This window comes from Rana temporaria, chromosome 10, assembly GCF_905171775.1.
Source record: "Rana temporaria chromosome 10, aRanTem1.1, whole genome shotgun sequence".
In the NCBI taxonomy this organism is placed as follows: domain Eukaryota; kingdom Metazoa; phylum Chordata; class Amphibia; order Anura; family Ranidae; genus Rana; species Rana temporaria.
The window spans coordinates 56,440,826-56,585,004 of record NC_053498.1 but is presented as its reverse complement, the minus strand read 5'-3'; the positions used below and the strand labels follow the sequence as shown (position 1 = coordinate 56,585,004).

The window sequence follows — 144,179 nt, the reverse complement described above, 5'->3', positions numbered from 1 at the left end:
GTGGCAGAACTCTATTCCGCCATCTTCTGCTCTCACCCTTTGCTCCCACTCCCTGTTTTTACAGAAGCCTTCTCAAAAAATCTTTCAGACCTCCCTCCCAGCTATGTGTAACCATTCTATTTTGCGCCTTAGAATGTGGGTGTGGAAATGTCTTTCAAGTCATGAGAGACGTCAAAACATACGTCATTTTCTGGATAACCCAATAGGGAAATTGTAGTGTCCCACACATAGTTTTCATTAAGGGCAGCAGAGGATAATAAATATATTGCAAATTATTTTAAATTGTCCAAAATCATTTTTCATCTAACCTTTAACTTTAGGCCTAACAGAAAACTATGTATTATCTAAAGCTGACACTTTTCTGTCATTCTTGCTAGCCATCCTGGCTCCTATTGAATTATATGTGTTCGAAAAATTATACCTTCAATATAATGAACTTATATATTTGGGATTATAGCTAATATGATTGTTTATTTTATTTATTATATTTATTTTGTTACAATATGTTTCATTTCAAAACACAATTTATTACTTTTTTTTTCTATCCCTCAGTTAACCACTTGAATACCGGCCGCATGTAAAATGACGGCTTCACAGTGGCTCTGAAAACTCAACAGGACGTCAATTGACGTCCTGGATTCCTCCGTCCACTGGGGGGCGCGCGCGCGCCCGGCGCGTCCCCGAGATGCCGATGCGCGTGCCTGGCGGTCGCGATGTCCGCCAGGCACCCGCGATCAGCAGTGAGAGAGCAGGGACGTGGAGCTCTGTGTGTAAACACAGAGCTCCACGTCCTGTCAGGGGACAGAGGAGACCGATCTGTGTCTCTTGTACATAGGGACACAGATCGGTCACCTCCCCCAGTCACCCCCCTTCCCCCACAGTTAGAACACACCTCGGCTACACATTTAACCCCTTCCTCACCCCCTAGTGTTAACCCCTTCAATGCCAGTCACATTTATACAGTAATTAGTGCATATTTATAGCACTGATCGCAGTATAAATGTGAATGGCGCCAAAAATGTGTCAAAAGTGTCCGATGTGTCTGCCATAACGTCGCAGTCCCAATAAAAAAATTGCAGATCGCCGCCATTACTAGTAAAAAAAAAAAAAAAAAAATAATAATAATAATAATAATAATAATTCTGTCCCATATTTTGTAAGCGCTTATTGCGTTTTTTTTTTTATTATGTAGAAGAATACGTCGACCTAAACTGAGAAAAATTTTTTGGGAAAAAAAAATTTGGCTATTTATTATAGCAAAAAGTAAAAATATTGAATTTTTTTTCAAAATTGTTGCTTTTTTTGTTTTATAGCGCAAAAAAAAAAAATAACCGCAGAGGTGATCAAATACCACCAAAAGAAAGCTCTATTTGTGGGGAAAAAAGGACACCAATTTTATTTGGGAGCCACGTCGCACGACCGCGCAATTGTCAGTTAAAGCGACGCAGTGCCGGAAGCTGAAATTTCACCTGGTCAGGAGGGGGGTATATGTGCCCGGTATGGAAGTGGTTAAGGAAAGAGGAAACTCATTGTTCTCTTGAAATATGAGACCTTGGTCTCCTACAATACACACCAGCCCATGGACCTTATATTTTTTATTTTACTAAGTGTCAAGACCTTTAATTTATGATCTAAGCCAATATGTAAGGGCCTTAGAATCTCTTACAAAAAAAAAAAAAAAATCTCTTCTCTAAAGACAGTGAACTTAGTTTCAACATTTAACAAAATGGCCTCTGAGTTGTTCATGAAATATATATATGAAAAATATACGTTATAAAGGCCTTCGGGATTAATTATTAATTATTTTTAAACCCCAATAGTTCTGACAAGCCGTAGTCTCTGGTTATCTGCTGTAGTCCGTCCGCAGTCTTTGGTTGTCCATCTGTAGTTTCTTGTTATCTCCTGGATCGGATACAGGCGGGTGTAAACGGACACATGTCCATTTACACCAGTCTCTCCATAGAGAACAATGGGTGGTCTAATTGGGCCTTCCGGAAAAACGGACAGGCAGACCCGATTGGTGTGCTTGTGTGAAAGGGGCCTAACGCCTTGTTCACACAGGGCATACACAGCGTACCTTTACAGAGATGCACAGGTGTTAAATGCATCTCTGTGTAGGCAGTCCCATTGATGTAATTTGGGATGTAGCAACAGAGGCGTTGCTCCCAGGTTTACATCCATGTAGTCCTGCATACATGTCCCTGAACTCACACTGTCTGCGTATGGGGTCATGTACCCACACGGATGTCAGATTGGGAACAACAGCTATACCTGTGCAGCCGTTGCATCCCAATTTACATAAATGGGACTGCCTGTACGGGGATGCATGGAACACCTGTGCATCCCTGTGCGGGTAAACATGGCCATCCATGGGCGTACACTTTAGTTTGTCACATGTGAACAATGCTTTAGTACTAATTTAGCAGTAATTTTGTAAGTTACATTGTGTTTATGCAATATTAATGATTTTAGTGTATTTTTAGTGAAAATAGCAATATGATGAACAAGCTCGAAAAATCTGTACCACTTCTTTTTATTCTACTGATCATGTGCTTTCAGAAAATATATGGTTTTGTTATTTAACAACTCCATACAGATTTAGCTTTTTTATTTAGTAGGGATTTAGCAGGAACTTTGTAAAATTTGCTGTATTTTTATCTGCTAATAATGGTTTTAGTGTATTTTTTTCTAATAATAAATCGGTTTGATAAACATTTGCGCAAATACCACGGGGTCAAAAAAATTAGTAGCACCTTCTTTTTTTTCTAGAGGTCATATGCTTTCAGAAAATATATGGTTTTGGTGGTATTTCACAAATTCTGAAAGTTGTAAGGGAAAAATGAAAACCTTCTGATTTTTAGTGAGATTTGGATATTTTTTTATTTTTACGTATGTTCGATTTTCACCATTTTGAAAATAGGCGCAATGTAAATATTAAAACTTTGTTATTTATTAACTCCATACAGGTTAAGCTTTTATATCTAGTAGAGGACTTAGCAGGAATAGAACCAACAGTACATATACAGCAGTACTGCAGGGGCTGCAGGGGCATTCCCATGACCACGGAGATTACTTGTTACTTTTACCAAGCTAACATCCACAGTCCTTTGGTTAGATGTTGGTCAATCTCTTCTGTGGGCAATGATCATGGTTTGTTTTTGCCCACTCCCCCAACCCCAAACTCATGGATGGTTATTATTTCCAGTAAAATACCTGTATAAGTAAAGAGAAGCCCGGAGCAAAGACACAGTTTTAGGCGCAGGGCTGGCATGACAGGGTAGCAGGGCAAACAGCAGCCATAGGGGTTAATTGGGGGGTATAGTTGGTCAGGGTAGTGGGGGTGGCCAAAGAAAGTTTGTGCTGGGTAGGTAGGAGGGATCAGGGTCCGGTGGTAAGTCGGAGGTCACCGGACGAACAAGAAGCTTCCACCCTCCCTCCCTAATATTGTTTCAGAATGTATATATGTCGGTTATTGGGAAAAGGGGGTAGCGGTTGGGATCTTTGGAGGCATACTAAATTAAGACCAATATGGCATAGTAGGGAACCATCATGGTATGGGATCCTTGGTTAGATGCCAGTTAACTGAGGTTTAACTGCCATTTTTAGATGGATATCAGCATTGGAAGGTGCAGAGTGGTTTTGTCCTCGAGACGGCGTGCTACGACTGGGGACCTTGTGTGGTCACGCTGATACAAAGAATTTGGGCAGTGTCTTCAATGATCCACAACATGGTTACGATTTATCTGGGAGAGTATTGTTTGTAAATAAATGTTTTTGGTTAACTGTTAATAAAATTGCCGGTACGGCCAATTTACTCCAAAATGGATGTGGTCTGATTATTTATTATGGGATATTAGAGCGTATGGAGTATAAGTAATAGGCAGTTTGCATCTGTCTTACCATAGTCATGTATCTACAATGATCATATTTCATTATTTCAATGACCTTTCTTATATTATAACATTTGCCACAAATGGTGAAAAATACAGAAGGTGTACACATGTGGACACAGCTCACAATGAAAAGTTAAGATCATTTTTATTGTAAGTGAATATATTTTTACTGCACATAAAGTACAGCTGGTTACGGTTAGGTGGAGTTCACTACCAGAAGTTTCTGCATGTAGGAGTTGAGCCACTTCTGTCTCTCCATTGCAGTGAGCATTTTGCTCTTCTCTCTGAAGGCAGCATCATCAGCCACCACAATGCTCCTTTTATCCAGCTCTTCATTTGCAGGCCATGGAGGAAGCCATCTCTGGTCAGATATTGCACTTTGGAACTCATCGTCATCTGGCAATACCTTTTTGGCTATCTCATTAGAGCCAAACAGAATCTGCCTGGCCATGGGCTGCAGGAGTAACTTTCTGGCTCTCTCTTCAGTGGGTTCATTAGGGAGAATATTCGATGTTAACATTTTAAGACTCCAGTTGTGTAATGATATAGAAGGGAGCTGCTGTTTCCAGGAGTCTGGCCCAGACATAAATGGGTTTTTCTGTTTATTATTTATTGATTGGTCAGAAAGATCTCCTCTCCAAAGTCTAGAAGAACAAAATAATACAAGGAATAGTTTTAGGTACAAAAAATGATATAACAAAAAAGATGTGATATTGTGTATGTATGGTATATTACAGGGATATGCAATTAGCGGACCTCCAGCTGTTGCAGAACTACAAGTCCCATGAGGCATAACAAGACTCTGAGAGCCACAAGCATGACACCCAGAGGCAGAGGCATAATGGGAATTGTAGTTTTGCAACATCTGGAGGTCCGCTAATTGCATATCCCTGGTATATTAGATGATATGTCGCCATGATCAATATACCTTTTGCATCTATCTAATCAACATGCGTTTTTCATGTTAAAGCGGATGTATATTTGTTTTGCACATTTACTTTTCTTTATTTTCGGCAATGGTAAAATACATTTAGACACTCCTGGACCACTACAGAGTAAGCCCCACTGCTAACCACGGTGAGCTGGCTAATCACACTGATGGGAATGTTACAGCAACAATGATAAATGCTGCTTCTACACATGCTTGTCAATACATCTATGTTTATTTTAATGTGAGAAATGTGTAGCTTTTATTGCATAAGGTTGGTGTGCTGCTCTTCTGCTTTGTTTTTCTAGTATACATATGAAAAATTGAATATTAATATTTTCTATTCTCTTTTGTGGGTGGACATTTAGGCTTTACATTTGTATCTCTGAATATATCCTCACCTGCTTACAGCTTAATTTGTATAGGCAAACCTTTTTTGTTTTGGAAAGAGTAGGGAACCCCTATCAAGTTTTTTTTACTTATATTTATATTAGCATCAACCAATTGTCTCTCTATTCTGGAAATACTGGGGTTGACATACTAAAGGTAAACAGGCTGTTTATTTTGCAAAGGGACTTTCACTTTGTATGAGGATTTTCCCTTTAGCCTAGTGAATGAGGTGAAACTCTGCTGCAAAGTGAAACAGTTTTGCCCCATACACACGATCGGAATTTCCGATGGAAAAAATCAGATGGACAGTTTCCATCAAAATTTCCGACCATGTGTATGCCCCATCGGATTATTTCCATCGGAAATTCAGAGGAATTTCGTCTGAGTTTAGATAGAGAACATGTTCGCTTTTACTCCTATGGAATTCCGATGTGATTTTGGTCGGACAATGGTCCGACCGTGTGTACAGGGCTTTAGTAGTTAAAAATCTAAGGATTGTGTTGAAATAAAAGCAATTAGTATCTGTTTGATAATACTGTAGGTAAGTATATACAAGATACAACAAGAGTTGTTTGGGTATTAAATCCAAACAACAAGCAAACATTTATTATATTCCAGTTTAAGAGCCGGTTCACACTGGGGCGGCACGACTTCGGGGGTGACTCAGCAAGGCATCCTGAAGACGACTTCAGAGGCGACTTGCAAAATGACTTCTGTATAGAAGTCAATGCAAGTCACCCCAAGTCGCCCCGAAGTCGTACAAGAACCTTTTTCTAAGGCCGCGTATACACGATCGATCCAAACCGTTGAGAATGGTCCGACGGGCCGTTTCCATCGGTTCACCACTGAAGTGGCCTGACGGTCTGATGTACGTACACACCATCGTTCAAAAAACCGATCGGGTCAGAACGCGGTGACGTAAAACACACAACGTGCTGAAAAAACCGAAGTTCAATGCCTCCAAGCATGCGTCGACTTGATTCTGAGCATGCGCGGGTTTTGAACCAATGCTTTTCTGTACTAACCATCGGTTTGGACCAATCGGTCAGCGGTCCATCGGTTCGATTTTAAAGCATGTTTTAAATGTTTGGACCGAAGGACAACAGACCGATGGGCCATACACACGGTCGGTGTGTGAAACTGAACTTCGGTCCATTCTCATTGGTTTGGAACGACCGTGTGTACGCGGCCTAAGTCGGAGCGACTTGCGTCGCTCCTATTAGAACGGTTCTATTGAATAGAATGGGACGCGACTTGTCAGGCGGCTGAGTCGCCTGACGAGTCGCCCCAGTGTGAACCGGCTCTAACAGTTCTCAGGTGTGATGGCTGCATTACTTTTCTTTTTAGCGCTTTCTTTCTTTTGTTTTACCTTGTGATCCAACAGAACAATCTGTCCAGCAAATGTAGCAGTTAGAAGGATGAGACTTTTACTACTGACAGGGGTGCTTACCACGATTATCTTTTATTTATTTATGAAAAACCTTTATCCATAAAGCAACAAAGCTTTTGCTGCAACTGCTTACAAAGTATTAGCTGGAGTTTGGTTTCAGTTTGTTAATGTATCAAAATTTGCTAGCACATATAACATTTCCCTCCCCACAAAACTGACAGTAATGCTGTTTAAAGGTGCCCCTGTGCGCTTTCATTCAGGGTGGGGGACACTCTGATACAGGAAATGTGTTCCTGGCTAGATTACCAGAAAACAGAGGGTTTTGGCTTTAATATGGCTTTAAACAGTCTTCTTTTCTCATTTCACTAAAAATCACACCCACATGCAGTTCTGCATGCCGGTATGAAATCATCTTACATTCATTGGTTAGGCATATAATTTTTGTTTTACATACAATTACTGTTTTTTCAATTCCTGGTTTATTGAGGCACTGGTGATGTAACACTGGCTTCACAGCTTCATTTTGGAAAGTTCCTGTCACGTGTTTCAGGAGGCAGACCCAGAGCTTTGGGTAAAGCTCTGGGAACTGAAGGAATCTGCCCTTAGAGAAAATGGCAATTGTGAAAAGAAAAAGGAGGAGGAGTAAAATGAGGCATGCAAAAAATAAAAAACAAACAAAAGGTTCCTCGTAATCCAGCACTGGAAGGTGATGGCTACAAACCACTTGAGGCATACCTCAGAAAAGTCATAAAAATTTCTATGCTTTACACGGTTTGTGTAAAAATATTTATTGTAAAATCAAGGTCAAAGGATACCAAGAATGGAAAGGGTTAAAACATGGCTGACAGACAATCAATATTAAACATCATGCTAGGTGTTGAATCTCAATCTCACCCAAACCTTGGCAGGCTGACTCAGGCATATCGAGGCTGGTGCTGGATGCGACCAAAAGGTGTGTAGGTGCCAATGTCGCATGGGCATCCAATGGACCAGACATAGGACTCCAAACCGCCAAATGGTGCAGCCGTTGTGGTCAGGTGGAGCGCTGGTTGTGAGGTCACCAACACAGCGTGATGTTGAACCGACTCATCGCAACAAGGCTTGGGATGCAACAAAGGTGCAGCTGTAGAGCAGATGGAAAGCTGTCAGCAGGCTGTAGTCCTGATAATGCCTCAGCCTGCTGACAGCTTTCCATCTGCTTTACAACTGCACCTTTGTTCCATACCAAGCCTTGTTGCGGGGAGTCAACATTGCGCTGTGTTGATGATGTCACATCTAGTGCGCCACTCGACCAAACCAGCTGCACCATTTGGCGGTTTGGAGTCCTATGTCTGGTCCATCGGGGGCCTCGCCACATCACTGACCCTTACGGGTTCTACCAGTGGTCTGTCATCCCTTCCATTGTGTGGATGCCCATCTGGCACCTACTGTACACAGCTTTTGGTCGCCCCCTGGACCGGCCTTGATATTCCTGAGTCAGCCTGCCAAGGTTTGGGTGAGATTGAGATTCAACACCTAGCATGATGTTTAACATCGATTGTCTGTCCGCCATGTTTTAACCCTTTCCATTATTGGTATCCTTTGACTTTGATTTTACAATAAATATTTTTATTGACTGCTGGGCTCTGATAAGGGGTCTTTGTAACCTCGAAACGCGTCAGCCGGCAGTGACACACCTTTATCCTCCCCATTTGGAGTGTGGTTCGAGGGGTATCCACTACAGCGTTGTCGATAAGCCTGTTATGTTGCTTTCCATGTGAGTAGTTTTTTATCAGATTTTATTCCATTAAATTGTCAATGGTAACACACTAGGCTGGTGTGCCTTTTTCTTTCTTTTCTTGTTTCAGCCATGTTTTAACCCTTTCCATTCTTGGAATCCTTTTGACTTTGATTTTACAATAAATCTTTTTACACAAACTGTTTATGACTTTTCTGAGGTATGCCTCGAGTGGTTTGTAACCATCACTCCCCCAGCGCTGGATTACGAGGAATCTTTTGTTGTTTGTTCTTTTGCACAACACCCTCCCTGGTGTTTTGGTTCCCCTTTAGCTGCATAGGGTTAACATTCATTACATAGACTGCCATATGTTGATTCTCCATACAGCACCTGAACTTTTTAGGAGCAAAAAATAAAAAGCCTGCAATTATCTAGTAGTATCTATTTGTAGATTGCCATAACTTATACTTTCCAAATGTGCCTTTGGCACAAAGTTCTTCTTTAGGCTTGTACAAGCAATGAACTACAGGATCCAACTTCAGCATACATAAACTGTATTAAACTGTATTATTAGTACACTGAGAGGTAATCTTGGGCTCTGAATGAATCCTATGCAGCGGTCCCTTCAGTAATCTAAATTTAGAGAACAGGAAAATCATAAAAAAATGCATAAATCATAGATGAAATTAGCCTTTTTATCCAAAGAGACTTTATTAAATATTAGTAAGTGTCTGTACATCACGTGTGGTTCACAATTGTTAACCACTTCAGCCCCAGACCATTTTGCTGGTCAATGATCGGGCCACTTTTTGCGAATCGGCACTGCGTCGCTTTAACTGACAATTGCGTGGTCGTGCGACGTGGCTCCCAAACAAAATTGGCCTCCTTTTTTTTCCACAAATACAGCTTTCTTTTGGTGGTATTTGATCACCTCTGCGGTTTTTATTTTTTTGCACTATAAACAAAAATAGAGTGACAATTTTGAAAAAAAATATATATTTTTTACTTTTTGCTATAATAAATATCCCCCAAAAATATATAAAAAAAAAGATTTTTTTCCTCAGTTTAGGCCGATACGATATTATTCTACATATTTTTTTGTAAAAAAAAAACGCAATAAGCGTTTATTGATTGGTTTGTGCAAAAATTATAGCGTCTACAGAATAAGGGATAGTTTTATGGCATTTTTATTAATATTTTTTTTTTTACTAGTAATGGCGGCGATCATCGATTTTTATCGGTACTGCGACCTTATGGCGGACACTTCGGACACTTTTGACACATTTTTGGGACCATTGACATTTTTATAGCGATCAGTGCTATAAAAATGCATTGATTACTGTAAAAATGCCACTGGCAGGGAACACTAGGGGCGAGGAAGGGGTTAATTATGTTCCCCATGTGTGTTCTAACTGAAGGGGGGGTGGGACTGACTAGGGGAAATGACAGTTCGCTGTTCATACATTGTATGAACAGACGAACAGTCATTTCTCCCCCTAAGGCCTTGTACACACGACCAGACATGTCCGATGAAAACGGTCCGCGGACATGTCTGCTGGGTGATTTTGGTCTGATGTGTGTACACACCATCAGACCAAATTCCCCGCGGACAGAATACGTGGTGACGTGACGCGGGGACGCGCACGAACCCGGAAGTTCAATGCTTCCACGCATGCGTCGAATCACTTCGACGCATGCACGGGATTTCGGGCCAGCGGACATGTCCGATGAGTCGTACTGACCATCGGACATGTCCGACGGACAGGCTTCCAGCAAGCAAGTTTCTTAGCATGCTAAGAAACTTTTGTCCGCTGGAAACCTGTCCGCTAGGCCGGAAACCTGTTCGGTTGGCCCTACACACGGTCGGACATTTCGGCGGAAACTGGTCCGATGGACCAGTTTCTGCGGACACGTTCGGTCATGTATACAAGGCCTGACAGGACCGGGAGCTGTGTGTTTACACACAGCTCCCGGTTCTCGCACTATAACACCGCCGGGCACGCGCGTCTGCAACAGGGGCGAGCAGGGGGCACTTGCGCACATGCCCCTAATGGCTGGAATGCAAAATGACATATAGCTAAGTGATTTTGCGCACCCGAGCCGACCTGCTGCCGTATAACTGCGGCGGCTGGTCGGCTAGTGGTTAATGAGAGATAGTATTGTTCACAAGGAAGAATAAACTACATGGCAGGTCCACTGGTCAAGCACAATAAACATGTAGGCTACTGGTCACTGGATTGCATGCAAGTAACATCCATTTAACCACTTCAATACCGGGCACTTTCATCCCCTTTCTGCCCAGGCCAATTTTCAGCACTGTTGCACTTTGAATAACAATTGCGTGGTCATGCAATACTGTACCCATATAAAAAGTTTTATTCTTTTTTTTTTTCACACAAATAGAGCTTTCCTTTGGTGATATTAAATCACCAGTGTTTTTTTTATTTTTTGCTAATTAAACAAAAAAAGACAGAACATGTTGAAAAAAAAGCATTTCCTTAGTTTCTGTTATAACATTTTAGGACAAAATGTATACTGCTACATTTCTTTGCTTAAAATAACCCAAATCAGTGTTATTGAGTCCACAAACTATAGTATATACCAGTGTTTCTCAACTCCAGTCCTCGGGGCGCACCAACAGGTCTTGTTTTCAGGCTTTCCATTATTGTGCACAGGTGATTTTATCAGTTTCACTACCTTAGTAATTACCACAGCAGTTTGATCTGAGGGAAATCCTGAAAACATGACCTGTTGGTGCGCCCCGAGGACTGGAGTTGAGAAACACTGGTATATACCGTATATCTGAAAATCAATCAGTCCTGATGTACTGATGTACCCTGTTTCCCCAAAAATAAGACCTACCCTGAAAATAAGACCTAGCGTTATTTTCAAGGAGGGCTGCAATATAAGCCCTACCCTGAAAATAAGCCCTAGTTAAAAATGCTTGTAAAATTCTATAATCCACTCTATTATAGTAGTATATAATGTACAATGTGTGTGTTTCTGTAATATAATTGCGGGGGAAGAAAGCTCCGGCGGGTAACAGAAGCAGAGAGCGGCTCTATAACAAAGGTATTTGGCACAATTATATTACAGAAACACACACATTGTACATTATATAATACTGTAATAGAGTGGATTATAGGATTTTACAAGCATTTTGCATTGATACATGTCCCCTGGGGCAGAACATAAAGTTAATCCCTATTCCCAACTATAGAAGTTAAACTAACATGTCTATAGTTACTTGGTAAAGACTTGGTCCCTTTTTAATCACTCAGCTACCAGCCGCCGTCAATTAACGGCGGCAAGGTAGCTCAACTGTTCTGACAGGACGTCATATGACGTCCTCGTCTTTTAAAGCCGCTAGGGGGGTGCGCGTGCACCCGCCTCGTTACTGGGAACACAATGCGTGTGCCCTGGCGGCCGCGAAGGCCGCCGGGCACCCGCGATTGCCCAGTAACTGAGCAGAACCCGTGGATCTCTGTGTGTAAACACAGATCCACGTCCTGTCAGGGAGAGGAGACCAATGGTGTGTCCCTTGTACATAGGGACACAGATCGGTCACCTCCCCCAGTCACCCCCTCCCCCTACAGTTAGAACACTCACTAGGCTACACATTTAACCCCTTCCCCGCCCCCTAGTGGTTAACCCCTTCTCTGCCAGTCACATTTATACAGTAATCAATGCATATTTATAGCACTGTTCTCTGTGTAAATGTGAATGGTCCCAAAAATGTGTCAAAAGTGTCCGATGTGTCCGCTATAATGTCGCAGTCCCAATAAAAATCGCAGATCGCCGCCATTCCTAGTAAAAAAAAAATAACTTTTGCGCAAACCAGTCACTATATGCTTATTGCGATTTTTCTTTTTTTTTTTTTACCAAAAATATGTAGAAGAATCGGCCTAAACTGAGAATTTTTTTTTTTTTTTTATTGGATATTTATTATAGCAAAAAGTAAAAAATATTGAGGTTTTTTTTCAAAATTGACGCTCTTTTTTTGTTTATAGCACAAAAAATAAAAACCGTAGAGGCGATTAAATACCACCAAAAGAAAGCTCTATTTGTAGGAAAAAAAAAGAAGGTCAAATTTGTTTGGGAGCCACGTCGCACGACCGCGCAAATGTCAGTTAAAGCAACGCAGTGCCGGAAGCTGAAAATTCGCCTGGGCAGGAAGGGGGTATATGTGCACAGTAAGCAAGTGGTTAAATATAGGCACTACATTGGCCTTACGCCAATCCAGTGGTACCATTCCAATCATTAAAGAGTCCCTAAAAATTTGATACAATGGCTTTGAAATGACAGAACTCAATTCTTTTTGGATCCGTGGGTGTATGCCATCTGGTCCAGGTGCTTTATCCACCTTTATTCTGTCTAAGTATTTTTGGATCATATCACTTTTGAGCCATTGTGGATCATGAGCCCCCCCCTCCCCCATAATCCTTTGAATACACAGAGCTGAAGCAGGTATTTAATAAATTTGCCTTTTCTTTGTCTCCAGTCACCCAGGTCATATATATAATAGTGTTACGCAGAATATTGTAATTTTAACTATTCTTTATCTATGTTTTTATTGCTGTCTGTGTCTCAGCTAGGTAGACTCAGCCCTCTACTAGTCACTGTCACCTAAAAGTTGAAGGGAGTTCCAAAATGTAACAGTTATCACCAGAGCAAGAGGTGACTAAATCTTCCAATGATGACACCAGTTCCGATGACAACCGTCTGAGAGGGAAATTCCCCACTCTTTATAGAGATTTCCTCTAACTTATTGCATCTCAGGGACAGGAAGTGAAGATAAATCTCCTTGCTGGGACACAAACAGGTGTTTTAACCCCTCCCTATTCTATGCAAAACAAAAACTGTTTTAGCTATACTTGTAAATGTAAGCACTGACTGAACTTAATGTTTCATTTACAGTTATTCATCTCTTGATGACTGTTTAGTTTAAGGTCACAATCAAAGAAAGCCAGCCAAAGGGCAGGTTGCTTCTGCCATGCTTTTTCTTTAGCCTGATACATCTAGTGTCTCTAGAAATCCTTACATCCTTACAATTATGTTTATTTGTAAAACAAATAAGATCATTAAATAATTAAGCTCCATTTACACTTGTGATGTGACTTTGGACAAATAAAGTCGCATGACAAGTCGCAGCCCATGTATTTCAATGAAAGCCATTGAAAACTATGCGACTTAAAGTCACATTGACTTTAAAAAGGTTCCTGCACTACTTTGATGTGACTTTTATGTGACTTGAGTGCCATAGACTGCAATGTAAACTCTCAAAAGTTGCATGGGAGTCGCATCTTAATGTTATCAATGCAACAGTTGTGTAACAGTCAAAGCCAAAGTCGTATCCAAGTTGCACCCATCCAAAGTTCTATCAAAGTTGCATCAAAGCCGCAATGGAAATCGCACAACTTTGGACTCTCACAAGTGTGAACGGAGCCTTAAGCGCCAAAAAGATAACAAATCGACCAAAGACCATTACATTTAAACATTACATTAAACATTGCATTACATTAGATGTATTATGAGTAACATTTGAATGATATATGAGTATCCTTGTTAAAAGAGAAATAAATACCCTACACGAATAAACAAAAAAAAAAAAAATCATCTTGACTCCAAATATAATGATAGATGATACAGCATTTAAAGAGCTTTAGGTGTCCTCAAACGACAATGATTTATTTATTTTTTTAAATTGACTGTCCCCTAGAATTTGAATAGGAGTAAAAGGAAAGAGTCAATAAAAGGTACCAATATTTTTTCCTGGCATGTAATATCACTGAATTACAGTTTCCTAATAAAGTTTCTTTTTTGTCTTAATAAATAATCTTTTTAATTTCTAAAATATGATTCATTTTAGTACATATTGTTAGCAATGAATGAAATATCTATAAGGTTGGCATGAAGCATTACTATCAAAAGTTTTGTAGATAAACGTAGAGTAATAAAACTTCTAATGCACTAATAATTTCTACCTATCAACCCAAAAAAAAAACATGTTTGTCCCCTTCCCTCATTTTCTTCTGCTTTATATTCCTATATAACAGATTGCCAGAGTCTATACAGGATCCCAATACAAGTTTCTTCTTTGTGGATCCTACCTTTACTCAACTTCCCTTATATAAAGTGTAAATCTTATCTACCTGAATTGTAGGGGGGGAAAAAACAATACTCTTGTTTATTACCTGTTTGGATTCCGGATGTTGGTGATTATGGCTGTAGAGGACAACGCAATGCAGTACCCCAGAAGGACTGTGATCAGAAAGAAACTTCGCTCAGCAGCTCTTTGTTCCATGCCCTGTGCAATGTCACTACAAAGCATCAAATATTGTTATGTTATATCATGTTATAACGTAATACATATTATACACTGATCTCTGTGTATATTATATAGGAATAAGTATCACTGATTTAGGAAGTCTAAAGACAGGACAGGAACTCTACCCAATTATGCACTGTGCTTAAGTGTCTTCTTATGACGTCTCTGCAGTGTAGAATCGGAAGTTAAGGTAAGTATATTTTCTAACTGTTCTGCACAGATACTTTGTTTTAAACAGATATAATGCTGCATTTATAGATGGGGCACAGTATGTAATATGTGGTCCTTGTATTTTTAAGACCAAATTAACTTTAAAGTAGACCTTAATTCAGAAAATGCCCTTTGGTGTACCTTCTCCAAATGCTGTCTGAATTCATTACCCTCAAAAACTTACCTGAGAACTCTCGTTCACCGAACATGATGATTTGCCTGTTACTTCTGGCCTACAAATGCAGCTAAGGAATCGGAAATGTGATTCTCAGAGGCATTGATTGTCCATTGGCTTCAATACTTTTAATATCACTGCCCCTGTATAGGTATGCACACCAACAGCCCTGATTTTGCTTTGACATGCTTGTTCTAGGGTTTTTCAGAAGTAGATTAGCAATGATAGCCCACTATTCTTTGCTTGGTACAGGTTTAAAATTGTACAACATTAATTATGTAAAACAAAAATCTTAATCCCATTTGTTTTTGGAAAAGTAAAGAACTTGAAGAAACAATTACATTTCTAGCTGACAAAAACATGCAGCTTGAAATGTCCACCACTTTACACGTGTAGATTTTCTCATACTATAGACATGTATTGTATAATCTATTCTACACAATAGGAAATGCAGAGGCATGATAGTTTACAAAGTACAGTAACTCATAGCAACAAATCACATCATATTTAATTAATTTAGAGCACAAACAATGAAAGATGCTTACTGATTAGTTGCTGTTGGTTAACATACTTGCCCTTATTTTAGGTTATTTTAACCTTTATCTCTTTAATATGTTTTATACACCATTAGAAGCCAACAGTATTTCATGGGAACCAGTTTTAAATGTCTAAATTTGCAAAACTGTACGTAAGTATATTTGCCATAACTGATAGTTCTTCCATTATTATAGAGTCAGTCCAAATTTGATATTAAATTGTAATACATAGTAATGAGTTAAGTCCCCCACCAACAACGTTTATGTTTTGGAAACTTACAGTAGGTGGCAAGATGTTACCACCATATTTACTGGCTATTTTTCAATGCCTTGGATTTTTACTCCTTCTGTTGATTTTCTACCCTTTCTACTTGGAATTTTGTCCCTCTTCCAAAACAAATTTACATTTACAATATAGTTACATAGATAATATGGTTGAAAAAAGACACAAGCTTATCCAGTTCAACCAAAAGAGAATATATACATTTATGTTTTTTAGGTATATTTCAAGCAATAGGACAATTTTGTCAGGAATTATGGAATGTGCACAACACCATAAGCAGCTCAAATCTTTACAACTATATTAAAATAGACAGCTTGTGATTATTATATTTAATAGAGAGTAAAACCACCTAAAAGTAATATATTTAGTATTGAATGTTAGACCAGTAGGCTGAATAAACCTCTGCCTTTTAATTCTTCAGCAGGGAGATAACCCTATCATTGTTCCTGGCTCTGTTCTTGTTCACCTGTAGGTTATAGGTGCTGTCCCCCACTGTTAGTTGTTTCAACATGTCCTGTTGCATTCTCTATATTGCAAAACAAGTGGAAAATCCAACAGAGAAAGTGAGATCCCCCACCCCTCCCCCCATTAACCACAGCAGGTTAGAGAGTCAGAGAAATCCTGGCAATATAATCCCTAAGGGATAAAATAGTAAAGGGATAAATGTCAGTGGCTAAATTCTCCAGAATCTACCAGACACTAATATTTTTTGTCTGGTTTACTTTTTAAACCTGAAAATAAAATATTCATCATATAACTTTCAAATGTTTAGCTTTGTAATACTAGCATCAATGTACCCTTTGCTTAAAAGAAAATTGAGTCAATGGTACATATATATTTTTGCTCAGGTCTTAATAATAAATGTTGAAAGAGTCTACCTTCTCCTCAAGCTACAAGCAATGATGTAGTACAAATATACAATAGTATTACCTAAGTATTATTAGTTTCATATTGAAAAAATTGAGTTTACCTGAATAGACTATCTTTATCTTCTTGACTTTTTGTCTTGAGGAGCCTCTAAGAAGTGCAATGATTTTTTTTCTTACTACACCAGCTCCTCTTTTCATTTATATACACGTAAATATGATGCCGAAATGACGCAAATTTCTTATTCGTTCCTTATGTGAAAAATTGACTATGTCACCTCTGCCCATAAAACTCACGGGTCTCTTCGATATCTCTTTAACATCTATTAGTCCAAGGCCTTGTGTCGAGACATAAAGGAGGAGGCAAGAGGAAGTGGATATATTTACTTTATTGGTTGTCTTTATTTCTTTAGCACAGCATATATGGTACATTGTTTAAACTGGACACTTTAATGAATTGAATAATGACATGCAAAAATTAGGTAAGTCTTCTTTGCAAAACCTCAGGATCGAGACTGGTGTCAGGTCTGCAAGCAAAGAATCCAATATTGTTGGTTTTAATTCAAAGTCAGCAGAAACAATGGACCTCTTGCTTAACCCACCTCCTCCTTTTTCTTTTCCTGTTGTCTTGTATTTAATAATACAATATCAAATGTCCAGGAAACTCTATGACCTGATGTGTTGGGGTTAAGGGTGACCTTGTTAAAAATGTAGCGCCGATGGTCTAATTGTTTATGGAACAAGAGCCATCGTTAGCTTGTTAGCTGCTTGGAGCCTAGACATGAGTCACCAGCCTTTCTGACAGATGATGTGACAACAAGACGTGAAATAATGGCTGCCCTTGTTCTTGAATTTTCCTATCATTAGCGAAGCAAATTTTAAGAATAAGAAAGTTTATTTGCATGGCAAAAAAGTTTTTCGTATCTACTTGAACATGACTTTATTCTGAAAGAGAAATTTGGTACTCATAAACAGTGTTGATAGGATTTATGAAGCTTAGGGTAGTTTTGTGATAGCTGCAAACCCAGAAGACACATATAGCAATGTTCTGTAGGAGAGGGGCTACTGTTTTTGTTTTTGTATATTGTCTATATAACATAGGCAGTCAGAGTATCTTTTTCTGACAGAAGTATATGATATGAACACAGCATTATTATTTGAAGGAAATATTCTGTAGAATTATTATTTCCTTATATCCATGCATTCTCTGTGCTCTTTCGGTAGCTATAGACTGCCCATGGCCAATGTCTTAGTCTAGAACTGCAAAACCCATGTGTATTGCTTAAAGCTGAAAAAAATAATACACAGATAAAATACATACAATGGAGCTATTTTTATCAGCTACAGGATTTACATTTTTGCCCATTCAGTCCTGAAACTAAAGTTGGCCATACAGTGATCAAATTTGACAAGTGTGTTGGCTCCCCTACTAGACAGAAGTCGAATGGACATGTTGAAAACAGTTTCCATTGATGAGTGGCTGGAGCCAATCATCTGCAGCTGCTGATTAGTACATACAATATCCTCGCAGAGGGGATGCCTTGATCCATTTTGTTTGTGTATATACCCAGCTTTCCCTTACCATGCCACACAATACCCCCAAGTGGATGACAACACATTACCTGTTACTATTATAGACCGTAAATGGGATACAGTGGTGCCCTCTCTACACCCCTTGCCTACTGACTTTACAGCCACAAAATGATAAGGTACTTTTTGCCTCTCCCACTTACAGTCTGAGTAATGAGAAGTTGATATTAAGCCAAATTCAGGAACTTCTACTTGTTGCATAAATAAATGATTTAATAATGTTTACAGAGCTGCATGCAATTTATATCTGAATGGAGTCCAGTTTAAAAGAAACTCAGCTGCAGGGTGTTTTGCTTGCGTCTATCTAGCAAGGTTACTTTGTGGTATAAGCAAGGAAGCCGAGACCTCTGCAGTGTGTAAATGTGCGTTTACTATACAAAGATGCTGTACATACAAAACGATTACAATTGTAGGAATACAATACAAGACATATCTATAACAAGCAAAATGCCTAGCAAATGAACAGCCTATGGTCTATAACAGTACAAATACACTTAAAAGTTACTTAACTTCGGTTACTGTATGTTCGTGATCTCCATTGACAACAATTCTCCTGGAGACCAGAGGCCAGATTCACAAAAGAGATACGACGGCGTATCTCCTGATACGCCGTCGTATCTCTGTTTCTATCTATGCGACTGATTCATAGAATCAGTTACGCATAGATATCCATAAGATCCGACAGGTGTAATTGTTTTACACTGTCGGATCTTAGGATGCAGTACCGAGGCCGCCGCTGGGGGGAGTTTGCGTCGTAAACCAGCGTCGGGTATGCAAATTAGGAGTTACGGCGATCCACAACGGATTTTCGCGTTCGCTACATCGCCGCTAGTATAGTTTTCCGTCGCAAAGTTAGTCGTTGTTTTGGGTGCCTTAACTTTACACAGCAATCGTATTGCTGTATAAAGTATGGCCGTTGTTCCCGCGCCGAAATTTTAAAATGAACGTCGTTTGCGTAAGCCGTCCGGGAATACGGAATTACGCTACGCGCATCGCCGTTCGAAAAAATTACGTCACTGCGCGCAAAGCACGATGGGAATTGCGAAACGGAGCATGCGCAGTAGGTCCGGCGCAGGAGCGTATTAACGATACACCGCCGCAAGTTTCCAGGTAAGTGGATCGGGCACTAAAACTGGAAACTTGCGGCGGTGTAACGTAAACGGCTGCAAATGTATGTGAATCTGGCCCCAGGCACCTTCTTGTATGATGAGTGGCTTCTGATCTTAAAGCATGAAGGGGCAGATCCACAGAGCGAGTATGCCAGCATATCTATTGATACGCCGGTGTACTTTCAAATTACCCGCGTCATATCTTTGGTTTGAATCCTCAAACCAAGATACGATGGCATCTGGGTTAGATCCGACAGGTGTACGTCCTCGTACGCCTTCGGATCTAAGATGCAATACTTCGGCGTCTGCTGGGTGGCGTTCACGTCGTTTTCCACGTCGGGTATGCAAATTAGCTATTTCCGACGATCCACGAACGTACGAGCGGCCGGCGCATTTTTTTACGGCATCTCTAGTCGGCTTTTTCCGGCGTATAGTTAAAGATGGTATTTTGTCGCGTATAGTTACACCTGCCATGTTAAGTATGGCCGTCGTTCCCGCGTTTATTTTGAATTATTAAGTTAAAAAAATGACGTCGTTGCGACGTCATTTAGCGCAATGCACGGCGGGAAATTTAGAAACGGAGCATGCGCAGTTCATTCGGCGCGGGGACGCGCTTCATTTAAATGAAACACGCCCCCTAATCGCGGATTTGAATTCCGCCGCCAGAGATAGACTACGCCGCCATAACTTACGGCGCAAATTCTTTTGAGATTCGAACCGGCCAAAAGTAAGTTACAGCGGCGTAGCGTATCTCACATACGCTGCGCCCATCTATTTCTATGTGGATCTGCCCCGAAGTCCCTACTGATCCTTTTATTTGTACAAGTTTGTTGACAATGGTTACAAACTTGTTTAAATAACAACCAACTAACAGTCATTCTTTCAGTTTCAGAGACCCTCTGTTACCTGTTTACTGTAGCTATAGTGACAATAGCCTATTCAAACTTTCAAACTGTCAATTGAATACAACAATGGTATCTACGTACCCATGGTATGCAACAGCATTTGTTTGAGGAATATCTACTCAAGCCAAAACCTGACAGTAATCTTTTTTTTTTTTTATAATTATTTTTTTTTTTTCATTTTCTGTATATTGCTTAACATCACTTACATATAAAACCAACTTCCATCCAAGACAATGAACATTACATTTATAAATACAAACACAACAAAAACAAAAAATAAAAATAAAAAAGGGGGGGTAGTTAGTAGTTAGTATGACCAACTACTATTGTAATATTGTTCCATATAATGTTATGTCTCAATATAATAAAAAAAATCTGTAACAAAACAGGGCCTGCGAAAGAAGAGGCTGTATACTCACTTTTCCTGCTAATCAATCCTCTGATCTTCAATGGCTTCTTTGCATTCAACACATTTATGGGTGTGTTGGTTGTCTGGTCCCCTTCTGCACACTGTGGTTCCTTCTGCTGGCCCCTATGTCACTACAGGACATAGTAGTGACATTGGGATCAGAGAAAGGAACCACAGGGCCCAGCAATTGACCATTCTTCTGGCACCCCTGGAATGCAAAGTTTCTTTGGTGGCCATATATCATGAACAGAGTAAAGATCAGAAGGGAGGGCAAAGGGACATGTGGGTACAAAAGCTCTTCTTTTGCTGGTAATGGTTATATAAAAAAGTGTATTCTGATAACAGCATGTGGCTAAAGTAACATGTTAATGTCATATTTCAGATACAAATTAATTATTTTTATTTTTTTATTTCACATGCCTTTCTTTACATTTTTTTCTCATTTAAATGCAGACCATGCTGACCAACAAAAGTGCAAGGATGCATTAAATTGTCAATTTAGACTTTTTATATATATATATATATATATATATATATATATATATATATATGCTTCACCGAATACCTTACCCACAGCTCATGCAGAAAAGTTTTATGGAAGGTGACTTCGTGGAGGGGGAAATTAGCATAGCTATCAAGGGTCTGCATACCTCAAAGGCACCCAGACGGAATTTTGGGCCATTATTATAGGAAGTATTCTGTTTTGGCCATGCATGAAAATGTGGGCCTTCATCCATATTATCCCCAAACTTGGGAAGGATCATGGAGACTGGTCATGTGGACCTCAAACTACTGACTAAAGTCTTGGCAACCCAAATTAATACTTTCCTATTCAGATATATCCACCCAGAGCAGGTGGGGTTTGTACCCAACCGACAGGCTCCTGATCAGACCTTGATAAAAATAATCTCAGAGCTACATTCCAATTGCAACAACCATGGGTCTAGGAAGGGCATGTTACTGTTGTTAGACCTTTGCAAGGCTTCGGACTCTGTGTCATGGGACTATATTTTTAAGTATTGAAACATTACAGTTTTGGCCCAAACTTTTTGACGGTATTGCAGACCCTCTATAGTGCTCCACAGCCAAACTTCTATTGAAAGTATATAGCTCACAAAAAATAGATGTCCAATAGGGTGTCCCCTATCTCCCATCCTATTTATACTGGCATTAGAACCCTTGGCCATCAAACTTAGGTGTAAAAAACAGGGAGGGGGAGGAGCCGACCTGAGTGTAATATTAAAATGATAACTTTAATAGTATAAGATTAAAAACACTTACAAGATGATAGAAGATGCATGCTTGTCAAAGTAAAGTGCAGTCCTGGCATTCCACATGGCTCTGCGGCTCCCATTGCTGTTCCGGATAGCTGGAAAGGATTGGGCAGCTGGCTGGAATGGATCACAGTCAGCCAACTTGCAGAGTTCTATAGACACTCTGAAGGATGGCTGCCTTCCTTTGTAATCCTTAATACCCCTTTCTTTTCCAACCACCCAGCCTATAGATACATCACCATCCAGCTATTACAGCCACAGACTATACCCCTAAGTATTACTCCATTTGGAGCACCAGATAACACTGACTATACTGCTAATCAAATTTAGGTGTTATCCTGATATAAAAGGTATATATTGTGGGGAACAGGAGCACAAATCTTTTTGAAACAAACCCTACGAGAAAAACACCAACTTCCAAATTTAGAGATCTTTCATTAATTTCAGAATGTACATTTCCTGACAACTCTACAGCGCATGTCCCATCTCAACACCTCCACCTCGATGGAGTATTTGTGTAGGTTCTTCGATATATGCACTGGTCACATCTCCAATATTTACAATATTTTAAATTCCAAATCAGAATTTATTTTATATGGATAAGAGGGAATGAGACTCGGGGAGTCATTTGAAGTAGATGAGTTGTTTAAGATAACAGTGTGCTTTTAAATGATACATAAAAACCTCATTGATAGGCATGTGCAAAAGGGAAAATTTTGTTTCGTTTTAATTCTTTATTTAATTTATTTAGTTAAGTTAGATTCGTTACATGTGTTAAATTCGTTTTCGGAATTCGTTCGTTTTCGACCGAATTTCAAAAAATCCGGTCGGATTCGAAAATATTTCGACCGGATTCGAAAATATTTAGACCGGATTCGATAATATTTCAATCGGATTCGAAAACAAATTCTATTCGAATCGAATTCAAAAACAATTCGATTTGAAAAAAAATTCGAATGAAAATTGAAAGCAAATTTGAATCAAAATCTAAAAAATATAAATCGATTTCTAAAAAAGAATACAATAAAATAGAATATAAAATAATAAAACAATAGAATGAAAATCAAAGAATAGTAAAGAACAGAATGGAATTTAATAGAATGTAATCAAATACAATAGAATATGACCTGGCTTCTTCTATCTATCTTCTATCTATCTTCCATTTTCTGAAATTCGAAATTCATATAAAATGAACTCAAATTCGAATAGAAAAATATTCGAAGAGTAGAATAATAAAATATATATATATATATAAATATATTTTTTTCTGCTCTGTTCTAATATTTTTCTATTCAAATTTGGGTTCATTCTATATGAATTTCGAATTTCAGAAAATGGTTATATATATATAAATGTAATTTTATATATATATATATATATATATATATATATATATATATATATATATTGTGAGGGGTTAGCTCGGTAGCGGGGTGTGTGACCCCTTGGATGGGTTCACCACACACTGAATTTCTACAGACTGGCAGTCGAAGACCGTTGAAAACAACATTTCTGGTTTATTTTTCCATCTTGCTGGAAAACAATTGCAAGCATCCAAACAGCATAAACAAAATCAAACATAAAATAAATCCTAGCCACTCTGGGCGTCTACCTTCCACATAGGAACCTATCTATGAAGTCTAACACAGCCTACTGCTGGGTAGACAGTGCTGGTCATACAGCACAAAACAATAGTCTTTTGATTTTTATCACACAGAAAAATCAATGGTCTTCTCACCTCCACCAAAAGACCTTCTGGCACTGCTCTCCTACTCACACAGCCTTAGGAGTGATGCCGCCAATTAGTGGTAACCCTCTGGACTTGTTATAGAGGCCTTAATTGCCTCACTCTGAACAGCTGGAGTCTTTCAACGCCCTTAGACCTTGTCTGGCTATTTCTCGCAGCCGACGCCTAATAATGATTAGTGTATTGTCTAAGCAAGGCAGAAATGTATGTCCCGTTTGTGACAACACCCACAGATTTACCTGACTTCCTGTCACATACCCCCCCTCTTGTTTCAACCCTAGGGTTGGGACACAGGTTGCCAGGCAGGCATATACTCGGGACAACCCATCTGCATTCCCCATTTTAGCACCGGGGCGATACGTTACCAGTTCAAGCTTTTTAATTTTCTTCTGAAGCTTATCTATCATGCTCTGTTTACTGTCCAGATCGGACTTGCTCTGTACGCTGCTCATCAAACGTTTCACCCTTTTTTTCAGTTCCTCGTTTTCCTTGTTTACTTCATCTTTTTCCTTCTGTTGCTTATTAACGGTTCTCTGCTTTGTTTCGCAACTCTTGGTTTAGGTTTTCAAGGTCTTCTGTGAGGTTATTCTCTCTAGCCTTGCTAGTTTTTAGGGAATCTTTAAGCTTTAGTTGTAGCTCATTTAAATCTTCAATCAGTGCCTTTAAATCTTTGGTCTGTGCCCTCCACTTCAATGGGGCATGATCACGATCCGTCACCAGTTCAAACTGTCTAACCAAGAGGTAGTACTGGAGAGAATCCAAAGCCCATTTCACCCAGGGGATTTGTATTCGTGTCATTATCTCTTGTTTTATTAAATTGATCACAAACAGCAAATTATCATATTCCGTATTCAGGCCCCACAGCTTCACTTTATTGGCTTCATACTGGGCTTTCTTTTTTAGACGGCAAGCTCTGGAAGCCAGCTTGTTTTTCTCCTTACGAGATCGCGGCCTGGCAGTGACAGGAAGCTCCGATACGGGTGTTATGTCACTGATTACTTTATTCAGTTTACGCAGTTCACCACCAATCTGCAGAAGTTTTCTTGGATTTGGAGTCATGTCTTCCACATCTGTCCTGCGAGATTTCTTCACAGTGTTCTTGCCGTGATGCAGACCATTCTTCTGGTACATATTACTGGGAAGCATGTCTCTGTCCCATTCAGACGGTCTCAGCATCCCTTCATGTTGAGAAGGCATTAATTGCTCGCTATATTCCCAGAAATACCTTCGCTTTCGTCTTTTCTTCGATGACACGGCAGTTATTCCTTTCAAATCTTCAACAGAATCATTTTCAGAACCTGGCTCTGAAAAGGTATCACTGATATCATTGTCTTCTTCTTCTTCCACCTCTCTAGTAAACTCCACTTTCTTATCTTTGTGGTGCCACACAGGATTCATGCTCTCCATGAAATATTTCACATCACTGTAAATCTTAATTCCGTCAGCTGTGCCTTTACCTTTCAGTGGGGAGGCAGACATTGCACTTATTCTACAAATTTCCTGCATTATATCTTCAATACCTTCTTTGGTAAGATCCATTTCAGTTGTGTCGTCTCCCCTGCTATCTTTTACCACAGCTTTGTAAAGTCCTTTATCTTCATTTGTAAACGTTTTCATTACAAGTGTCCCTGACCCAGTTTGATTATCAAATTGTCCGTTAGATAGTGGTTTCTTGTCCACAGACCACTTGAGCGTGGTCTCTGTTTTTGTATTTTTAACCTTGCATATCATAATAACGTGGCAGTCTTCTGTGACCTTCCACTGCAACTGCTCCTCAAAATGTGGTCCTTGTTTTTTTTCCCATGCCTTCTTCTTCTTCTTTTGGGACTCATCATAAACTTTATCAAAATCTTCCCCAGTAAGGGTAACAATGAGCTGGTTTGACGCTTTTCCATCTACTACTTTTGCAGTATACAAGGACCTTTATCTTCTTCACCAAAGTCTTCCTTAATTATTTCAATAAGTCCATTTTCCTTGTCAAATGTTATTTTTCGTTTCTGTGTATTTTGGATGACTTTGTCATTAAGAATCATCTCCAAATCTGCATCAGAGGACAGTTTTTCTACTTGTAACCAGAGGCGCACGTCCCCATTCTCCAGTACTTCCACATTCCAGCCTGAGATTTTCTGTATCAGTGGATGTCGTACATCATGGCTTTTGCGCATCAGTTCCTCTAGTTCTTCCTTTGTTAGCATGTGACTAGCAGATACTCCATCTGTATTTGGCACTTCAACAGCATAGGTGCCTACATCTTCCTCAGAAGGGTTTGTTAGAATAAGTTTAGACTTATTCCCATCGGTAGAAATGTCTGTTCTCTCTGAGTCTGGAGCTCCCTTGTAGTCCTTGGACCAGAGAAACTGTAGATTGTCAACTGGCTCCGGGTTTTCAAATGAAAGGTAAATAAATCCTTCCTCGTCTACCCCAACCTCAATTTCATTCGTGCCTTTTTGTCTGGTTGGCTCATCATCCGAATCACTGGCAATGTGATTTTGAGCATCTTCATTTTCAGAGTCACTAGCATTACGATTATTGCTACCATTTTCTACATCGCTGGATGTTCGCTCCCTAGGTTCATTATCTTCTGAATCATCAGAGTCACGCTCATCTTGAACTGGGGTTGCACCACCGTCATCTGAGTCATCCAGACAGTCAGATTGTCCATCGCAAACAGCATTAGTTGGAACACAATTAAGATTTTTACACTGATACTCGTTACTTTTGCACATCTGCAGTTTGCAGTGAACTTCATCACTGCCATCATGGCAGTCCGTGCGACCATCACACCGCCAGAAGGTCGGAACACATTGATCTTCACTAGCACAAGCCCACTGCTCGTTTTCACAAGTGATCTTCTCCAATTTACAGTCCTTTTCATCACTTCCGTCTTTACAATCTTTTGCACCATCACATTTCCATTCCATTAGCAAGCATTCACCAGATGAACTATTAAATTCCCCACTTTGACAGCGGACGTGTTTAGTGACTGTACAGTTTTTTTCATCAGATCCATCAGGACACTGTGGCACCCCATCACAGCGGTATTTCTTCTCAAAACATTTTGTACTACTTTCGCACTGAAAAAAATCTTCATTTGTACAGTAGATTGTGCAGTCCTCCAACAACAGAAAATTCTCTGCTGGGCTTTGTTGGTATCCCAGTTCTCTGTCCCGAAAAGTCGGTATGTTACTGGCCTGACTCCCAGCCTCGGTCTGCTGTCTCTGAAGCTGTGTCACGATGGCCTCCATTTGCTGCTGGTGTCTCTGTTCCCAGCCTGCCATGCTCTCTCGGTGAGCTGCAAGGCTCTCTTGGTGAGCCTGTTGTTGAGCTGCAAGGCTCTCTTGGTAAACCTGTTGTTGAGCTGCAAGACTCTGTTGTTGAGCTGCAATGCTCCGGTGCCAATCTGCATTTGTCTGCTGTTGATTTGCATTTGCTTGTTGTTGATTTGCATTTGCTTGTTGTTGGTTTGCATTTGATAAAACCAGCTGTTTCAGTATCTCCTCCATTTTGGGTTTACTTTAACTGCCAGCCGCACTCCACCATATGTGAGGGGTTAGCTCGGTAGCGGGGTGTGTGACCCCTTGGATGGGTTCACCACACACTGAATTTATAAAGACTAGCAGTCGAAGACAGTTGAAAACAAAGTTTTTGGTTTATTTTTCCATCTTGCTGGAAAACAATTGCAAGCATTCAAACAGCATAAACAAAATCAAACATAAAATAAATCCTAGCCACTCTGGGCGTCTACCTTCCACACAGGAACCTATCTATGAAGTCTAACACAGCCTACTGCTGGGTAGACAGTGCTGGTCATACAGCACAAAACAATAGTCTTTTGATTTTTATCACACAGAAAAATCAATCCTCTCCTCACCTTCACAGAAGACCTTCTGGCACTGCTCTCCTACTCACACAGCCTTAAGAGTGATGCAGCCAATTAGTGGTAATCGCCTGGATTACTTATAAAGGCCTTAATTGCCTCACTCTGAACAGCTGGAGTCTTTCAACGGCCCTTAGCCTTTCTCTGGCTACATTTGTAGCCGACGCCCGATAACTATCTGTGTATCATCTAAACAAGGCAGAAATGTATGTCCTATCAGTGACAACACCCACAGATTTACCTGACTTCCTGTCACAGTATATATATATATATATATATATATATATATATATATATATATATATATATATATATATACTATGTGACAGTATGCGAGGTGCGATACATGATCATAGGTACATTTCACCTCGCATACGTTCCATTATGAGAGACTGAACCGGAATCCATTCCGGGTTTTACAGCCTCTGGGCCTGGCTAGGATTCCGGTCCGGATGTTTGGGTCCACTGGAGTCCACAATCAGCTGGACTTTAAATGTCCAGGAAGAGAGCACAACAGGGCTCTGGCTTGAAACTCAGGAAGGGACCTGAGTGAGGGGAGCGCTGAGTGCTGGATTGAAAAGGTTTGCTTTACTGCATGTTTTGTGGGTGTCAGGGACTAGCCCCACACTGTATAGAGAGGAGATCCTGTTTGTTTAGTTTAGCGCCGGACGGCAAGGATTTAATTTACTGTTTTGTTTATTTTAATCTGCAAACCGTTTATAAATAAAATCTGGCATCCGCCAGACTTAAAAGAAAGTGCCTGCTTACAGACTGTGATTTCAGAAAAGGTGATCCCCACGAGCTAATCCCTCACACGTGGTGGATTCAGCGGGCACTTTTCTGAAAATGGAAGAAATGTTAAAGGCCCTGCTACAGGCCAATGCAGCCCAGCGGGAAACCAACCGCCAAGTCGCAGAGGCCGCTGCAGCACAACAGGCTGCCCAGCAGGAGATAAACCGCCAAGTCGCAGAGGCCGCTGCAGCACAACACCGCCAAGTCGCAGAGGCCGTTGCAGCACAACACGCTGCCCAGCAGGAGATGAACCGACAGTTCGCCGAAGCTCTGGTGGAACTGAAAAAGGGGTCCGCACCTCCGGTGTTAGCGGAACCAAAGATTGTACGTGCTTCCTACCACCTGCAAAAGATGACACCGGCGGATGATGTTGAGGCGTACATGGCGACTTTCGAGAGAGTCGCTGACCGCGAAGGATGGCCAAAAGACCAGTGGGCGGGACTATTGGCCCCATTCCTAACAGGAGAACCCCAAAAGGCCTATTTTGACCTAGAACCAGATAAGGCCCAGGACTATGAGACTCTAAAGACAGAAATACTCGCACGCTTGGGTGTCACCATGGCAGTCCGGGCCCAGCGTGTGCATCAGTGGTCCTATTTCAGCAACAAGCCACCCCGGTCACAAATGTTTGACCTGGTCCACCTCACCAGGAAGTGGTTGCAGCCAGAGACTCTGACCAGCCCTCAGATTGTGGAGCGTGTGGTAATGGACCGGTACCTGCGTGCGCTCCCTGCTACCCTGAGAAAGTGGGTCGGACAGGGGGACCCCAACACTGCAGCCCAAATGGTGGACCTAGTGGAGAGGTACAGTGCTACCGAGGACTTAATAAACCCACCCACGCCCCACTTCGGAGTGTCTCGGGGTGCAAGATCTCCCAACGGTTCGGGTAAGACTGTTCCGGGGTTCAAGAGTTTGGGGAGAGTGGATAAGACTGTTGTTACAGCAGATGAGACTGTAGGTCCTAGACCTGGAGACTGGTCGAAAAAGCCAGGAAGGTTTTTGGGACCGGTAAGAGGACTGGGGGTAGGGCAAATACGGTGTTTTCGTTGCCATGCATTAGGCCATATTGCTGCAAACTGCCCTCTAAATGATGAACCTATGCAATGTGATTATGTTGATAGGGTAAGACGCCTTTCTCTGTTTGCACAGGTCGCATGTGTTGCGACAGGTCAGCGTCGCCTGGAAAAACAAATGTGCGTTATTTCAGTAGATGGCAAGCCTCTTACAGCCCTGCTAGACTCTGGTAGTGTGGTGACCTTAGTCAGGAGTGTGTGTGTAGACCCCGCAAAACTACACCCCAGTTGTATTGGGGTAATATGCATCCATGGGGACACTCGGGACTACCAGACAGCGGTGGTTGAGGTTGATACCCCCTGGGGCTGTGTAACACATTCAGTGGGGGTGGTACCTTCACTGCTCCATGAAGCCTTAGTGGGAAGGGACTTTCCTCATTTTTGGAAGTTATGGGAGAGTGAAGGGAGGCCCGTAGATAGCGCTCCCCCTCCTGGGGAAACTCGAGAACTCTCACCAGACCCGTTTTGCCAAAGGGAAGGGCATGCTGTTGGTGGGATCGAGGAGGCCGGAGATCCTCCACCATTCCCTGCCATGGCTGGGGAACCGGAGGACTTAGAAGCTAGCACCCAGCCTGAGGGTAACGAACAGGAAACCTCGCCTGACTCTGACATGGAGAGTAGCCAAAATGTGGTACCCGACTTGGAGGTCAGGAGGGAGGATTTCTGTACCGAGCAGCTGCGAGAGCCCACCCTCATGAATGCCAGGGAAAATGTTAAGGTGTTGGATGGGGAACCGGTGGATCCTAATTGGGTGGTGTCCTTTCCCTACATGGCAATTAAAAACCATTTGTTATATCGGGTGATAAAACATGGAGAGGAAGAGGTAGAACAGCTACTGGTTCCCAAACCCTTTCGCAGGATGGTGCTAGACCTGGCTCATGGTCACGTAATGGGGGGACATCTCGGGGTCGAAAAAACCAGGGAGAGAATCACCCAAAGATTCTTCTGGCCCGGTTTGCATGCAGAGGTCAAGGAGTACTGTGAATCGTGCCCCGAGTGCCAAATGTCAGCACCATCGCCCCATTTTCGCAGCCCCCTTGTTCCTCTACCAATAATTGAGGTCCCCTTTGAAAGGATTGGCATGGACCTGGTGGGGCCGGTCGTGAAATCTGCCCGAGGTCACCAGCATATTCTGGTGATCCTGGACTATGCGACTCGCTATCCTGAGGCCATACCCTTGCGTAACACCTCCGCCAAGGTTATTGCCAAGGAATTAGTCCAGGTGTTTAGTCGAGTAGGGATCCCAAAAGAGATCTTGACCGATCAAGGCACCCCTTTTATGTCAAGGGTTACCAAGGAATTGTGTAGATTGTACAAAATCTCCCATCTCCGTACTTCTGTCTACCACCCCCAGACAGATGGTCTGGTCGAAAGGTTTAATAAAACCTTGAAGAGTATGTTGAAAAAGGTGGTCGACAAGGATGGGAGAGACTGGGATTTTTTGCTACCATATCTCATGTTTGCCATACGAGAGGTTCCACAGGCCTCCACAGGCTATTCCCCCTTTGAGCTCTTGTATGGTAGGCATCCCAGGGGCCTGCTAGATATTGCTAAAGAAACGTGGGAAGGAGAGGTCAGCCCATATAGGAGCATCATAGAGCATGTCTCCTTGATGCAGGACCGAATCGCAGCCGTTCTGCCCCTAGTACGGGAACATATGGAGCGAGCCCAGGAGGCCCAAAGGAGGGTCTATAACCGGGGTGCCAAGGTCCGTACTTTCAACCCGGGGGACAGAGTGTTGGTACTGGTTCCCACGGTAGAAAGCAAGTTTTTAGCCAAGTGGCAGGGTCCCTTTGAGGTTGTCCAAAGGGTGGGGGAGGTAAACTACAAAGTCTACCAGCCAGGGAAAAGGAAACCACACCAAATTTACCATGTAAATCTCTTAAAGCCCTGGAAGGACCGAGAGACTTTACTGGCCACGTCCCCACTTCCAACAGACCGGATACCCGTGATACCTGACGTTCCCATCACGGATTCCCTGTCTGTAGCACAGCAAAGTGACGTTAGGGCATTCGTGCAGAAAAATAGAGACTTTTTCTCCCCCTTACCCGGACTGACCAACACGATCCAACATGACATAGTGACGGAACCAGGGGTTCGGGTAAATGTAAAACCATATAGAATTCCAGAGGCCCGGCGAGAGGCAGTTGCGGAAGAAATAAAAAATATGTTAGAGTTGGATGTGATCGAGGAGTCTCACAGTGAGTGGTCAAGTCCCATAGTGCTGGTCCCAAAACCTGATGGCAGTATTAGGTTTTGTAATGATTTTAGAAAACTTAACAGTGTGTCCAAATTTGACGCCTACCCGATGCCCCGGGTCGACGAACTTGTGGACAGGTTGGGACAGGCTCGCTACATAACGACCCTAGACCTAACGAAAGGTTATTGGCAGATACCGCTTACTGAATCGGCCAAGGAGAAGACTGCCTTTTCCACTCCTGAGGGCTCGTTTCAGTATAAGCGGATGCCATTTGGTCTGCACGGAGCCCCTGCATCATTCCAGCGAATGATGGACAAAATTTTGAGACCACATCGCTCGTATGCAGCGGCGTACTTGGACGATGTGGTCATCCACAGCCCAGATTGGGAATCGCACCTGCTCCGTGTACAAGCGGTCGTAGATTCCCTTAGGGAAGCACATCTCACGGCCAATCCAAAGAAATGTGCCATAGGCCTGGAGGAGGCCAAATACCTTGGGTACATTATTGGCCGGGGAATGGTCAAGCCGCAGACCAATAAGATTGAGGCAATTCAAAAATGGCCCCAACCAGTCAATAAAAAACAAGTGAGGGCCTTCCTGGGCATTACGGGGTATTACAGGCGTTTTATACCCAATTTTGCCACCATTGCCGCCCCCTTGACCGATCTAACGAAGGGTAGGGGGTCGGTCATGGTCAAATGGAACCCCGAAGCCGAGGGGGCATTTCAGAAGTTAAAACAGGCTCTTTGTATGGTACCCGTACTAGTAACCCCGGATTTTAGCCAGGAGTTTGTTATACAGACGGATGCCTCTGAGGTGGGACTAGGGGCCGTACTGTCACAGATCAGGGATGGTGAGGAGCACCCAGTGGTATACCTGAGCAGGAAGCTGAACAAGCACGAGAAAAATTATGCCATCGTAGAAAAGGAGTGTCTCGCCATTAAGTGGGCCTTAGACTCCCTGAGGTATTACCTACTGGGAAGGTCATTTAAGCTGGTCACAGACCATGCTCCCCTGAAGTGGATGTGTGACAACAGGGAGAAAAATGCTCGTGTGACAAGGTGGTTCCTGGCTCTACAGCCTTTTAAATTTGCGGTGGAGCACAGGCCAGGGAAGCTCCAAAATAATGCAGATGCCCTCTCCCGTGTGCACTGTATGGTTGGGTCAAGTGCTCAGCCGCAGGGGCTTGAGCAGAGGGGGAGGATATGTGACAGTATGCGAGGTGCGATACATGATCATAGGTACATTTCACCTCGCATACGTTCCATTATGAGAGACTGAACCGGAATCCATTCCGGGTTTTACAGCCTCTGGGCCTGGCTAGGATTCCGGTCCGGATGTTTGGGTCCACTGGAGTCCACAATCAGCTGGACTTTAAATGTCCAGGAAGAGAGCACAACAGGGCTCTGGCTTGAAACTCAGGAAGGGACCTGAGTGAGGGGAGCGCTGAGTGCTGGATTGAAAAGGTTTGCTTTACTGCATGTTTTGTGGGTGTCAGGGACTAGCCCCACACTGTATAGAGAGGAGATCCTGTTTGTTTAGTTTAGCGCCGGACGGCAAGGATTTAATTTACTGTTTTGTTTATTTTAATCTGCAAACCGTTTATAAATAAAATCTGGCATCCGCCAGACTTAAAAGAAAGTGCCTGCTTACAGACTGTGATTTCAGAAAAGGTGATCCCCACGAGCTAATCCCTCACAACATATATATATATATATACACACACAGTGCTGTGAAAAAGTAATTGCCCCCTCTCATGCTGAATCATGAATGAACTGTGATTAACCAACATTTTTTGGAAAGCTGAGGTAAATTTCACTTGCCACACCCAGGCCTGATTACTACCAGATCTGTTGAATCAAGATATCACATAAATTGAAGCTGTCTGACAAAATGAAGCATGCTAACAAATCACAAAGAGCCTCACATCATGCCACAATCTAAAAAATAATCAAGAACAGATTAAAAACAAACATGTATCGGTCTAGGAAGGGTTTCAAAGTCTTGTAAAAAAACGTCATCATGATAAAAAACAACGTTTTTCAAACATCATTTTAAAAAAACGACGTTGCCTACACCATCGTTTTTTTTAAATGCTCTAGCAAAACGCGGTTACGTACAACATGTACGACGGCGCTTGTTCCATTCAAGCTCGCGTCATAACTTGCTTCTGAGCATGCGCGGGTTTAAAAACGTTGTTTTAAACGTCATTTTAGCCCACACACGATCATTTTTTATGACATAGAAAACGACCTTTTTTAAAAACAACATAAAAAATTGAAGCATGTACGAATTTTTTTTTGTGGTTTTTCAGAAGACATAAGAGCATGACGACGACTCATCCAGTAGATCAGTGGTGTCCAAACTTTTTTCAAAGATGACCAGATTTGATGAAGTGACCATTTTGCCTGACATTCTTTAAACCATTAAAATTTGGTCGAATTGTGTTTGTTCGAGCACTAATACACTGCCTAATAGGGTTAAGCGAACCCAAACAATTTACTGTAAGTTCGGGTTCGAGTTCGGTGTTTGGCAATGTAATGGCGCGCTGCAGAGCAGCCAATCAACATTTGTTTAACTTGTGTGACCTAGAAGCCATCACAGCCATGCCTACTAATGGCATGGCTGTGATTGGCCAGTGCAGCATGTGACCCAGCCTCTATATAAGCTAGAGGCACATAGCACAGCATGTCACTCTGCTTTAGAGGGTAGGGAAAGGCTGGCACTGCTGCTGCTCTGAGGGAGAGAATTAGATAAGAGTCAGACTCAGTCCTGCTTCAGAAATCAAATTACTCAGCGATCTACATAGCACAGCAAGTCACTCTGCTTTGGATACTTTAGGGAAAGGTTGCTGCTGTTGTTTTTAGGGAGAGAATTAGATAGGAGTCAGTCAGTCCTGCTTCAGAAGTCAAATTACTCAGCGATCTACATAGCACAGCAAGTCACTCTGCTTTGGATACTTTAGGGAAAAGTTGCTGCTGTTGTTTTTAGGCAGAGAATTATATAGGAGTCAGTCAGTCCTGCTTCAGAAGTCAAATTACTCAGCGATCTACATAGCACAGAAAGTCACTCTGCTTTAGATACTTTAGGGAAAGGTTCCTGGTGTTGGTTTTAGGGAGAGAAATAGATAGGAGTCAGTCCTGCTTCAGAAATCAAATTACACCAGCACTGCATATGTTACTGTGAGATACACCCTTTAGATACTTTTCTTCTATTGTGCTATTCAAAAAACATCTATTTAGGGCAAAAAAAAAAAATTCTGCAGTGTTTCCACCATATCTGTACGTGTGAGATACACCCTTTAGATACTGTTCTTCTATTGTGCTATTCAAAAAACACCCATTTAGGGCAAAAAATCATATTTTACAGTGCCAGCTTTCGGCTTTACGGCTGGGCACTCACTGCGCATGCGCGAGCGACGCTGCGCTACCTGATTGGACAGGTGATCGCCTGGGACCTGTCACGTGTCCCAGGCGATCGCCTACAGGGAGGGGCCGCCATAGGCGATATAACGTATCACCTAAGCAGTCCCTGGGCGGAAGGAGGAAGTTGGACAGGAAGTCCCACTCCTCCTGAAGCCCCCACTCCCCCCCCCAAAAAAAATACAGGCCAAATGTGGCATGTAAGGGGGCGAGAAGTGGGTTAAGCGGAAGTTCCAATTTTGGGTGGAAGTCCGCTTTAATCTAGCGCCCTCTATTCTTCACATTTAATCAATTAGGTATTACACTTTATTTGCAGTGGAGAAGCTCTATTTTTTATAGTTAATATTTATTACTTAATTGGCGCGGAATCAATTTTTGTTTATCAGTGAAAGGATCTGCCTGCTTCTGCCTCATTCATTCTGTGGATCTGTGCTTTCTTTGAGACTCCTATTGCTTCTTCCACTGATTATCAGATCAACAGTTATGAGAGGGACAGCTTTGACTTGAGGAAACTAAACCCTGCTCCTCTAAACATGTGCAGAATGGAAACATTTGCTTTGCATATATTCGTTATGTTACCTCGTCCTCCTCCACCGCCGCTTCCGCCTACACCGCCACATCCACCGCCACCTCAACCTCCTACTCCATATGGACCTTGTCCTCCTAGGTCAAGATTATTATTTTTTTACCTTTATGTATTTTATGTTATTTTAAGTTATTTCCCTATCCACATTTGTTTGCAGTGTACTTGCCATGCTCTTACCAACATTTTGCTGCCATTTGCAGCCCTCTAGCCCTTTCCATTACCTTTTTAGAGACATTTTAGTACTCAAAAGTTCTGGTCCCCATTGACTTCAATGGGGTTTGGGTTCGGGGTCAAGTTCGGGTCCCGAATCCGGACTTTTTTTCGAAGTTCGACCGAACCCGTCGAACCCGAACATCCAGTTGTCCGCTCAACTCTACTGCCTAACAATAATTATCTTACCTTTGTGGCTGTGTGTGGTTAAGAGATGAGCTTTGGTTTGTTATTTGGATATACAGTATTTATTGGCTTAAAACACTCACCTTAACTTTAAAAAGGTAGTTTCAGGAAGAAATCTTACATTTTAAATAAAGAACTGTGAAGCAAACTGTGGTCAGTGCCCATCAATGCAGCCTAATCAGTGCCCATCTGCAGCCTCACAAGTGCCATGAATGCAGCACCCGCCGTATTGCCATGAATGCAGAACCCACCATATTGCCATGAATGCAGCACCCACAGTATTGCCATAAATGCAGCACCCACCATATTGCCATGAATGCAACAACCACCATATTGCCATTAATGCAGCACCCACAGTATTGCCATGAATGCAGCACTCATGGTATTGCCATGAATTCAGCACCCACTCCATTGCCATGAATGCCACACTCCATTGCCATTAATGCAGCACCCACATTGCCATGAATGCAGCACCAACCACATTGTCATTAATGCAGCACCCACATTGACATAAATACAGGCTCCCCATTTGTCAGTGCAGCCTGATTCATGTCATCTGCAGCCTTGAGGAGACAGGGAGGGGGTGGGATGAGCGCTGAAAGACATACAGGAGAAACTCCTGTTTTCTCGTCTGCCTCTTTAGGTTCAATACGTTTTTATTGTAATTTTTCAGACAAGTATAAACAGAAAACAGAAATCGGACCAAATGCCCGACAAAGGGCAGTCTGATCTGCAAAATGTAAAACATGTACATTCCTGTGTATTCAGAAATGTATTCAGAAATGTATTCAGATATGACATGTATTGAGTCGGGCCGTGTGGGCCCTGCCCTTGTTATAAATAAAAAAAAAAAAAAAAAAACATGTACATTCCATACCATACAAGCAAATGTGTACAAACGGTTACCTCATAAGCATTTTGGTAGTACAAACATAAGTATACAGTGGTAACCTGCGTCAGGTATAGACTACCCTCGGCCTGGGCGCCCCAATGGGAACCTGCTGCGACCAGGACCCAGAAAAGTAAAAGGAAGAAAACAAAGGCAGGAGTGCAGGTGGCATCAAGACAGTAAAAGGTTTGTACAACACCCAAAGGTTGCTACGGACACATACATCTAACGGAGTGCAAATGAGTTAATGGTATAGCTAGATTGAGTGGCCCGGAAAGAGGACAAGAAGACAAAGAGGAAAGAGATAAAGAAAAAGTTAAAGAAAGGGGAGGGGGAGGGAAGGGGTAAAGGGTGGTAAAAAAAGAGACGGTGTGCTCAAATCCACCACAAAATATATTATTTTAAAGTGAACTGAATGGTAGGCCAGAACCTGACAGGAATTCAGGGAATCAGTTTGGGCGGGAGTCTGTTCTTTAGTTTATCTGAGGTGGAGTAGTGCCTCCAAACACTCCACGTGAAGGAGAATTTAGCGTATCTATCAAGGGATTCTTTTCCTGAGCATAACTGTCAGTCAGTGGTGGAGTAGGGCGCTCCGGACCTTCCGCTTCGAGTCTGCTCTCACCCAGGGACCAGTCAGACAGTCAGCTAGACAGCAGGCAGGCAGGCAGGCTCCTACACCCCTTGCTGCACGAGTCAACTGCAGCTCATAGGACCGGCTCCTTCCTTCCCTTGGGCCCCATCTTCTCAGGTAAGACCCTGTCTTTCAGGGCCATCCACCCCCTAGGAATCGCTGATGGCCGTCCTTTTCAGGACAGCCATTCCATCGACCTATATTGCGGCTCTCTACCTCTTCTTAAACCGCACCGTTCCTCCACACTGCCATCCACAATCTAAGGCACCCCTCCCGGCCCCCCGGCGCTCATAGTAGCGATTTTTCGGCGATTTGCGGCTCTTCTCCGCATCCGCGCCAGACTAGGCCACATTCGCGGCCGCCACACTTAGGAAAGACCGCGGCTTCAGCCGCGGCCTAGCGGCGTGCCGCATATAGGCCCAGTAACAGCCCGGAAATCACCCGGAATTGTCTAGAATATCCCCCCCACCCCTGGAGGACCCCATCCTCCCCCGGATTATCAACCCTAGTTCAAATCCACTTGACAGCCCCCAAACCTGAGGCCTGTGTCTCGGTCGGCGGACATCTTGGTACACCCCAGCAACAGTGACACCTCTCATCCCCCCTTCCTCCTTCAAAAACCAATAGCACTTGATCCAGGGTTTTCTCCGATCGCCTCTCAGGGATCAGGAAGGAATTTTTTTCCCTGCGGCGGCACATTGGCTTAGTACTGCCAGGGTTTTTTTTGCCTTCCTCTGGACCAAGCCTAGAGAGAGGATTCAGTGAAGAGGATTCATCGCAAATAATTAAACATCACCCCCCCCCCGGTGACTAGCGACTATGGCTAGTCTGCGATACTCTGCAGAGACTATTTGGGGTCTGAGACGATTCGCAACAGTATTACCAACCGTCACCAAAAAGGCCTTAAAAATAGAGCAACTTTTGAGAATCGATCGACAATCGACCATCAAAAATTTCAGCCATTCAACCCAGCTTAAGCACATATCATGTGCTTTGATCAACACAAGATCGGCAGTAAAACACCGATTAGAAATCCACGATTTCTTACTACAATACGATCTAGACTGCCTCTTTATTACAGAAAGCTGGCTCTCAGACGACTGCAACACCATTCTCGGAGAATTGGTGCCAGAAAACTATCGTATTATAACAGAAAACAGAATAGGGCAAAGAGGAGGAGGCCTGGCAGTGATCCACAAGATTCACATTGCAATCACTAAGCCAGCCCTTCAAAATCCTCTTCCATTTATGGAAACCCTTACTCTTCAACTTCAAACTAACCCCCAGGAGACTGTCCACATTCTTCTCTGCTATAGGCCACCTGGGCCAAAATCGCAGCTTCTGCCATTATTAACGGAGTTTGTATCCACTTATACCCTTAACAGCAAACACCTTTTGCTGCTCGGGGATTTCAATCTCTGGGCCAACTCCTCACAGGATCCCGTTGCGGATGCCTGTATTGATCACCTGGAAGGATAAGGGCTACAGCAACTTATATGCGGGCCAACACATGCTTCAGGTCACACACTCGACCTAATTTTCAGACAAAATCTGAAAATAAGCATTTTGGAAAATGAACCACAGACCACCATGCAATTAATTTCACAATTTCCAAAATTCCCCCATTGATAAAAGCACCCAAGCCGGTGACAATACACTGGGCTAGATCTCAAAAGAAGCTCCATTCGGAACTCTTCAAATCTACCTTGGGAAATAAAATCAAAACAATACATCCACATAAAACAGCCTCAGATACACTGGAGGCCATAAATGCAGCCCTGTTACAATCAGCCGATTTAGTAGCACCGAAACACAAAGCCCGCATCCGGAAAAAAAGTCCGGCTGGTTCAACAACCAGCTGTCACTACTGAAGCAAGAGCGCAGAAGGGCGGAAGCCGCCTGGAAAAGAAGCCCTTCAGAGGATAACCTCATCATCTACAAGGCAATAACAACACAATATCATAAAGAAATCTTCAAAGCCAAGAAACATCATTTTTCTATGTCGATTAACAGCGCCCTAAACCGCCCCCGCGAACACTTCAAGATGGTCACCCAGACCATGAATCCAGGATGTCTTGAAGTCCCCAACTCAGACACCCAAGAATTCTGTAATGAATTATCGTATTTCTTCATCAATAAAATTGAAAAAATCCGGGAAAGCATTCTTCAAAACAATACCCCCCTCAACCCCCTCCTCAATCAACCACAAAATACCCACAGAAACTTTCTACAATCAACAAAGTTCACTCTGGAACCCATCTCCATCGATGCCACAAAGAATATCATTGGTACTTTGCGGAACAGCACAGCGCCCAATAATATCATCCCCACTAAACTGCTGAAGGAATGTGCCGACATCCTGGCACCACCTATCACGCAGCTTATAAACCAGTCATTTAAGGAAGGCATAGTGCCCTCCCTGCTGAAAGAGGGCACAATCCAGCCCGTCTTGAAAAAGCCTAACCTGGATCCCAAGGACCCAGCTCACCGCCGCCCCATAACAGGCCTAAATGTTCTCTCCAAGGTAATGGAGAAAGTAGTGGTACAACAGCTGCAACAGCATCTAGATACCCACAATCTACTCGATCCATTTCAATCAGGTTTCCGTCCCGGACACGGGACAGAAACGGCCTTACTCAAAATATGGGACGACGCCCTCGAGGCCGCAGACGAAGGAGAATCCTGTCTCCTGGTTCTGCTGGACCTAAGCGCAGCCTTTGACACGGTAGACCACAAACTGTTACTGATGCTGAGGTAGCCAGAGTCGCAGAAGGTGATTTACCATGGTTTTCCTCCTTTCTTGAAAACCGATCACAAACAGTGAAACTAGGATCTTTCACGTCGGAAAAGCACACAGTGTCATGTGGAGTCCCCCAAGGATCCCCCCTGTCACCGGTGCTTTTCAACATCTATCTTCGCCCTCTCTTTGAAATCATCAGTAGCCAAGAACTACTCTATCACTCTTATGCAGACGATACGCAACTGTATTTTCGTATCTGCAACAAAAAGGATCATCATCTCAGTTTAGAGAAATGTCTCTCTTTGATAGAAAACTGGATGACTAAGGCCGTGTACAGACGACCAAACATGTACGATGAAAGCGGTCCGCCGGACCGTTTTCACCGTACATGTCTGGCCGGGGATTTCTGTACGATGGCTGTACTAACCATCGTACAGAAATCCGCGGGGCGTGTCCGCGGCGTCGCCGCGACGATGACGCAGCGACGTGGGCGGGCCTGCCAGTTAAATGCTTCCACGCATGCGTCAAAGTCATTCGACGCATGCGAGGGATGGCGGGCGCTCGGACATGTACGGTAGGTCTGTACAGACGACCGAACATGTCCGAACGGGCAGGATTCCAGCGGACTGTTTTAAAACAAGTCCAAGAATATTTGCTCACTGGGAAAAGGCCCGGCGGGCAAATGTTTGCTGGAATCCTGCACGCTCGGGCCTACACACGACCGAACATGTCTGCTGAAACTGGCCCGCGGACCAGTTTCAGCAGACATGTTTGGTCGTGTGTACGGGGCCTTAGAGTTATCTTAAACTCAACAGTTCCAAAACAGAACTTCTTATGTTTTAGGCCAGCCAAAAGAGTCAACCGGCAACAACCTGGACACCTCCACCCATTCTGGGCCAAATCATCACCCCTAGCTCCAAAGTCAAAAGTCTCGGAGTCATCTTCGACACCTTCATGACAATGGACGCACAAATAGGGTCAGTAGTCAGCGGATCGCACCATCTGTTGCGCCTACTACGCAGACTTATTCCATTTATCCCCAAAGAAGACGTAGCAGTTGTGGTAGGAACAATCGTGAACTCCAGACTGGACTATGCAAATGCCCTTTACCTCGGACTCCCAAAGTACCAAATCTCTCGTCTGCAAGTCGTTCAGAACACGGCCGCCAGACTTGTGACTGGGAAAAAGACATGGGAATCAATCTCACCTTCGCTAAGAACCCTTCACTGGTTGCCAGTAAAGGACAGAATTGCTTTTAAAGCACTCTGCCTGACACATAAGTGCATCCATGGGAAGGTTTCGCAATATCTTTGCGACAAGATAGAACCCCACAATTCCAATCGCGTTCTGCGATCCACCGACCAAAATCTGGTCAAGGTACCCAAAACCAAATACAAGTCCAAAGGAGAAAGAAGGTTTGCTTTTCAAGGTCCTAGACTATGGAATGCTTTACCAACCAGCATTCAGTTGGAGGAAAACCACCTGACTTTCAGAAGACAGATTAAAACTCTGCTCTTTTGATGTCAAGAGACAGGAACAACAAGCGCCCAGAGGCGATTCAGTTTGCATGTGCCGCGCTATATAAGTTTTTCATTCATTCATTCATAACTCGATATAGAGGATTTGTGAGTAAAGAAAAAAGCTTTGCGCCACTCTGCCTCGCTAATGTCTCTCCCGAGGTCCTCCGACCAAGCTGTGGTGAATTTGGGAAAGGAGCCGTGAGTATGGCCTAAAATCATCTTATAAATCTGAGAAAGAGTATGTCGCGGGGTGACTGGAAATGAGCAAAGTTGCTCGTAACCAGTTAGGGGCCTATGGAGTCATGAAGTCATGAAGCGTCTTACAGTAGGCCGTCAAATGCATATGGGTGAGCCAGGTCACTCTAGAGGACACAGCAGTCTCGGTCGTTACAAAGGAACCAGAGGAGACGTTCATGAAGCGTTGTGCTGTAGGCCAGGAAGCCCTATTATAATTGTCAATGACTTAGATTAATCTGCTCTCTGGGAGAGCTGGGTTATCAAATAGGGGGGTCAGGGGGGCCTGGGTCAGTTGAGAGAGCGCATACCTCCCTCTTTCGGTACCAAATCATCAAGGCATCTCTAGTGAGGGGGGACAGCTCCGAGAGAGACCGATGGAGCCTAGCGTGTCCCCAGAGGAGAGCCCGAAGGTCAACAGCTGCAACAGCATCTAGATACCCATAACCTACTTGATCCATTTCAATCGGGTTTCCGCCCCGGACACGGTACGGAAACAGCATTGCTCAAAATATGGGATGACGCTCTCGAGACCGCAGACGAAGGAGAATCTTGTCTCCTGGTTCTGCTGGACCTAAGCGCTGCCTTCGACACTGTAGACCACAAACTATTACTGACTCGGCTAACTGACGTAGCCAAAGTCACAGAAGGTGATTTATCTTGGTTCTCCTCTTTTTTGGAAAACCGATCACAAACAGTGAAATTGGGACCTTTCACTTCTGATAAAGGCACGGTATCGTACGGAGTCCCTCAAGGATCGCCTCTATCGCCAGTGCTGTTTAACATCTATCTTCGTCCTCTTTTTGAAATCATTAGCAGACAAAAACTGCTTTATCACTCATATGCAGACGACACGCAACTGTATTTCCGCATTTGCAACAAAAAGGAACACCATCTCAATCTAGAGACATGCCTCTCTTTGATAGAGAGCTGGATGACAAAGAGTTATCTTAAACTCAACGGAGCGAAAACAGAACTTCTCCTGTTTCACACCAAGCGTATGAATCAACCTGCAACAACTTGGATACCCATTTTGGGCAAAATCATCACCCCTAGCGCCAAAGTCAAAAGTCTCTGGGTCATCTTCGACTCCTACATGACAATGAACGCACAAATAGGGTCAGTAGTTAGCGGATCTCACCATCTGCTGCGCCTACTACGCAAACTTACTCCTTTTATTCCCAAAGAAGACATAGCGGCCGTGGTGGGAGCAATTATAAACTCCAGATTGGATTATGCAAACGCCCTTTACCTCGGACTCCCAAAGTACCAAATCGCTCGTCTGCAAGTCGTTCAAAATACGTCCGCCAGACTAGTGACTGGGAAAAAACCCTGGGAATCAATCTCACCTTCACCGAGAACCCTTCATTGGTTGCCAGTAAAAGACAGAATTGTTTTTAAAGCACTCTGTCTAACGCATAGATGTATCCATGGGAATGCCCCCCATTATCTATGCGAAAAAATAAAAGCTCACAACTCCAATCGCGTTCTGCGATCCACCAACCAAAATCTGCTCCAAATACCGAAAGCCAATTACAAGTCCAAAGGAGAAAGAAGATTCGCGGTCCAGGGTCCCAGACTATGGAATGCTTTACCAACCATCATTCGGTTGGAGGAAAACCACTTAGCATTCAGGAGAAAGATCAAAACTTGACGATTTAGTTCGCATGTGCCGCGCTATATAAGTTGTTCATTCATTCATTCATTCATTCAACTGAGGAAAAATCCTGCTCAACTAAAGTGGACATTTTACTCAATGGGCGAGGGAACCACTCCAAGATCCGAGAAAGCACTGCCAACGTATGGTAGAGCTCAAAGTCGGGGGGGCTCATTCTGCCGTTAGTAACGGGTGAGCAAAGGAGTTTGTGTTTTAACCTTGGGCGGTTCCCCTTCCATACAAACCGTATGGCCATAAAGCGTAACGAATAGAAAAAAGCGGACAGGAGAGCTATTGGGAGTGCGTGGAACAAATATAATACTTTGGGTAGGATGTCCATTTTCAGTGCGTTCATACGTCCAAACCACGACACCGGTAGGTCCAAACGATCCTCCTTGAGGCGTCTAAGTCTAGTCAGGAGTGGGCTATAGTTCAGAGCATGAATCTCCGATAACTGTGCTGGGATGGCTGTTCCCAAATAGGAGATGGATTTCTCTCTCCATTGGAAGGAGAAGTTAGATTTATGGGTAGTGAGGACAGGCTTCGGTAAAGATAGGTTCAACGCCTCTGTTTTGGATAGGTTTAGTTTATAATTGTAACAGGAGTGACTTTAGGGGCACAGGGTGATTGAGAACCCCACTATGGTCTGTGCTAGTCACATTTAATGCGGTCAGATATTGTATATATATTGTGTGTTGGCTGATGTATACTAGTAAGCTTGCTGTGATGAAAGGGGTGGGGTGTGATTGCATTCCATTGTCTATTGTGGTAATTAAGTCTGCTATGTGGATTGGAGCTTGGTAGGCAGTCTGCATACCTATTATGGGATGTTAAAGTGTCTTGCTGTGAGGAAAGGGGGGGAATCACTCCAGCAACCCCCCCCCCCCCTGCTAAGACTGTTTACTGAAGGAGAAGTTTGAACACACCTGACCTGTATCACCATTGTCATTGGACAATTTAACCCACCCTGTTTCCCAAGGGTGGGAGGGATGTATTTTGAAGAGGAATGTGTTACCATGTGCAGATAATAAAGAGTCATTCCCTGTGTTGAACCTCAAACAAGAGCTGTGTGTCTCGTTTCTGGGGGGGATTATCATCGGTCGTGTTCGTTTGCCTGATTGTGGAGTGTCGATAAGCTGTCTTGGGTGGAATGGAATATCATGAACGGATTTAACCCCTGTCCCATTTGGGGTTCCGTTACAATTGGTGGCAAGCAGTGAGATGATCCCACAGCCTTAAAGGACAGCTACAAGGACACAGGACAATGGAGTCTCAGTATGCACGGCTGAAGCGCTCCACCCTCAAGGACTTACTGGAGAGCCGGGGCAGACCGGCCAGCAACCGTAAAAAGATGGACATGATCACAGAACTTGTCCAAATGGATGGAGCGGAAAGACCCAACATAACGGAAAGGCCCAGCGTAACAGACAGGACCCCGGAGGAGGCAAGCTTTGATCGGGCTGTCAAACTAAGACTGGCACACTATGGTCCTAACCCTCCACCGGAGATCATAGACCGGGTTATAGCTGCTGTGGATGCAAATTGGCTACGGCAAAGAGGTTCCGCAGCAGCAGAAGTCACAGCAGCACCAGCTGAAAGGAGAAAGATACATTTTGCTGCTTTTAAGAACTTCATTGAAACTGAAGGGGAGATTGATGGGTACCTTGCTGATTTTGAACGGCAATGTGCCCTACACCGGGTGCCCACAGAGGAATGGGTTACCATTTTGTCTGGGAAATTGTCCGGCCGGGCCAGTGAAGCGTTCAGGGCCATCCCAGACAAGGATATTATGAACTATGGACTGGTAAAAGAAGCACTTTTGGCCAGGTATGCCGTCACACCGGAGGCATACCGGAGGCGGTTCCGAGAGACGAGCAAGCAGACTGGAGACTCATATACCGAGTGGGCATGCCGCCTACACCGCACAGCATCCCACTGGGTCGATGGATGCCAAGCAGAATCCGGGGAAGAGGTGCTGCAGGTGTTCCTGCTGGAGCACTTCTTTGACAAACTGTCCCAGGAAGTCAGAGAATGGGTCCGGGACAGAAACCCTTTCTCCTTGTCTGAAGCAGCTCGCCTGGCGGACGAATACACAGACGCCCGCAAACTGGACAACTCTGTGGTCAAGACCACAGCTCGGGTGGATTATCGATCAGCGGCACCCCCGCCGGCTATTGCCTACAAACCCCAGTCGGACCGTCCTACAACACCACCTCCAGCGGCCACTTATCCTCAGAAGCCTAGGTTCAACTCCCAGGACAACTCACAGTCCATCAGGTGTTTTGGGTGTAAACAGCTAGGACACAGAAAGCTAGACTGTCCATTGAATCCACCCAGGCAGTCACAGTCATGGAGACAGCCAGAAAGGGGGAACCCCCGCACATCCATGCCTGCGGCCCACTGCGTTGAGGAGGAAGAACATTGGGGCGTTCTGCACGAGGCAGATCCGATACAAGCAGATAACCAGGACAACAGGCAGCAACATAGGCAGACTGTCTGGGTCAATGGAAAGGTAGCCAATGGACTACGCGATTCTGGGGCCACCATGACCCTGCTACAGAAGAAACTCATCCCAGAGAGCCAGCACACCGGAGACACCGTAGCCATAAGAGTAGCGGGAGGCACCGTCTTCCGGCTGCCCGTTGCCCGGGTTCACCTGGATTGGGGGGTTGGTTCGGGACATGTGAATGTGGGGGTGATGAAGGATTTGCCAGCAGATGTACTACTGGGGAATGATTTGGCCCCCCTTGTTTCTGCGTACGCCCCGATGTGCCCCGCTGAAGCCCACACAGTGACTACCTGTGCCCAGACCCGCGTTGCTGGAACCAACTCGCTTGCTGCTGAGACCCGGGTAAGACTACCTTCCCCGAAATGTACTGTAGATCCGGCACAATATCACAGTCTAAAATGGGAATGTGACAAGTTGGCCCGTGAGAAATCAGAGATGCAACGACACTATGTCATGTATTATGAGATGTCCCGTGGCTTGAACATTGAAATGCACAAACAGGCTGAAATTGTCAAAAGATTAAATGGGATTTGCATCCAGGTGGTGCCTTATCTGTCCCAAGAGCATCAGCAACAGGTTTTGGGAGCCATTGAGAGAGCAAAGCAAGTGACTGTTCCAGAACTGAATTCCATTATTCACCTTCACCATCAGCTACAGACCTGGTAAGCCAAATGGCAATGCTGATGGGTTATCCCGGCAAACAGACGTCATCCCGGCCTCCTAGTTCCGGACATCCCCAAGTTGACCCGAAAAGGATCAAGCTGGGTCTGCCAGAGTGTTCCACAAGGAGGGAGCCATGTAACAGGAGTGACTTTAGGGGCACAGGGTGATTGAGAACCCCACTATGGTCTGTGCTAGTCACATTTAATGCGGTCAGATATTGTATATATATTGTGTGTTGGCTGATGTATACTAGTAAGCTTGCTGTGATGAAAGGGGTGGGGTGTGATTGCATTCCATTGTCTATTGTGGTAATTAAGTCTGCTATGTGGATTGGAGCTTGGTAGGCAGTCTGCATACCTATTATGGGATGTTAAAGTGTCTTGCTGTGAGGAAAGGGGGGGAATCACTCCAGCAACCCCCCCCCCTGCTAAGACTGTTTACTGAAGGAGAAGTTTGAACACACCTGACCTGTATCACCATTGTCATTGGACAATTTAACCCACCCTGTTTCCCAAGGGTGGGAGGGATGTATTTTGAAGAGGAATGTGTTACCATGTGCAGATAATAAAGAGTCATTCCCTGTGTTGAACCTCAAACAAGAGCTGTGTGTCTCGTTTCTGGGGGGGGATTATCATCGGTCGTGTTCGTTTGCCTGATTGTGGAGTGTCGATAAGCTGTCTTGGGTGGAATGGAATATCATGAACGGATTTAACCCCTGTCCCATTTGGGGTTCCGTTACAATAATTACTAAATCCGCCGAACCTATCAATCTCCGACAATATAGGCGGGATACTAATGTGGGGTTCAGCAGCAGAAGTCACAGCAGCACCAACTGAAAGGAGAAAGATAAATTTTGCTGCTTTTAAGAACTTCATTGAAACTGAAGGGGAGATTGATGGGTACCTTGCTGATTTTGAACGGCAATGTGCCCTACACCGGGTGCCCACAGAGGAATGGGTTACCATTTTGTCTGGGAAATTGTCCGGCCGGGCCAGTGAAGCGTTCAGGGCCATCCCAGACAAGGATATTATGAACTATGGACTGGTAAAAGAAGCACTTTTGGCCAGGTATGCCGTCACACCGGAGACATACTGGAGGCGGTGCCGAGAGACGAGCAAGCAGACTGAAGACTCATATACCGAGTGGGCATGCCGCCTACACCGCACAGCATCCCACTGGGTCGATGGATGCCAAGCAGTATCCGGGAAAGAGGTTCCTGCTGGAGCACTTTTTTTGACAAACTGTCCCGGGAAGTCAGAGTGTGGGTCCGGGACAGAAACCCTTTCTCCTTGTCTGAAGCAGCTCGCCTGGCGGACGAATACACAGACGCCCGCAAACTGGACAACTCTGTGGTCAAGACCCCAGCTCGGGTGGATTATCGATCAGCGGCACCTCCGCCGGCTATTGCCTACAAACCCCAGGCAGACCGTCCTACAACACCACCTCAAGCGGCCACTTATCCTCAGCAGCCCAGATTCAACTCCCAGGACTACTCACAGCCCATCAGGTGTTTTGGGTGTAAACAGCTAGGACACAGAAAGCTAGACGGTCCATTGAATACACACAGGCAGTCACAGTCATGGAGACAGCCAGAAAGGGGGAACCCCCACACACCCATGCCTGCGGCCCACTGCGTTGAGGAAGAACATTGGGGCGTTCTGCTCGAGGCAGATCCGATACAAGCAGCTAACCAGGACAACAGGCAGCAACACATGCAGACTGTCTGGGTCAATGGAAAGGTATCCAATGGTCTACGCGATACTGGGGCCACGATGACACTGCTACAGAAGAAACTCATCCCAGAGAGCCAGCACACCGGAGACACTGTAGCCGTAAGAGTAGCGGGTGGCACTGTCTTCCGGCTACCCGTTGCCCGGGTTCACCTGGATTGGGGGGTTGGTTCGGGACATGTGAATGTGGGGGTGATGAAGGATTTGCCAGCGGATGTACTACTGGGGAATGATTTGGCCCCCCTTGTTTCTGCGTACGCCCCGATGTGCCCCGCTGAAGCCCACACAGGGACTACCTGTGCCCCGACCCGCGTTACTGGAACCAACTCGCTTGCTGCCTAGACCCAGGTAAGACTACCTTCCCCGACATGTACCGTAGATCCGGCACAATATCACAGTCTAAAATTGGAATGTGACAAGTTGGCCAGTGAGAAATCGGAGATGCAACGACACTACGTCATGTATTATGAGATGTCCCGTGGCTTGAACATTGAAATGCACACATAGGCTGAAATTGTCAAAAGATTAAATGGGATTTGCATCCAGGTGGTGCCTTATCTCTCCCAAGAGCATCAGCAACAGGTTTTGGGAGCCATTGAGAGAGCAAAGCAAGTGTGACTGTTCCAGAACTGAATTCCATTATTCACCTTCACCATCAGCTACTGACCTGGTAAGCCAAATGGCAATGCTGATGGTTTATCCCGGCAAACAGATGTCATCCCGGCCTCCTAGTTCCGGACATCCCCAAGTTGACCCGAAAAGGATCAAGCCGGGTCTGCCGGAGTGTTCCACAAGGAGGGAGTCTTGTAACAGGAGTCACTTTTGGGCACAGATTGAGCCAGGAAATAAAGAGACATATATTGGATTGTTTTAACATGGACAGTAATCTACCATATATTCTTTAATGTCTGTAAAGAATATTCTGACCCTACCGGTCAATTATGACTCTTTTCAATGATTAGCCCTGGCTAGTGAGTTGTTAATTGAGTCAGGCTTCTGGAAGACCTTTCATTATGTGCTATTGATGATAGATGTGTTGTGACTCTAAAGGTCAGACGTCTGTGCCATGCATATTGTGCAGATGAATGACTTATTGTGGGAGACGTAACGTCTGGGGGATAATTAACTCCTCTATGTAATTATCTAAAAGAATGTGATTGAAGCTCATTGTGTGATGTATGGGTGGGGTGTGGTTTTGTTCCTTTGAGTACTGTAACATGCTGTAACTGTTCAAAAGCTGAGAGCTGGCCATTAAAGTTGTCTTGCATTTGAAACCAGTAACGGAGCAAGTCTCGTTATTGAGGGAATTCTTATGGAATGGTTTGGGTCTGCTGGATGGTTGGAGTGTCTGAAGCTGTCTTGGGTTGATGGAAGGTCATAAACAGTGGTGACCGTTACAAGGACTTTTACAGTTTTTGAGTTTTTTAATGTCCAGTTGAAAGTCAGCATCAGTTAGAGGGGATTCCAGTTCCTCAATAGCAAAGGCCGGGATGGACGGAAGAGCGGTGTCTCTAATGTAGGACAACATATCGCAAGAGGAGTCGCCCAACTGGGCTGGGGACAGGGGGGTTTGAGGAGGAAGATTATAAAGGCCTAAATAATATTGACGGAACTCTTCAGCGATGGCAGAGTTAGACAATAATTTGCATTTGCCGGGGGAAACAATGAAAGGGATATGTTTCTTAACCTGACGGGGTTGAAGCGTGTTTGCTAGAAGTCTGCCGCATTTGTTAGCTTGGGAGTAGTGCGTAAAACGCCCCTTATCTCTTGTCACCAAGGAGCGGTCAGCGAAAATTTGCAAGAGATCCCCCCGAGCGTTAGCCAGATCTACCAACTTGGCAGCATCAGGGGAGCGCTTGTGGGAATCTTCTAGGGTTGCGATAGTCACAAGAAGACGATGGGCTTTCTTCAGTCTGGAGCCGTGCTGAATTAATTTGCCCCTAAGGACACATCTTCGTAAGCGGGTTGGTGTCATCATGAGCGTTATCTGCAATGAAGTGTGTGATGGTTTGAATAATGTCGTCAGTGCAGGTCAGGTCCGAAAGCAAGTTGTCATTAAGTCTCCAAGAAGATCTAGGTTTGGGGGTGGGAACCTTCCCCAAACATATGTGTACAGGGGCATGGTCCGACCAAAGCGCGGGGCCAATAGAGGCACCAGCAGTGGGGCCAATAGAGGCACCAGCAGCGATTGGGAGATGAGTATATTGTCCAGTCTACTATATGAAGAGTGTGCAGGGGAATAGTATGTATAGTCCCTAGCAGTGGGGTGCAAGACCCTCCACACATCTATTAGGGAGAGCTCGGAAAAGAGGGTGCGCAGCTTGGTCAGAGTAGCCAGGGAGAGCGAGGACTTACCGGTTGACGTGTCAATACGAGGAATCAGAGCAGCGTTGAAGTCACCACCCAGGATCATGTTGGTCGTGCTAAACTTCCTCAATCGGGAGATCATAGAGGAGAAGAATTGCAGTTGGTCCTGATTGGGAGAAAATACGTTAATTACAGTATAAATCACCTTCTTATATGACAGTTTAAGAAAGATAAATCTCCCTGCGGCATCTACATAAGTATCTAGAACATCTGGCGTGAATGAGGCATGAAAGGCGATGGAAACCCTTTTAGATTTCACAGAAGGGTTGGTACTGTGAAACCAGGTGGGATAATGTTTGTGAAGAAGTTTGGGGATAGAATCAGACCTAAAACTGGTTTCTTGGAGGAGAAGGATTTGGTTACGTAATTTATGAAAATGGAATACAATCTGTCTCCGTTTCCCCCGGGACATTGAGACCCTGCAGTTCAGAGAGGAAACTTTCAAGAAAGCGGACGTAGCCATGGCGTGAGCTGCACAGAAGATGAGTAATTACTTACCAGGAGAGAGCACATCGTCTCCAGGGGGAGTGAAAGGGGGGAGGGACAGCACCGAGCAAGGAACCCATAGGAAAGTAGGAAAAGAGGAAAGAAGAGAGAAGTATAGAGAAGACAAGGATGGAACGGCCAAACTAACAAAAAATGTTGCATGCAACATATCAGCTAATACCACACAGGGAGCTGAAATTCCTAAGTGGGGTGTCGCGGTCGTTGCACAGAGGGATGCCCGCACACACTGTAACAAATGTGGAGACAAGAAAAAACAAAAATAATAACTTAACGGTAAACTGAACAACTTGAGACCCAGTGGGGCTGTGTGAAAAACAAAATATATATATACCAGTCAGGGGGGTGAACCCCCGATCTAGAACCCCAGCACCCCAAAGGGTTGCATAGAAAAGCAATAGGGGGAAATTACCCAGAGAACATGGAAGGGAAAGGCGGGGGGAGAATCGGGAGAGAATAAGCTGTGCATTACAAATGAGATCCAAACAACTAGGGACCACTATGCTGGAAAGGGCCAGGAACAAAAAAAAAAAAACAGGGATAAACCCCCCCCCCCCAGGTGAAGGGCTAGACTTCCTCCCTTCATAACCCACCAGGCAACAGCCCTCAGCATAGCGTCCCATATAACCATATATCTCAACCTGAGGGGATCTCAGCAGATTAGAATCTGTAAAAAAAAAAGAAAGACAAAAACACACAGGGCTGGTGAAGTTCATTCATCCTGCGGGTGACTTGGAGGCTTCCGACCTGGAGCGTCAAGGTTTCTTGGCTTGTCTCCCTTAGCCGGAAGAGAGCTGAAATTCAGGGGTGGCAGCCTGCAGTGGCCTGTCCGGTATAGGTATCTGAGGAAGCTCAAATGTCCCCAGGAATTTGGGGAGGTCGCCCAGCATGTGAAAAACCTCCGACTTTCCATCATGAGTGGCAGACAGTTGGAATGGGAAACCCCAACGATATTTGATGTGCTTAGCTTGTAGGGCTGTGGTGAGGGGCTTCAGGGCCCGACGCAGGTCCAAAGTCAGTTTAGAAACATCAGGCAGCAGATGAATGCGGGTGTCATTAAAATGGATGGATTTCTGCGTGCGAGCAGCTAGCATGATGGCATCTTTAATGACATAGAAGTGGACCCTGCAAATCACATCTCTCGGATGGTCCGGGTTGGGATTTTTAGGACCCAGGGCCCTGTGAACCCGATCAATCTCTATAGCAGCCTCCTTGTCTTTCTGAAGCAGATCATTAAATATGGCAGTGACCGCCGTGACCAAGTCCTTGGTGTCAACCGACTCAGGGAGGCCGCGGATGCGAATATTATTGCGTCTGGCCCTGTTTTCCTGGTTGTCCTGGGAGAGCATGAGCTGCTAGATCTGCATTGTGTGATCATTTAAAATAGCTTCATGAGATTGCAGGGTAGCGAAAATCTCCTCCACACTTTGTTCCACCTCTTCCAGTCTGTCTGTGACATCCCTGCATAACTCAGAGATCTCCTGTTTGTAGGAGCGTTCCATCCTCTGAACACAGGCCTCAAAATCATGCCTGGTAGGCAGGGCCTTAATGTAGGCCTCCAAGTCCCAGCCTGCATAGGAGCGGTGAGAGTCCGGGGAGGGACCAGCAGAAAGAATGGAGCCCGTGTCAGAGTCAGGAGGAGAGCTGGCCCTCTGCCTGGTCTTCATGCCAGAAGCGGAGCGCATTGAGGAGGCTTCGTGCGAGGCCGCGTGTGATCCCGAGGAGCGGGCTGCCGCCATCTTGGACGAGGGGGTGCCTTGCTGCTCCGGAAGCAATTTTGGGGAAAAAAAGGTTGATTTCACCGTCCCTGCCTTGATCAGCGTTGTGGTGAGTCTCTCCCTTCCCATCACCGACCTATTTGGCATGTCAGGGTCGCGATGCGGCCTTTAGTCTGGCGGTGTGTGCGGGAGCTCCAGGCACTAGCGTCCTACTCCTCCATGCGCCAAGCCACGTCCCCCTCGACTGCCTCTTCAATTGAAAGTCCTGCCTCCTGTGACAGAACAGTCGTCTAATGGCAGCTCAGGAGACGGGACTTCCTTTTACACAGGATGCCATGTAAACAGGAAATACTCATGTATCCTGTACGACACTTGTCCTGTCTCCTTTAAGGCAGCAAGCATTTATATCTTTTGTAAAAGATATACATGTCAAAATTACCAGGCGGGCCATCTGAAACCGGAATGTGGGCCGCAATTGGCCCACGGGCCGGACTTTGAACATGCCTGCAGTAGATCATGAAAGAACCCAGAACAACATTTAAAGACCTGCAGGCCTCACTTGCCTCAGGTAAGTTCAGTGTTTATGATTCAACAATGAGAAAGAGACTGGGCAAAAATGGCATCCATGGGAGAGCTCTAAGGCCAAAGCCACTGCTGACCAAAAAGAACGCAAAGGATCATCTTACATTTACCAAAAAAACATCTTGAATATCCTCAAGACTTTTAGGCAAATATTTTGTGGAATGATGAGAGAGAATTTTTACTTTTTTTGAAGTTGTGAGTCCCGTTACATCTGGCATAAAACAAATACAGCATTTCATAACAAGAACATCATACCAACAGTCAGACATGGTGGTGGTGGCGTGATGGTCTGGGGCTGCTTTGCAGCTTCAGGACCTGGACAACTTACCATAATTGATGGAACCATGAATTCTGAGCTCTACCAGAAAATCCTAAAGGAGAATGTCTGGCCATCAGTATGTGACCTCAAGCTCAAGTGCACTTGGGTTATGCAGCAGAACAATGATCCGAAACACAACAGTAAGTCCACCTCCAAATGGTTCAAACAAAGCAAAATGTAGGTTTTGGAGTGGCCTAGTCAAAGCCCAGACTTAAAGTGGAGTTCCATCTGTTTTTTTTTATTAAAAATCTTAAAATAAATAATAAAAAAAATAATAATAATAATTTTTATACTCACCTGAAAGGGCGGTTGCTATGCGGAAGTGGCTCTTCTGCCTCTTCTTCCACTGTGGTGGATCTTCTGGCTCATCCTACATCACTGTGTCTTCTTGTAAATGAGTGTGTATCCCAGGGGGCAGCCGCCCATTCACAAAGCAATGTGCGAGTCGCGCATGTGCAGTAGGAAACGAGCAGTGAAGCCGTAAGGCTTCACTACCTGTTTCCCTTAGTAAGGATGGAGGCACCAGGACAGAGCTATTGCTGTCGGGGGACCGACATTGCGGGCGACTAGGACAGGTAAGTGTCCTTTTTAAAAGTCAGCAGCTACACTGTTAGTAGCTGCTGACTTCTAAAAAAAAAAATCGCGGGTGGAATCCCGCTTTAAATCCAATTGAGATGCTGTATCATGACCTTACACAGGCCATTAATGCTGGAAAACCCTCCAATGTGACCGAATTAAAACAATTCTGCAAAGAAGAGTGGGCCAAAATTGCAAAATTGAAAGACTCATTGTGAGTTATCGCAAATGCTTGATTGCAGTTGTTGACGACAAGCGTGGCATAACCAGTTATTAGGTTCAGTTACTTTTTCACATAAAGCCAGGCAGGTTTGGACAGCTTTTTTGCCCTAATAAATGAAACCATCATTTTATTATTGTATTTACTCGGGTTATCTTGTGTAATTGTAGCAAGGTCTCCGTCCTCCTTGGCCTGGATTCAAATACATTTGCGTATCTTTCGGCGGGCGTAGCGTATCTCAGATACACTACGCCGTGTATCTGTGTGTGTGCCCAGGGCTGGGAGAGCCTGCGGCCTACAGCAGAGAGAGTGGATCGACTGTCTCAGAGGAATCCTTGTGAGCAACCCTGCCGATTGAGCAGGAGAACCAGCCATCACTTCAGAGCTTTTGAAGCCACCTGCCTTCCAGTATAATGGAAGGAGCAGCACGGCGTGGAGGTGCCATCTATACAGACAGAGTCCACAGCCAGCTGGGATTCAGAGTGGTGAGAAGGCATTTGCCTATCCATGTAGTGACTTTACTATTGTTAAATGATTGCCTGCTATACAGACTGCCGCTGAGACCTGTAGTCCCACGGGTGTGGATCTATTGCACCTGAGTATTCTATAGCTGGATCCTGGGGTTTTCTGTTTCCTTTTCCTTCATGCTGCAAGGTCAGCACTGTACTGTTCACTCACAGAAGGAATTACAAGTGGGGATAGTTTGCAGCTAAGTAATCAATCTCACCATATTCTACAGTTACTGTTTCCTTTGCTATTTTGGATTACAAATACGTGCACCACGTCTCACTGCAGTATAATTTTGCTAGCTGAAGACAAGAAAACTGGAACTGGAGGAACTTTCAATACTTTATCCTTTCACAAGGCTTTACTGCTTGGCAGATGAGGTTTAATGTTGATAAATGTAAAGTTATGCACTTGGGGGCTAAGAATATGCATGCATCATACATGCTAGGGGGAGTACAACTGGGGAGATCCATAGTGGAGAAGGATCTGGGGGTTTTAGTTGATCATAAGCTCAATAATGGCATGCAATGCCAAGCTGCGGTTTCCAAAGCGAGCAAAGTCCTTTCTTGTATTAAGAGAGGTATGGATTCCATAGACAGAGATATAATTTTGCCCCTGTACAAATCATTAGTAAGACCTCATCTGGAATATGCAGATTTTGGGCCCCAGTTCTCAAAAAGGATATCGGAGAACTGGAGAAAGTGCAGAGAAGGGCAACCAAACTGATAAGAGGCATGGAGGAGCTCAGCTATGAGGAAAGATTAGAAGAACTGAATTTATTCACTCTTGAGAAGAGGAGAATAAGGGGGGATATGATCAACATGTACAAATATATAAGAGGTCCATACAGTGAACTTGGTGTTGAGTTATTCACTTTACGGTCAACACAGAAGACAAGGGGGCACTCTTACGTCTAGAGGAAAAGAGATTTAATCTCCAAATACGGAAAGGTTTCTTCACAGTAAGAGCTGTGAAAATGTGGAACAGACTCCCTCCAGACGTGGTTCTGGCCAGCTCAGTAGATTGCTTTAAGAAAGGCCTGGATTCTTTCCTAAATGTACAGAATATAACTGAGTACTAAGATTTGTAGGTAAAGTTGATCCAGGGTAAATCCAATTGCCTCTCGGGGGATCAGGAAGGAATTTTTTCCCCTGCTGTAGCAAATTGGATCATGCTCTGCTGGGGTTTTTTGCCTTCCTCTGGATCAACTGTGGGTATGGAGTTGGGTGTATGGGATTGTATTGTGTTTTTTATTTTGTTTATTTATTTATTTTTTGTGGTTGAACTGGATAGACTTGTGTCTTTTTTCAACCTGACTAACTATGTAACTGCTATACAATTGTTTATCACTCTGAACTGCACTCTAGGGGGAGCCATTTAGCAACATACAGTTGGAACTTGTACTTTTATTACTGTGTTCACTGTTGTGTATTCTGCGTGCAGTGGTCTGTATGCTGAGGCCTCAGTGGGGAGGTGCTTCAATACAAGTATTAAAGTATTGAGGATCTATTCCACTGTGCACCTGTTCACATATACGCTTATCAGGTTGCTATTGGATACAGCGGTGTGACATGATTGCTTTAAACAAATATCTGTGCCGATCAATACTTGTGTTACTTATCTGTTATTCACACCATTTCTTTATGTCATTCTTTACTATTTTTCATCATAGTAAACTTTTACAAGTTGTTCATTGATATCTTGTGTGAGTCTCTATTTACTGCCACAACTGATGAAAAGACGGAACCCAGGGTCTCAGTAAATATACTATATGTTCTTTGCTCTATGCTCTATGTGTTGGCGGTGTTCTTTGGTCTTTGATGGTGGCAGTTAACAGATGTAATGGAAGTGGTGCGGGGCTCATCTGTGGGATGGGCCCCTTCTGGGGGTTATTTCAGTGGAACGGTGTGCGCAGGAATACGGTTATGATTGCACTGCGGGGTAAAAGGGGTTGTCTCCGAGCTGGTATACGGGTGGAGGCCTGTTATGGTAATGGTACCGCAGTGTAGTGGTGGAAAATAAAGGTTAAGCCGGGTTGCCGTCAAAGACCAATAGACTGGTGTTAATAAAGTTGTTTTGGTTAAATGGTAATGAAAAAAGATTTGGAATTATTTAATTATTTAAATTAATTATTTAAAGTGTTTAAAATAAATAGGCTGTTATGGCCATTTTACTCCAACATCTGTGTCTCTCGTTACTGGTAAAAGTGGGGTAAGATAAAAATGGGGCGATTATGTTTACGGGTAAAGGTTGGGCTATCTTAACTACACTAGTCATGAAAGCAGGCCACATTCTCAGCTGAGAATGCCACCACCTTTCCTATTCAAGTGTAGCACTAGCCCCGGAGGAGCTGCTGGTTGTTTTGGGTGGCACGATTACCTCCTGGCTCCCCCGAATTTCTAGGGGGGAATGATGCGTATTGCATTTGGTAGAAGTAAAGGAATGTCCACAACAGGTGCTCTTTGCTGTGCTCTTTATTACCCAGCCGGGTAAAAACAGTAATACTTGAGGTGAGTAAAGTAAAGTTGAAGAAGAAAGGAGAATAGCAGATTCAGGCGTGATGATAGGGAAACAGTCCTGCTCCCAAGCGTAACACTTCTTTGCGCCACTCTTGCCTGAGTGGGGTTAGCGTACCCGGACAGGCCTCTCTCACTGACCTGGCAGCCAGAGTATCACTCAAACATTTGTAGGATAAAGTCCCTGCCACAGACCCTCCTTAGTGAACTTGAACTTGAGGAAAAGTCTCTGCCACAGACCCTCCTTGGTGAACGTCAGGGAGACACCTCTGCCACAGGCCCTCTCTGATTTGTAGTTACGGAGGCAATCCTCCTTAGGTAAATTACGCCTGGATCTCCTTCAACTTGTCGCTCAGGTACCGAATGACAGGTGATCAATCCTTCAGTGTCCGGCTACCTTGATCCCCGGTGGTTTGTCGAGGCCCTTTTGGATCGCCAGCCTCTCAATGGCGCTCCTCAGATGGACTCCCCACCGAACAGCAGTACAGCTTGGGATCCTCAAAGGTGGGAACCCAGTCGATCACTGGGTCCCCGTTCAGATGATCCGGACCATTGTGGTCCCGGAACCAGCAACACCGCCGTGATCACCCTAAAGGTGGGTGCCACACTCAAAGAAAAATACCAAGAACCAATGGCGTCTGCCCCATAAATACCCCTCCCAGCATGCACAGCAAGGTCAAAGCCTCCTGATTGGCTGCTGGGAAAGGGCACTAAAACCTTGACTCCACTGCTGCCACCTGCAGCACCGGGGTTGGAAGAACGCCCCAGCACAACAGAATAAGCCCACAGCACAGCCAAGCTGAGACAGAGACCCTGTTTAACACATAACAATTTGGATCAGAGTTTAACTACACTCTGATCTTCCTCTAAATTTAACTAGCACGGTACTGTAAAGTAACCAGGCGCTACACAAGTATAAACTCTATTATGGTTTCATCAAGTAACAGTCCTAATGCATTGATGAGTCCATTATTCAAAGAAAGTTAAGAATGTTTCCCTTTACCACAGCCTATTCTACCTAAGTAACTACACACCCAGTGTCCATGACGTGTCACAGTCCATCAATTTCACTCATGGTGAACAACATTCCCAGTAGTTTGCCTTCTTCTATAGGGACAACCCTGGGAACAAGAGGCACAGATGCATTCAAGTAGCAAGCAGCCAGGCCATGATGCAATGGACAGCCGAGGATTGAGAGATTCCCTTTCTCAATTGAAGAACAACAACCTGCTGAAGATCACAGGTCACTTTTCAGGGTGGAGCACCCCAGCAACTTCAACATTAGCCAACATGGCTCAGAAGAGCACTCCCTGTATCTGCTTGTACAAGGAGAAGGGGGGCGCCAATTGGCGTTTTGGGACTTTAAGTGAGATTACATATAAAATGCATCTCCATCCCGGATTCAATATGAAATAAAAAAGATTGGGACTTTAAATTAAACAGTGTGCTGATGGGGGTAAAAAATGAAATGAACAAATTGAGAGTAGTATACATGTATTAGGTAGATAAAATATCTACACAGTAAAAACAGGTAGCGTGTACAGTGACACATAGCATAACCAAGATTTACATCATATTATGCTACCCGCACAAGACCCATCTACCTTGGAAGGCCATAGGAGCATGGTATACCAGTAAAATTTGGGACTTGGCCATGCGTAAAATAAACACTGCACCTTTTCATGCTCACACACCAATTTGGGACAATCCTAGTCTCTCGGAAATGTTGACTGTCCCTGATCAAGAGGTCTGGATTCAAAAGGCGTTATATACCTTTCACAGGCAGGACCAGCATCAGAATAAGGTGGGTTAGGCAGCCACCTTAGGGTGCCAAGATGTAAAATCTGAATCTCTAGCCAATGGATGGGGATTCCCTATTTGCCAACTGTCTCTCCTATGCGCCTCAACTGAGTCCCGCTGAGCTACAGTATTTCCCGGGAATGACCGCGACCACACACAGCGCCGTACATGACAGGTGGCATAGTGTTTAGCCCGGGACCTCCCTCTCTCGAGACACTGTAAAAACCTGTGACCCTACCCCCTTCCCCGCACAGACTTGCAGTGCAGGCATTTCAGTGTAGTGCATGGCACCAGCAGGGCCGGCGCTACCATTAGGCAAACTAGGAAGTTGCCTAGGGCGCACTGCCACCTAGGGTGCCCAAGCACTGATTTCCCTACTCTTCCGCTGGTCTCCACACTGTAGGCTTTCATATGTCCGATTATGGAGTCATTAGGGTGCAGCGCAACACTGGAGGATATGTGGCGCTGGCATAAAGAAAGCAAATGAAACATCCACTGCCGCCGCTGCTGTGCGCCTCTATGATCAGTGACGCTGACTGGCTGTGACCTTTTTGTCTCTCTCCAACACCCTCTGTTGATCGTTCCACTCCAATCCCAGACCAGTACAGCAGCTCTGCCTTCTAGAGGCCACTCTCCCTCCTGGCCGACCTGTCCTGTACAGCGACAGCATCACGTGGCGTGTTAGCCTATAGCCGATAGGAGTAGTGGGTGCTCCTTGGTCGGTGCCTCTTTGTGCCTGGTTGGTTGGTGACAGTGACACAGCTGGAGCCTGGAGACACCAAGGCAGGGTTTGTGGCTGGCAAAGAGAGAGTCATTGGATGCAGAGCAGAGCCCCGCTGAGTAAAGAACACACACTGATATTCTATTACTGAATAGTGCTATAGAATAAGGAAAGGGATGGTCAGCACCCAGGATGGCATCCAAAATAGTATTCCTTTATTAAAGCGGGAGTTCACCCTAAAAAAAAAATGTAACCTTAGATTGATGCTCATTTTGTCTAGGGGAATCGGCTAGTTTTTTTAAAATCAAAGCTGTACTTACCGTTTTAGAGAGCGATCTTCTCCGCCGCTTCCGGGTATGGTCTTCGGGACTGGGCGTTCCTATTTTGATTGACAGTCTTCCGACGGTCGCATCCATCGCGTCACGAGTAGCCGAAAGAAGCCGAACGTCGGTGCGGCTCTATACGGCGCCTGCGCACCGACGTTCGGCTACTTTCGGGAAAATAATGAGGCGATGGATGCGACCGTCGGAAGCCTGTCGGAAGACTGTCAATCAAAATAGGAATGCCCAGTCCCGCAGCCCATACCCGGAAGCGGCGGAGAAGATCGCTCTCTAAAACGTTAAGTACAGCTTCGATTTAAAAAAAACTATCCGATTCCCCTAGACAAAATGAGCATGAATCTAAGGTTAAAAATTGTCATTTCCGGGTGAACCTCCACTTTAAGTACATGTACAAGCTGTAAAACAGCCAATGTATAGTGTTATAGACTGATCTGTAACTCTCTCCTTTCCCCACACCTCTCCCCTACTCTCTCCTCTCCCCCCTCCCCCTCGTGTCCTGGATGGGGGGTGATTGGAGCCATAGATGTGCTGGATGAGGGGGTGATTGGAGGCATACTCGTGCTTGATTTGAGGAGGGGGGGCTTTGGTGATTGAAGTCATAGGTGTGCTGGATAGGGGGTGATTGGAGCCATAGAGTTTCTGGATGGGGGGTGGTTGGAGTCATAGGTGTGTTGGTTGGGGAGGGGGGGGGATTTGAGCCATAGGTGTGCTGGATAAGGGGGTGGAGGCATAGGTGTGCTGGATGAGGAGGGGTAAATAAAGCCATAGGTGTGCTGGATTGAGGGGCGGGGGTTAATGGAGCAATAGGTGTGCTGGATGGGGAGGGCTAAAGGGAGCCATAGGTGTACTGGATGGGGGAGGGGGAGTTGGAGCCATAAGTGTGCTGGATGAGGGAGCGATTTGAGGCATAGGTGTGCTAAATAGGAAGTATTGGAAGTATAGGTGTGCTGGATGGGGGATGGGGGGATTGGAGGCATAGATGTGCTGGGGGGACATTGGAGCAAGAGGTGTGCTGGGGGGGGCATCTGTGCATGGGGGAGAGCTTTACAGAAAGGCTATTAACCCCTACAGCGGAAGTTCAGAGACTGAAAGATGGTGCATCCCTGCGCAGAAGATTGTTCCAGGATCCAACTGCTTGGGATAACCTTCACTACTAGGAAGCTCACTAAAGCTATAGGGATTTTTTTTTAGCTACACTTCATCTGTAGGGATGCGCTTCGAGTTCGAGTTGAACTCATGTTCGACTCGAACATTGCCTGTTCGCCTGTTCGGCGAACAACGAACAATTTGGGATGTTCGCGGCAAATTCGAAAAGCCGCGGAACACCCTGTTAAAGTCTATGGGAGAAATCTAAAGTGCTAATTTTAAAGGCTAAAATGCAAGTTATTGTCCTAAAAAGTGTTTGGGGACCTGGGTCCTGTCCCAGGGGACATGTATCAATGCAAAAAAAAGGTTTAAAAACTGCTGTTTTTTCGGGAGCAGTGATTTTAATCATGCTAAAAGTGAAACAATAAAAGTGAAATATTCCTTTAAATTTTGTACCTAGGGGGGGTGTAAAGTTAGCATGTGAAATAGCGCATGTTTCCCGTACTTAGAACTGTCCCTGCACAAAGTGACAGAAAGAAAAAGAAAGACATTTAAAACTGACTTGCGGCTATAATTCAGAGAGAATTCATTCATAAAAAAAAAAGTGTGGGGGTCCCCCCAAATTCAATTACCAGGCCCTTCAAGTCTGGAATGGATATTAGGGGGAACCCCGCCGTCAATTTAAAAAAAAATGACGTGGGGTTCCCCCCAAATATCCATTCCAGACTCTTCAGGTCTGGTGTGGATTTTAAGGGGAACTCCACCCCAAATTAAAAAAAAATGGCGTGGAGTTCCCCCAAAAATCCACACCAGACCCCTTATCTGAGCACGTTAACCTGGCCAGCCGCAGAAAAGAGGGGGGGAGAGAGTGCGGCCCCCCCTCTCCTGAACCATACCAGGCCACATGCCCTCAACATGGGGAGGATGTCCCCATGTTGATGGGGACAAGGGCCGCATCCCAACAACCCTTGCCCGGTGGTTGTGGGGGTCTGCGGGCGGGGGGCTTATCAGAATCTGGAGGACCCCTTTAACAAAGGGGACCCCCAGATCCTGGCCCCCCCTATGTGAATTGGTTATGGGGTACATTGTACCCCTACCATTTCACGGAGGAAGTGTAAATAGTTGGAAAAAACACACACACACACACCGTAGAAAAAAGTCCTTTATTAATAAAAAAAAATGTAAAAATCCAGCGGTGGTAATCCACTTGGTCCCGGCTTCCTGCTCCAACGTTGTCTGTATCCAGCGACGGGTGATCTCCTCTCCAGTCCAGCGATGAGAAGATCATCCGGCATCCAGAGCTCCAGAGCACAGCATCGGAGGCCGCCTCTCTCCGCCGGACACAGCCCAGCGGAATGATATTTGACATTTCTTATATAGGGGAGGCGGGGCCACCCGTCACGTGACCCCGCACCCTCTGACGCACCCTCTGCTACGTCACTGGGGAAGCCCAGTCTTCCCCCTTGCGTCAGAGGGGACGGGGTCACGTGACAGGTGGCTCCGCCTCCCCTATATAAGAAATGTCAAATATCCAGCCGCATCATTCCGCTGGTCTGTGTCCGGCGGAGAGAGGCGGCCTCCGATGCTGTGCTCTGGAGCTCTGGATGCCGGATGATCTTCTCATCGCTGGACCGGAGAGGAGATCACCCGTCGTTGGAGCAGCAAGCCGGGACCGAGTGGATTACCACCACTGTATTTTTTTTATTTTTTTTTATTAATAAAGGACTTTTTTCTACGGTGTGTGTGTGTGTTTTTTCCAACTATTTACACTTCCTTTGTGAAATGGTAGGGGTACCGCAGACCCCCACAACCACCGGGCAAGGGTTGTGGGAATGAGGCCCTTGTCCCCATCCTCTGGTACGGTTCAGGAGAGGGGGGGCCGCACTCTGTCCCCCCCTCTTTTCTGCGGCCGTTCAGGTTAACATGCTCGGATGAGGGTCTGGTGTGGATTTTTGGGGGAACTCCAGGCAATTTTTTTTTATTATTTGGGGTGGAGTTCCCCTTAAAATCCACACCAGACCTGAAGGGTCTGGAATGGATATTTGGGGGGAACCCCACGTAATTTTTTTTTAAATTGACTGCGGGGTTCCCCTTAATATCCACACCAGACCTGAAGGGCCTGGTAATTGAATTTGGGGGGACCCCCACGCTTTTTTTTTTTTTTATGAATGAATCCTCTCTGAATTGCCAGGAGCCGACAATTCATTATAGCCGCAAGTCCGGTTTTAAATGTCTTTTTTTCTTTCAGAAATTACTCTTTGTGCAGGGACAGTTCTAAGTACGGGAAACATGTGATATTTCACATGCTAACTTTACACTCCCCCTAGGTACGAAAATTTAAAGGAATATTTCACTTTTATTGTTTAACTTTTAGCATTATTAAAATCACTGCTCCTGAAAAAACTGCCCTTTTTTTAAACTTTTTTTTTGCATTGATGTCCCCTGGGACAGGACCCAGGTCTCCAAACACTTTTTAGGACAATAACTTGCATATTAGCCTTTAAAATTAGCACTTTAGATTTCAAACGTTCGAGTCCCATAGACTTTAATAGGGTTCTGAAGTTCACACAAATGTTTGGTGTGTTCGCAAGTTCTGGTGCAAACCGAACAGGGGGGTGTTCGGCTCATCCCTATTCACCTGTAAAGTGGTAGTTAAGTCAAGTCCAGTCCAGGAAGTCGGCACCGCTAATCACAGGCAGGGAGACATTTCCCGATCTCTGCAGCCGAGCATTGGGAAATGTCTCCCTGCCTGTTATTAGCGCAGCACGGTGCCAACTTTCTGGCGGGCTCTGCACATGGACTTTGGGAATAATCCGGAGCTCATCCTTAATTAGCACATTATGGCAGACTTACCTGTCAAAGAAGCCCTCTAGCGCTGCAGTGTGATTGATCTAGCGGGACTCAGGCGCTTCCATGTTTGCCTGGTCTTCCTTCCAGGTTCCATGTCTTCAGCCGCTTTAATGGGGGCCACGATCACCTCATTCCTGCGCATGCACATGGGAATAATGCTGTGGCACAGATTGGGAGAGGTAAATATACAATGAGCTGCACATTGCGGCTCAGTGTACATGACGGCTGACATGCAGGAGAAAGCTTCAATGACAGAAGAGACAAACATTGTTTCTTCTGTCATAAAAATATATAAGTGTTACAGTACACTTTGAGATGTGTTTTGGTGCATTGATTTCATAGGAAGATCATCTTGCCAAAATACACAAATGTAGCTCCAGCCTTGCTGCTAATTGACAACTTTACTGCACATTTTTAGAGCACTTCAGTATATGTTCATAGGTTAGTCATTGTTTTATTCAGCGCTAATCAACATTTGAGCAATGCATTGATGTCCATTTTATAGGGCCTATTGATAAAAATGGCAGTACATAAAAGTACATGTTTAATATTAAACATGCATGAAATGGTGTGAATCCAACTTACAGGCTACTGGGTGTTTTGGCAGTGGTGCCAGATCCTAACCTCAGGCACTTTTTATTAATTTCCCTATAGTGTCTAGAATTAATGTTCACCTTGGCTAAAAAGAAAATTACCTGTTTTCTATAACTGTTATTATTATTTTTTTTATATTAAAATGTTTTTATTTAGAGATCTATATAACTCATTGCAGTCACTCAGGTGTGTTATTAAAGGTGGTTTTAATCCAAGAGAACAAACTCTATACACACATTATCTGCACAGCGGAGGCCATTTTGTTGGAGTCAAATGCATATTCTTAATGAACTTCACATTGTGTAACGAGCTTTGCATGTGGTGCAGACCTACTCACTTAGCAGTGTTTCTTCCTAACGACTATAGTTTTCAATTAATAAATTGAAGCAAGCCCCGTGGAGATGTGCCTGTTTGAGCTGCTCTCCTGAAGAAATGGCATGGCAGTTATATTGGATCGGTTTGCTCCTCATTTCATGTGTCAAATGTCAGCCCATGCCCCAGCCTAAGATTCAGCCTCTTCTTTTGGACAGTAAGTCATTTTTTCATTGGTCTGTCTTGTAAATTTGGTGTTAGACATGGAAGCATTTCTAATGGTCCATTCATGGGCTTGCAGTTTTTTATTTTTGTTATTATTGAATATCCTATGTGAACATGAAGCTGCATGTTACTGATGTGAGACCTTGCATGTGATTGATGCAAAGGCTTTCTGTGAAGGTTTGGGCTACATTCACACACCAGCCGCCAATGAGAATCTGTAAAGTCTTGCCAGTGGTTCTAAACGCCACCCGCACACACCAGGTATGCGACAAACAACAGTTGTCAGATTTTCCTCTCTGCACAAATAAATGGCTGCCACCACCACTGTTCGCATGTAACCAGTCATCTGGGTGGTTGCATGCAAATTCAACCATCCCTAGACTCAAACTGTGTTTTCATTGTTAACATTTCTTGTTGCAAACAGCCTGGATGCAGCTAATTTACCTGTTTTGTATGGGGCCATAGCATAGCATGTTGCTGCATATAGAGGTGATGTTCAGCCACCTCCAAAACGCAACAAATTTTTCCGCCCCTGAAAACATAGCCTTAAGCCCTGTACACACGATCGGTTTGTCTGCTGAAAACCGACTGATGGACTGTTTTCATCTGACAAACCGATCGTGTGTGGGCCCCATCGGTTTTATTTCCATCGGTGTAAAAAAAAATAGAACATGTGTTGCATTTTTTCCTTTTGGATAAAAAAAAAACGATAGAAAAATACGATCGTCTGTATGGAACTCCATCGGTCAAAAATTCATGCATGCTCAGAATCAAGTCGACGCATGCTTGGAACTTTTTTTTTTCCAGCTCGTCGTAGTGTTGTACGCCACCGCATTTGGACACGATCGGATTTTTGACTGATGGTGTGTAGACAAGACTGATGAAAGTCGGCTTCATCGGATATCCGACAAAAAAATCCATTGGATTAGATTCCATCAGATATCCGATCGTGTGTACAGGGCTTAAGGGTTTGGGGTTGGAGGACGAGGTATAGGGAACATTTTTAAAGTGGTAAAATATTAAAGGGCACTTATTGTTTGGGGGGCTAAAGTGGTTGTAAACCCTTATAACACACTTTTTGCTACAGGTAAGGCTTACCTATAGCTACCCTGGATAGTTTCTCCAAGACCTGGATGGTTTAGGCGATATCCCCTGCATGTGCCATAGGCACATGCGAACTGAAGCAAATGAACGTACGTGCCATTGCTTCAGTGAGTGTGCGGTTACCAGCGGCTCGCGTGCACAGGAGTGACATCATCGCGGCTCTGGCCAATCGCAGTGCCAGAGCCTGCGATACCCGGAAGTAATTCCCGGGAGAGAAGTCTCCGGCTGGAGGGGGGATATGAGGACTGCTGCGGGGGCTTCAATGTAATTCATAATGAGCTAGTATGCTGTGCATACTAGCTCATTATACCTTTTTGTGTTGCAGGGTTTATTATTAAAATAAATAATTTTTTTTTTTTTATATAATTTCCCCCCCCCCCATCTTCCTCATTGTGACACGATTGCAGGTATTTGCTCCCACTTCCAGCGAATGATTGCCGCAGGATCTGCAGCGATCTAGGCCATATCTGGCCCCTCCTCCGTTCTCCGTCCTCCCCGCTGGAGTCTGGGAGACACACAGGTCCCAGAAGCCAGCAGGGACCACTCAGACCGCGCAGCACTGCTCGCGCATGCACAGTAGGGAACCAGGATTTACCCCCATAGTGACCAGGCCATTTTTTGCGATACGGCACTGCGTCGCTTTAACTGACAATTGTGCGACATTGTACACAAATGTATGTTTTTGTTTATTTTTTTTTGTTTTTTTTTGTCACAAATAGAGCTTTCTTGTGGTATTCGATCACCTCTGCGGTTTAAATTTTTTTTAATTTTTTTTTTTATAGCGTCTACAAAATAGCGAATAGATTTATGGCCTTTTATTTATTTTGTTACTAGTATTGGTGGGTTTTTTTTCATTATAGCGGGACTTCGACAATGCGGCAGACAGATTGGACACTTTTTTGGGGACCAAGGACATTTATACAGCAATCTGTGCTATAAAATGCACTGATTACTGTATAAATGACACTGGCAGGAAAAAGGTAACGCTAGGGGTTAAATGTGTTCTCTGGGAGGTGTTTCTAACAGTAGGGGGGAGTGTACTGACTGGAGAAGGAGAGAGATCATTGTTCCTGATTCTCTCTCTCTCTCTCTCTCTCCCTCTCTCCCTCTCCCCCTCTCTCCCCCCCTCTCCCCCTCTCTCCCCCTCTCTCTCCCTCTCTCTCCCTCTCTCTCCCTCTCTCTCCCTCTCTCTCCCTCTCTCTCCCTCTCTCTCCCTCTCTCTCCCTCTCTCTCCCTCTCTCTCCCTCTCTCTCCCTCTCTCTCTCTCCCTCTCTCTCCCTCTCTCTCCCTCTCTCTCCCTCTCTCTCCCTCTCTCCCTCTCTCCCTCTCTCCCTCTCTCCCTCTCTCCGGTGCCACGGGCGTGTGCGCCCACTGTATCTATTGCACAAACCGACGTACAGCTATGGCGATTCGCGCTATAGAGCAAACATGCTGCAGTATGACAGCGGCTGGTGGTTACACAAAATGGTAATTTCCTGCTGATTTTTACTTGAAGTATTGCTAGGTATAAACTGAACACAAGCAATGCTTGTATTGTTGCACCCATATCATCAGCAAAATCCTTGCCCCTTGTTTTAAATTTCCTGGTGGTTGTTACACAAACCTTCAGTAAGCTTCATGGGGATAATGCAAAGTCTGCATTTGTGTGTTTAATCACAGCCTATATTGGTATGTAACCACGAGAATAAACCTCACTTCTGCTCACCAAATGTCTCTTGTGTTAAAAAGAGAAACCCAGTTATTAATGGGGGGAGGACAAAGTATAAAGGCAAAATATTCTCAAATTTATCAACGATAATGTAAGAATACCAGCCCTCTGACCTGGGGTCAGAAACGCATACAAGCTGCTACTAATTAAAAAATATGAGGAGAGAGTTCTGACACGTCTAGTCAGAAATCTCTTCTCTCCAGTGCATAGCAGGCTAGGTAGCACCGTTTTTGTTGGCACAATTACAATATGTAATTTTTACTGAAAGTACAATGATACTTTAAACTTATTCCATGTTTTTTGTGTGTAACTCAAAGTATCTATTTCTTTAGAATTCGTAATCTCCCTGTTTTCTGAGGACAGGATTTTATCCGGTGTCATCTGGTTGCAACCAGCCTCATGCCTGTATGAGCAATGGATGATGCAAACTATAGATCCATCTGTGGCCACAAGGGACACTTCCTTAATACAGGCTGAAGTTCAGGTTCCAGGTAAATAATTTTAGATTTTGTTTTTGGCTTTAAGTTTGCATGTAAAAATGAAATGGTGTCTGTCCAAGGCCATTACACTGTAGCTTCATAAAAATAAAACCAAGCTGTTGCTACGTGCAATGCAAATGGCCTCTTTTGTGACCAAAAGAGGTGTAGCGAAACCAAGTGTAGCACTACCCCCGTAGGATAGGGTGACCAGACATCCCCATTTTCAGGGGACAGTCCCCGGATTGGGGACATTGTCCCCGGGCCAAGCCTGTCCCCGGATCGGATTTGAACAGGGACTGGGGCAATTTCAAAGACAGTCAGTGCAGAATAAAAAAAAATACAATTCTGAAAAATAGCCACTCCTACTAGCTTAGGGGGATGTATTTTTTCTATTATCTGTGCCCCTTTCTGATGATCATGTGCTGGGCAGAGTGAATATTTCTTCAGTTTCTGGTGCATGCCCATCCAGCTCCGTTCGCATGTTCTTCTGCTTTGGCTCAAGTCCCAGCCAGCCGCCTGCCTGCTTATCTCCTTGCCTTCCCTGTCAGAGTGATCTTCCTCCGCTCCCCACCCAGTAGTACCCGGGAACCGGAGCGTAAGACTTGACAGGCTGTGAGGCGGGCGGTGTTGCGGTGACGGGCAGAGAGTCACTGATTGCCGCAATTACTAGTTAAAGTGGAGGTTCACCCTATAAAAAATTTCTAACACTGCATCCAGCCCAGTCCTGCATATAAAATGACACTGACCTTTTTTTTTTTTCTTTGCCGTAGATAGCGTTTAGCCGTGGAATTCACGGCGGCTTTTGGGTAGGGAATCCTGCGGGAGTGGGCGTTCCTATTGTCATGCCAATTGATTGACATGCTAAATGACGGCGCACACAGCGCGTCACGACTTCCCGAAAGAAGGTCGGCTCGGCTCTATTCGGCGCCGGTGAGCAGGCGCCGAATAGAGCCGACCCGAGCTTCCTTCGGGAAGTCGTGACGCGCTGTGTGCGCCGTCGTTTAGCATGTCAATCAATTGGCATGACAATAGGAACGCCCACTCCCGCGGGATTCCCTACCCGGAAGCCGCGGTGAATTCCACGGCTAAACGATATCTACGGCAAAGAAAAAAAAAAGGTCAGTGTCATTTTATATGCAGGACTGGGCTGGATGCAGTGTTAGAAATTTTTTATAGGGTGAACCTCCACTTTAAACAAAAATATGTCCCCAGATTTCATTTAAAAAAATCTGGTCACCTTACCGTAGGAGCTGCTGGTTAGTTTTGGGCCTGCACAGGGGGGGGGGGGACGCAAATTCTGTTTGGGTACAGCATTGCATGACTGCGCAATTGCCAGTTAAAGCGACACAGTGCGAAATTGTAAAAAGTGCTCTGCTCTGGACAGGAAGGGGGTAAAACCTTCCTGGGGCTGAAGTGGTTAAAGCACAAATGCTGGAAGACCTCCTGACTTTTCCCAAATAGACATGTGATGACCCAGGCTAGGTGCATCATGTGCCTCATTAATTGATTGCATTTATTTTTGGTGAACTTTGTGTACGCTTGGCATGTGTCTGCCAAGACCCAGAATATCTGCATTTCTGTCAAGAGCTGCTATGTGGTCAGCATATCCATTTTGAGTGGCAAGAGGCAGTAGTAGGATCTTCTCTCGTTTGGTTGGAATCTGGTTGCACTTGATGAGTGGGCAAGGGAATTTTAACACTTCCATTCACTACAAAACCAGTGGCTCTCCTGCCTGAAATTTCTGTAATTCAAGGATGGATACCCTGTGTCACAATCAGGTGTCAGGCTTGAAGGCCAATTGCAATAGCAGTGGTAGGACAGGTATACAGGCAGTCACTTCTGGCAGATGACACAGGCTCCCCTGAGGTGCGGAATCTAAGTACTAGCTGGTGTTTCACCAGAGCTCCTGATGGTGGAGATGGATTTAGCTGCGAGCTAGTACCAGGTCGCGGTGCTTAGGTTTGCCCCACCAGGGTGTGAGCAAGCCGGGGTACAGTAGCAGATAAGCAGACAAGGATGAAACAGCAGCGTGGTCAGCAGAGCTTTTTTTCTTAGAAAATAGGTGCAGGAACTCAACCACAACCCCGTTCTGATTTCAAAAACAGTACAAGGGTCTTAAAGGGGCATTAAATACCAGGATTGCATTACATAAAGACTGCAGAGTTCATGGGCTTACACACAGAGTGCTGAGCTGTCACTTGTAAACACAGAAACCAGACTTCTGTGTTTACAAGTGATTGTGGTGAGCAGGCACCAAAGGGTCTGAGCCAGAGGTGGTGGAACTGAGTTCCCCCTGAAAAAAATCCCTGGTGGTCAGTAAACAAGCCAAGGGATTAATCAGGAGTGGCTGCAGGTTGGGATCAGGCAGAAGAGTAGTCAAAGAAGCGGGCCGAGGGTCAAATGCAGGGCCGATCTGTGGCGGGTGCGCAGGGTGCAGTTCACCCAGGCGCCACAGAGGTGGGGGCACTCAAGAGCCAGGGTGCTCCCCCCTCCTTCCTCCTCCGTTGTTGGTGTCCGACGCCGCGGCGAGGCCGCTCTCTCCGCCGGTGACCGCCGCGCTGTATTACCTGAAGTCCGTCCGACCATCCTCCTGTCAGATCTGAGGCGCCGAGGCGGAGCGGCTATCTCTGTTCGGAAAGAGAGGCATGCAGTGACGTGGTTGGGGGGTGGGGCGGTCCATGCAGTGCACGTCATTTCTGCTATTCCTCCTCGCTGTCACGATCTTCTCCACCCGGGCGGCGCAGCTGCACAATGTGCTCTCCTCTACAGGTGCTGCCCGGGTGGGGTTTGTCCTGAGGGGGAATCTGTATTAATGGAGGGGGGGTCTGTACTATTGGAAGGGGGTGGTTTATGGGGGGGTGTCTCTATTGATGGAGAGGGGGCTCTGTATTAATGGGGGGTGGATTGTGGGGGGGGGGGTCTGTACTAATGGAGGTGGGGGGGGGTGGTTTGTCTGGGGCGCCTGTACAAATAGGAATGAATAGAATAGGGTTTGTACAAATGGAGGGGGGGGGTCTGTACTATTGGAAGGGGGTGGTTTATGGGGGGTCTGTACTGATGGAGAGGGGGGCTCTGTATTAATGGGGGTGGATTGTGGGGGGGTCTGTGCTAATGGAGAGGGGGTGGTTTGTCTGGGGGTCTGTACAAATAGGGGGCGGACGGTTTGTCCTGGGGGGTCTGTACTAATGGAAGGGGGTCTCTACTAATGGAGGGGGGGTGGTTTGTCCTGAGGGGGTCTGTATTAATGGGGGGTGGATTGTGGGGGGGGGGGGTCTGTACTAATGGAGGGGGGGTGGTTTGTCTGGGGCGCATGTACAAATAGGAATGAATAGAATAGGGTTTGTACAAATGGAGGGGGGGGGGTCTGTACTATTGGAAGGGGGTCTCTACTAATGGAGGGGGGGGTGGTTTGTCGTGAGGGGGGTCTGTATTAATGGGGGGGTGGTTTATGGGGGGTCTGTACTAATGGAGCGGTGGTTTGTCCTGGAGGGTCTGTACTAATGGATGCGGGAGGTTTGTCCTGAGGGGGGTCTGTACTAATGGGTGGGTGGTTTGTCCGGGGGGGCTGTACTAATGGAGGGGGGTGGGTTGTCTGGGGGGTCTCTACTAATGGAGGCAGGAGGTTTGTCCTGAGGGGGGTGGTCTGTACTAATGGGTGGGTGGTTTTTCCTGGGGGGTCTGTACTAATGGAGTGGGGTGTTTGTCCTGGGGGTCTGTACTAATGGAGGGGGGGATGGTTTGTCCTGAGGGGGGGTCTGTACTAATGGAGGGGGGGATGGTTTGTCCTGAGGGGGGTCTGTACTAATGGAGGGGGGGATGGTTTGTCCTGAGGGGGGTCTGTACTAATGGAGGGGGGGATGGTTTGTCCTGAGGGGGGTCTGTACTAATGGAGGGGGGGATGGTTTGTCCTGAGGGGGGGTCTGTACTAATAGAGGGGGGTGGTTTGTCCTCGGGGTCTTTACTAATGGAGGGGGGGTGGTTTGTCCTGAGGGGGGTCTGTACAAAAGGAGGTGGTGGTTTGTTCGGGGGTCTCTACCAATGGAGGGGGGTGGTTTGTCTTGAGGGGGTCTGTACTAATGAGGGGGGGTCTGTACTAATGAAGGGCGTGGTTTGTCCTGGGGTGGTCTGTACTAATGGGGGAGGGAGGTTTGTCCTGAGGGGGGTTCTGTACTAATGGGTGAGTGGTTTGTGAGGGGGTCTGTACTTTTGGAGGGGGGTGGTTTTCCTGGGGGGTTTCTACTAATGGAGGGGGGTGGTTTGTCCTGAGGAGGGTATGTGCTAATGGAGGGGTTGCTTGTCCTGGGGTCTGTACTAATGGAGGGAGGTGTTTTTTTCCTGGGGGGCAAGTACTAATGGAGGGGGCGGTTTGTCCTGAGGGGGGTCTGTACTAATGGAGGGGGGTCTGTACTGGAGGGGTTTATACTTAGTGGGGAGTCTGCACTGACGGAGGGGGGTCTGTACTGAGATGCAACTATAGTTGGCGGAGGGGGGTGACACCAACGCTAGTGACGCCACAGCAGCCCCACTGTAACACCAGGACTCCAGAGGGAGAGTACAGTGCTTAGAGAACACCATCAGAGAGAGAACCCCGCTGCCCTGCGCCACCAGAGGGAAAGCAACACAGCCTGGTGCCATCCCTGGTGGAGAAAGGAATGGAGTCATTGCCAGAATACAGCTCTGAGCTCTACCCAGCAGAGTCGTCACAGGCAATTCAGAGTGAGCTGACTCCTGATCAGAGGAACTGTTGTTGCTGTATCGCTGGGTCAGGTGAGAGGGCTGATCAGCCATTATCTCCTGTAGTATGTCTGCAGTCTCTGACCATCTCATGTGCTATGTCTGCAGTCTCTGACCATCTCCTGTATTATATCTGCACTCTCTGATGTCTCCTGTATTTTATTGACAGTCTCTGATCATCTCCTGTAGTATGTCTGCAGTCTCTGAACATCTTCTATATCATGTCTGGGGGCTCTTTCTAACAGAAGCCCTTTCTGTGTGCATCAGAGAGACTCCCCTCCAGGTCTCATTAGTGTACGCTCTTCCTGTATTTTCTTTATTGTTAAAAGATTATAGGAGCATCCCAGAGTAACGAAGACTTCTTAGGGGAGCATCTCTGTGTTTGAGTAGTTGCCATAGAAATGTGTAAAGGGGAGGAGTTTGTAAGATGACCACGCCCATGTGGGGGAGCCAGAAATATTTCTGCACCCAGGCGTCTGTGACCCTAGGATCGGCCCTGTACAAATGGCAGCAGAGCAGACAAATGGCAAGGCCCTGACTGGGAAGGCACAATAACCTGGCAAAGAGGAAGTGCTGTGACAAGGCTTCTATAGGAAGTCTGTGGGAGGAGCAAAGAGTTCAAGGTTCAGCTGCAAGCAAGACACCAAGCAGAGTAGTCTAATGGATCAGGCAGGGAACTGTCCAGCATCCCAGATAGCTCAGTGGGAAGAGACAATGCCAGACACAGAAGAGGTCCCAGGTTCAAGCCCAGGTCCTGACACCCTGAGTGAGTGGTAAGGCATCTTCTGTTTTAACTGGTCAAAAAGCTTTGATCTTGCAAGAGACATGTTATCTGAGACCTGATAATTGAGAAGATTAACTATAGAGAGTGAGACTGTCTTGAAATAAATGAAACGCTTGCATGTGATCATTAGGGATGGGCAGGGCCGCTGATAGGCCAGTACAACTGGCTCCGCTGTACCGGGCCCAGCCAGCAGGGGGGCCCGGGCAATCTGAACAGATAACTAATTAATGTAAAAAAAGATCTACTACTGCAGCAGCATCTATACATTATGGCATTGGCGGCATGGGTGGCGCTGTCTGCAGGTAGCACATGTGTTATGGGCCATAAGGGGGGGGGGTCCATGTAGGGGGCCCCATGATTTCTATCAGCGGCCCTGGGGATGGGCCGAACTTTGGTCGTTCAGGAAACCGCTGAACTTTTGGGTTATTCGACCATTCGTTCACCCACCCAGCCGCCACCAGTGCCGCAATGCATGGTGGTCGGTCCCCGAACAGTGCACTGTAAGCCCTAATTCACTGAAGCAGAGAAAGCTTCAGCCAATCAGGGCACAGAGCACTGTCGGAGTCATGATTGGACACGGTCATCATGACTTTATCCAATCATGGCTCATTCCCACCGCACACTATAAAAGTATTCTTTCAATGGCAGCCATTTTTTTTTCTGTGGAGAGAGATGGAAGAGGACTATTCAGTGCTATTAGTTGGTGTGCTATTTTGCTTCAATTGTCAGTGTAGAATATTGGTTTAGTGTCAGTCTAGGGATAGTGTGAGTGTAGTGATCATCATTCAGCTTTGCATAGTGTGCAGCTAGAGTAGGGAAAGCTCAGATAGTTTTACTGTAGTGTAGTGAGACCGTTTCAGTAATCTTGACATTCGTGTATAGCTTGAGTAGGGACAGTTCAGATAGCATCTGTGTAGTGTGAGTACTCAAATTAAAGGGCACCAGACACCTCTTTACATTGATTAAAGTGCATCTATGTACAGATTTCAACTTCTCCTTTACATTTGCTTATAAGCCCTGCCCCCTCCCCCTCCCAATGTCTGGGAGTACAGCAAGGTGAAGCAGATGTTCCCTTGTCACTGTAGCTACTTGCTCTTTGATGATGCCCAGCCATTACTGGATTCAGTTGCTGGTTCTGAGGTTAAGGGTGACCGGAAAAAGGGGCCTAGAGAGGGGGAGGAACACTGGTAGACATGTTCCCCAAGCCACAGCGTATTGCCAAGTTGTCTCCAGTGGTAATGATGATGAGGTCACTGATGCGACTTGGGTGCCAGAGCAGAAGAGGAAACTGAAGGTGAGGTGGCACAACCCCAAGGACGTAGACCTGTAGAGAGCAGCCACCCTATTCCATCCCATTCTATAGCTGTTATCTCCTGGCACACTCCCCCACAGCTGTCTGGGCCTCTTTTAGCACATCTGCAGCAGATCGCACTGTTGCTATCTGCAAACTGTGTCACAGGCACATCAAACGTGGCAAAAACACCAACCATTTGGGTACCACATGCCTAACAAGGCATTTAATGTCCAAGCACTCAGCCTGTTGGCAAGAGCACCTAATCTTTCCCTTCGCCTCCTCCTTACCTACTTCAGTCTGCCCCTGCGAAACTGAGTCATTACCTTTCAGCAGCCTCCACTGACAGGGATGATGGTATAGCGCAGGGTGTCCCAGGTCCTAGCAGCTCATCTTCCAGCTGTAGACTGTAGCCAGAAAATTTCTCTGCCCCATCTTCTGCAGCGGAAAAAAAATACAGTCCCTGCCACTCGCATGCCCAGCACCTGAATGCAAGCTTGTCAAAGCTGTTGGCTCTCCAACTTCTGCCTTTCAGCCTGGTGCATTCTGCCCCCATGCCTGGCACATGTCCTCAATTTGGTGGTGCAGTGTTTCCCAAGTACGTACCCTGGGTTGCAAGATGTACTAAAGCAGGCCAGAAGAGTCTGTAGCCATTTCAGGCGGTCATACAATGCCAGTGCTTGGTTGGCTGAAATTCAGCGGGAATTCCACCTGCCCGTAAACCGCCTGATTTGTGACATGCCCACCAAGTGGAACTTAACTTTGGGAATGCTGCAGTGGCTATACATGCAGCAGAGGACCGTTGATGAGTACTTGTGTCAGTACGGCACAATGACAGGCTCAGGCCGCCTCTGCTTTTTCTACCCCCCCCCTCCACGCCAATGGCTGATCATTAAGGATGCATGCACTGTATTGTCACCATTTGAGGAGGCCACAAGGATGGTGACGGTACATGCATCAGTGACACAATCCCTGTTGTGTTCCTGCTGGACCAGACTCGGTGTGGCATTATGGACAGGGCACTGGAGGCAGAGCAGCAGGAGGAAGAGGAGGACTTCCTTTACCACTCGAGGCCCACTTTATCCAGACCCCATTATTCCTATGTTGCAGAACACACAGGAGAGAGGGGAGGATGAGGAGGAGGATTCTGGCACTTTCATAGGCTTTGAAGAAGACATGCAACAATCTGTAAGCAATGGCTTTCCAACCCCAGGACCTTTGGGAGGAGGAAGTTCCAGATGCTGTCATCCTAAGTGACAGCTGACGATCCACTGGCTTACTGGGTCATGAGAATAGACCACTGGCCAGATCTTTCCCAGTATGCTATTGAGTTGGGCTGCCCTGCATCCAGTGTGCTTTCAGAATGGGCATTCAGTGCTGCAGGAGGTTTCGTTATTGATCATAGAACGTGTCCAGACTCCATGGACCGTTTGACTTTTATAAAAATGAATCGGTCCTTTATTACCAGCTATGAAGCTCCTGATGCTACTGTCACTGATTAAGACGTTTTGGGATGTGGAATCTCTGCAGGACTTCGAGGCTGCCTAGCTTTGAGGATGTTCAATCATTTCAGAATTTTTTTCAGCACCTGTTTGACAGGTGCATATCATTGAAATTTTTTACAGCAAGGCAAATTCTTGCTTTCATCAAGAGTACCTCTATAGGGTTATGGTGGGAAGGTGCCACGACACCCAAAGACCAATTTTAACGCAACCGTTACTTCTATCCAAAGTCAAAGTGACACCAGAATGTATCCAAAAAATCTCTAATCTTGTTCCCAGTGCACTACACTGTGGCCTCATCATACACACTGGCTCTCCAGCTGTTGCTGAGCAAAATAAAGGCAGCTTGGAGGTAAATTTTTTTTTTTTTTTTTTTTTTTTTTGCTTTATAAATTCAATTCTTGCTGCAGCAGATTCTAGACATGGTACAGATCTGCCACTTTACAGTTAGACTAAGGGGACTCCCCAGGCATTATATTAAAATGTTTTAATTTTGTTTATTTTTTTTTTCTTTTCAGGCTTTCACTTTAAAAATCTAAAAATCACTGCTCATTTAAAAATATTTTTCACAAACTTCTTTATTTTTTATTTTTATTGCTACATGTTCCCCAGGGCAGGACTCGGACCCCTATAACCATTGTATGCCCAATTACTTGCATTTAAGCCTTCAAAATGGGCACTTTTGATAATTGACGTTCGGGTCCCATTGACATAATGGGGTTCGTTATTCGGGTCCAAACTTTTGCGGTGGTTGAACGTTTGGGTGTGGACCGAACGGGGGTCTCTTCGACCCATCCCTAGTGTTAATCGCTGTCATATTCTATGCACTTGATAGTTGCCTTAGTCTTTAGCATAGCGTTCTGTGGAAGCACAGCATTTGAAGCAAACCTGAATTCCTTTAAAAGCTCTTTTGTTTTCTTGCAAGAGTTTCTCTGAAGCCAATACACTTCATAAGCGGTATGAGACTCTAGTGTGTGTTTTTTTTTTTTTTTTTTTTTTTTTTTCCTAATCATTTTTTTCAGGGACTGGAGTGTTGTTCAGGTAGAATGTCTGTCCTTGACTAGTGTAGCCCAGATGTGACCCAATACCTAGACCGTTGAGACCCCATGATACTCCACCCCTTAATTGTCCCCCACTTAACTATATAGTAAAGAGACCACACCTTTGCTTTGGAGTAAACTGGCCACAACAGCCTATTTTATTAAAACATAATCGATATCCAAAACTCCAAAATTAAATGAAACATAAATATCCAACACATCAATCACATACAATAACCCCACTCTGTTGGTCTTTTCTGGCAGCCCCCCGGTCTCCACATTTTACACTATATAACAGTATGAACAATGCACTGCGAGCAAACATTAAACTTAGGCCTCCAGTCCGTGTAGTGCGCTCGGAGACAACCCCAGCCCGCAGTGCAAACATTACCATATTCCAACTAACCTTTCGCTGGAATACCTAAGGGGCCCATATACTGATGAGCCCCACACCCCCGTTTTCACACGTTTTCTACTGCCACCATAAAAGACCAACAGAAATAACCGCCACAGCCCGAAAGGATGACACCTCCACCTTTAAGGGCCCCCACACACCCTCAGCGCTCTCTGAATCCCTTCTTGAATCCCCATAGACCAAAGAGCGATCCCCACATCCGTCAGATGAACCCCGTCCCTCCTCAGATACATGCCCACGTTGGTCTCCAGTTCCTGATGGCGTACCACCAGCCCCCCAAGGCGTGCCACAAATTTTCCTACCACCCGATTAACCCGCGTCCTGGCTCTATTGAGCTTGGTCACGGACCGAGCCTTGCGCCATTGTGTGCGGGCAACAATGTCCGACCACACCAGCACTGTCCCCGGAAAGGCCGCTCGCAGCCGCTCCATGTCTGCTTTGATGTCCGTGATCAGAGCCCTGATTTTACGGACCCCAAAATCATTCCCCCCTGCGTGTATCACCAGCACATCAGGGGGCCTGTCTAGTCGGGCGTACCTCTCGACCTCCGGGAGCACCCTACCCCACATCATTCCCGGTATCCCCAGCCACCGCAACACCGCCTCCCTCCTGGAAATACCCAGCTGCCTGCCGTCCGGCTTCTCATCCGCCCTCCTTGCCCCCCAGCAAACATACGAATGTCCAACAATCCAGACGAGGCGTGCAGTCCCTCCATCTGAAATGAAACAAACAAGCCACACTGCTCACCAATGAAACCAAAACACCTGATAATGCGAAACCCCCCCCCCCCCCCACCTGTTAGCTCACCCCCTCCCATTAACCGACCACTAACTGTGGCCGAACGTACAAACGGAACCTCCGAGACTCCCACCTCCCGATCTTCCGCACTGCCGCCTCGTTCATCCCGCACCTGGCAGCTTCGGTAGCCGCCCCGATTCGGAAAGAGTGAGACGAAAACCCGGAACCGTCCAAGCCTAGTCTTTGCAAGCACCTGCGAAAAACCGCCACAAATTGGAACTTGGACAAAAAGGACCCATCCTCGTGCTTAAGAAACGGCCCGCCCCCTTCTGGCCTGACTTCCAAAAAGGCCTTGACCGCTGCCACTGGGCACACTCTGGCCCCCGGCAAGGAAAAGAGAACCACGTCCACCCCTCTGCCCCTCTGATCGGTTTTTGATCGGCGCAGCCGAATACCCACCTTGTCTTCCGCTATCCACACATCTTCCTTCATCAGCCCCCCGGCCCTCAGGCGAGAGGGGCTAACCAATTCACTGATGCGGAACGCCCCGTAGAACGCCAGCGAAAAAGCCGCCGCGAATAGTAGGCATTCATAGCGCCCAGTACAAACCCCGTCCAGGACCTCCCTGATACCTACCAAATTGGAAAAAGAGACCGGCCTCCTGTTATCCTGCACCTTGCGCCCTTTCCTGTATCCTTTCAAAGCCTGTTTCACCCAGAAGTCCTTAGTCCAATCCACCCCCCCCACCAGCTTGAAAAAGAACGCCAAACCCGCCAATTTTTTCTCAATGGCGGACACGGACACCCTTCGTTCCATGTTCCTGGCTACCAAGTAAATTACCTGTAAACGATCATCCGGCCCCCCGCTAGAGACCCCAGCTTCGGCACCCAACTCCAACCATTCCTTCCATACCTTGACGTATGCCGACCATGTGGCAGAGCTAACTGACTGCTTTATCCACGAGGCGGCTATTCCAGCGCCAGCTCCCAAATCCAGCCCGGGCACGGAACCCCGACAGCCTCCGCGGCTGGGGCCAGCTCTCTGAACTTGTCCCACTGAAAACGAGACAAGGAGTCAGCCAGCGTGTTCTCCACGCCCGGGATATGCACGGCATAAATGAAAATGTTCAGTTGTAAACACCTCCAACACTAACTGCCGCATGAGCCGAATGACCGGTTGTGATGACGCGGACATGCGGTTCACCACCTGGACCACTCCCATGTTGTCACAATTTAGCCTCAGTTTAAGGTTGCTGCAGGCCTCCCCCCAAAGCTCAATAGCCAACACAACTGGAAAAAGTTCCAGCAGCACTAGGTTCCGGAGAAAGCCTGCCTCCACCCAAGACTGAGGCCAAGGTTCCGCGCTCCACTGCCCCTTGAAGAAAGCCCCATAGCCTGTAGACCCTGCTGCATCCGTCACCAGTTCCACGTCAAAATTACTCACCGGACCGGACTGCCACATCGACCTGCCGTTGTAGGACGTCAGGAACTCATACCATACCTTCAAGTCCTCCCGGTGATCCTTAGACAAGCGAATGAAATGAGTGGGGGCCTTTGCCCCTGCCGTAGCCACCGACAGCCGTCGGCAAAATATTCTGCCCATGGGAATAATCCTACAGGCGAAATTTAGTTTGCCCAGCAGAGACTGCAAGGCCCTAAGCTGCACCTTACGCAAGCCCTGAAACGCCCTGACTTCCGTTTTCATGGCCTCGAGCTTATCCCTGGGAAGGCGACACTCCATTGCCTCCGAATCGATCACTATACCCAGGAAACTAATCTCCGTCGTGGGGCCTTCCGTCTTGTCGGCCGCCAATGGCACGCCAAAACGTCCCGCAATGTGCTGCAACGTTGACAGTAGAGTCGCACACACACCAGAGGAAGGCGGCCCCACGCAAAGATAGTCATCCAGATAGTGAATGATCGAGTCCAGGCCCGATACATCCCTGACCACCCATTCCAAAAAGGAACTGAAGGTCTCAAACAGCGCACAGGAGATGGAGCAGCCCATGGGTAGACACTGGTCAACATAATACTGGCCCTGCCAGCAACATCCCAACAGCCTAAAACAGTCGGGATGCACCGGCAACAACCGAAATGCGGATTCGATGTCCGCCTTGGCCATGAGAGCCCCACGTCCGTACCGCCGCACCCACCGGACCGCCGCATCAAATGACGTGTAGGACACCGTGCATGCTTCCGGATCGATAAAGTCATTGACCGAGCCCCCTTTCGGGAATGACAGGTGGTGAATAAGACGGAATTTGTTCGGTTCCTTCTTAGGCACCACCCCCAACGGAGATACCACCAGCTCCGGCAAGGGTGGGGCCGCAAACGGCCCGCCCATCCGGCCTAGTGCCACTTCCTTGCCCAACTTTTCCCCCACCACCCCCGGATGAAGGAGAGCCGATTTCAAATTCCGCGCCATCGGCGGCACCACCGCCAGTGAACACGGTATCTTGAAACCGTCCCTGAACCCCGAGAACAATAGTTCCGCCGCCGCCCTATCCGGGTACCTATTTAGAAAAGGACGCATCCTTTCCTCCCTCACCGGAGTCGTCCCTTTTTTGAGCAGCGTCACCGGCCCGCTTACCTTTTTTAAAACACTTGGCTGCGGGGTGGGATCCCCCACACCCTGAGCACTCGTGTTTGAATTTGCACGATCCTCCGAATTTGCAGGCGTTCTCATTGAACTGCCAGCAAACTCCCCACTTTTTTCCGGCCGACGGTCCTGAGGAGGTCGCACCCCCGGCCCCCCCGTGAAAAGACTGCGCCGGGGCCTTAGCCGCCGCCATGAGCCGCATCCAGAGGCTGATGTCCTTCTGATCCCAGCGAAGAGAGGGCCTAACCGCCCGCCGCTGACGGAACTGCTCATCGTACCTGAGCCAAGCCGACCCCCCGTACACCCGGTGCGCCTCCCCGATGGAATCCATGTACCCGAACAACGCCGAGCAATGCTCGGGGTTTTTCTCGCCGACGACGCTAGCCATAATGGCGAACGCCTGAAGCCAGTTAACGAAAGTGCGTGGAATCAGCCTATAACGCCTCTTCTCCTCATCCTCTTTTTTAGAATCATCCGGCTTCACCCTGTCGAGGTTGAATTTCTCCAACGGCAACAGGGAGAAGATCTCTACATATTCGCTCTTGTAAATTTTGTCCTTGACCTCTTGTTTCAAATGGGCCCCCAACGGACACTCATAGCAGATATAAACCTCGCCCCTCGCCGCGTCCGCAATACGTACCAGATCGGAACGAGTCACCACCTCCGGGGCCCCCCCTGCCTTTGTCTTCTCCGTTACCACCTGACCCGCTGCAGGGGCCACCGGGGGGGGCTGCGGAGACGCAACCCCCCCCCCCGGCCAGAGCATCCCCCCCAGTCACGCCCGCAGCCACAGGTGCCCACGGGGCCACCTGCAGCGAAGGGCCCTGTACCGCAGCCACCCGGCCCAAAAGCTCCCTGAGGCCCCCCACCAGCTCATTCAACAAGGCGTCAGACCCGGAGGCGGCAGGCGCGACGCCCGGCGACGGAGGTGCAGACACCCCCCCCCTTCCCACCCCCAACAGATCAAATAATGCGTCAGTTAAAGAAGATACCTGTAAGGTAGTGGACTTACCAGGCCTGCCGGGAGATGCTCCCGCTGCCGTAGACCGGACCTCCACCGCTGGCTCACGCTCCGGCTCATCTCCTTCCTCCTCGTCATCCGATACCTCGCCCCCCGACCTGTCCTCCCCGACTGGGATCGGTGCGGCCGACAGACCCCCAGGCGAAGGTGACCTGGAGGCCTCGGAGTCTTCCCTCCGTTCCAGCCGGCCCTTCACTGCTCCTCTGCCCCGCGTTGTTGCAGCAGGCAGACCACCCGACGCCGTCTCTGTGACCCCCCTCCGATCTCCACCGCCCGATTTTCTCTGCGCCGCGCCCCGCCCACCAGCGGAACCGCCGACCCCACGTGAAGAGGGCCCCGCGGCCGTGCCTGGTGGATCTGAGGCCTTCTGTTTGCCCTTTGCAGCCCCCGTTCCCGCCGTGGAGTTAGAAGGCGTCCCCCCCCACCGCCCGCAGACGAGGAAGCGGCACCAAAACGGCCCGTGGCCCCGCCCACCGACGGAGGTCGGCGGCGTGTGTCCTGCTCGGTCCCCTCCGCTTCGCTCCGAGTCACCCGCTTCGGCGGGGGGGCCGACCGCCCCCCCGGTGGGCTCCGCGCCCCCTTCCCAGCCCTTGTTGAAGGCCCCGGCGAATAGCGGGCCGGAGGCCGCGACCTCCGCCCGCGTGGGGTCAACTCACCGCCGCCCGAACCGCTCGCCTGCTCAGAGACCCACTCCGCTGCTCTCCTCTCCAACCAATCTGCACCCCGAGTCGCAGCTTCCGCACGCAAACGCGCCAGCACGAGGTCCACGGCCGCCATCTTGGATTCCGGGAGCAGGAGGAAAAGCTGATTCCTCTGTGCTCTCCAAGCTGCAACTGACCTCGCTGGCCCCGCCCCGCACTTTTATATTGCCACTCCCCTGCCTCTTGTGCCCAATCCTGCTCTCCTGGCTCCCCCACTCAACTCTTAGCCAATACTGCTCCACCTAGCACCACACCCCTCTCCCAACCAATCCTGCTCCTCACACCTCCCCCATCCACGATGCCTGAACCTGCCTGTGTCACTAGACACACTGTCATGCCCGGCCCTCTGCTATTCTTGCTGTCTTTTTGCTCCGGGCCTCCCTTTTTACAGACACTGGAAATCTGCAGTCTGTATGTGGAATGAGTAAGCTTACAGGCCCCCAGAGTAGGTGAACCCAGAGAGTTAGACTTGGATCATTCTTGATATATGCAATTCTTCCAATTTAATTTACAGAAGTAGGGAGGAAAGCAAACTTTTCTTTCTTGATCCAAGTGGTGTCCAAATTTTCCTGTATGCCATGAGGTAACTTGGAGACTATTAGGTTGACCCTACAAGTGGTATCTAGTAGGTAGAGAAAGTAAAGTATTCCTAGGTCTCCCAGTAGGGAGGACTCTGATATGTGGGGGATTTTTTTTGTATGCCAGAAAATATGCATACATAGAAAAACAATATGTTTAAAAGCAGACATGTTTTGGACACCATTAAAATCTGAAAGTACAAAAAAAACATAGATGCTGCAAAGTTTGTTATGCAACCAGTGTAGCAGACAATATTGAAAGTGGGATAGTGCGTGTATGTACCGGTGTATAGATATAGATAAATAGATAATTATACCAACTTGGAAAGGAATGTTTTTTCCATATAGCAGGCAATGGCCCAAAATGACTCCCATACCAAAGATCAAAGTAATAAAGAGACGATGACAACCGGGACTTTATTTTCTTTTTGAACACTTGTCTGTTAGAGCACTGTCAGTGGGCTTCCAATTTTATTCACCGATTTAGACAAAGATGGGCGGTTGCTCTCCCATTTTGAGAGAAGGAGAGATCCGCATAAAGAGCAGTGTGCTCGGTATATGGTAAGCAGCAGCTTGAATGGTGCAGAGCCAACAGGCAGACTCCTGGAGACAGGTGCAAGAAAATACCGGATATTATAATTTTTTTTTTTTTCTAGTTGGCCTCACCAGTCCTCGACAACACCAAGGGATCAATCGGTCAGCTTCGGGATCAGCCTCTAAAGCACCTCGATTACTGCATCCACACTCCTGTCATTCTGGCTTAATGACTGGGGCAGTAAGGCAGGTCTGTTGGCTTCGGTCTGAGTCAAAGCATCAGTCACTGCCGTGATGACTCCACGCTGATGGATTTCACTCAGGTGAGATTCTTTAGAGCAAGAGAAGTTTCTGCCCTTGCCCTAAAGATGCTCGCCTGAGTGAAATGCGTCAGTGTCATCGCAACAGCAGTGACTGTGATGCTTTGACTTGGACAGGAGCCAACGGACCTGAGAGAAAAGAGGGGGGGGGGAGTAGCAGTATTGAAAAGGGCTGTACTAATAGGAGCAAGGACCATAATGAAGTGCTAGTTGTTAATTTACAAGCCCTTAAATTATAAATCCATTCGTATTGTAGAATAATTCTGTGAAATTCAGCACCCGTGGATGCTGTCCAGTGCAAAGAATTGATCCAGTGCAAAGAATTTAAGACCTTCAAACTTCTAATTGTGATGTAGAGCAAAATGGCAAGCCACTGGGCTAACCAGATTCTTTTTGCGCTTGTGAACAGCAAGTCTGACCACAGATTTTCTATTGGATTGAGGTCTGGGCTTTGACTAGGTCCATTTAAACACATTTAAATGTTTCTCCTTTAAACCACTCAGTGTTGCTTTTGCAGTGTGTTTGAGGTCATTGTCCTGCTGGAAGGTGAACCTCCCATACTAGCCTCAAATCACACACAGAGTGCTACAGATTTTGCTTAAGAATATCCCTGTATTTAGTACCATCCATCTTGCCCTCAACTCTGGCCAGTTTCCCAGTCCCGATGGCTGAAAAAAAAACCCACAGCATGATGCTGCCACCACCATGTTTCACTGTGGGAATGGGGTGTTCTTTTGGGTGATGTGTTGGGTTTGCGCCAGACATAGCATTTTCTTTGATGGCCAAAGTTCAATTTTAGTCTAATCAGACCAGAGCACCTTCCTCCATACATTTTGGGAGTCTCCCACATACCTTTCACAAACTCAAAATGTGCCATTTTGTTTTCTACTGAAGGTAATGGCTTTTTTCTGGCCACTCTGCCATAAAGCCCAACTTTATAGAGGGTACAGCTTATTGTTGTCCTATGTACATGTAGCGCCTGGGTACTTTATGGTACCGCTGCTAGTTAAATTAAGAGGGAGATCAGAGTGTAGTTAAACTCTGATCCAAATTATGTGCAAAACAGGGTCTCTGTCTCAGCTTGGCTGTGCTGTAGGCTTATTCTGTTGCGCTGGGGTGTTCTTCCAACCCCAGTGCTGCAGGTGGCAGCAGTGGAGTCAAGGTTTGGGTGCTCTTTCCTAGCAGCCAATCAGGAGGGTTTGACCTCGTTGTGCATGCTGAGAGGGGTATTTATGAGGCAGACGCCATTGGTTCTGGGTCTTTTTCTTAGAGTGTGGCACCCACCTTTAGGGTGACCACATCACGGCGCCCCGGCATTATGGCCTACAGGGGCGTGCGTGCCACGCAGTGTTCCTGGTTCCGGAACCATGTTGGCCTGGAGCATCTGAACAGCAACGGGGACCCAGTGAGCGACTGGGTTCCCACCTTTTGAGGATCCCAAGCTGTATTGCTGTTCGGTGGGGAGTTCGTCTGAGGACTGCCATTGAGATGCTGGCGATCCAAAAGGGCCTTGACAAACCACCGGGGATCAAAGTAGCTGGACACTGAAGGATTGATCACCTGTCAGTCGGTACCTGGGAGACAAGTTTTGAAGGAGATCCTGGAGTAATTCATCTAAGGAGGATTGTCTCCGTAACTACAAATCGGAGAGGGCCGGTGGCAGAGGTGTCTCCCTGAAGTTCACGAAGGAGGGTCTGTGGCAGAGACTTTATCCTACAAATGTTTGAGTGATACTCCGGCTGCCAGGTCAGTGAGGGAGGCCTGTCCGTGTACACTAAACCCACTCAGACAGGAGTGGTGCAGAGAAGTGTTACGCTTGGGTGCAGGACTGTTCCCTATCATCACGCCTGAATTTGCTGTTCTCCTTTCTTCTTCAACTTTACTTTCCTCACCACAAGTTTGTTTTTACCCGGCTGGGTAATAAAGAGCACAGCAAAGAGCACCTGTTGTGGACATTCCTTTACTTCTACCAAATGCAATACGCATCATCCACCCCTAGGAATTCGGGGGAGCCATGAGGTAAATGTGCCGCCCAAAACAACCAGCAGCTCCTCTGGGGGTAGTGCTACATACAGATACTCCAGTGTCTGCTGTGGAACTCCAGGGTTACCTAAGGTCTCTGCTGCCTCTCTGATTAATGCCCTCCTTGCCTGGTCCATGAGTTTTGGTGTGCGGCCGTCTCTTGGCAGGTTTACTGTTGTGCCATGTCCTTTCCATTTTGGTTATGATAGATTTGGTTCGCTTTCTCTTTCTCTCCTCCTTTTTTTTTTTTTTTTTTTTTTTTTTTTTTTTTTCTTTTCTCTCTTTTCTCTCTTTTCTCTCTTTTCTCTCTTTTCTCTCTTTTCTCTCTTTTCTCTCTTTTCTCTCTTTTCTCTCTTTTCTCTCTTTTCTCTCTTTTCTCTCTTTTCTCTTTTTTCTCTCTTTTTCTCTCTTTTTCTCTCTTTTTTCTCTTTTTTTCTCTTTTTCTCTCTTTTCTCTCTTTTCTCTCTTTTCTCTCTTTTCTCTCTTTTCTCTCTTTTCTCTCTTTTCTCTCTTTTCTCTTTTTCTCTCTTTTTCTCTCTTTTTCTCTCTTTTCTCTCTTTTTCTCTCTTTTTCTCTCTTTTCTCTCTTTTCTTTCTTTTTTCTCTTTTCTCTCTTTTTTCTCTTTTCTCTCTTTTCTCTCTTTTCTCTCTAGTTTTGCATTTGGCTAGGGTTAGTGTCACTACTGGTAGCACGAGACAATACTTGGCCCTATAAAAGGTTGCACAGGCAGTCCAACTCCTCCAGGATGGCAAATCAATACGTGTTATTGCCAAAGGTTTGCTGTGTCTCCCAGCACAGTCTCAATTGCATAGAGGAGATTCCAGGAGACAGGTAGTTACTGTAGAAGGTCCTTAACCCATCGGCAGGACCGGTATCTGCTCCTTTGTGCAAGGAAGAACAAGATGAGCACTGCCAGAACTTTATGCTGCCTGTAACATCGTTCAGCATGACCGGTTTGGTGGTGGGTCAGTGATGGTCTGGGGAGGCATATCCATGGAGGAAAGCACAAACCTCTACAGGCTACACAATGGCACCCTGACTGCCATTAGGTATCGAGATGAAATCCTTGAATCCATTGTCAGACCCTACGCTGGTGCAGTGGGTCCTTGGTTCCTCCTGGTGCACAATGCCTGGCCTCATGTGGTGAGAGCATGCAGCCAGTTTCTGGAGGATGAAGAAACTGATGCCATTGAATACACAAAACAAAGACCGCGCTGGTGTCCCCCCACCCTCTGACCCTAGGCAGCAGCTGGCGTGTGAATCACAAAGAAAATCTAAACAAAGAAAAGCCGCGCCACAAAAAACAGTCTATTAGGGTACACAGTCTGTGAGAGTGTGGTTAGTCCATAATTGATAGAATGGTGCTTGTATAGTCATAGATAGGTTCGGATCAATTCTGACAATGATGGCTCCTACAGTCCACAACCCAGTGATGCAATATACAAAGTGACCATCCACCGGAAAAGAAAAGGAAAGCCGCATACCAGAAGGCAAGCAGTTAGGGCGGATGGCTAAAACCCAGCCTAGGCCTTTGCTCCTTGAAGTTTTCACCAGGAAGCCCTCCGTCCTCTGAGTATGATATTCTCAGCTCCACCGTTTTAGATGCAAACAAGAGAAGAAGCACACATAGCGTGATACTGGGACATACAAATCCTGGCAATGGTAACTTTTATAGTCCACACCACCTAGTGACAACTAAACATAAAGTGACCCTCCACCAAACAGAGAGGAGCTGTCACTGGTGACGTACTGTCTGAGTTACGCTATGTGCGTTTTCCTTTTCACATAACATCTAAACGGGGGAGTTGAAAACTTCACGCTTAGGGGACGGAGGACTTCCCACCACAAGGAGTAAAGGACTAGGCTGGGTATAGCCATCTGCCTGAAACGTTCGCCTTCTGGTAAGCGGCCTCTCTGTTTGGTGGAGGGTCACTTCATTTATTAGGATCACTGGGGTGGTGTGGACTGCATGAACTACCATTTCCAGGACATCACGCAGAGGGGACGAAGGACCCCCTACTATAAGGAGTAAAGGCCTAGGCTGGGTCATAGCCATTCGCCTTAACCGTTTGCATTCTGGTAAGCGACCTCTTTGTTTGGTGGAGGGTCACTTTATGTTTAGTTGTCACTAGGTGGTGTGGACTATAAAAGTTACCATTGCCAGGATTTGTATGTCCCAGTATCACGCTATGTGTGCTTCTTCTCTTGTTTGCATCTAAAACGGTGGAGCTGAGAATATCATACTCAGAGGACGGAGGGCTTCCTGGTGAAAACTTCAAGGAGCAAAGGCCTAGGCTGGGTTTTAGCCATCCGCCCTAACTGCTTGCCTTCTGGTAAGCGGCTTTCCTTTTCTTTTCCGGTGGATGGTCACTTTGTATATAGCATCACTGGGTTGTGGACTGTAGAAGCCATCATTGTCAGGATTGATCCGAACCTATCTATGACTATACAAGCACCATTCTATCAATTACGGACTAACCACACTCTCACAGACTGTGTACCCTAATAGACTGTTTTTTGTGGCGCGGCTTTTCTTTGTTTATATTTTCTTTGTGATGCCATTGAATGGCCCCTATGCTCACCTGACCTAAATCCAAAAGAACACCTCTGGGACATTATGTTTCGGTCCATCCGGTGCCGCCAGGTTGCCCCTCAGTCTGTTCAGGAGCTCAGTGATGCTCGGATCTGGAAGGAAACGTCACCCATTGTCTCATTAGGAGCATGCCTATTCATTTACATCAAATGATGTGCCATCCTTTCATTCCTAACACATTACCCAGTCAATATCGGTATAGATATCCTACATGAGATTTATTTATTTTTGGACGTTTTTGAGATCTGATATGTTTTCAAAATGTTCCTTTTCTTTTTGAGCAGTGTAATTCAGATACATTACAGTCTTTAGTTCAATGTGTGTGTTTTGTGTCTTTTTTTTTTTTCATATATATATATATATATTTTTATTATAGCCAAGGGGGCGGGGGGTGAATACTTTTGAAAATCACAATAGATTGATTCCATTTAAATGTAATATTAGGTCGTATATCGACAACATTTCGAGTAAGATGTCATCTTCCCTCCGGATTTGCCAGTGTCTAGTAAAGATCTTCCATATTTTGTTCAGATTATGCATTGAATTTAGTAATGAATCTTGTTGTGCCAGAATTTTGTCGATTTATCCTCCTAGAACAAAACTAAATTGCGTGGGCTGTATTTAGCTATAGCTGCAATACGATGTTTTTAATACTTTGACTGTAATCCCTATTGAGAAAGCGTTGGTGCAAATTGCATGCTTCTCTTAAATGCCTCCTGTAATATTGATCCGTAAGAATTCCTTGTATTACATGTTTCAGATGACGTGTGTGTGTGTGTGTGTGTGTGTGTGTGTGTGCACGCGTGCAGGAGGGCATTGGTAGCCATAGGTTTGCGATACAAGGCAGTTGCCAATAGGTTATTGGGTCCCTTGTAGATCAACAAATCCAAGAGATCTTCTGAAGCTCAAAAGAAAAGGTAAATTAAAGTTGTTGGCATTAAGCTTATTGATACATTATTTTTTTTTTGTTTTAAACTAACCAGAACAGGACCGTAGAAAAAAATGTCATCAATGTACCTCCGTCATATCTTAACATGGCGGAGGTAACGAGATGGGTCATCTGAAGCAAAAAGCCAATACCTGAATGCCTCTCTATGGTTTGTAAAGCAGTATAATGTGAAATGTTGGAATGGAGGGCCTTAACATCCAATAAATGCTAAAATACTTTTGGATGGAGCCTCAATTCCATCAAAGGTCAAAATCATGTGCACAGTGTCCTTCAGATATAAAGACAAAAATTTAATGTGGGGTCTTGGATATTTTGTCAATCACAGTACTGGCATTTTGAGTAAGGTTGTTGATACCAGACACAATAGGGAATCCCGTTGGACCATTTAAGCATTTATGCACTTTGGGGAGTGCGTAGAAAGTTGGGAGTGAGGGGTTCCTCATTAAGAAAATCTTGCATTTCCTTTGTTGCCTAGTCTGAGATGTTCATTGATCGATCCAAAAAATTCCTGTTTGACTCTTTCAAGGTGAAAGCTCTGATTCATTCTGTACCATGCTCTGATAGACAAAATACATCTCCACATATTAATATATTGTTCATCACGACAGTACACCCCACCAGGTTGGCCCGAATTTGTCTAAAGCATCCAATGTGTTTGTGGATTGTAAATTGTATAAACACTTGAGGTGGAGGTATAACATCCTCCCTCAAATGGATCAAGAGTACCCAATTCAGCCTCTAATTTTAGATTAAGATTTTGAGCACCTTTTTTATAATCTCGTTTTTAAACTCACGCCAGTCAGCCACACAGAGGTGCTGCCTTCTTTTTAATCTTGGGGCCTTCAATAGATGATCTGCAATTGAATTTACAGGTAAACGGGTGTGCATCCTTTTATTGGTTCAAATTTGTCCATGCCATGTGCGGGACAAAATTTAAGATCATATTGCAAGATCTTAATTTCGTCTTTTGGACTGATTTAAACCAGATAAATTACTTTGCGCTTGTCTTGTTCCCGTTGGTTCATCATGATAGGCTTTTTCATCAATTTTCTGTCATTTTGGTCTAAAAAATCAATTGAAAGAGTGATATTTTTATTTTTTTGGAAATCATACCACAAAGGGCATTCGCGCTTACCTGTGAGCCAGACACCCGAGTGTTGCTATCACCAGGAGAAAGAAGAAATGGTATCGGTAGTATGAGAGACCTGGGTCATGTGAATAGCGGTAGAGTGACTGCCACCATGTGTAGAGGTAGTATCTTGATCGTTCTCTTTCCGTTTCATAGATACAGAATCTGTGTGTGTGTGTGCCCTGTGATTGTATAGACTTTGAACCTGTGTAAAGGGGAAGAGTCAAAGGATGCAATTGATGAATCGGATGTATCGACATAATCTAAATTCTTACGGTCCCTAAGCCCAGGTTTATATTGGTCCGATTTGACATGTCAAATCGCATACCAATTTAGCAGCTCTTGCCGGCAATGGCGCCATCCAAATTCCCAAAAGTAATTCCTGTACTACTTTTGGTGACTTTGGGATTGATTTGAATAATAGACATCTGTGCACACACCTGCACAGATGGCTGTCAAATTGCACCTGAAGTCGAACTGCATTGCCAGATGAAAATCGTGTGTGTGTGTGTGTGTGTGTGTGTGTGTGTTACCTCCCTAGAATTATTATTTTTTTTCCTCCTAGGCCTATAGCATTTGCTTCATAATAATCTTTCAGGTTCTGCATCATCAGAGGATATTGTGAGATTTTCTGATATTCAAATTGGGATCAGAGGGAATAGACTGGTTGGTTGGGAAGATCTGAATATGGAGTCCAATCAGTATGACTTTGGTATACTCTTGAAAATAGTGGGCATGCCAGAAAGTTGTTGTTCTTAATAGTAATTGTTTTTAAGTTTGGTTACTATCGAAGATCTGAGCTTTCCCTAATTGGAGCCCTTCACTTCTGTTTTGGATTTGTAACATATAATTGGTCCATAGGTTCCCTACATCAAAGTAAGATCTTGCATATTTCACTAATATGAGGGAATAGGTACTATGAGGAATTGCGTGAACTAGAAGGGTTTGAATACTGGCGCTCTAAAGGAATACAATATATCTTGCGGCTTTTTGCCCAAAATGTTATGCAGTCCTTCCAGGAGGTATATAATATCAAAAATATCAAATATATTTTTGATATTATCGGGGATGGTATGGAAAAAAGAATGTATAATTATGATATACTGGTGTCAAGATTGTTGTATGTTTGAGTGTTGCAAAACTGATCTTGCAAAATCATTACACAAAATATTACAGAAAAGGGGGTTTACAAAAAAAAAAAAAAAACTTCAACATAAAATGGTCTTTCACCATATGAGACACAAAATGGGGTGTTTGTTTATCCCAACCAGTGTTGCAGAGTTGTCCATGTGAACAGCTATGAGTCCTCCCTCTTCCTCTTCCTCTTCATTACTTACCTTAGTTCGAAGACCAGTATGTGTAGCTGCTGACATTTTTAAAGGGGCAGGCGACACTCTGCTTTAATCTACAGTATAGTACCTTGGCAGACAGTGACTCAATCCAAATGACATCCTGCAGATCAAAGAAAGCTGTAATCCAAAAGCTTATGATGGCTAAACATCAAGTCAAATTATTTAAAGGAAACTAATAATGCATATGTAACATGGTAGCCAATGATGGCGGAACCTGCAACTTTTTCATATATGCGTTCATAGTTCTAAAATATAACAATAATCAATGTGTGGCTAGCTTTTGTCTGTAAAAAAACATCTATATTGCAGATAAAAGGACTATAAATATTTTAGTGTGTGTGTGTGTGTGTCTAAAAAAAAAACCTTTCCAGCTGGTGGATTGGTGCTAAAAACCAAAAGCTTTGCCCTGGGCTTTGTGTTATCATGTGAGGTGGGGGAGTGCCTCAAGGAGATTGGGGGGGGGGGGGTGGAGGGGTTTTTGTTAAAAGGGGGTATTTCTTTGACATGAGGGGGGGTGGGAGTGGCAAGGATTTGGGCTGAGGGGGGATTTAAAAAGGGGGGGGTGGATTTGTACTGGGGGAGGGGGAATTTATGCTTAAGGGGTTAGCATGCAGATTGGTCCTCAGTGTTTTTGTAAGGGGATTTTTGCTGTCACATAATGCTCATACATCTTTGGGGGGGGGGGGGGCATTTGGCAAGTTCGCCCTGGGCTCTAGAGAACCTTGTCCCGGCACTTACTGCAGGTCAATGATTTCTGATTGACAAGAAGTATCTAAAATTCATGCCGTCGTCACCAGCCCAGTACACATGTCTTTTTATGGTTTTTCTATACTAATGTGTGTTTTTTTATTTTTTTCCTTTTTAGAAAACAATGAAACGTACATTGCCCCAAACATGTTTAACATACCGCAATGCAGAACTGTGTTTAGTGAGCCGCCTCCCACAGAAACATACGTGTTTCAAATTGGACCAAACCTCAGTGATAAAAATAACACTCAAGTTATACGAATTATGCCTGGAATCGCCTATAGGTAAGGAAATGAAGAGAATCGGGTGGGGAGGGGGGTAGAAACGTCACTAAAATCCTTTTTGGATTGGGGAATAAAATCTTAAACTTTAGTGTGTTTATTGTGATTGTAATTTTTTTATTTTTTTTTCTAAATTTCTGCAACTTTCACTAAATTACCTGATTAGTATACAGTAGCTGTACTCCTGCATTGTCAGCCCCTGATGGGGGACTGGAAGTGTCTGTTCTAACATACATTGTGCTGTCCACTACTGTCATGATCAAGCCCTGAGCAATGACATGCAGTAAACACTAAAGCGTTTGCATATAGACAAGAAGTGACTGAAAGAGAATGGGATAATGGCCCTTTGCAAGGGCCCCTGAGGATGATCGTGATGCTGTATCCATCATGGTGTCAGAGACCTGCAGACCAGGTCAGCGATAATGAGGAGATCTCCAGCCGTTGTCCAACCAGCCTGTAATGCATCTTCTTAGCAGCAGAAGCAGGGTGGCACTGGAACTCAGTCAGCCAACTTACTCCCTAGTAGCTTCTAATCTGCCTTGTAACTGGATCTCTAACTACTAATATACAGAAAGATGACCACTACATGCGCATACTGTATCACGGAATATCTGGTATAGTGAGTGTGCGATACTAAGGGGACATATATACTGTCTTAAAATATATGCACACAGTATAATAATACACTCAGAAGCTATGGGCTTGGGCAACAATGGTGAACCATTTAAACATGGACACACTTGCCTAATACTACTTCTGACCTGGATTAGTAGCAGCTCCTTCCAAGTAGGACATGTGGTCTCAGATCCTCTGTTCCTGTTTACTTCCTCCCTCTTGGATTTGTAACCCAGCCCCACAGAGGCAGTGGGTGATGTGATGTACTGTACATAAATGGCTATAATAAACAGCACAGCTATTTACAAATACAGACCATGGGGGGGGGGGGGGGGGGAACAAAAGATCGCTTCACTGGGTTTAATTACTTCCCACCCATAGGATGTCCATGAACATCAGGTTTCAGTAGTTGGTTATACTCTGATGATACCTGCACTTACAGGTATCATCCCGGCATGGATCTTTTCAGCCGATGATTACTAGTAAAGCAGAAGTAATTTGAGTGGCCAACTAGCTACTCAATCGCTTCTGCGGGTGGCGGATGCGGGTCCCACCACCTGTCCATGGCTGCCGCTGCCTTTCGCGGGCTCTATCGTCCCACTGAGGAGCCCAGGAACAATGTGGCGATTGCTGCACTGAAGAGGGCGAAAGGAAGTGACGTCATGCCTCTCTGTAACCCCAGAAATCGGATGCAAGTAGTAGTTTGTCACTTCCGGTTCCGCCTCTTTGTTTAACTGGTGGTCAGGAAAGCAGCTGATCTGTGTCTGATCGGCTGCATGGGAGGCTAGAGGAGAGATTTGGTTCTAATAGACCTCAGATCTCTCAATAAGAGGACCTGTCACGGCTCTTGCGGTCACAAGGGATGTTATTCATCCCTTGTGATGGCAATAAAGTTAATCCAAAAAACTTTTTTATAAAAAAATAAATAATAATAAACGCTTTGTTTAAAAATAATGCCCCATCCCACAATGCTTGTGCGTAAAATGTGAACGCATACATTACTTCCACATGCACATCTAAGCTGTGTATGTACCACACGTTAGGTATTGCCACGAATTTCCGATCAAAAGCAATAATTCTAGCAAAATGAAGGAAAAACTTTCTGGACAGCTAAATTTCTTTTATTGTAAAATCAAAAACGCACACAAAAAGCATGCCACAGCAGACGGGGTAAAAAGCTGACGTGTTTCACACCAAACTTTAGTGCTTATTCATAGCTTACAACATGGAAAATGGATGTCCAGTATATATACAACTATAGGTCACATGACAAAAAGGATAGCAGCTGGGAATCCAATTAGCAAGTTACCAATTAGTATCTGGTGTGATGTATGGGCTTTACAGGCTTGCATGGGTTACATCTAGCTACTCGCATGTGTGTATGTATGTATGTGTATATATGTGTGTGTGTGTGTGTGTGTATATGTATGTGTATGTGTATATGTATGTGTATATATATATATATATATATATATATATATATATATATATATATATATATATATATATATATATATATATATATATATATATATATATATATATATATATATATATATATATATATATTGAATATAGTGACCTAGGCCAATCCATCCACATGGTTGAGAGTTTTCACTGACACACGAGCAATGCTTTATGTGCACAGGTTTTGGCTGCATTTAATGGTCCCTTGGCTTTCGATCATACTTTATCCAATTCACTTCCCTGATTGGGCGATATACAGTGCCTTGCAAAAGTATTCGGCCTCCTTGAACTTTGCGACCTTTTGCCACATTTCAGGCTTCAAACATAGATATAAAACTAATATTTTTTTTTTTTTGAAGAATCAACAAGTGGGACACAATCATGAAGTGGAATGAAATTTATGGGATATTTTTAAACTTTTTTTAACAAATAAAAAACTGAAAAATTGGGCGTGCAAAATTATTCAGCCCCCTTAAGTTAATACTTTGTAGCGCCACCTTTTGCTGCGATTACAGCTATAAGTCACTTGGGGTATGTCTCTATCAGTTTTGCACATCGAGAGACTGAAATTTGTGCCCAGTCCTCCTTGCAAAACAGCTCAAGCTCAGTGAGGTTGGATGGAGAGCGTTTGTGAACAGCAGTTTTCAGTTCTTTCCACAGATTTTTGGATTCAGGTCTGGACTTTGACTTGGCCATTCTAACATTCCATTGTAGATTTTGCTTTATGTTTTGGATCATTGTCTTGGAAGACAAATCTCCGTCCCAGGCTCAGGTCTTTTGCAGACTCCATCAGGTTTTCTTCCAGAATTTGGCTCCATCCATCTTCCCATCAATTTTAACCATCTTCCCTGTCCCTGCTGAAGAAAATCAGGCCCAAACCATGATGCTGCCACCACCATGTTTGACAGTGGGGATGGTGTGTTCAGGGTGATGAGCTGTGTTGCTTTTACGCCAAACATAACGTTTTTGCATTGTTGCCAAAAAGTTCGATTTTGGTTTCATCTGACCAGAGCACCTTCTTCCACATGTTTGGTGTGTCTCCCAGGTGGCTTGTGGCAAACTTTAAACAACACTTTTTATGGATATCTTTAAGAAATGGCTTTCTTCTTGCCACTCTTCCATAAAGGCCAGATTTGTACAGTATACGACTGATTGTTGTCCTATGGACAGAGTCTCCCACCTCAGCTGTAGATCTCTGCAGTTCATCCAGAGTGATCATGGGCCTCTTGGCTGCATCTCTGATCAGTCTTCTCCTTGTATGAGCTGAAAGTTTAGAGGGACGGCCAGGTCTTCGTAGATTTGCAGTGGTCTGATACTCCTTCCATTTCAATATTATCGCTTGCACAGTGCTCCTTGGGATGTTTAAAGCTTGGGAAATCTTTTTGTATCCAAATCCGGCTTTAAACTTCTCCAACAGTATCTCGGATCTGCCTGGTGTGTTCCTTGTTCTTCATGTTCTCTGCGCTTTAAACGGACCTCTGAGACTATCACAGTGCAGGTGCATTTATACAGAGACTTGATTACACACAGGTGGATTCTATTTATCATCATTAGTCATTTAGGTCAACATTGGATCATTCAGAGATCCTCACTGAACTTCTGGAGAGAGTTTGCTGCACTGAAAGTAAGGGGGCTGAATAATTTTGCACGCCCAATTTTTCAGTTTTTTTATTAAAGTTTGAAATGTACAATAAATTTTGTTCCACTTCATGATTGTGTCCCACTTTTTGTTTCTTCAAAAAAAAATTAGTTTTATATCTTTATGTTTTAAAGCCTGAAATGTGGCAAAAGGTCGCAAAGTTCAAGGGGGCCGAATACTTTCGCAAGGCACTGTAAATATGCAGATCGTAGTCCAAGCCCAAAGCATGTTTTGTTGTATAGAGATGTGTGTGTGTGTGTGATATAAATAAATAAATATATATATATATATATATATATTCTCCATGTTTACATACATACATACTCGTATATCAATATTTGTGTCCCCAACGCTCTATACATTGTGGCCATCATGCGCATTCTGATGAACTTCTTTATTTGGGCTATTTCTTTGACCCGGGGGTTAATTCACATTTTATTTAAATAGTCAACTTCACAATGTAATTCATATAATATGTTTTCGGACATAACTCATTATTATATTTCTTACATCATTGTATATACATATCTTTTTTTTAAATTTATGTAAGCACGGTTTATACTATGTTCACCCACACAGATTTTCGATAGAGACCTTTTTAGATTCTCAATCTTTTTCACTCACTAGTAATATAAATATAAATAAATAAAGTGTGTGTGTGTGTGTATATGTGTGTATGTATGTATATATGTGTATATATATATATATATATATATATATATATATATATATATATATATATATATATATATATATATTTATTAGTATTACTCATTGGGACATATGTCCCCTGAATATATTTACTTTTTCATTAATATTCATTTTATGCTTTGTTCTGTATTTACATATGTTTAAACATCTTCACTATTTTTATCACCATACACTATACAGTCAAAGGGATTTCGTATCTGCAATCCTTTATACATGTATTGTTCATAGGTGTATTATATACATAGTGACTTCAGCATTATTTTTATTTTTGATTCACTTAATCTGTTTCTCATTCTCAGGACTATTTCTGGAATGAGAATAACTATATGTGTGTTGTGGTCTTTTTAAACTTAAATTTTATATAGGTGTGTTTGCTCTCTCAACCATGCAATCTGGATTTGTCTAGGTTCACACCAGATACTAATTGGTAACTTGCTAATTGGATTATTTATTGGGTTCCCAGCTGCTATTCTTTTTGTCATGTGACCTATAGTTGTATGTATTAACTGGAAATCCATTTTCCAAGTTGTAAGCTATGAATAAGCACTAAAGTTTGGTGTGAAACGCATCAGATTTTTACCCCGTCTGCTGCTGCTGTTTGTGTGTGTTGTGTTTTTTTTTTTTACAATAAAAGCAATTTTTGGAGTGCGGCTGTCCAGAAAGTTTTTCCTTCATTTTGCATCATTCCATGCATTGCCAGCTCCCTTGGCTTTGGATCAGGTGAGGAGACTTTCTGATTAGTATCTTAGAGCGGTGATTCCTCTTTTTCAATAATTCTAGCACCTGACCTTCTGTGCAACTCTAAACTGGTAACCTATTAAAGCGGAGTTCCACCCAAAAGTGGAACTTCTGCTTAAACCACTCCTTGCCCCCTTACATGCCACATTTGGCATGTCATTTTTCTTCCTGTCCCACGTCCTCCTTCCCGCCCAGGGACCGCTTAGGCGATATGTCATATCACCTACGGTGGCTCCTCCCTGTAGGCGATCGCCTGGGACACGTGACAGGTCCCAGGCGATCGCCTGACCACTCATGGAGCGCAGCGCCACTCGCGCATGCACAGTGAGTGCCCAGCCGCGAAGCCGAAAGCTGTCACGGTCAGGTGCCCACACTAAGAATTGAGGCGCCGGAGAGGGGGGAAGAGGAGCGGAGCGTCGATGGAACGTGGAGCAGGTAAGTGTCTGTTAAAAACCAGCAGCTACTTTTTGTAGCTGCTGACTTTTTCATAAACCTAAAAGGGGTTTAAAGTGTTGCCCATAGAGCACTTTAAGCACCATAGTTTTTGCCACTATTCCACAGGCAGATGCAATTTTTAAAGCATGACATTGGGCTAATTTTGTGTTTGTTTTTAAAACCGCTGTGCAAATACCGTGTGACATAACATTGCAACACTCACAATTTTATTCTATAGGGCCTCTGCTAAGAAAAAAGTTTGGGGTTCTAAGTAATTTTCTAGCCAAAATATTTTTTTTTGTAGCAAAGCGAAGTGTCAGAATTTTGGCCTGGATGGGAACTGGTTAAACACCTTGCAGCTTCTTCTCGGACACTTGTGCTGAGTTTAAAGCCTCATTCTCTGCACACCAGTTTGTGTTTTTTATTTTTTTGTTAGCGGGGTTTCCATTCCGTTTTTTAATTTTTAAAAATATGTCCTTTCATCTTGCTTTCTTTCAATCTCTATAGTATCACTTACTGTGTTTAAAAGGCCCGCCGTTCCGCCGAGTTCTATAAAATGAAAACTTTATTTCTCTAGTCGTCTTCCAGGACGGCACCCTGAGAGATGACTGGCTTCTCCTGACAGGAAACACAATCAAAAAAGAGGTTAAAAACCCCGCCCCTTCCCGTGCTCCTCAGTTCTTGATTGTGTTTCCCCACAGCGAAACGTTTATTTTTTTTCCTGACCTAAGGCCTGGGGCTGGTGGTCTCCCCCTGGGAACTAAACCGCAGGCACTGGGTAGCCTTTGGGTTTGGCAAGATGTTTTCCTTCCTAGGGGGTCCCTTTCATGTTTAGGAGGGCCTCACCATGTGAGATAAGGAAGCCCCCCTGAGTACTGGAGTCTCCTGGGGATAGGTGGCTATCCTGGAGCTCCAGGGGCGAATCCACTCTCTCCCTGAGCTTTCCCCTTGGAGGTTTGAGGGTCAGGCTCTCTCCGGTGATGGGGGGCCTTTCTGTGCGGCTGGGGCTGTAACTGGGCCGTCCTGGAGGCATCACTGCCGTTTTTCGAATTCAGCGCCAAATCCGGCGTCGCAGGGCGATGACGTCACGCGTACGCGTGTCACTTCCGGGTTGGCTCAGTGAAAGATGGCGCGCTCCAGCACCAGCACGCCAGTCTCGGTTTCCCTACAGCACCGGAGACACCCGTGTACACACGGCAGCAGCCAAGAGAGAGCGGCGCCTTCATCCTCACGCGATGGAGCGAGAGGTCCGGTCTTCTATGGCCCTGGCTGCGGAGGAGGCCACAGGGGATGAGTGCTCCTGCTTGCAGGTATGATGGGCTGGGACTTTGTAATTGTTTCCCTAGTTGTTACAAACATGCCTGTGTACCCTTCCTTTTTCCTAGGGGAGGAATGTGTTGCCCAGGGGGGTGCTAGTCGATCGGCTAAGGACACTAGTCGCTCCAAAAAATGTGGCTACTGTAGTGGCAAGCTACCCTCAGATTATTCAAAACCCTTTTGTGCCAAATGCATTGTTAAATTAGCAGGGAAGGAGACCTCTGAAATTCTTAAAGGTTTTCTAGAGGTCCAATCTGAGATGCTCTCTACATTTAAAGAATTCAAGGTGTCTTTAAAGAGCAAAGAACCTGAACTCCCCATCGCAGGGCCCTCCTCGCAAGAAAGTTCCTCTTCACAGGTTTTTAGAGTCCGTCAGGAATCCCGCGGTTCCTTAGTATCGGACTCTGAGGACTCAGAGATTCCTCCTCAGGAGGATGGCTCTGTTGGCCAGGCAGAGGAAGAAAGCGAGGATGCTAGGGCAGGCAGATATGTCTTTGCTGCTGATGATATGGAAGGCCTCCTAGAGGCAGTGTACGCCTCTGAGGAGATTCCTCAGCCTGCCGAAATAATTTCTACACAGGATAGGTTATACCAGGGCCTGCTTAAACCTCAGGCCAAAGCAATTCCGGTACACCAGTCCCTGAAGGATATCATCCTTAGGGAATGGGCAGAGCCAGAGAAAAGGCTTTTAAGGTACAAGACCTGGAAATGACGTTGCCCCTTTAAGGAGGAGGAGGAATCAAGATTTTTCAAAATTCCTAGATTAGACGCTCCACTCGCGCAAGTTTCCAAGCAGTCGGACCTCTCCTTCGAGGACACAGGCAATTTGAGGGATCCTATGGGTCGGCGGGCAGAGACCTCCTTGCGTAGGGCCTGGGAAGCTAACGCGGCTGCTTTGAGCCCCGCCTTGGCTTCAGCCTGTGTTGCTAGGAATGCTAATTCCTGGATCTCAAAATTGCTGGAACATGTGTCCCAGGGGTCAGATTCTAAGGAAATTTTAGAATCCCTTCAGCTCATAAGGAGCGCAGTAGCCTATTTAGCGGACGCCTCTGTAGAAACAGTCCGTTCTACCGCAAAGACGGGAGCCCTCCTCAATTCTGCCAGAAGGGCAGTGTGGGTCAAAATGTGGAACGGGGACCTGGCGTCTAAAAACCGCCTTTGTGGTCTTCCCTTCGAGGGCTCCCTGCTCTTCGGTTCAGGCCTGGACCAGGCCCTGACAAGATCCTCAGAAAAAGGGGTACGTTTTCCTAACAAGCCTAGACAAAACAAGAAAAAAAAATTTCGAGGCCCCCAGGGTGGATTTGGAGGTAAGAACCGTCCCTCAGATAAGAAGCCCCCTTACAACAGACGTTGGGGTGCTGGGAAGGAAAAGCAAAAAGGAGGTATCCTCTTTTCCAATCCCAAACCCAGCGACAAAGACGCCAAATGACGTGAAGGTGGGGGGAAGGCTCTCCCAGTTCCTTCCCAGGTGGGAGAGTATTACTCACAGTCCCCATATTCTCCAGATTGTAAGGGAGAACTTTATTTTGACTCATTTACCCAAGGACCCTCAAGTCAGCAGGCCTTCTGCAAAATGTCGCAGAATTGGCACAACAGGGGGTCATAGTTACAGTCCCTGTGTACCAGAGAGGGTTGGGAGTATACTCCCACATCTTTGTGGTTCCCAAGCCCTCAGGCAAATTTCGTTTAATTATAAATCTAAAGCCCCTGAATACCTCCCTCCTCCACAAGAAGTTTCGTATGGAGAGTATTTACAGCCTCAGGAGGCTCTTACTGAAGGAGGTATTCATGGTCACCATCGATTTTAAGAGACGCATACCTCCATGTCCCGATTTTCTTGGGTCATCAGAGGTTCCTCAGGTTTGCGATCGCCTCCGCCCAGGGAGTGCGGCATTGGCAATTTGCTGCCCTTCCTTTTGGGCTAGCCTCCAGTCCAAGGGTCTTTACCAAGGTCCTGGCGGAGGCGATCGCCTTCCTGCACCTACAAGGGATAGCGATAGTCCCCTATCTCGACGACTTGATACTATACAACCAAAGTCGAGATCTCCTTCTCGCGGATCTGACCACTGCGATGACTACCCTCGAGTCCTTGGGCTGGGTCATCAACAGGGAGAAATCCTCTCTCCTTCCAGAACAGAAAAAACTCTATCTAGGGTTTCTGATAGATTCCTTGGAAAGGAAGCTCTTTTTACCCAACGACAAGATCCGGGGTCTTATGTCAGTGGTCAGATCAACGCTAGACAGGGCAGAGTCCTCCTTCAGGGACATCATGAGAGTTCTAGGCCTAATGTCTTCCTGTATTCCAGCAGTCCCGTGGGCACAGCTCCACTCCAGACCCCTCCAATTTTTCCTTCTATCCTCCTGGGACGGAGGGAAGGAATCCTTGGAGGTCAGCGTCAGTCTTCCAGACCCAGTGAAGCTCTCACTGGACTGGTGGCTCATCCCACAGAACCTACAGCGGGGTCTATCGTGGGGTCAGACCAATCCGGTCAGGATCACCACGGACGCCAGCTCATGGGGGTGGGGCGCACATCTGGACGATCTCTGCGCCCAGGGTACCTGGGGACAACGACAGAAGGGGGCCTCTTCAAATTACCGCAAGCTATTAGCGGTCGGAGAGGCTCTGAAGGCATTCGAGGACAGAGTCTTGGACCAGGAGGTCCAGATCATTTCCGACAATGCGACCGTGGTGGCCTTCCTCAACCATCAGGGGGGCACCAGATCTCGCACCCTTCTAGACTTGTCCCTAGAGATCCTGGGCTGGGCAGAGCAGAGGGTTCTCTCTCTCTCGGCGGTACACCTAAAAGGGACCCTCAATTTGGAGGCAGACTATTTAAGTCGCCATCCCATTCTCCAGGGGGAATGGGAACTAAATGCAGACACTTTCAGTTTAATATGCCAACACTTTGGCAGCCCAGAGATAGATCTCTTCGCCCGCAGGGCAAACAGGAAGGTGAAAAGGTTCTTCTCTCTCTCCCGAGAGCACGGCTCGGAGGGGGTGGATGCATTGGCACAGGCATGGAGGTTTCATCTAGCCTATGCCTTCCCTCCTCTGAACTTAATTCCGAGAGTCCTGCAGAAGTTAAATCTAGCAGAAGGGAAGTTCATTCTCGTCACACCCTGGTGGCCCAAGAGGGCCTGGTTCCCCGCTCTAGAGCGAGGGTCTGTGTCGCCTCCCCTTCTTCTCCCGGTCCGGGCGGACCTTCTTCGTCAGGGTCCGATTTATCACCCAGAACCCGGCTTCTTCAAGCTGACGGCCTGGTGCTTGAGAGGCGGAGCCTGAGGGAGAAGGGCTGCTCCGAGAGGGTTATTGACACGCTCCTAGCTAGTAGGAAGGTAGTCACTAGGCGTATTTATGCCAAGACCTGGGGCATCTTTTCTCGCTGGTGCTCAGCGAGACAGGTTTCCCAGCAAGAGACCTCGGTCATCTTAGAATTTCTCCAAGATGGAGTAGACAAGGGGTTAGCCACAAGGACTCTAAGGGTTCAGGTAGCAGCCTTGTCATATTTTTTGGATAGACGTCTATCCCTAGAACCCCTGGTCAAAAGGTTTCTTATAGCCAGAGACAGGTTGTCCCCAGTTCATATCTCTAGGGTTCCACCCTGGGATCTTTCCTTTGTGTTGAATCAACTTACCAAGGCTCCGTTTGAGCCAATTGACACTATCCCCATCAGGTTACTCACCTTTAAGTTCGCCTTCCTCTTGGCAATCACAACGGCCAAGAGGATAGGTGATATGCAGGCGCTCTCTATTAAAGAGTCATTTTTTCGTTTATTTGAGGACAGGGTAGTTCTAAGTCAGGACCCCCTTTACCTTCCTAAGGTAGTGACAAAGTTTCACAGGTCACAGGAGGTAATCCTCCCTTCTTTTTGTTCAAACCCCCAGAATGAAGGAGAAGCCTCCTTTCATTGTCTGGATGTTAGACGATGTCTATTAACTTATTTAGAGAGAGTCACGGCCTTTAGACGTTCTACTCATCTTTTAATTTGTTTTTCGGGACAGAAAAGAGGCCTTCAGGCGTCCAGAGCCTCTATTTCAAGATGGATTAGGCAGGCTATTTCCTTAGCTTATGTACAAGCCGGTAAGGTAGCTCCTAATATTAAAGCACACTCCACACGGTCACTAGCAACCTCCTGGGCAGAAAGGGCCGGAGCTTCGGTGGAGCAGATTTGCAAAGCAGCGACGTGGTCAAGTCAGAACACGTTCCTGAAGCATTACAGAGTCGACCTACTGTCACCTCAGGACTTGGTTTTCGGGAGAAAGGTCCTGCAAGCAGTGGTCCCGCCCTAAGGTAGGCCTGAAGCTACTTGCTTCTCTCTCAGGGTGCCGTCCTGGAAGACGACTAGAGAAATAACCAGTTACACTTACCGGTAGCTGTATTTCTGGTAAGTCTTACAGGACGGCAGGCCTACTTCCCACCCTTGTGATACATTATTGGTTTGTATTATATTTTTTTGTGGTGTTTTTTCCGTGCACTGGTGGGTTCATACTTTATCTCAAACTGAGGAGCACGGGAAGGGGCGGGGTTTTTAACCTCTTTTTTGATTGTGTTTCCTGTCAGGAGAAGCCAGTCATCTCTCAGGGTGCCGTCCTGTAAGACTTACCAGAAATACAGCTACCGGTAAGTGTAACTGGTTATTTCTTTATCCTCATTGTTCCTGAGATTTCCCATTTTGCTTGTGGGCAAGGTGAAGCCTTCAAGCGATTCCTTCTGGGTATAGTGTGGATGGTGCTTTCTGACGAGGCACTCGTCCCGATCTCACGCATGCGCAAGACTGCTGCAGTGCCGTAAATCACTATGGCAACCCATCAACAACAAGCCGGGACGATCATACAGCAGTCCAGTACTGGTCCGTGGCCGCCATCGGAGCAAGAGGTGAGCCCTGTCACGGACCGCAGTATAGTTGGCAGCCTGTATGTATTCTGCCATTTCTCCTGAGCGGCCGACAATGTCAGCCTATTAGTAAGGCAGGGGGCGGGATGGCTACAGATCGTGACAGAGAGCGAGAGCTGACAAACTTACACTTATTATTATTATGAAGAGTCTCTCGCTCTATGTCACGATCTGCAGCTGTCCCGCCCCCTGCCTTGCTAATAGGCTGACATTGTCTAGTAATAATGCGATTCTTGTACAGGGGAGGTGCACAGCTGAATGACTCATCATTTCCCAGGAGCATTAGCGCTGTTAGGAGCCGAGGTGGGTGACGTCAGGATCCTAGGTGGATAGGAAGGCAGATTTCGTGAACCGCATAGCAACAGGCATTCGGCTGTAAAAATAATAAATGTATATGTCTCAATGAGTTGCAAAAATTAGTAAGATAAATGTCAAGTTGTGTAATAATAATTTTGTATGAGAGCATGTATACTCTAACTGTAAGTATGTACAGTATATCAACCCTTACTAAATAAGCAAAGTAGACAAAAGTTGTACAACTATTTGTATAGAAACATATGTGGACTAACCTGATCCAATAATAGAGCAGACATAGAGACCATGGGTAAGAAAGTAAATCCTGAACAAATGTGTGTCTGGGAAGTCAACAATTACAGCATATTGGCACATTAGGGTACGCTTACCTGTTAGACTGAGCCCTCCAGTGCTGCGCTGTTATCAATCCAGCGGGGCCCGGGCGCTTACATCTTCACCCGGTCTTCCTTCTGGGTTCTGTGCCTTCAGTCACTTGCCTTGGCCGGGCTGCGTTGATGTCATTCCCATGCATGTTTATGCGCATCCAATCTCTACTAATGCTGTGTAATCCCTGCTCGGACAGAGGGATATGAACTGTCTGCTGACAGCTCACATTCCTGACAAATCATACTTGGCGGTGGATCTCCAATGGTTTTCCATTATTAAAAATTGCTGTATTATCTTTTTACTCAGGTACACACCTGTGCTAGTTTGTTTCACACTGAAATGGGTCTATCTGTTTTTTGAAATGTGGCATTATAATGGTGCAAGGGTGTCCGATCTGAATCTATACTGGGGTGTGTGGTTTTGTGATGGAGGAAAAACAGACCTACGGAATGTCCGTGTGAAAGGACCCTTGGGGATCTTGCACACTGGCATAAAAAAAAATGCTGCTTCTACAGGAGTTTTGTGTTTTTTGCCTGTAGAAGCGGTTCAATGTTATCCTATCTGTCCACGTAGTCCATAAAGTTGATCCAGGGAAAATCTGATTGCCTCTCGAGGGTTCTGGAAGGCTTTATTGTGTCATGCTTTCCTGGGGTTTTTTGCCTTCCTCTGGATCAACTGTGGGTATAGGAGTGTAATTTTAAGCTTTGGGTTGGAGGTGAGGGAATGCTAAGGCATTTTGTAAGTAAAGCCTTAAAGCTGATTCCAAGGCAAATGCAACCAAGCCTGGTCTATATATTGGAAAGAAAAACTGGACACACAGAAAGCAGTAAACATGTAAAAGGGGCAGCAAAACGTATAGTCAAACTTTTCCAATAATATAGAAAAAGTGTGTTTTCTGCTTCTAGGCCCCAATTTTCCCTTTCACACTCTTTTTGTAGTTTTGTAAATTTACATGCTAAATTGATTTTGTTTCTAGATGTAATGTTAAAACTTAATGATAACCTAGCAGGCCAATTGATTGGTTCATCTTGATACTTTAACCTCACTCCTCCGCTTATTATGGATCGCTTTTCCAATTAGTATGCTGGAGTGTCTCTCTGATCACAAAACTTTCTCCAACCGACCACTTTTTATTTTACTGAACTCTGTTTATAAAATGATGACTAAGCTACCCTTTTGATCTGGTTTATTGCAGAGTACGATATATATTGTATAACAATGCAACACAACTTGCTCACACCAACTGGTCACAGCCATTCAAGACACGTGGTGAGTATTATAGAGATTTTTATTGCCTTCAACTTCTATATGAATATGTGGTGAGTATTATAGAGATTTTTATTGCATTCCGGTTCAACTTCTATATGTCAAAATGGCTCCTGATCCCTCAGGGCTCAAGACTTAAATTTGTTCATGTATCTTGTTGAGGCCTTGACATCTGGCTTTTGAGGTGGCATGTGTGTTTGTTTTTTTGTTTTTTTTACATCAGGTTTGAATGCTGCCCATTTACCTAACAACTTCAGGTCCACCATCCTGGCTTCCACTAATAACTAAAATACACCAAAAAGATTTTTTTTATTTGAAGGTGATCTGGATGCATGTTGCCCCAGATGTGGGGCCATAGACAGACTTGATCCATATGCTTTGGAGCTGCCCCAAATTGCATAGATCCTGGGAAGAAGTGTTTTGAATAAAATTAAGCTCAACATTTGCAATCTTTGCTTGGGTCTTTTGGCATGTTTCACGATGCCGATGGTGTGTTCAGGGGGATGTGCAGTGTTTTTGCCCACACATAGCGTTTTTGCTTTTAAACCCAAAAAATTCAATGTTTGGTCTCATATGACCAAAGCACCTTCTTCCACATTGAAGGAAGGAGATTATGATCCAATCAAGCACAAATACAAAAATCGCACCTCATCCCTGGTATAGTAGAAAAGAACAATGGAGGGAATGGGATGTTGACGGTGCTAGACAAGAACAATGTAAAGAAATTAAATTTTATAACAATTTATTTAAAACCTCAAAAGTCGGTTTTTGTACATTACAAAATGCATCATTTAAAAAACAATTTGCCAGAGTGTCTGATTTGGGTTGCTGGAATTCCCCAATATTGAGCTACTGGTCGATTTAAGGATGTTGTTGGACCCAATATATTTCGCCGTAACCGGCTTCCTCAGGGGTTCCACAAGCGACCAGAATTTATAAAGCCAGCTCTGAACAGAAAAATAGAAAACAACAACATATAAGGAATTCATACATCATAATTTCCATTAAATATATTTATATTACAAATATTGTATTTCCTTGAGGGGGATGCACTCTGACCTGACAGCCTGGAAAAAAGTAAAAATTGACACCAATCTGCACGATGACCTGGACCCCAGAAACAGATCAGCCCCCGGAGGGGGAAAGAATGCCTTCACCCGATGCGTCCGTGCTGCATAGGGACATGGACTGGACCATAGGGGAGGAGAAGGGACCGAACTGTAGGGAACACAATACACCTATTGAGCATAATGTTCCAAACATAAAAGAAAAAGATACTGAAAGTGGAAAAAATCAAATTAGACTTACTAGCAAGAAGCAAGACTTTTAGGCACAAAGGACTGCCAGATAGCCTCGTCTTGTGTGATACAAGAAAAGAGGGGATGTATCCAATCCCACAGTCTTCAAAAAAACATAGAGAACAATTTAGTTGTTGTATCAAAGATATGAAAAAAAGAAAAAGAGAGAAATTGATTTATAATTAAAAAGTCATATATATTTTTAAGGTATGAAAATGTCACACCAATTCCACTAGGGGTTGCTGGTTAACCAGGCACAGGAAACAGAGCAGAGATATATACAGAAAGTACTTAGAATGGCCAGTAGATTGTTGGCCAGTAACAGAGCAGAATAAAGAAAGATAGGAACAGCAGGCATATTGGACACGCTGTCTGAGGACAGGGGATCGTCACCTGTATGTGATCGCAGATCATCAAGAGCGCAGTGGGCAGCAGCAGACTGGTGGAGTACGCTGGCTCCTTATATCCCCCCCCCGCAAGCCCGAGCATCTGACGTCATCGGGCGTGCGCGGACAACTACAGCAAACGGCGCATGCGCGGGATGGCCGAGATCTCCACATAGCCTACAATTCCCATGATCCCACGCGTCATCAATCCTGACACGGATAGATGGGCGGGGATCTGCATCCATGGTGGTGTTACCCAGGAGTGGTGCATAGCACAGGGGAGGGCAGGGGGAGGAGGTTCGGCAGATGACACACAGCAGCAGCGTCGCTGCAAACAATGGGCATTCATATGAAGCCCTTGTGTGTCCATACGGCCAAGCCAAGAACGCCTCAAAGAGGCAGCAAGAGACAACATTGGGTGCATTCTGACTGAGGTGTCCAGGACCAAGCGATCATGGACCATGGCTTGGTCCTGGACACCTCAGTCAGAATGCACCCAATGTTGTCTCTTCCGAATTCAACCCACAATTTGGACTGAAAGCGCACATACGGTAAATGGAGATGCACCAGACTCCTGCTGTGAGCCACTGCGTTCTATAGTGTGAACCCAGTCTTGGTTGCTTTTTAGCTGTTTACCAGCAGCTCCACTTTAGATAGTTGCAGTATATATGCACACAGCAGTGTTTTAATTTTGACATCAAATTTCTATTTAGTTTGTCATTGTTCTTTTTGACTAAAATGGAATTAAATTTTTTTTTTTTTTTAGTCATCTGAATCTTATTTTCATTTAGTTTTCATCACAAATGCAGGTGACGAAAACCTATGATGAAAATTATTTTCTATGACCAAACACTGCTACAGTTTTGCTTGTCAATAGATTTCTTAATATTTATACTCCTCTGCTAGGATGCCTACCCAGGCAGAGGACAACTAAGATTTAGCAATGCAGTTTTCTGTTTCCGGCCTGTTTATTGGTCAAAGATTTTACATGTCTGTTCAGAGTAAGGAGTTGATCCAGGTATAAGTAATGCCCAGATATTATTGCGCTAAGTGGTTGAAGGTGTGTGTTAAAAAATGACTGTCCAAAACGATAGATCCTTTGGGAAAGTGTGTGTGATATATATATATATATATATCTATCTGCATGGTCCGGGGCTTAAGTGGTTAAAGGAGGAGAGAGAGAGAGAGAGAGAGAGAGAGAGAGAGAGAGAGAGAGAGAGAGAGAGAGAGAGAGAGAGAGAGAGAGAGAGAGAGAGAGAGAGAGAGAGAGAGAGAGAGAGAGAGAGAGAGAGAGAGAGAGAGAGAGAGAGAGAGAGAGAGAGAGAGAGAGAGAGAGAGAGAGAGAGAGAGAGAGAGAGAGAGAGAGAGAGAGAGAGAGAGAGAGAGAGAGAGAGAGAGAGAGAGAGAGAGAGAGAGAGAGAGAGACCCCTTTAACCACTTAAGCCCCGGACCATGCAGGCAAAGGACCAGGCCCCTTTTTGTGATTCGGCACTGCGTTGCTTTAACTGACAATTTCGCGGTCATGCGACGTGGCTCCCAAACAAAATTGTGTGTGGTGGTGGTTTTTTTTTTCGCTATAAACAAAGAGCGTCAATTTAAAAAAAAATAAAAAAAATGTTTTCCCTCCGTTTAGGACGATACGTATTCTTCTACATATTTTTGGTAAAAAATCGCAATAAGCGTTTGGTTTGCGCAAAATGTATAGAGTTTATAAAATAGGGGATAGTTTTATGGCATTTTTTAATGTCTTGCCAGTGCACTGCTCCTGTGTAAAAGCCCTCAAGGCTTTCACACAGGAGTGAATGGAGCCACTCTTTCAGGGCACTTTGCAGGCGGTGTTTTTTTTGCGTTTTTATAGCGCCTGTGTGAAAGGGGTCTTAGGCTATTTTCACACTGAGGCACTTTGCAGGTGCTATAATGCTAAAAATATCGCCTGCAAAGCGCCCTGAAAGAGCCTCTTTTCTCACTTCAATGTGAGATCCAGAGGGCTTTCACATTGGATCGCATCTTTGAGACGCTGTAGGAGCCGTGTACACACTGCTTCTAAAGCGCCCCTGCCCATTGAAATCAATAGGCAGCGCCGCCAGCGGCACTTTGTGGGCGGTTTTAACCCTTTTTGGGCCGCAAGCGATGCGCTGGCAGGACGCTCAAAGTCCTGCTGGGAGCGGCTTTAAAAATGCGTCGTCCCCCCCCCCCCCATGACGCCCATGGCTGCCATACCATGGATACGCCACTGAGAGATATATATAGATATATATATATATACCAAAAATATGTAGAAGAATACTTATCAGCCTAAACTGAGGACATTTTTTATTTTTATAGATTTTTGGGGGATATTTATTATCGTAAAAAATATTGCATTTTCTTTTCAAAATTGTTGCTCTTTATTTTTGTTTATAGCGCAAAAAATAAAAACCGCAGGGGTGATGGCATACAGTACCACCAAAAGAAAGCTCCATTTGTGGTGAAAAAAGGTCATCAATTTTGTTTGGGAGCCATGTTGCACGACCGCAATTGTCGGTTAAAGCAACGCAGTGCCAAATCGCAAAAAGTGGCTTGGTTTGACCAGCCAAATGGTCTGGGGCTGAAGTGGTTAATACGTGTGTGTGTGTGTGTGTGTGTGTGTGTGTGTGTGTGTGTGTGTGTGTGTGCGCCTATAGATTTATTTTGAAATGTGTGGGTTTACTAGCTCCTTTTTTCAGTTGATTTATTTTGTATATATTTTTAAATTCAGATCTTCCTCAAAGTCCACGAGAAATGTACGCTTCTCTTCAAAGACGCTCGGGAGGAATGGTAGTCATCACTGTGATCCTCAGTATCTCCATGTTCATGCTCCTGGTTGGACTTGCAGTCACATTTGCAACACATAAGTGAGGGTCCTTATGTTAGAGACAGAAATTACCATAATGATGATGGGAAAAATCTCAAGCATTTATTTGGATGAGGAAGTGTGTTACAAATTTTGTATATAAGTTATTGCAGTTTTAAAAATTTTGAGTAGGTTAATAAAGTCTGATAAGGAAACATTGTATTACATTTGTGGTTTGTATGTTTTAAAAAAAAAACATTGTATCAAGTTTACTGAAATGCTGCTTTAGGTGACAAATATTTTCTGTTATTTTATACATCCATGCAAAATAACGGTTATTAGTAGGGATGAGCTTTGCGTTCGACTCGAACATTGCCTGTTCGAATGTTCGTCAAAATTCGAACAAAACGGGTCGTTCGCGCCAAATTCGAATGTCACGGCCCATAATTCACTGCGGCATTGTGCGCTGATGATTGGCCAAGCATGCACTATGACCCGCATGCTTGGCCAATCGCAGCGTGCATAAAATGGAGAGCCATAATTGGCCAAAGCCAGGGTGGCTTTGGCCAATTATGGCTCAGGGCTTTAGCACACGCCCACACTATAAAAGGCAGCCTGCAAGGCAGCCTTGTGTAGTGTGTTGCGGCGTTGTTGATGAAAAGGTCAGTCAGAGAGAGAGAGAGAGAGACAGTGTCTTTTTTTACTAGATAGAGCAGGCAGGCTAGTCTGTTTAGTTAAATTTACAGTGTGTAGAGAATATCTATACATCCCAGGAGTTGTACATATATTTATACACTGTATAGCTTAGCTAGATCAGCTATTCCCATTTGTCGGGCAGTAGATTGTGCTAGCTGTAGTGTTCTAACGTGTTGTATTGCCCGTGTGCTGTATAGTTTGCACCTAAACGTACTTGGTGTTACTGCACGTGTGCTGTTTAGTTTGCACCTAAACGTACTTGGTGTATACTGCAAGTGTGCTCTGTAGTTTTGCAGTATACACCAAGTAGGTTTAGGTGCAAACTGATAAGCACACTTGCAGTATACACCAAGTAGGTTTAGGTGCAGTGTGCTTATTAGTTTGCACATAAAGCTACTTGGTGTGTACTGCACGTGTCCTCTGCAGTTTGCACCTAAAGCTACAAGGTGTGTGTACTGATTTTGTCCTCTTCAGGCCATTATAATGTCTGGAAGGACAACAAAGAGAGGCAGAGAGTCACAAGGGCAAGCAGGCTCTGCATCTAGAGACAACAGTGCTGGTGGTGGACACGGTGCATCCTCTTCAGCACGTGGCCGTTGCACACGCTCGTCCTTCTTTTCGGGAGCCTCAACATTCAGACAAATTGGTAGAGTGGATGACCAAGCCATCCTCATCCTCGTCCTCTTTCACCCAGGCTCAGGGTACTTTGTCTGGCAAATTAGCTGCCAAGGCGTCTTCTTCCCTCTACTCAATGGCATCACTTACTCCTTCCCTAGTCCCACCATGTTCTCCTGAGGAGTCCCCCGAACTGTTTCAACACCGTGTTGGGTACATGCTGCATGAAGATGCACAGCGTTTTTGAAGGCTCCGATGATGGAACACAGATAGAGGAAGGCAGTAATGTGAGCCCAGAGAGAGGGGGTGCCTGAGAGGGACAGCAATCTGGCAGTCATGTTCCCCCAGCTGCAGCATACTGCCAGGTTTTCGACAGTGATGATGAGGGGGGGGGGATAATGAGGTCACTGACTCTACGTGGGTGCCTGAGAGGAGGAAGATCTTCGGGAGGCCTTGCAGAAAGGTCTGTGCAACGCGTTCCCAGAACCGGGGGATTACCGAATCCTGGTCATGGACAACGTGGAAGTGGTGGACCACGAAGGAGTGGTGGAGAAGGTGGCCGTCTGACTGATGCATTCAGACAATTTGTTAGTCTGCAGCCCCAAGGTATGACCGGTTCCAGCAACCATCGCCAGGGTTTACATGGTGCGGGAGTACCTAGGGGCAAGATCAGGCTTGGACACCTTCCCCACTGAAAATCCTCTGGCTTACTGGGTCTTGAGGATGGATCACTGGCCAGAGCTTGCACAGTACGCAATTGAGCTACTGGCTTGTCCTGCATCCAGCGTTCTTTCAGAATGCACATTCAGTGCTGCTGGAGGCTTTGTGACCGATCACAGGGTACGCCCCTCCACCGACTCCGTCGATCGACTGACCTTCATAAAAATGAATCGGCTTGGATCAACACCAGCTACCAAGCACCTGATGCTGATGTAACTGAATAATTTTGGGGAAATGTCAGATCCCTTGGAGACTGCCTATGCTGATGCTGAGCGACTGTCCTGTTATGCTGCTGACTGAATATCCTTTTCCTCCTCAATGATCTTGCTGATAACTAGTAAGAACATTGTTGGTTCTGGGCACCGTCACCAGTGCCTAAGGCCCAATTTTTCTGCCCCTGTTTAACAGGGGTGTATATTAACAATTTTGGATGCAATACTTTGCATGTGGCTCTTTGCTGCGCTCCAATTACATTATCTGTGAGGGGTTGCAGTGTTGTGGCACCGCCACCAGTGCCTAAGGCCCAATTTTTCTGCCCCCGTTCAACAGGGGCGTGTAATTACAATTCTTGATCTAATATTTCACAGCAGGGCGTTCCAGCGCCCACCAAGACTAACTGTGAGGGCTTACAGTGTTGTGGCAACACCAACACCTAGGTCCCAAATTTCTGCAGAGTATATACGGCAGGCCCCTACTTTCAAACATCCAAATTACAAACAACTCCTAATTGCAAACAGAAGGAGACAACAGGAAATTAGAGGAAATCTACCCCTAGGAAGGGAAATTCTCTTCTGTAAGAGGTGTCTCCTGTCCACTGATGCTTTATCACAATCCTTGTTTCACCAAAAAAAAACTTTTTAAAAAAAAATCATTTGTCATTGGGACAGAAAGTGAGGTGCAATCTTCTGAACAGACAGCAAAACCAATGTTACAGGGTGATAACCCTTCTCTTTGTTTTCAGAAAAGCTTAAAAAAAGATTTTATGGTTGAAGCTACACTTTAAAGAAGTACCAGTTAAAAATTACAAATAGATTCTACTTAACAACAAACCTGCAGTCCCTGTCTTGTTTGCACCGCCTGTATACTTCTGTTCCACCATGGCCTCAGTTGTAGTGTTTCCTCCGGCCATGGTGGAAGCGCTGCAGGGAACCAGGGGTGTGCTGTTCTCTCCCCAGGCGGGGAAGGTGGATTTTGTTTGAGCATACCGGTGTTTTAGGTGATTAGGAGGTGATCCTCCAGGAGGCGGACTCGACTTCTCCCCTGACGCGCGGGTGAAGGTCGGGTGCTTCTCCTCTTCGGTCCGGCGAGGACAGAGGCTGCTGGAGGTCCCGCTCCCTTAGTCCGGGCATCGTAGCTTGCGGGGGGGCGGTCAGGTGCCGTTCTTCCGGCGTACGAGGCTCCGGAGCGGAGGGCGTAGTGACGTCCTTTCCGGGTGGAGGCGGGACTTCCGGCGGCGCGTGGCGGCTTCCGGTTCCGGCCGCCTGGAGCCTCGGCGGTGCTATTTCCGGGTCTCGCAGCGGCGAGAGGAACCCGGGAGATTTGAAAAGGCTGTCGCACGCCCGCAGCGTTCTGGGACCATGGAGCCAGAAGACGCAGCGGAGGTGGCGGGAGCAGGAGCCACAAGCACCAGCCCGGCCCAGGTAGGAGACCCAGCGAGGGTCAATGTACCAGGGTGTTGTTATGTCCCTCTTTTCTGCCCCTTCGGGGGAGGGGAGCCTGCCTCACTCACCCTAGTCACTTCTGTAGGTGCGTGTAGTTTTCTGGTACAGCGGTGATGGGTCTGGTTTTTATTGTTCACTAGCTGTGTGCACTTGTGTGATTTGTTGGCTGGCGTACAAAGGTTAAACATAGCGTTGTTGTCCTTTGTGTCGTTTCAGAAAGTTAAAGAAAAACTTAAAGTGGTAGAACCTCCTCCTTCCAAGAAGCGGTGTGCTACTTGTAAAGCTTCCCTTAAAGGGAACTGGACCAAACCTTTATGCAAAACTTGTATTGCGGAGATTGTCAGGGGGGAAGCCTCTACTAGTTCGGCCTCTGAGCAGCCCACCGTTAAGGGAACGGGGGAGTTGCTCTCTTCATTTAGGGTGGAGTTGCACCAGACTTTCCAGTCTTTTCGCTCCTTCCTGGACAAGGGTCCGACCAAAGGATCTAAGGCCAGGGCCAGTACCCCCTCCACATCTAGAAGGTTAGACAGTGAGTCCGAGGAGGAGGAACCTGAAAATGAAATTTCAGGATCAGAGGCGGAGGATGAAGAAGAAAGGGATACTTCTTCCTCACGCTATAAACTGTCCTTAGAGGAGGTTGATGACCTATTAAGGACAATTCATTCTACCCTAAACATTAAGGAAGATGCGACTCAGCTGTCCTTGCATGACAGGATGTACCAGGGTTTGGATGAGGTAAAACATCGTACCTTCCCGGTACATAAAGTATTGTCTGAGACAATTAAAAGAGAATGGAAGGACCCAGAGAAGGCACCCTTCTTTTCTAAATCTCTGAAAAGGAGATTTCCTTTCAATGAGGATCCAACGCAGGCCTGGAATAAAAGGCCTAAACTGGATGCAGCATTCTCAAAAGTTTCTCGCAATAAGGATTTAGCTTTTGAGGATACAGGTGCCCTTAAGGATCCCCTGGATAAAAGAGCAGATAGCCTGCTCAAAAAAGCCTGGGATACCTCCTTGATTAATCTTAAACCAGCTATGGCATCCACTGTGGTGGCCAGAAACCTTGAGCATTGGCTGGATCAGCTTAAAGGTCACATCGAGGCCGGTACCTCTCGTAGAGAGCTTTTGGAGTCCTTTCCAGTCCTTGTGAAAGCGGTAGGCTATATAGCGGATGCTTCGGCTGAATCCGTGAAGCTCTCCGCCAGATCCTCGGCGTTGATAAATTCAACCAGAAGGGCCTTATGGGTTAAGACCTGGCAGGGGGACACAGCCTCTAAGCTGAAACTGTGTGGGTTACCTTTTGAAGGTGACTTGGTTTTTGGCACAGGACTAGACACCGTCCTGGATAGGACGGCGGATAGAAAGAAGGCTCTTCCTTTAAAAAAGGTAGATTCGGGGCCCAAGAAAATTTTTCGTCCTTTTTTCCAAGCCAAGGGTCCTAAGGAGGCACAAAGAGGTCAGGGTGGTAGACCCTGGCGGTCCCAGAGGGGCCGCGGGAAGCCTGGGGTGTTGTTTCGCTCCCCCAGCCAACCTGCTAAGCCCCAGTGACGGTCTCCCAGCTGTGGGTGGTCGGCTCCAAGCCTTCCTTCCACAGTGGGCAGAGGCGACGTCCAGTCCGTATGTACTCAAACTGATTGCAGAGGGATACGCACTGGAGTTTTCGGGAAAACCACCGTCGCGGTTTTATGTGACCCAATTGCCCAGGGAGCAAGAGAAGTCTCGGGCTATGCTGACATTGGTGGAGGATTTTCTCCAACAGAGGGTGATTACGCCAGTTCCCCAGAGAGAACAGGGGGAGGGCTGTTATTCCCATATATTTCTTGTAAAGAAGCCGTCGGGCAAATTCAGGTTAATTTTAAACCTGAAGGTCCTGAATCTAGCTATCCGGTACAAGAGATTCCGCATGGACTCTATATACTCGGTGAGAAAGCTTCTTCCCCTGGGGTGCTTTCTAGCATCAATAGATTTAAGGGATGCTTATTTACACGTCCCGATCAGGACTTCCTCCCAGCGCTATCTGCGTCTAGCCATCAGAACAGAGAGCGGAGTGAGACATTTTCAATTCAGAGCCCTCCCATTCGGCCTTTCCTCCTCTCCCAGAGTCTTTTCAAAGGTGGTGGCAGAGGCCTTGGCACCCCTAAGGCTCAGGGGGATTTCTATAATTTCATACTTGGACGACCTCCTGCTGTTCGCCAAGTCGGAGGAGCAGCTTCTCCTGGACCTGAGGAGGACCCAGGCTCATTTGGAAGGGCTCGGTTGGATCCTGAACAAAGAAAAGTCAAATCTAGTGCCCTCCCAGAGGATAGTCTTTCTAGGATACGTTATAGACTCTGTTCAGGGGAAAATCTTTCTACCGGAAGAAAAGATAGAAAAAGTTCAGGCTACGGTGAAGTCAATTCAGACGAATGTGCCGATTTCTGTGCGCTCAGCCATGTCCACAATGGGCTTACTCACGGCCGCCATTCCGGCGGTGCAGTGGGCTCGTCTCCATTCAAGGGGCCTACAACAGGTGATCCTTCAGAATTGGACCCATGGGGAATCCCTAGAGAAGAGATTCAGAGTTCCGTCTTCAGTGAAGAGGAAACTTTGGTGGTGGAGAGGCCAGGCAAATCTGCGCCTAGGTCTGTCTTGGTCCTTCCTCACTACAAGGGTCCTAACTACGGACGCGAGTTCGTGGGGATGGGGTGCTCACCTGAACGGGCAGATGGCACAGGGATCCTGGACGAGGGAAGAGTCCAGAAGGTCCTCCAATTGGAGGGAACTCAGGGCCATTTGGTTAGGGCTAAGGGCCTTCCAGGAGCTGATTCTGGACCAACATGTCCAGATTCTGTCAGACAACGCCACAGCAGTGGCGTATGTTTCCAGACAGGGGGGCACGAGAAGCAAAGTACTCCTCAGTCTGGTCTTACAGACTCTGTCCTGGGCAGAGTTGAACTTGGCTTCCCTATCGGCAGTACACCTAAAAGGCAGCCTAAACCTGCTGGCAGACTTTTTAAGTCGGACGAGGGTTCTGGAATCGGAGTGGTGTTTATGCCCGGAGGTCTTCCAAGAGCTAGTAAACAAGTGGGGAACTCCTCAGATAGACCTGTTCGCGGCCCAGTCCAATGCCAAGGTTCCGACTTATTTCTCTCTAAACAGAATAGACCAGGCAGAGGGTCTAGATGCGTTGGTTCAACGCTGGCCCTTCCGCCTGTGCTATGCCTTCCCCCCAGTTCAGATCATTCCCTTAGTGTTACGGAAGCTTCAGGAGGAGAAGACTACTCTGATCCTGATAGCCCCGTACTGGCCCAAGAGGCCTTGGTTTTCGAGTCTGTTGGAACTGGCAGTAGAAAGCCCCTGGGTACTACCAGTCAGAAGAGATCTACTTTTTCAGGGCCCTCTACTTCATCCAGACGTGAGTCGGTTAAGGCTCACGGCCTGGTTACTGAAGAGCTAATTCTTAGCAGGAAGGGTCTATCCAAACGTTTGGTAGATACGCTACTTAGTAGTAGGAAAGAGGTCACGAGGGCCATCTATTTCAAGACTTGGAAAGTTTTCAATTCTTGGTGTGAAGTTAAAAATGATTCTCCTTTTGAATACTTGTTCCGTCTTGGAGTTTTTACTAGACGGTATGGATAAGGGTCTGGCAGCCAGCACCTTGAAGGCGCAGGTGGCGGCTTTGTCAGTGTTTCTAGAGAGACGTTTATCTCTCGAACCCTATGTCATCAGATTTTTTAAGGCCTTAGCCAGGGCTAGGCCTTCTCCGTTTAAATTTTTCCCCAAGTGGGATTTATCAGTGGTCCTGGGGGGTTTGACTCAAAAACCCTTCGAACCACTGGTAGACGCCTCTGTAAAGTTTCTAACTTTAAAATTGGTGCTTTTGGTGGCGGTCACCTCAGCAAGGAGGATTAGCGAGCTTCAGGCGCTTTCCGTTTTGGAGCCTTTTTTGTCAATCTTCCCTGATAGGGTAGTATTAAGAACTGATCCGAGTTTTCTTCCGAAGGTAGTGTCAGTATTTCATAGGACGCAGGAAATAGTGTTACCTACCTTTTGTCCAACTCCTTCTTGTCCGAAGGAGAGAGAATTCCATTCCTTAGATGTCAGGAGATGCATTAGACGCTATCTAGAGGTCTCTAGCGAGTACAGAAAGGCGAATTCGCTTTTCGTTCTGTTTTCAGGATCCCGCAAGGGGCATGGGGCTTCCAAAAGTACTCTGGCTAGATGGTTACGCATGGCTATCCATGAGGCATACAAAGCTAAAGGTTTGGATCCCCCTCCGGGAGTAATGGCCCATTCTACTAGGGCGGTGGCAACTTCCTGGGCAGAACGGGCTGGAGCTTCACCAGAACACATCTGTAAAGCGGCAACGTGGACGAGCTTTTCCACCTTTGCTCGTCATTATAGGATGGATTTGCTCTCTGTGTCAGAGCAGTCTTTTGGCAGGAAGGTCCTGCAAGCGGTGGTCCCACCCTAGAGTAAGTACTCGGTTATCATCTCCAGGTGCTGTCCTGAAAGACGAGGTGAGAAAACCTTAAATAGACTTACCGGTAACGGTATTTCTATGAGTCTTTCAGGACAGCACCGATAACCCGCCCTTTTATTATTAAAGATAATATATATATATGCTAATGTGTGTAGTTTCTATGTTGTGCTTATCTAATTTCAGCGTGGCCGGAGGTACTCGTGAACAACTGAGGCCATGGTGGAAGAGGGCGGAAGTTATAGCATTGACTGCAGTGTTTCCTGGGAAGTGGGTGGAGCTGCGCTCTCTCCAGGTGCTGTCCTGAAAGACTCGTAGAAATACCGTTACCGGTAAGTCTAACTAAGGTTTTTTCAGATATGGGACATCCTGTAGTAGCTCCTGGTTTTTGTCATAGATTGTACCTACCATCTACTATAGTTGGTAAGGTTGGATAAAGACTCCAGCTAATTCAACGTGTGTGGGTGTCTGTCTCTACCACTTCATATATCCCTGTAGATTGTGTTCAGTAAGATGACCTTTTTTGAGTAGGTGACATTTCCTGCTGAAACTATTGATTATGGAAAGGAGTGCCCGTAATGTTCTAACAGTGGGGAAAAAAAGTGGCCATGTGTCTTGAGTGATCTTTCTCTCTTTCTCTCGCTCTTTCTCACGCTCGCTCCTCTTCCGGACCACCTGTCATCGTTATCGGTAGGTACTTTGACGTAGAATACTGTTATGGCTGCCACAATCCTGTTTTTTTATTTTTTATTCAAGTGTAAATGTGAGATCTGAGATCTTTTTGCCCCAAATCTCACATTTTTTTTCCGCCTATTGCAAGGGAATTACATTTCTTGTAATGGGAATAAAAAAATCTCTTCCGGGTTAGACCCCCCCCCCCCCAACATTTCTAAAAAATCTTATGCAGTTTATTCAACTATTGTTGCAATATTAACAGTTATTCCTGGGGGGGGCAACTCGTTGGATCTCACATAATTAGAGACTTATTAAGTGATTAATGGGGGGGGGCACCTTTTTTACATGTTCTGGTAAAAAAAGAAAAGACTTCTAGTCCTGTGGTCTTCTGCTGCTTGATTGGCTCCCTCTCCCTGCCAATAGGGACACAGAGAATGGAGCAGAGTGGGCGGATGCCTGTGAGTGAGCGCCGCTCGTCACTCAAGGAAGAGAAGAGGGAGAAATCCCCCACAGGGACTGACGGGCGTGCTCTCCCTCAGTGAGTGCCTATTCAGTCAGTGTTGGAAAGCATTTCTTTAAACTAATATTTAATATTCATCTATTAACAAATTTAATGGATTAGGTCTTTGAGAATAATTGACTTTTGTATATCATTATATATTCTAAATATGGAAAAGGTGAAATATATCTTTTTTTTTTTATTTTTTTTTTTAATATATATTTATGTAAAGGTACCGGTATATACTATTTGTCTGAAGCTTCAAATGCTTTTTTTTAAAGAGCTCAAACATGTGGTAGCAATTAGTCTCACCTCCCCCCCCCCCCCCCCCTGGCAAATGAAGTAGATAAGGTTACATCCTCTTTGAAGATGCAACATTTTTAGTTATGGTTATAAGTTCTTAAATATTATTATACTTTTTGATTAGGATGGTAATGAGAACATTCGGTTTTTAATGAATACATAATGTAATAGTAGTTGATTCAGATATTTAGTAATCCTATATTGTACAAGTTAAATGATTCTTATTTCAGCTACTCGCATGGCTCATAGTGTACTCCTAAGGAATTTGAGACTGAACTGCCTTGTAAGTTTGAAATTCGTGGGGGCTTTCTGTGGAGCGTTAAATCGCTCCTTTGAAAGAAAAGGTGGGGGCTATTCTAAGAGCTAGTCCCTTTAGCTTTTGAGGCAGACACGCTGAGACAAAAGGTTAGTGTGCACCGGAAATCCTGCAAAAAAAAACCCTGTCAGAGGAACATCCCACCAATTACTATAGGAGGGGAGGTTGTCCTGCCTTTCTGTTTTCATCTTCAGCAAGGGGTGCAGACTGAGATCTAGCAACTAGCTGGAATCTTTGAGGGGCTGTGGACTGAAAATCTGGCTGTGGTGGCACATGAACTGCTTCTGACAGATGCAACAGATGATTGCGATGCCAAGTCTTCAGCAGGCCTGTGTTTTTCTCTGACTTGATTTGATATACTGGGAGTCCTGGCAGATGCTTTCAAACGACATAGGGCTGCACCTTCCAGCAGTCAGCCAACTTGTGCTTTTCCATGGCCAACCAGGTTTCTCAGCAGTATCTTGTCATCTGTCTGTAGATCCTGCACTCTTACCCTGAGGTCAAAGATTATTTTGGTTCTGTCCTTGGGCACATGAGGCAGCTTGACCCTTATTGTCGGCGGTCTTCAGACGTCTCTGCAGGCAATCCACATACCCTCTGTGGGAAGTTGCGGAGGTATGGTCGAGGGATGTACCAAAGGCCAAGTCTATTGGCAGCTGGGCCTACAGTCCGAACGTCAAACTATAGGGAGAGTAACCTGTGGCATCATTGGCAGTGCTGGTATAAGCATGCACAATAGCCACTATATGCTTGCTCCAGTGCTGCTTTTGTTCTGAATTTAGAGTTCCGAGCGTATTTAGGAGGGTTTGGTTGAATCTCTGGTTGAGGATCTCCTCGAGGATGATATGGGGTGGTTTTAGACTTCCTGATGCCCAACAGGTCTAAAAGTCTCTTGATGAGACTACTCTTAATCTCTCCCTTGAGCAGAGTGGATGCGTTGGGACAGACCATAGTGCTCGAAGATCTTTGCCACTGTGGATGCTTGTTGGTCCCTTGTGGAAAACGCCTAGGCATAGTGAGTGAAGTTGTCATTCACTACCAGGATATTTCCCTGCCCCCTCAGATCAGGCTCAGAATGTCAATGCACACCAGCTCCATGGGTCCCTGACTCTGAAGCCCATTGAGGCAGCTCGGTGAGGCAAAGTCTTCCTTTGGATACATCTGATGCAGGAGTGGCAAAAGTCCTCAACTTCAGCCCGCATGAAGGGCCAGTAGAACCAGTCCCTCGCCAGATGAAAAGTCCACTTGGGCCCTAGGTGACCATGGTTGTCGTGTAGGGCAGTTTTAATACTGTCTCCCTATGTTTTTCAGGTAGCCATTCAGCTGCCATTTTTCTTCAGAATCGTCAGAGGGGCCCCTTCGTTAGACCAACCCTTGGTACACCTGAAACCGATCCCACTCCTGATGCAGCAGCAGACAGGTTTCCTTCGGAGAGTCAGTGAGGAGCAAGATCCGGGTGTTGGCTCTCCAAGGCCTTTAATACCAAGATACAGGGAGGGTCCTCCAACTGGTCCCTCCGCAGGTGTTTCTTTGACCGCTTGGGCAGACCTTCATCCCTGACTTTGATGACATTGCAATAACATCTAGGGACACCAGTGGCTGACACTCCAACATCTTTAGCCCTGGATCCTCCTCCAGCTTGATCTTCTGCTCCTTGACACAAGGCTCATACCCCTTCAGGTGTCAGCTGGGCCTATTCTTCTGGAGAGTCTCTGGAACAATGGGGCCTTCTTGACAAAGCATCCGTGTCTTGTTTCAGGCTGAAAATAAAACCTGATAGAGTAGCCAACCATCTGTGACCCGTGGCGTCCAACTTGGTAGTGAGGATGTAGGTATGAGGATTGTTGTAAGGCTTGATCACAAACTCTGCTCCATACAGGTAATCCCTCAGCTTATCCATCACTGCCCACTTCAAGGCCAGGAACTCAAGTTTGTGCATAGGGTAGTTCTTCTTGGCGGGAGCCAAGTTCCAACTCATGTAGGCAACAGGCCATAGATGTCCATCATGCCCTTCATATAGCACCCCACTTAACCCATCTCAACTGGTGTCAAAGTGTAGCTCGTATGGCTTGGTTGAAAATGCATAGGCCAGGATAGGAGCGGTTGCTAGGCTTCACTTCAGCTGCCTAAAACCTCTTCACACTTCAGAGTCCATTGTTCCTGAATGGAATCTCTGGGTTTGCTAGTCTCACAGGCTTCGCCAGATTAGGGTCAGCGTCTTAGCGAATCCCTTGACTTCTCTTCTGTAATAAGTGCGGAATCCCAGAAATGACCTAAGCTCGGTCACGTTGGTAGGCCTCGGGCCAGGAGGTGACAGCATCCAGCTTCTGGGGCTCGGTGGCCAAGGTAGTTGATTTGGGGTTGATGAAATCTGGCAACCCCCCTCATCATGCAGTCTCTTCAGGACCTTCTCCAGATGCTCTTCCAGGGTCTTTCTGAAAACACTGATGTCGTCTAAGTCAGTGTTTCTCAACTCCAGAGTCCTGGCCCTTTCTTTCCATTCAGGCAAAAGAGGAGTATTCTTCAGATGGAACTCCTCCACAGAGATCCCATCCTTTGCTCCCCCACCAAATCAGACAGCAGGGCTGGGCTGGCCAAATTCATCTGAGCCAGCATCTTCACTGGCGAGGCGGTTATGTTGTGGACACTAACCAAGATCTTCCCGTGACTTCTTTGCAACCCTTTGGTTGAAACCACCTCAGGAATTCTCTCCACTCCCATGTCTTCTCTCTGTCCGCTTCAAGGACAATGAAATGGCCTGGTTGCTTCCAATTTAGCTTGACAGATTAATAGAAGTAAACTTTTTGCAATAATTACTATTACTTGTATGCGTACTGCAACCTATAATATATATATATAAACTATTGCATCTGTATTACTGTGTATGAGCCATTCGCTTGCGAGTGCATATATGAACCACCATGTGCTCAAGGCCTGAAGCCTGAAGTTAGTTAAAGGCAGACACCTTTGAATCAAATCGTTATATTTATTCTAACAAATGACGTCCATTACATCATGAATAATGCTTTAACAGAAATATCTATTACACATAGGATAATACTCTAACAAAATGTCTAACTATAACACTGGCAAATAATATGAAGTATACTCAGCCCTCTCAAAGATGGTATGGTCTTTTGGCCTGCTCTGGATGATAAAGAGAGAGAAGGGCTTCGGCCTTGCCCCACATGGCTGGGCCCAAACTACACGCCAGGCTTAAGGCTTCCATAAGGCCCAGTCCATGTGGTTCTAGCCTAGGCCTTCCTCCTGCTGAGCTCTTGACTCAACCTTGCTTTGATGATAATAGAGAGTTTTTACCCATTGTATTTCGGTTTTAACATCCACACTTCAAACACACACCCACCACCGCCCTTTTGCCATTCACCCAATCACTGCACTTCCGTGATCACTTCCTGGTTACTACTTGTCCTTCCCTACCTAGGTATTGTGGGCAGTCTTGACCATACTATCTTCAATTCCTTTGATCTTTTGTCTGTGGAGACTGCCTACCAGCTGTCTTCCCTTAGACTTCTTGGAGACGAGTGTAACATATTGCATTCCTGGGGGGGGGGTAAAGGGGCATCCTGGCTTGTTTGACTGGAATCAGAGAATGGTCCCAATTCATTGAATGGTCCCAATTCATTCTTTGCAACATATGCCGCTTTGCGCCTAATAAGGCGCACAACATCCTTCTCTAGACATGGCTCCCCTCGAACAGTCCATATGATCCAAACAGTCCTCCACTGTTTAATGTGCTGCATTCTTCACCATGTGGAACAGCTCCTTTGGAACAGTCCATAAAGGTCTCAACGCGTGTGGTTTTCCCACCTGTTTTTCCGGACCAGTACCTATAGAGCGGCCCTTAATGATTTTACCGTGCTGCGCCTCTCAACATAGGCTTCAGAACCGGCTCCTATGAAACAGTCCATAAATGACTTCCAACATGTGACCTCTGGAACAGTCCTCAACTGTTTTCCAACATGTGCTTCAGAACCAGTACCTCCGGAACAGTTCTCGATTGTTTTCCAACATGTGTCTCAGAACCAGTACCTCTGGAACAGTTCTTAACTATCTTCCAACATGTGCTTCCGAAACGGCTCTTTGGAACGGTCCATAATGGTTTTAACGTGCTGGGCTTCCCAACACGTGCCGCTTTGCTACTGAGTGACACACCAACTTTCGCGACGGCTTCCATGTCACCATTCCGTATCTTCTTCTTCTTTCTGACATCTTCATGCAAGGGGTGTAGTACAGGCAAGGCAAGGGGTGTCCATTCACTCATCATTCACCAGCACACACTCAGAACAGTATATTAACCAGCTTTCAGATACAGAGTCTCGAGGAGGGCCTTTCTTGCCCATCTTACTAGCCTAAAATATACCGTTATCACACTACACCATGACATAAATCATCCATTACCATAATATCTACATATATGCATATGACCCATCAAACTACATATCCCGCTCCCAACCTTCTATAACTCTTTACTGTAAATACGGGTCGGGATTATGCAGGCTTGCTCACAGTGGTTTTTCCTACTGCAACTTGGCCTGTCTGCAGTACCTCAGGGATCTAAATTGGCAGAAAAGTCTCTCATTTGTATAAAGAGACCCCACCATCAATTCGTCCCTCAACTTGCATAGATAAGCAGGAGAGCTTTCCATATAAGTTTTGAGTCTAACAACACATATAAAACTCAAACAATGACAAACAAAAACCCACACAATTCTATCCCTGTGACTGGATTCCAGTGACCATGCCCAGGGTATATCTTGCACCCCTACCTACTGTTAGGCTCAAGAAATACCCTTGTTTCATGACTGACGTTACATTGGTATCATCTAGGACAAGGAAAACTTGTCTACGTCCTAAATAATACCCAGGTGCTTCCTTCCCAGCAATGATCTCTCCATCCAGAACACAGAGTACCGTGTATTGACCTGGTATGCAGAGGAGATCATGGTCATGCTTTCAACAGAGGGAAATACAAACCTGCCCCCAGCTTCCGTACCCTCTGACCACATGTGGGTCATTTAGCCACACATGCAACAAGATAGAATCCCCAGTCAGTAAGCCCATTGACGCCACAAAATCTACAGACCGAGTCTGCACTTCTGTACATGGATCATACAGCACACCCTTTCACAATCCAAACCAGTACAGCCCATCCAGGCATTTGACTACCTCTTTGGATTAGTGTAAGAGATGTGTTTTGCAAAGTCTTGCTGAGCGGTGATGCTAACTCATCAGGCCACTGTCCCTCATAGAGAGACTGTACAATCAGCTTGATGGTGGTCTATAACTCCGCCTGCCGCTGCGTGCACGCCAGAGCCACTGACATATCTATCCTATACCATCTCATACTCTCTACCAACCTCTCACCTTGGTTGACAAAATCTTGAGCCACTTTACAATGGGTCCCATTCCCCCCAATATAGTGCTGAATACATCCCTCCTCTTCTGGTTACCCCTCAGAGATAAGCACCCTGAACCTCACTCTGTGTCCGCACATCTCTGAGAGCAAGCCACAAATATATTGCATTTGATTCAGAGTATATTCAGCACATATAGGGTACTAGGATTCTATCAACCACTGCGAGATGCTGAAGCACCATGTGATGACGGCATACTGTACCCTGGTAGCCAGCGTTTATTGCTGTCACTGGCATTACCCATGCAGGGTTTCTACCTCTCAGGTAAGACATCAATTAGGTGTATCTCCCACATGTCCAGTAACCGAGAGCTTCTCTATAGGACTGCTAAGATTGAGACACCGCCCCTACGAGGACGTTTTCACCCCCTTGACGTATCACCTGGCACCTTCTAGTCTGGCCAACAGACACGGTATTATGCATAAGTGCCAGCCTCCTAGGTACCTGCACCATATTCAGTTACGTCAATACATCTAAACAAAAAAAAAAAACATTTCCTTCTTTCATAATCAAAAACATATTTTACATCTCTTGTTCTGAAGGATTGGAAAATTTATATTCCTTCCCCAACCTCCAACCCATTGCATTTGTATTCAAGTCCGTTTGCATCCATAAGTGACAGGAGAGACTTTGGCAAAATGTTTCATGCGTCTCGTTGTTGGACAAAGTCTTTCAGATTCAGTATTAGTGCAAAAATTGTCCTTAAGAAAAAGAAACCCTATATTTCAAGTATTACTCTGAATCTTTTCTCTCCTGAACATTTATCAGAACAAATTTTCGGTGTGATATGGCACAGACGAACTGCCAACCAGATGAACATTCTTCATCTCTGTTCCAGAATCCTCTCCAATTTCGCTCCACCAAGATTCTGGAATTAAAGAACAAGGGCAGAATCAAATTCTTATCGATAACATCTCATAACATAGTAATTTAGTGTTCCTGACTTCTGAACAAATTATCAAAACAACCATGATTCCTCTCGGATGACCCATTCTAAAATGGATCCCCATGGTACAAGCAAAAATCTAAAATAATAAAAAAATTAATGTGAATGTTGCTTCTCAAAAACTCAAAATTTTAAGCATTAAAAAGAACAATGCATTATCTGTATTTTAAGATCTATGCACTACTCCCCCTTTCAGGTGGATAAATCACAAAATATTGGAATTCTTTCCACCTGAATGAAACAAAAATAAAATAGATGAAACACTAGTGACCAACAAATGAAAAAAAAAAAATTTGAAAAATAAAGAAAAAAATGAATAATAAAAAATTTGAAAAATTAATTTAAAAAAATAAAGAAAAATGAAAAAAAAATTGAAAAATGGATAGAAAAAATGTGAAAATTAATGATAAAAAAAAAATGATATAAAAGAAAAATGAAAACTGAAAATTAATAATAACAAAAAAAATGAGAGAAAAAAAATTACAATTAATATAATAAAGAAAAATGAAAAAAATATATAATAATAAAAAAAAATGAAATAAAAATGAAAATTAAAAATAATAAAAACTTGAAAAATGAGAAAAAAAAATTACAAACAATATTTTTTTTTTTTTAAAAGGTTAGATTAAAAAGAAAACTGAAACTAAGAGGCTTATCCTCGAAATATGCATATATCAAGGTCCTCTATAATTTTCCATACACGACCGGCAAATCTCTGTTCCACACATCTAAATCCTTATTCATAGCAAAGAAACGTTAGCCCGAAAATTCTCACCATCCCTGCAGCTCTTTAAGGGCTGCTCCCATTGTTTCCTCCCCTTGCTGAATTTGAATGAACACGTGGCTCCTCCCCTTTATCATAATAGTGACTGCCCTGTCTTAATTGATTATTATGGACCCTATGCCTAGGGTTACCCCATCTCACCGAATACACTTCATAACGCTTTGGGGCAATTTTGGGGTGTTGAGATCCTATTTTGATATTATTCGCCGCCGTCCAACAATATCTGGCAATGTGACCCCCCTTTTTACATAAAAAACACTTAAGGGTCGGTCTTCCTGCCTGGGCCCTTCTCTGAGTATAAGGCGATGGAACCCCACATTGTTGCATAACATTACTCTGAACAGACTTAATACTTTCATCGCCCGAGGAGTAATCCCTAGCGATGGATTCATCAGATGTCTCCACTGATTCAATACCAGAATCATTTTCTAATGCGCTTACCGCATTTCCATTTCCATTTTCAACCTTGATTTCTATCATATTACCATTACTTGCATTAACCATAGCATATGGTTTTCCTGCAGCTTGCTTAATCTGTATCTTTATTGCGCACTGGGCATTTGCGGAGGGTGTCACCACTACTGTACTTTCGGCTAATTCTTTAATATGCTCATTAGCACATTCTCTCTGCTTTAAGTAGGCAATGCAATTATCTTTTTGCCTACAAGACTTCTCTAACATACTAACCCTCTTTTCCAATACGCACTTCTCATTTATTAATTGTTCCATACGTTTACATGCATCTGCATCACACTGTTTAGCTATATTCATTATATTGCCAAAGATATCCATAATTTCATGTCTTATAGCATTCTTTTGTACAGTATTAAAACCATACTCGTTAAGTAGTCTTCCAAGAAGGTCCATTCTTATGTTAATCTGCAATTAGCTTCACTGAAAACCTGTTTGACCAGTTGCTTATACAATACACACCTGAATCTACACAAATCAACACATATACAGCTTCACATGAACCAACAATAAAATAAAAAACTGGACTATTTTTGTAGTCCTACCGAGCGCACTCAATCAACGCCCAACCTGTCAGAACGCAGGCCACATTGATCCTCTTTAAGAACATGGGTAAAATGAAATAAAAATAAGGCTTCAAAATTATTGAAAAAAAATTAAATATTAAAAAAAATAAAAAAACGATATTTCTCCCACTTTTTCCGCAAATGGGAACAGAAATCTCTTTCCAATTTCACATGGGTAAAAATGAAATAAAAAAAAATTCAAATTTAATAAAAAAATAAAAAAAAATAAACAAAAATCTATATTTCTCCCACTTTTTTCCGCAAAGATTTGTGGTTTATCCTGTCAATCTACAGGCTACATCCAGGGGTGATCAATCCCCTTTACTCACCAGTACGCTTGACTGGTTACAGGCCTAACACACATGAACATTACAACATCAGTAAAAAAAAAAAAAAAAAAAAAAGACGTTTAAAAAAAAAAAAAAACATATCGGCCAAAAAATAAATAAATAACTCTCACCAGTTCATGTACGTCTACAATCCTGTTGAAATTTTACAGAACTTCCTCGATCATCCAAGCAGGGTTTCAAGATTCGCGAGCCAGCGCCAATTTCTTATCCACGCTAGAGACGACTTCAGTTCTGGGTTATTTAGAGGGTTTTAGCTTAATGGACTCAAAACAAAAATACATTAGGATTTGTGAACTCCATGTCCAAACATCTGAAGGGTGCCAAATAATAGAAGTAAACTTTTTGCAATAATTACTATTACTTGTATGCGTACTGCAACCTATAATATATATATATAAACTATTGCATCTGTATTACTGTGTATGAGCCATTCGCTTGCGAGTGCATATATGAACCACCATGTGCTCAAGGCCTGAAGCCTGAAGTTAGTTAAAGGCAGACACCTTTGAATCAAATCGTTATATTTATTCTAACAAATGACGTCCATTACATCATGAATAATGCTTTAACAGAAATATCTATTACACATAGGATAATACTCTAACAAAATGTCTAACTATAACACTGGCAAATAATATGAAGTATACTCAGCCCTCTCAAAGATGGTATGGTCTTTTGGCCTGCTCTGGATGATAAAGAGAGAGAAGGGCTTCGGCCTTGCCCCACATGGCTGGGCCCAAACTACACGCCAGGCTTAAGGCTTCCATAAGGCCCAGTCCATGTGGTTCTAGCCTAGGCCTTCCTCCTGCTGAGCTCTTGACTCAACCTTGCTTTGATGATAATAGAGAGTTTTTACCCATTGTATTTCGGTTTTAACATCCACACTTCAAACACACACCCACCACCGCCCTTTTGCCATTCACCCAATCACTGCACTTCCGTGATCACTTCCTGGTTACTACTTGTCCTTCCCTACCTAGGTATTGTGGGCAGTCTTGACCATACTATCTTCAATTCCTTTGATCTTTTGTCTGTGGAGACTGCCTACCAGCTGTCTTCCCTTAGACTTCTTGGAGACGAGTGTAACATATTGCATTCCTGGGGGGGGGGGTAAAGGGGCATCCTGGCTTGTTTGACTGGAATCAGAGAATGGTCCCAATTCATTGAATGGTCCCAATTCATTCTTTGCAACACAGATGCTAGTAAACATGCCACTTTACCAGGCAGTAACACTTTCTCACACCAGATCTTTCCCATTACTATAGCTGGGGCCTTCTGTTCTTGTACCAGGCGCTGGTTGGCTTGTCTCAGCATGGGGTGCACATTTGTAGTTGAAGTGCCTGGCTCCAGAACAAAAGTTTACAGCCTTCTGACAAGATCAGTATTGGTCCCTATGATGAAAGAACTCTTTCTGGCCCCTGGTGGGCGATCACAGACCACTGCCAGAGTGTCAAAAGTCTCAGCTTTCCCAGCCACGGAGGGATCCAAGGTCCGCTTGAGCAGTAGATAGCCATCATAGGGGAAGTTCGGAGTCACAATGCCCCATATCTCCAGCTCTTCCAACTTCTGCAATGGCAGGTGCTTGAGGTGCCTGTCATAGAAGTCTCTGTAGAGAAGGGTCACTTAAGCTCCAGTATCCAGAAAGGACTTTGTGTAGACTCCCTTTACTTAGATGGGAAAAACAGGAGATGGTCCCAACAGCAGGGAGCATGGAGGAAGTGGTGGCCCTGGCCTCTTCAGTGGTTTGTATCCGTGCTCCTCTCTTGCGGAGATGCTGATCGGGCTTAAGTCTACGCTAAGTTCTGGAAATCTGGTGTGCTTGGAGGCAACAACGTGGGGGGTCTCTGCAAGGGTTTGGACTTCTGCTGCTGTCTCTTTGCATCATTGGTTTTGGAGCCAGTTAGATGGGCACCCGGTTGGCTCCTTCACCAGGGCCCTCTGAAGTTTCCCTCTGGCTTCTGGTACTGTGCTTCACTGGGCTTGGACACACCTGTTGATTTGAATGTCCCACGTAATTTCAGTATACCACCCCTGTATGCCCAATGGCACTCCTCACTGGTACAGGTAAAAATATCTACCGTATCTAATGAATATCAATTAGCCGGGATGATTAGCCTCCCTCATTAATCACTTAAGTCCCTAATTATGTGAGCTCTAACGTTAAAACCACTTGATCTTACCGGATCTAACACATAGCTTCCAAAATAGCTAACTGTTTTGGTATTTTTTTTAATAAGGGGGCTGATGACGGGTTAGCCCTCCAGCAAATAACTGTTAATATTGCGTTTGTGTGAGATCTAATGCAAACAACGTTTTTTTTCAAAAAAATTGATATGGGAGGGGACTAACTCGGCAGAGGTGAATAAAAATGATTAAAAAAAAAAAAATTGTAACCTCCCTGGCGGTATGATTTCTTCTGGTTTTAGGTGCTGAACGCGGTACTATTATTTTGCATGGAAATTTGGCGTTTTATATTGTAGGCCTGTAATTCTTAGGAATAATTCACTAAAATATGTCCAAACAAGAGTCTAGTAGACATCCCGGGTATGATAAAGTTTGAAACACAAAATCATAAATTATAATATAATAACTATAATTTTAACAAACAATAATGTAATTATAATAAAAATTATTCAATAATGTAATCAAATCAAAAACACTGAAATTTGCTCAGTTGCAGAATTGTCGCTGTCATTATTTTTATTGTTTGATGATGAATTTCCCCACAAATCGCTATTGCTCAATCCTGCAAGTGATTCCAATTTATTATCGCTGTTTTCAAGCTGGTCTAAAAGCACTTTTGATGTAAACGGACACTTTTTGGTTGCTATGGACAATCTCCAGTTTCCAGGCAGAAAGAACAGTTTTTATTATATAAAATTACATGCAGGACACTGGGCAGACCACTAGGGACAAAGGGGGTGTGTAATTATTTGATACAGTACTGGAATCTGTAAGATTACAGTATACTGTGTGTTTCACGTTTTGGAATTTGACGCTGAACTCCATCCCCGTGCGTCGTAACGTCGCAGAGAATGGAGCTCGGCACTGTGAATCGAGCGAGGAGACACAGCGGAGGAGCTCACACACACACACACACAGTGGGAACACATCGCAGGATCCAGGGACAAGGTAAGTAATGTCCCCCTGTATCCTTCAATGCAATCCCGAGTCTGGCTCAGGGATACCGCTTTTGGTATGAAAAATTCACCCGAGCCTGATTTGGGATCACCGCTAAGGAGGTTAAGGCACAGTATGCCTCCTCTCTCTCCTCCTGCACATCACTACCTCTCATGTTCAGGCACAGCTAGCACAATGTGGCCAGGCCTGACATTGGCTCCGCCAGGCCTTAGCAATTGCCTTTTGCAGGTAGGGACCGCAGGCCCCTATAGTGTAGAAAAACAGAAAGTCTCTGGTGCTATCTGTAAGATGGCTTACTGAGCCCAGTAAGCCATCTTTAGGCCCTGCCAGCCCTCCTGGCTGCAGCTGCCCTTTGCCACTGCTCGTGACACTACAGTCCATTCCTCTGGTTCTGCATCCACACCAGTCCTCTCAGGTGCGCATCTGAACTGTAATGTGTATATACTATACAGACTGCACTATATACTCTGAACTGTATGTAGCGCTACCCCCGGAGGAGCTGCTGGTTAAATTTGGGATCAGCGTATTTAAGTTACCTCTGGGATGTGTCTAGGGATGATGATGGCAATGAGAGCAGTATTTGAATGTCCAGGCTGTTGGTTGACATTTTCAATGCTTTCTTTTTCTGGTCTACACGACCAACATGTCAACTTGAGGTAGACAGGACAGGTTGGTGAAAGAAGAATGAACTTTGCAGAATCAGGCTATGGATAGGTAAAAGCAGTCCTGCTTTTACAGCAACTCTTTCCTCGTCGCCAGTGGCGTCTCCAGCTTTCATATTTAGGGGGGGCACATGGGGGGACAGGGACAAAAGTAGGGGGGCCAACTATAAAATGCAATTTTATATATATATATATATATATATATATATATATATATCCTGGGGCCCTTTATTACGATTCCACTATGGGCCCTTTCACATGTTCTGCAGTGAGCTCCCTTCCTACTATACTGGGGCCCCCCAGGGTGGCAGAAAACAAGAGATATATGTCACCAGCACACCAAGAAAATATAAGGGTCCAAAGCAGTGGGAGAACTATCAAGGTTTCAAAGGTTGTCTTGCCACCGGGCCCTGGTGTTCTGCCACAGTGGGGATCGCCAGCTGTCCTGTCCCTGCTATTTACAGAGCTGGTCTGGCGTCTGTCTCCTTGGCAGCGGCGGCAGTCTATTAGAACCTAGTGCTGGTGACATTATGGGTGCATGCAGGGGAAGGCTGGCACTATTGGTTATAGAGAGCCGAGCCCCCAGCTGGTCACCTAGCAGCAGTAATGCTGTATAACCTTCTCTGTTGACATGCTGATCAGCATGTGATGCTCCCAGTCAGATCTAATAAACACAGTATTTATTAGCATCAAGAGTACAACCACATAAATATAATCAACCATATGATCAGCAGCCATGTGGGCTCTATGCCTGTAAAGTGTGGGCTTTGATCAATAAAATCACTGATATTTATGACTAGGATTTGACTAAGAGCATCACCTGGATTGCATCCCAATCAGCATGTCAGAGAAGGGTCCACTGCTGCTAAGCAACCTGCAGGGAGCTCAACTGTCTACAACCAATAGAGATGGGCTCGGGTGTGTTTGAAATCCCACATGCCCGATCATGCCAGGAAGCCGACACTCCACAGTGCTAATCAATGTATGGGCTGCCTAAGAGCTAAGACCAGCCATAGACAGTTTTAAATCTCAGCTGGTTCAGCAGAAACTGGCTGAGATTTGAACCATTAATGAGCAGATTCTCTTATGATTATCACTAGTGGTTGCTGTATAGTCACTAGTGATAATCACTGTTTGTCGGGAGAATATAATTGCTGGGCAGGAGGGATATTCCCGTCACCACTGTCTGTTGATGGGGGAATCATGCAAGTTTCTTTCCTGCAATCTGTGGATGCAGGAAAGAAATTTGCACCGTATATTATCTGCCTAACTGAAAGTGAAAGTAAATTGTGAATGTTTTGAAAGAACAGGAGAGGGGGAGGGAGACAGATCGGGGGGACAGAAGGGATGGAGATAATGAAGTTCAGTGATTACAGTGTACTGCAGTCTGCAGTGCACACACTTAAACACGGCCCAGGCTAGAATATCTGGTTGTGTGAGCGCTCGCATTATGCAGTGTCGGCGAGCACAGGGAGGGGGAGGAATCCCCCGCAGAGCTGACTGGGGACGCTCTCCCTCTCGGGGAGCAAAATACAAAAATGCAAATGGTGGGGCACATGGTGGGGCACAGCATGATGTTGGGGGGGGTCAGGGCCCTCTCTGCCCCCCCTAGGGACGCCCCTGCCCCCCCCTAGGGACGCCTCTGTCCCCCCCTAGGGATGCCTCTGCTCGTCACCACTTCAGCCGAAGTGAGTAAAGTGCCCCTGGACAGGTTCCCCTCACGAACCTGGCAGCCAGAGCGCCACTTAGAACTTCTGGGAAGGAACAAATCTCTGCCACAGACTTGGCTCTAATTAAATTTTGGGTTTAAAGATGAGACCTCTGCCACAGGCCTAGTACTTGAAAATTTGAACGTTAGAGCGAATCCTCCCAATGTATCGTTTTGGAGTCACCGACTGACAGTCTGAATACAACCTGTCAGTGTCCGGTCACCCAGATGGTTCATTCAAGCCCTGTTGGATCACCTGCCTCCCGGTTCTCCTCAGAGCGATCCCCCACCGAACAGCACCCAGCTTGGGATCTTCTCAATAGAGATGGGGGACCCAGTAAGTCACTGGGGCCCCCTTTGTAGCATCAGTTGCTCCGGGCCTTAGGAGCCCAGAGTCAGGAACTCCGCGTAGCACGTGCGCCCTGGCCTGGTAGGCCATAACGCCAGGGGGGGGCCGTGATGGGCGCACACCCTAAAGGTGGGTGCCGAACCAGGAACCCGCGAAGACCCAAAACCAACGGCCTCCACCACAGAAATACCCCTCCCCAGCATGCACAGCGAGGTCCAACTCCTCTCATTGGCTGCTGGGAAGAAGTGGCTCCGCCTGGACCCCTCTGGCGCCATCTGCTGTCCAGAGATTAAACTGCCTCCCTGGACGCACAGACTGACCCACCGGACAATCCAGGATTGGTGACAGCCAAATTTAACAAATCAATGAATGAGAGCAAGTAACTCTCATTCCCCACTAAATTTAGTATAGCACCTGTACTGAAAAGTACACAGGCGCTACTTGTATTTTATATATACTACATTATATACTCTGAACTGTTATACAGTTGTGCTCATAAGTTTACATACCCTGGCAAAATATAGTATTTCTTGGCCATTTTCCGGAGAATATGAATGATAACATAAACTTTGGTTAGTGTTTTGGCTGAAGCCATTTATTATCAAATGTGTTAACTCTTTTTAAAACATTATGACAACCGAAACCGAAGCCAAATGACCCTGATCAAAAGTTTACATACCCTTGTGATTGGGTGCTATACTGATGTTTCTGAGTCATGTGGAAAGCAAAATAATCTCTGGAAAAAAGGTAGTTGAACTGTATAAAGCAGGAAAGGGATATAAAAAGAGATCCAAGAAATTGAGAATGTCAATCAGCAGTGTTCAAACTCTAATCAAGAAGTAGAAAATAAGGGGTTCTGTTGAAACCAAACCACGGCCTGGTAACCTAACTAAGATTTCAGACACAACTGCCAGGAAACTTTGTTTGCATCCCAAAGAAAAACCCACAAATAACTTCAGATGAAATTCAGGACTCTCTGACAACATGTGGTGTGGCTGTTTCAAGGTGCACAAATAAGGAGGTACTTGACTAAAGATGGGCTGCACGGTCGAGTCGCCAGAAGAAAGCCATTACTACACAAATACCACAAAGTATCCCACTTACACTATGCCAAACAGCACAGAGACAAGCCTCAAACCTTCTGGCACAAAGTCATTTGGAGTGATGGACCAAAATTTTGCTTTTTGGCCACATCCACAAATGCTTATGTAGCGCTGACATTCTTGTATATTGATGTGTGTTTGCATACTTTAATACAGTGTTTCTCAATTCCAGTCCTCAGGCCCCCCCAACAGGTCAGGTTTTCAGGATTTCCAATATTTTGCACAGGTGATTTGATCAGTTTCACTGCCTTAGTAATCACCACAGCCTTTTCATCTGAGGGAAATCCTGAAAACATGACCTGTTGGGGGGGCCTAAGGACTGGAATTGAGAAACACTGCTTTAATACAACGTCTATGGACATTGCTATGTTTAAGTATTTGGAGCCATCTAGTGACCAAATACTGGTAATGCAGAGAGATGTTTGTTTAGTATTTTGGTTGCCTTGGAGACAAGGAGAGACAGGGGAAAACTATCCCGGTTGTTGGGGCAAGTGATATGAGGGTGCCAGAGGGACGGTGGCCGGATTGCAGAGACCCAGAGACACTCATCCGAGCATCAGAGAACCGGATCCATCCAGCGGAGCTGACGGAGAAGCAAGTTGCAGTCACAGGACCCTGAACAAAAGTTACTACCCGGAGCTCCGATCCAGTGGGTGAGCGGGTCACGACCCACAGTTTGCTAAGTTTACACGCAGTTAGACTCATATACAGGCCTCACTGGGATTTATAGTTCCACAGAGGAGCAGAGAAACTGACACTGAGAAGGCTTGAGGCCTATCTAATTTGACGTTTCAAGCGATTTTAAAATAGGTGTTGCAATTTGACTCATCAAAACTGTGGATTACAAATCACAAGGAGTTACTTTAGCTAGCAAAGAAAAGAAGATCCAAGACTAAGTACTTTAAGTGAGATCTCACGCATAGCTTATAAAGTAGGTTTATACCTGGGAGCTCCCCCTATGTTTATGTATTTTTTCAAATAGCTTATGTTTAAATCAATTGTGCTGTCATCTTACATTGGGATGACAGCACAATTATTGTAATCACTTCTTTGCATATTTCACAGTAAAATATATCTCTGGTTAAGTATCCAGTTGTTGTGGCGTACTGTTTTTCTCACTCCAAGTGCAGTCAGTGGATCCTGGGGTTATAATACAGGTATTTTGTATTGTCTTACATTGTATTGTATTGCATTGCATCACAGCTGTGCCAAGGGGATTGAGCCAAGTTAGTGGGGTTTATTGGTAGAGTGCAGGCCCAAATTAAACCAGCAGCTCCTTCGGGGGTCAGTGCTACACTTAATTTGCAGAGGAGTCAACAAGGCCTATGATGAAAGGAACACCATTCCTACTGTGAAACATGGAGGTGGATCACTGATGTTTTGGGGATCTGTGAGCTACAAAGGCACAGGAAATTTGGTCAAAATCAAGGGCAAGATGAATGCAGCATGTTATTAAAAAAAATACTGGAGGGACATTTTAATTCATCAGCCATTAAGCTGCGCATGGGATGTACTAGGACAGTGATGGTGAACCTTGGCACACCCAGATGTTTTGGAACTAAATTTCCCATGATGCGCCACTACACTGCAGAGTGCATAAGCATCATGGGAAATGTAGTTCAAAAACATCTGGGGTGCCAAGTTTTGCTATCACTATACTAGGACATTCCAGCATAATGATCCAAAACACAAGGCCAAGTTGACCTGTCATTGGCTACAGCAGAATAAAGTGAAGGTTCAGGAGTGGCCATCTCAGTCTCCTGACCTAAATATCCTTGAGCCACTCTGGGGAGATCTAAAATGTGCAGTTCATGCAAGACAGCACAAGAACTTACATGACCCAAGTATAACAGATGTACCATTACCCAACATAAATAACACCTTAAACCAACCCAAACTTAATTCCCCCCCATTAACATGGAGACCACACCATTTTGTTGGGTAAATAATAGGCCGTAGCAGCCTTAATTTATTAAAGATAATAATAATAATTTTTAACAATTTTAACGTAAACACCTGTCATACTGACTAACTGCCTATTTGGTCTCCGCATTTCGGTTTTTGTCCTGTTTGTCTTTTTTTTTTGGTTTGTTTGTTTGTTTGTTGTTCTCCTACTAGAAATCCTGGTTGCAATTATACCTATTACGATGGGGCCCGTGTGGTTACATCTAGTTATAGTCTTATGTTGAAGTCATTATTGTGTTTATTATGTTACACGTTGGTAGGAGTCCTGCTGTGGGCGATAGCCATTGGGCTGACTCTTTACCCCTGCACATTTATGACTGTTCTTCGATTGTAACACTTCATGTTATTTGTTTTATTTGTCAAAATACCAATAAATATATTTTCAACTCTATTTGGTCTCCGCAGGCGAAAGCCTATAACTGTAAAACCTAAATTGTATATATAAACATATATACATAAACATATATACATATAAACATATGTATCCCAACTCTCTAATTGCACTGCGGTCCCTCGTGCCCTTCTGACAGGCCTCAAGCCGATGCTGGCTCAAAGACCTTACGACCGCAGTGCACCATGCTCATTCCCCAGGTAACCTCCGTTCTCTGGGCATCATATATCCCCTGTCACCGACAGGTCTTCAATCCTTTATTGTAACCCGGCTCCTCCTTCACCCGCAGAGACAAAAACCAAGCCACAGCACCCAAGGGTAAAACCTTATCCTTGGGTGCCCCTCCACACCCTAATGGCCCTCTGAATCCCGTCCTGCAATCCCAGAACCCACATGTCGATGCCCACATCTGTAAGGTGCACCCCATCACCCCGCAGGTATCTCCAGGTCTCTGCCTCCAATTCCAGATGCCGGACTACCAGTCCCCCATTTCGAACCATAAACCTGCCCACGTCTCGGTTGATCTTCCTTCGGGCCCGATTGATCCTACTGACTGACCTCGCTAGTCTCCATGCGGTCCGAGCAATAATGTCGGACCAAATAATTACCATATCCGGGAAAGCCATCCTCAATCTGAGGACATCAAATTTGATGTCCCTCGTGATCTCCAGCATGGACCTGACCCCCAGATCGTTGCCCCCCACGTGTAGTAACAGCACGTTGGGTGCACGGTCCAGGCGTGCATAGCGGTGCACCTCTCCCACCAACCTTCCCCACAGCATTCCCGGGACCCCCAGCCAGCGAACACAGGCTTCCTCCCTTGGGAAGCCCATCTGCCGACCTTCCGGCCTAGCATCCGCCCGCCTAGCTCCCCACGCCACATAGGAGTGGCCCAAGATCCACACCAGGGCCGGAATCCCACCTGTAAAGAGATTTGTACAAACGGGGTAATACACTGCGCATCCTCACACCGACATACACACACATCACCACCTTCAAAAACCCCCGAATGCTCTACCCTCTTCCTCTGCCCCCCCCCTTACCGGAATTAACCGTCCAGGAGGTGGGGGCGCACGTAGCTCTGGAATCTCCTGGATTCCCACCTGCCAATCTGTTTCACTACCTCCACTCCCAAACCACTCCTAGCTGCTTCAGTTGCCGCACCAATGCGAAAAGAGTGAGAAGAAAAACCTTTCTCTGTCACTCCCAACGCACGTAGACCTTTTTTAAAGATGGCTATGAATTGGTACTTAGACAGTGGAGACCCGTCCCCATGTATCAGAAACGAAACTCCCACTTGTGGGCGCATATTTAGGAAAGCCCGTACCGCCCCCACTGGGCACAACGGAGAACCTGGTAACGCAAAGACCAGCACCTCCCTACCCTTACCTGCCTGGTCCGTCTTGGACCTGCGCAGCCATATGGATACCCTGTCCTCACCACAACTCACCTCCTGGGCTCCCAAGCCATCGTGTTTCTTCTTGGACGGACTAACCAGCTCCCCTATCCTAAAGGCCCCGAAGAAAGCTAACGAGAAAGCCACCGTAAATAGCCCCACTTCGTACTCCGAAGAACATATTGAAGGCAATTTCTCCAACAGTCCCTGTAGTACTGAAAACGACACCGGGCGTCTCGAGTCTCTAGAAACATTCGCCTTCCTATACCCCTTTACCGCGTGTCTCACCCAAAAATCCTTGGTAAAGTCCTGACATCCCCTTAGCTCAAATAGAAACGCCAGCCCCGCCAGCTTTTTATTTAACGCCGCCACTGACACCCCATGTTCCATGTTCCTAGAAAAAAAATAAAACAACAAACCCCGCGCCTCCGACCCAAAGGGTTCCGCTGCTGCCCAGTCCACCAAGGTCTCCCAGTCCCGCCATACCTTACTGTACGCCACCCATGTGGTCTCGCTCACCGACTTTCTAAGCCAACCAGAGATCACGCCAACGCAATCCTCCATAGCCCTTCCGGACAAGGTACTCCGTGTTGTTCCGATTCCGGCACCAACTGACGCCGCACTTGCCGGGGCCACCACCGGCGGGGGCAGGCTTGCCACCACCGGCGGAGCCGCAGGCACCACCACCGCGCTAGGCCCCGCCCCGGCGGGATCCACCCAAGCGGCCGCCGGCCCCGGAACCCCCCCCCCTGTGCCTTCAAACTGACCCACCAGTGCCTTTATGCCCGCCAAGAACCCCACAAACCCCCCCAACCCCGAGTCCACCCCCCTAAACCCATGCCAGGAGGGGAACCCCCCCGCCGCCCCCGCTACCACAGGCACCCCTTGTCCCAACATACCCAACCCCGCATTCAAGATAGCAGGAGAAGCTGACTTACCATGCTGCCTAGGGGTCGGACCACTAGCCGATCTCACAGTCTCCACCGCCGCCACCCCCCTCCTGGGGGGGAGATCCTCCTCCGAGTCACTCAGCTCACCCTCCGATCGGACCGTAGCAGGCCCATCGCCCTCCTCGGACAGCCCGCCAGGGGAAGGATCCCTGGCTGCCGCGAGCCTGGCGGCGGCCAGCGTGCCAGACCCGTTCACGGATTTCTCCGACGCTTTCCGCGGGCCGGGGGGGGGCGCCCCTAGCCCCGACGCCTCGAACACCGCTGTCACCCGCAATCGCTCCATCCGTCTCCACATGAGCCGTGCTGCCGGCAGCGGAGGATGAATGCCCAGCAGCAGTGCTCCGCTGCCTCCCCGCTGAGGCCCCGCACCCCGCGCTGCAACGCGGGGGGAGGAGCCCGCCGATTCCGACTCCATGCGCCGTGCGGGATTAGGGGCCCCCCCAGGGCTGGCGGGGCGGCCGCCCGCCGAGCCCCGTCCTCGAATGGGATTCCTCCCGGCCCCCCCCCCTGCCTGTCACTGCCGCGTGCTTCGCGGGGGGGGCCCGGAGGGGCCCGCACATGGGGACTCCCCGTGGAACGCTGGGCTCTGGGAGATGAATCCGGGGAGAAGCGCTCCGGGGGCCGCGACCGCCGAGCTCGTCCCGGATCCCGCCCCCCCTCGGTACTTGCCGTGGCTGTCCCCCCCAGAATGGGCCGCAGCTGGTCCTGGAGCCAATCCGGGCCGTGGATCGCCGCTTCTGCCTGCAGCTGGGCCCAAATAGTAGCCAGATCAGCCATGGTGTCTCTATCTGAAACTTTCCTGCGCGTTCTGCTTGCTCTGGGGGCGGGGACTTACCCTTTTATCACCTCCTTTCTCCGCCCCCCCGCCCCCCGAGAGCCAATGGTTAATTTGCCCTGTTAACTGTGTCATGTGTGCCCTCCACCAAGTCCCCTTGGTCCTAGCTCCGGGCTGTCTGGAATTGGAGGCTTTGTGCCAAGAGGAAAATGGGCAGCTTTAACATCTGAGAAGATAAAGAGGCTCATCCACATTTGACTTGAACATCAGAACCATCCCTAATGGTAATGGGTTTAGGGATTTGTAAACGATCACCTTACAAAACAACCCATTCAGTTTAAAATATAAATGAAAGGCAAAACATTTTTGTATAGATATTAAAAAAATCTATAAATACTCCCCCCCCCCCCATTTATTTTTTGTTATAAGTAAACACATTCCCACCATTCTCAGCTGC

General features: G+C 45.6%; 2 protein-coding genes across 2 annotated transcripts; one reads left to right on the top strand and one right to left on the bottom strand.

The window, feature by feature from the left end:
• Positions 1-4,019: 4,019 nt before the first annotated feature.
• PTH2 (parathyroid hormone 2) lies at positions 4,020-17,051 on the bottom strand. Its single transcript, XM_040326899.1, has 3 exons — positions 16,821-17,051; positions 14,513-14,638; positions 4,020-4,537 (listed from the first exon to the last, which is right to left on the bottom strand). The coding sequence occupies exons 2-3, from the start codon at positions 14,620-14,622 to the stop codon at positions 4,090-4,092; spliced, it is 558 nt and encodes a 185-aa protein (XP_040182833.1). The 5' UTR covers positions 14,623-14,638; positions 16,821-17,051; the 3' UTR covers positions 4,020-4,089.
• Positions 17,052-65,707: 48,656 nt separating this feature from the next.
• On the top strand, positions 65,708-113,013 carry LOC120916587 (uroplakin-2-like). The gene is made up of 5 exons (XM_040327640.1): positions 65,708-65,899; positions 69,052-69,210; positions 94,365-94,530; positions 108,220-108,293; positions 112,712-113,013. The coding sequence occupies exons 1-5, from the start codon at positions 65,803-65,805 to the stop codon at positions 112,849-112,851; spliced, it is 636 nt and encodes a 211-aa protein (XP_040183574.1). The 5' UTR covers positions 65,708-65,802; the 3' UTR covers positions 112,852-113,013.
• Positions 113,014-144,179: the final 31,166 nt, after the last annotated feature.

Excerpts from the sequence above, each read along its gene's own strand:
- PTH2 (XM_040326899.1), bottom strand. The coding sequence starts at position 14,622 with ATGGAACAAAGAGCTGCTGAGCGAAGTTTCTTTCTGATCACAGTCCTT. Across the intron at positions 4,538-14,512 it reads AACATCCGGAATCCAAACAG|ACTTTGGAGAGGAGATCTTT; the intron begins GTAATAAACAAG and ends TTGTTCTTCTAG.
- LOC120916587 (XM_040327640.1), top strand. The coding sequence starts at position 65,803 with ATGGCATGGCAGTTATATTGGATCGGTTTGCTCCTCATTTCATGTGTC. Across the intron at positions 94,531-108,219 it reads ATGCCTGGAATCGCCTATAG|AGTACGATATATATTGTATA; the intron begins GTAAGGAAATGA and ends GGTTTATTGCAG. Across the intron at positions 108,294-112,711 it reads ACAGCCATTCAAGACACGTG|ATCTTCCTCAAAGTCCACGA; the intron begins GTGAGTATTATA and ends TTTTAAATTCAG.